At 36.4% G+C, this 144,179-nt stretch overlaps 1 protein-coding gene and 1 long non-coding RNA gene across 3 annotated transcripts; one reads left to right on the plus strand and one right to left on the minus strand.

Annotated features, from left to right (window-relative positions):
- Nucleotides 1–58,513: 58,513 nt before the first annotated feature.
- On the plus strand, nucleotides 58,514–116,803 carry lmcd1 (LIM and cysteine-rich domains 1). Its single transcript, XM_073832526.1, has 6 exons — nucleotides 58,514–58,713; nucleotides 84,619–84,707; nucleotides 88,626–88,881; nucleotides 101,948–102,277; nucleotides 114,799–115,014; nucleotides 115,202–116,803. Exons 1-6 carry the CDS (start codon nucleotides 58,693–58,695, stop codon nucleotides 115,328–115,330), a joined length of 1,041 nt encoding a protein of 346 aa, XP_073688627.1. The 5' UTR covers nucleotides 58,514–58,692; the 3' UTR covers nucleotides 115,331–116,803.
- Nucleotides 116,804–132,197: 15,394 nt separating this feature from the next.
- On the minus strand, nucleotides 132,198–135,132 carry LOC141305434 (uncharacterized). Of its 2 annotated transcripts, XR_012344401.1 has the most exons (7): nucleotides 134,844–135,132; nucleotides 134,354–134,452; nucleotides 133,791–133,856; nucleotides 133,324–133,440; nucleotides 133,111–133,188; nucleotides 132,793–133,026; nucleotides 132,198–132,708 (listed from the first exon to the last, which is right to left on the minus strand). It is a non-coding gene; the product is annotated as an uncharacterized lncRNA (long non-coding RNA). The 2 variants fall into 2 exon arrangements; XR_012344400.1 differs by having other exon boundaries at nucleotides 134,354–135,132.
- Between the last annotated feature and the right edge of the window lie 9,047 nt (nucleotides 135,133–144,179).

Here is a 144,179-nt window from a genome sequence, read left to right on the forward strand (position 1 = left end):
TGCAATTCTGGCTTTAATGCTCACAATTGTAAGTTTATATCATTCATTTTTGAGAAAGAAAGCCTGAATTATTAGTTTATATTGCAATTCTGGCTTTATTTCTCACAATTGTGAGTTTATGTTATCCATTTCTGAGAAAGAAAGCCTGAATTATTAGTTAATATTGAATTCTGGCTTTATTTCTCACAATTGTGAGTTTATGTTATCCATTTCTGAGAAAGAAAGCCTGAATTATGAGTTTATATTGAATTCTGGCTTTATTTCTCACAATTGTGAGAATATATCATGCATTTTTGAGAAAGAAAGCCTGAAAAATGAGTTTAAATTGCAATTCTGGCTTAATTTCTCACAATTGTGAGTATATATCACCCATTTCTGAGAAAGAAAGCCTGAATTATTAGTTTATATTGCAATTCTGGCTTTATTTCTCACAATTGTGAGTTTATGGAGAAAGAAAGCCTGAAATATGAGTTTAAATTGCAATTCTGGCTTAATTTCTCACAATTGTGAGTATATATCACCCATTTCTGAGAAAGAAAGCCTGAATTATGAGTTCATATTGCAATTCTGGCTTTATTTCTCACAAATGTGAGTATATATCATCAATTTTTTGAGAAAGAAAGCCTGAATTATGAGTTTATATTGCAATTCTGGCTTTTTTTTTCTCACAAATGTGAGTATATATCATCAATTTTTTTTTTGAGAAAGAAAGCCTGAATTATGAGTTTATATTGCAATTCTGGCTTTAATGCTCACAATTTTAAGTTTATATCATCCATTTTTGAGAAAGAAAGCCTTAATTATGAGTTTATATTGCAATTCTGGCTTTAATGCTCACAATTGTAAGTTTATATCATTCATTTTTAAGAAAGAAAGCCTGAATTATTAGTTTATATTGCAATTCTGGCTTTATTTCTCACAATTGTGAGTTTATGTTATCCATTTCTGAGAAAGAAAGCCTGAATTATTAGTTAATATTGAATTCTGGCTTTATTTCTCACAATTGTGAGTTTATGTTATCCATTTCTGAGAAAGAAAGCTTGAATTGTGAGTTTATATTGCAATTCTGGCTTTATTTCTCACAACTGTGAGTATATATCACCCATTTCTGATAAAGAAAGCTTGAATTGTGAGTTTATATTGCAATTCTGGCTTTATTTCTCACAATTGTGAGTTTATGTTATCCATTTTTGAGAAAGAAAGCCTGAATTATGAGTTTATATTGCAATTCTCGCTTTAATGCTCACAATTGTAAGTTTATATCATTCATTTTTGAGAAAGAAAGCCTGAATTATGAGTTCATATTGCAATTCTGGCTTCATTTCTCACAATTGTGAGTATATATCACCAATTTCTGAGAAAGAAAGCCTGAATTATGAGTTAATATTGCAATTCTGGCTTTAATGCTCACAATTTTAAGTTTATATCATCCATTTTTGAGAAAGAAAGCCTTAATTATGAGTTTATATTGCAATTCTCGCTTTAATGCTCACAATTGTAAGTTTATATCATTAATTTTTGAGAAAGAAAGCCTGAATTATGAGTTCATATTGCAATTCTGGCTTCATTTCTCACAATTGTGAGTATATATCACCAATTTTTGAGAAAGAAAGCCTGAATTATGAGTTTATATTGCAATTCTGGCTTTATTTCTCACAATTGTGAGTATATATCACCCATTTCTGAGAAAGATAGCCTGAATTGTGAGTTTATATTGCAATTATGGCTTTATTTCTCACAACTGTGAGAATATATTATGCATTTTTGAGAAAGAAAGCCTTAATTATGAGTTTATATTGCAATTCTGGCTTTATTTCTCACAATTGTGAGTATATATCACCAATTTCTGAGAAAGAAAGCCTGAATTATGAGTTAATATTGAATTCTGGCTTTATTTCTCACAATTGTGAGTTCATGTTATCCATTTTTGAGAAAGAAAGCCTGAATTGTGAGTTTATATTGCAATTCTGGCTTTATTTCTCACAATTGTGAGAATATATCATGCATTTTTGAGAAAGAAAGCCTGACATATGAGTTTAAATTGCAATTCTGGTTTAATTTCTCACAATTGTGAGTATATATCACACATTTATGAGAAAGAAAGCCTGAATTATTAGTTTATATTGCAATTCTGGCTTTATTTCTCACAATTGTGAGTTTATGGAGAAAGAAAGCCTGAAATATGATTTTATATTGCCATTCTGGCTTAATTTCTCACAATTGTGAGTATATATCACCCATTTCTGAGAAAGAAAGCCTGAATTATGAGTTCATATTGCAATTCTGGCTTTATTTCTCACAAATGTGAGTATACATCATCAATTTTTTGAGAAAGAAAGCCTGAATTATGAGTTTATATTGCAATTCTGGCTTTTTTTTTTTCTCACAAATGTGAGTATATATCATAAATTTTTTTTTGAGAAAGAAAGCCTGAATTATGAGTTTATATTGCAATTCTGGCTTTAATGCTCACAATTTTAAGTTTATATCAACCATTTTTGAGAAAGAAAGCCTTAATTATGAGTTTATATTGCAATTCTGGCTTTAATGCTGACAATTGTAAGTTTATATCATCCATTTTTGAGAAAGAAAGCCTTAATTATGAGTTTATATTGCAATTCTCGCTTTAATTGTCACAATTGTAAGTTTATATGATTAATTTTTGAGAAAGAAAGCCTGAATTATGAGTTTATATTGCAATTCTGGCTTTATTTCTCACAATTGTGAGTATATATCACCCATTTCTGAGAAAGAAAGCCTGAATTGTGAGTTTATATTGCAATTCTGGCTTTATTTCTCACAATTGTGAGAATATATCATGCATTTTTGAGAAAGAAAGCCTGAAATATGAGTTTAAATTGCAATTCTGGCTTAATTTCTCACAATTGTGAGTATATATCACCCATTTCTGAGAAAGAAAGCCTGAATTATTAGTTTATATTGCAATTCTGGCTTTATTTCTCACAATTGTGAGTTTATGGAGAAAGAAAGCCTGAAATATGAGTTTAAATTGCAATTCTGGCTTAATTTCTCACAATTGTGAGTATATATCACCCATTTCTGAGAAAGAAAGCCTGAATTATGAGTTTATATTGCCATTCTGGCTTAATTTCTCACAATTGTGAGTATATATCACCCATTTCTGAGAAAGAAAGCCTGAATTATGAGTTCATATTGCAATTCTGGCTTTATTTCTCACAAATGTGAGTATATATCATAATTTTTTTTTTGAGAAAGAAAGCCTGAATTATGAGTTTATATTGCAATTCTGGCTTTAATGCTCACAATTTTAAGTTTATATAATCCATTTTTGAGAAAGAAAGCCTGAAATATGAGTTTAAATTGCAATTCTGGCTTAATTTCTCACAATTGTGAGTATATATCACCCATTTCTGAGAAAAAAAAGCCTGAATTATGAGTTTATATTGCAATTCTGGCTTTATTTCTGACAATTGTGAGTATATATCATTCATTTCTGAGAAAGAAAGCCTGAATTATTAGTTTATATTGCAATTCTGGCTTTATTTCTCACAATTGTGAGTTTATGTTATCCATTTTTGAGAAAGAAAGCCTTAATTATGAGTTTATATTGCAATTCTGGCTTTAATGCTCACAATTGTAAGTTTATATCATTCATTTTTGAGAAAGAAAGCCTGAATTATTAGTTTATATTGCAATTCTGGCTTTATTTCTCACAATTGTGAGTTTATGTTATCCATTTCTGAGAAAGAAAGCCTGAATTATTAGTTAATATTGAATTCTGGCTTTATTTCTCACAATTGTGAGTTTATGTTATCCATTTCTGAGAAAGAAAGCCTGAATTATGAGTTTATATTGAATTCTGGCTTTATTTCTCACAATTGTGAGAATATATCATGCATTTTTGAGAAAGAAAGCCTGAAAAATGAGTTTAAATTGCAATTCTGGCTTAATTTCTCACAATTGTGAGTATATATCACCCATTTCTGAGAAAGAAAGCCTGAATTATTAGTTTATATTGCAATTCTGGCTTTATTTCTCACAATTGTGAGTTTATGGAGAAAGAAAGCCTGAAATATGAGTTTAAATTGCAATTCTGGCTTAATTTCTCACAATTGTGAGTATATATCACCCATTTCTGAGAAAGAAAGCCTGAATTATGAGTTCATATTGCAATTCTGGCTTTATTTCTCACAAATGTGAGTATATATCATCAATTTTTTGAGAAAGAAAGCCTGAATTATGAGTTTATATTGCAATTCTGGCTTTTTTTTTCTCACAAATGTGAGTATATATCATCAATTTTTTTTTTGAGAAAGAAAGCCTGAATTATGAGTTTATATTGCAATTCTGGCTTTAATGCTCACAATTTTAAGTTTATATCATCCATTTTTGAGAAAGAAAGCCTTAATTATGAGTTTATATTGCAATTCTGGCTTTAATGCTCACAATTGTAAGTTTATATCATTCATTTTTAAGAAAGAAAGCCTGAATTATTAGTTTATATTGCAATTCTGGCTTTATTTCTCACAATTGTGAGTTTATGTTATCCATTTCTGAGAAAGAAAGCCTGAATTATTAGTTAATATTGAATTCTGGCTTTATTTCTCACAATTGTGAGTTTATGTTATCCATTTCTGAGAAAGAAAGCTTGAATTGTGAGTTTATATTGCAATTCTGGCTTTATTTCTCACAACTGTGAGTATATATCACCCATTTCTGATAAAGAAAGCTTGAATTGTGAGTTTATATTGCAATTCTGGCTTTATTTCTCACAATTGTGAGTTTATGTTATCCATTTTTGAGAAAGAAAGCCTGAATTATGAGTTTATATTGCAATTCTCGCTTTAATGCTCACAATTGTAAGTTTATATCATTCATTTTTGAGAAAGAAAGCCTGAATTATGAGTTCATATTGCAATTCTGGCTTCATTTCTCACAATTGTGAGTATATATCACCAATTTCTGAGAAAGAAAGCCTGAATTATGAGTTAATATTGCAATTCTGGCTTTAATGCTCACAATTTTAAGTTTATATCATCCATTTTTGAGAAAGAAAGCCTTAATTATGAGTTTATATTGCAATTCTCGCTTTAATGCTCACAATTGTAAGTTTATATCATTAATTTTTGAGAAAGAAAGCCTGAATTATGAGTTCATATTGCAATTCTGGCTTCATTTCTCACAATTGTGAGTATATATCACCAATTTTTGAGAAAGAAAGCCTGAATTATGAGTTTATATTGCAATTCTGGCTTTATTTCTCACAATTGTGAGTATATATCACCCATTTCTGAGAAAGATAGCCTGAATTGTGAGTTTATATTGCAATTATGGCTTTATTTCTCACAACTGTGAGAATATATTATGCATTTTTGAGAAAGAAAGCCTTAATTATGAGTTTATATTGCAATTCTGGCTTTATTTCTCACAATTGTGAGTATATATCACCAATTTCTGAGAAAGAAAGCCTGAATTATGAGTTAATATTGAATTCTGGCTTTATTTCTCACAATTGTGAGTTCATGTTATCCATTTTTGAGAAAGAAAGCCTGAATTGTGAGTTTATATTGCAATTCTGGCTTTATTTCTCACAATTGTGAGAATATATCATGCATTTTTGAGAAAGAAAGCCTGACATATGAGTTTAAATTGCAATTCTGGTTTAATTTCTCACAATTGTGAGTATATATCACACATTTATGAGAAAGAAAGCCTGAATTATTAGTTTATATTGCAATTCTGGCTTTATTTCTCACAATTGTGAGTTTATGGAGAAAGAAAGCCTGAAATATGATTTTATATTGCCATTCTGGCTTAATTTCTCACAATTGTGAGTATATATCACCCATTTCTGAGAAAGAAAGCCTGAATTATGAGTTCATATTGCAATTCTGGCTTTATTTCTCACAAATGTGAGTATACATCATCAATTTTTTTGAGAAAGAAAGCCTGAATTATGAGTTTATATTGCAATTCTGGCTTCTTTTTTTTCTCACAAATGTGAGTATATATCATCAATTTTTTTTTGAGAAAGAAAGCCTGAATTATGAGTTTATATTGCAATTCTGGCTTTAATGCTCACAATTTTAAGTTTATATCAACCATTTTTGAGAAAGAAAGCCTTAATTATGAGTTTATATTGCAATTCTGGCTTTAATGCTGACAATTGTAAGTTTATATCATCCATTTTTGAGAAAGAAAGCCTTAATTATGAGTTTATATTGCAATTCTCGCTTTAATTGTCACAATTGTAAGTTTATATGATTAATTTTTGAGAAAGAAAGCCTGAATTATGAGTTTATATTGCAATTCTGGCTTTATTTCTCACAATTGTGAGTATATATCACCCATTTCTGAGAAAGAAAGCCTGAATTGTGAGTTTATATTGCAATTCTGGCTTTATTTCTCACAATTGTGAGAATATATCATGCATTTTTGAGAAAGAAAGCCTGAAATATGAGTTTAAATTGCAATTCTGGCTTAATTTCTCACAATTGTGAGTATATATCACCCATTTCTGAGAAAAAAAAGCCTGAATTATGAGTTTATATTGCAATTCTGGCTTTATTTCTGACAATTGTGAGTATATATCATTCATTTCTGAGAAAGAAAGCCTGAATTATTAGTTTATATTGCAATTCTGGCTTTATTTCTCACAATTGTGAGTTTATGTTATCCATTTTTGAGAAAGAAAGCCTTAATTATGAGTTTATATTGCAATTCTGGCTTTAATGCTCACAATTGTAAGTTTATATCATTCATTTTTGAGAAAGAAAGCCTGAATTATTAGTTTATATTGCAATTCTGGCTTTATTTCTCACAATTGTGAGTTTATGTTATCCATTTCTGAGAAAGAAAGCCTGAATTATTAGTTAATATTGAATTCTGGCTTTATTTCTCACAATTGTGAGTTTATGTTATCCATTTCTGAGAAAGAAAGCCTGAATTATGAGTTTATATTGAATTCTGGCTTTATTTCTCACAATTGTGAGAATATATCATGCATTTTTGAGAAAGAAAGCCTGAAAAATGAGTTTAAATTGCAATTCTGGCTTAATTTCTCACAATTGTGAGTATATATCACCCATTTCTGAGAAAGAAAGCCTGAATTATTAGTTTATATTGCAATTCTGGCTTTATTTCTCACAATTGTGAGTTTATGGAGAAAGAAAGCCTGAAATATGAGATTAAATTGCAATTCTGGCTTAATTTCTCACAATTGTGAGTATATATCACCCATTTCTGAGAAAGAAAGCCTGAATTATTAGTTTATATTGCAATTCTGGCTTTATTTCTCACAATTGTGAGTTTATGGAGAAAGAAAGCCTGAAATATGAGTTTAAATTGCAATTCTGGCTTAATTTCTCACAATTGTGAGTATATATCACCCATTTCTGAGAAAGAAAGCCTGAATTATGAGTTTATATTGCCATTCTGGCTTAATTTCTCACAATTGTGAGTATATATCACCCATTTCTGAGAAAGAAAGCCTGAATTATGAGTTCATATTGCAATTCTGGCTTTATTTCTCACAAATGTGAGTATATATCATAATTTTTTTTGAGAAAGAAAGCCTGAATTATGAGTTTATATTGCAATTCTGGCTTTAATGCTCACAATTTTAAGTTTATATAATCCATTTTTGAGAAAGAAAGCCTGAAATATGAGTTTAAATTGCAATTCTGGCTTAATTTCTCACAATTGTGAGTATATATCACCCATTTCTGAGAAAAAAAAGCCTGAATTATGAGTTTATATTGCAATTCTGGCTTTATTTCTGACAATTGTGAGTATATATCATTCATTTCTGAGAAAGAAAGCCTGAATTATTAGTTTATATTGCAATTCTGGCTTTATTTCTCACAATTGTGAGTTTATGTTATCCATTTTTGAGAAAGAAAGCCTTAATTATGAGTTTATATTGCAATTCTGGCTTTAATGCTCACAATTGTAAGTTTATATCATTCATTTTTGAGAAAGAAAGCCTGAATTATTAGTTTATATTGCAATTCTGGCTTTATTTCTCACAATTGTGAGTTTATGTTATCCATTTCTGAGAAAGAAAGCCTGAATTATTAGTTAATATTGAATTCTGGCTTTATTTCTCACAATTGTGAGTTTATGTTATCCATTTCTGAGAAAGAAAGCCTGAATTATGAGTTTATATTGAATTCTGGCTTTATTTCTCACAATTGTGAGAATATATCATGCATTTTTGAGAAAGAAAGCCTGAAAAATGAGTTTAAATTGCAATTCTGGCTTAATTTCTCACAATTGTGAGTATATATCACCCATTTCTGAGAAAGAAAGCCTGAATTATTAGTTTATATTGCAATTCTGGCTTTATTTCTCACAATTGTGAGTTTATGGAGAAAGAAAGCCTGAAATATGAGTTTAAATTGCAATTCTGGCTTAATTTCTCACAATTGTGAGTATATATCACCCATTTCTGAGAAAGAAAGCCTGAATTATGAGTTCATATTGCAATTCTGGCTTTATTTCTCACAAATGTGAGTATATATCATCAATTTTTTGAGAAAGAAAGCCTGAATTATGAGTTTATATTGCAATTCTGGCTTTTTTTTTCTCACAAATGTGAGTATATATCATCAATTTTTTTTTTGAGAAAGAAAGCCTGAATTATGAGTTTATATTGCAATTCTGGCTTTAATGCTCACAATTTTAAGTTTATATCATCCATTTTTGAGAAAGAAAGCCTTAATTATGAGTTTATATTGCAATTCTGGCTTTAATGCTCACAATTGTAAGTTTATATCATTCATTTTTAAGAAAGAAAGCCTGAATTATTAGTTTATATTGCAATTCTGGCTTTATTTCTCACAATTGTGAGTTTATGTTATCCATTTCTGAGAAAGAAAGCCTGAATTATTAGATAATATTGAATTCTGGCTTTATTTCTCACAATTGTGAGTTTATGTTATCCATTTCTGAGAAAGAAAGCTTGAATTGTGAGTTTATATTGCAATTCTGGCTTTATTTCTCACAACTGTGAGTATATATCACCCATTTCTGATAAAGAAAGCTTGAATTGTGAGTTTATATTGCAATTCTGGCTTTATTTCTCACAATTGTGAGTTTATGTTATCCATTTTTGAGAAAGAAAGCCTGAATTATGAGTTTATATTGCAATTCTCGCTTTAATGCTCACAATTGTAAGTTTATATCATTCATTTTTGAGAAAGAAAGCCTGAATTATGAGTTCATATTGCAATTCTGGCTTCATTTCTCACAATTGTGAGTATATATCACCAATTTCTGAGAAAGAAAGCCTGAATTATGAGTTAATATTGCAATTCTGGCTTTAATGCTCACAATTTTAAGTTTATATCATCCATTTTTGAGAAAGAAAGCCTTAATTATGAGTTTATATTGCAATTCTCGCTTTAATGCTCACAATTGTAAGTTTATATCATTAATTTTTGAGAAAGAAAGCCTGAATTATGAGTTCATATTGCAATTCTGGCTTCATTTCTCACAATTGTGAGTATATATCACCAATTTTTGAGAAAGAAAGCCTGAATTATGAGTTTATATTGCAATTCTGGCTTTATTTCTCACAATTGTGAGTATATATCACCCATTTCTGAGAAAGATAGCCTGAATTGTGAGTTTATATTGCAATTATGGCTTTATTTCTCACAACTGTGAGAATATATTATGCATTTTTGAGAAAGAAAGCCTTAATTATGAGTTTATATTGCAATTCTGGCTTTATTTCTCACAATTGTGAGTATATATCACCAATTTCTGAGAAAGAAAGCCTGAATTATGAGTTAATATTGAATTCTGGCTTTATTTCTCACAATTGTGAGTTCATGTTATCCATTTTTGAGAAAGAAAGCCTGAATTGTGAGTTTATATTGCAATTCTGGCTTTATTTCTCACAATTGTGAGAATATATCATGCATTTTTGAGAAAGAAAGCCTGACATATGAGTTTAAATTGCAATTCTGGTTTAATTTCTCACAATTGTGAGTATATATCACACATTTATGAGAAAGAAAGCCTGAATTATTAGTTTATATTGCAATTCTGGCTTTATTTCTCACAATTGTGAGTTTATGGAGAAAGAAAGCCTGAAATATGATTTTATATTGCCATTCTGGCTTAATTTCTCACAATTGTGAGTATATATCACCCATTTCTGAGAAAGAAAGCCTGAATTATGAGTTCATATTGCAATTCTGGCTTTATTTCTCACAAATGTGAGTATACATCATCAATTTTTTTGAGAAAGAAAGCCTGAATTATGAGTTTATATTGCAATTCTGGCTTTTTTTTTTTCTCACAAATGTGAGTATATATCATCAATTTTTTTTTGAGAAAGAAAGCCTGAATTATGAGTTTATATTGCAATTCTGGCTTTAATGCTCACAATTTTAAGTTTATATCAACCATTTTTGAGAAAGAAAGCCTTAATTATGAGTTTATATTGCAATTCTGGCTTTAATGCTGACAATTGTAAGTTTATATCATCCATTTTTGAGAAAGAAAGCCTTAATTATGAGTTTATATTGCAATTCTCGCTTTAATTGTCACAATTGTAAGTTTATATGATTAATTTTTGAGAAAGAAAGCCTGAATTATGAGTTTATATTGCAATTCTGGCTTTATTTCTCACAATTGTGAGTATATATCACCCATTTCTGAGAAAGAAAGCCTGAATTGTGAGTTTATATTGCAATTCTGGCTTTATTTCTCACAATTGTGAGAATATATCATGCATTTTTGAGAAAGAAAGCCTGAAATATGAGTTTAAATTGCAATTCTGGCTTAATTTCTCACAATTGTGAGTATATATCACCCATTTCTGAGAAAAAAAAGCCTGAATTATGAGTTTATATTGCAATTCTGGCTTTATTTCTGACAATTGTGAGTATATATCATTCATTTCTGAGAAAGAAAGCCTGAATTATTAGTTTATATTGCAATTCTGGCTTTATTTCTCACAATTGTGAGTTTATGTTATCCATTTTTGAGAAAGAAAGCCTTAATTATGAGTTTATATTGCAATTCTGGCTTTAATGCTCACAATTGTAAGTTTATATCATTCATTTTTGAGAAAGAAAGCCTGAATTATTAGTTTATATTGCAATTCTGGCTTTATTTCTCACAATTGTGAGTTTATGTTATCCATTTCTGAGAAAGAAAGCCTGAATTATTAGTTAATATTGAATTCTGGCTTTATTTCTCACAATTGTGAGTTTATGTTATCCATTTCTGAGAAAGAAAGCCTGAATTATGAGTTTATATTGAATTCTGGCTTTATTTCTCACAATTGTGAGAATATATCATGCATTTTTGAGAAAGAAAGCCTGAAAAATGAGTTTAAATTGCAATTCTGGCTTAATTTCTCACAATTGTGAGTATATATCACCCATTTCTGAGAAAGAAAGCCTGAATTATTAGTTTATATTGCAATTCTGGCTTTATTTCTCACAATTGTGAGTTTATGGAGAAAGAAAGCCTGAAATATGAGTTTAAATTGCAATTCTGGCTTAATTTCTCACAATTGTGAGTATATATCACCCATTTCTGAGAAAGAAAGCCTGAATTATGAGTTCATATTGCAATTCTGGCTTTATTTCTCACAAATGTGAGTATATATCATCAATTTTTTGAGAAAGAAAGCCTGAATTATGAGTTTATATTGCAATTCTGGCTTTTTTTTTCTCACAAATGTGAGTATATATCATCAATTTTTTTTTTGAGAAAGAAAGCCTGAATTATGAGTTTATATTGCAATTCTGGCTTTAATGCTCACAATTTTAAGTTTATATCATCCATTTTTGAGAAAGAAAGCCTTAATTATGAGTTTATATTGCAATTCTGGCTTTAATGCTCACAATTGTAAGTTTATATCATTCATTTTTGAGAAAGAAAGCCTGAATTATTAGTTTATATTGCAATTCTGGCTTTATTTCTCACAATTGTGAGTTTATGTTATCCATTTCTGAGAAAGAAAGCCTGAATTATTAGTTAATATTGAATTCTGGCTTTATTTCTCACAATTGTGAGTTTATGTTATCCATTTCTGAGAAAGAAAGCCTGAATTATGAGTTTATATTGAATTCTGGCTTTATTTCTCACAATTGTGAGAATATATCATGCATTTTTGAGAAAGAAAGCCTGAAAAATGAGTTTAAATTGCAATTCTGGCTTAATTTCTCACAATTGTGAGTATATATCACCCATTTCTGAGAAAGAAAGCCTGAATTATTAGTTTATATTGCAATTCTGGCTTTATTTCTCACAATTGTGAGTTTATGGAGAAAGAAAGCCTGAAATATGAGTTCATATTGCAATTCTGGCTTCATTTCTCACAATTGTGAGTATATATCACCAATTTCTGAGAAAGAAAGCCTGAATTATGAGTTAATATTGCAATTCTGGCTTTAATGCTCACAATTTTAAGTTTATATCATCCATTTTTGAGAAAGAAAGCCTTAATTATGAGTTTATATTGCAATTCTCGCTTTAATGCTCACAATTGTAAGTTTATATCATTAATTTTTGAGAAAGAAAGCCTGAATTATGAGTTCATATTGCAATTCTGGCTTCATTTCTCACAATTGTGAGTATATATCACCAATTTTTGAGAAAGAAAGCCTGAATTATGAGTTTATATTGCAATTCTGGCTTTATTTCTCACAATTGTGAGTATATATCACCCATTTCTGAGAAAGATAGCCTGAATTGTGAGTTTATATTGCAATTATGGCTTTATTTCTCACAACTGTGAGAATATATTATGCATTTTTGAGAAAGAAAGCCTTAATTATGAGTTTATATTGCAATTCTGGCTTTATTTCTCACAATTGTGAGTATATATCACCAATTTCTGAGAAAGAAAGCCTGAATTATGAGTTAATATTGAATTCTGGCTTTATTTCTCACAATTGTGAGTTCATGTTATCCATTTTTGAGAAAGAAAGCCTGAATTGTGAGTTTATATTGCAATTCTGGCTTTATTTCTCACAATTGTGAGAATATATCATGCATTTTTGAGAAAGAAAGCCTGACATATGAGTTTAAATTGCAATTCTGGTTTAATTTCTCACAATTGTGAGTATATATCACACATTTATGAGAAAGAAAGCCTGAATTATTAGTTTATATTGCAATTCTGGCTTTATTTCTCACAATTGTGAGTTTATGGAGAAAGAAAGCCTGAAATATGATTTTATATTGCCATTCTGGCTTAATTTCTCACAATTGTGAGTATATATCACCCATTTCTGAGAAAGAAAGCCTGAATTATGAGTTCATATTGCAATTCTGGCTTTATTTCTCACAAATGTGAGTATACATCATCAATTTTTTGAGAAAGAAAGCCTGAATTATGAGTTTATATTGCAATTCTGGCTTTTTTTTTTTCTCACAAATGTGAGTATATATCATCAATTTTTTTTTGAGAAAGAAAGCCTGAATTATGAGTTTATATTGCAATTCTGGCTTTAATGCTCACAATTTTAAGTTTATATCAACCATTTTTGAGAAAGAAAGCCTTAATTATGAGTTTATATTGCAATTCTGGCTTTAATGCTGACAATTGTAAGTTTATATCATCCATTTTTGAGAAAGAAAGCCTTAATTATGAGTTTATATTGCAATTCTCGCTTTAATTGTCACAATTGTAAGTTTATATTATTAATTTTTGAGAAAGAAAGCCTGAATTATGAGTTTATATTGCAATTCTGGCTTTATTTCTCACAATTGTGAGTATATATCACCCATTTCTGAGAAAGAAAGCCTGAATTGTGAGTTTATATTGCAATTCTGGCTTTATTTCTCACAATTGTGAGAATATATCATGCATTTTTGAGAAAGAAAGCCTGAAATATGAGTTTAAATTGCAATTCTGGCTTAATTTCTCACAATTGTGAGTATATATCACCCATTTCTGAGAAAGAAAGCCTGAATTATTAGTTTATATTGCAATTCTGGCTTTATTTCTCACAATTGTGAGTTTATGGAGAAAGAAAGCCTGAAATATGAGTTTAAATTGCAATTCTGGCTTAATTTCTCACAATTGTGAGTATATATCACCCATTTCTGAGAAAGAAAGCCTGAATTATGAGTTTATATTGCCATTCTGGCTTAATTTCTCACAATTGTGAGTATATATCACCCATTTCTGAGAAAGAAAGCCTGAATTATGAGTTCATATTGCAATTCTGGCTTTATTTCTCACAAATGTGAGTATATATCATAATTTTTTTTTTGAGAAAGAAAGCCTGAATTATGAGTTTATATTGCAATTCTGGCTTTAATGCTCACAATTTTAAGTTTATATAATCCATTTTTGAGAAAGAAAGCCTGAAATATGAGTTTAAATTGCAATTCTGGCTTAATTTCTCACAACTGTGAGTATATATCACCCATTTCTGAGAAAAAAAAGCCTGAATTATGAGTTTATATTGCAATTCTGGCTTTATTTCTGACAATTGTGAGTATATATCATTCATTTCTGAGAAAGAAAGCCTGAATTATTAGTTTATATTGCAATTCTGGCTTTATTTCTCACAATTGTGAGTTTATGTTATCCATTTTTGAGAAAGAAAGCCTTAATTATGAGTTTATATTGCAATTCTGGCTTTAATGCTCACAATTGTAAGTTTATATCATTCATTTTTGAGAAAGAAAGCCTGAATTATTAGTTTATATTGCAATTCTGGCTTTATTTCTCACAATTGTGAGTTTATGTTATCCATTTCTGAGAAAGAAAGCCTGAATTATTAGTTAATATTGAATTCTGGCTTTATTTCTCACAATTGTGAGTTTATGTTATCCATTTCTGAGAAAGAAAGCCTGAATTATGAGTTTATATTGAATTCTGGCTTTATTTCTCACAATTGTGAGAATATATCATGCATTTTTGAGAAAGAAAGCCTGAAAAATGAGTTTAAATTGCAATTCTGGCTTAATTTCTCACAATTGTGAGTATATATCACCCATTTCTGAGAAAGAAAGCCTGAATTATTAGTTTATATTGCAATTCTGGCTTTATTTCTCACAATTGTGAGTTTATGGAGAAAGAAAGCCTGAAATATGAGTTTAAATTGCAATTCTGGCTTAATTTCTCACAATTGTGAGTATATATCACCCATTTCTGAGAAAGAAAGCCTGAATTATGAGTTCATATTGCAATTCTGGCTTTATTTCTCACAAATGTGAGTATATATCATCAATTTTTTGAGAAAGAAAGCCTGAATTATGAGTTTATATTGCAATTCTGGCTTTTTTTTTCTCACAAATGTGAGTATATATCATCAATTTTTTTTTTTGAGAAAGAAAGCCTGAATTATGAGTTTATATTGCAATTCTGGCTTTAATGCTCACAATTTTAAGTTTATATCATCCATTTTTGAGAAAGAAAGCCTTAATTATGAGTTTATATTGCAATTCTGGCTTTAATGCTCACAATTGTAAGTTTATATCATTCATTTTTAAGAAAGAAAGCCTGAATTATTAGTTTATATTGCAATTCTGGCTTTATTTCTCACAATTGTGAGTTTATGTTATCCATTTCTGAGAAAGAAAGCCTGAATTATTAGTTAATATTGAATTCTGGCTTTATTTCTCACAATTGTGAGTTTATGTTATCCATTTCTGAGAAAGAAAGCCTGAATTATGAGTTTATATTGAATTCTGGCTTTATTTCTCAAAATTGTGAGAATATATCATGCATTTTTGAGAAAGAAAGCCTGAAATATGAGTTTAAATTGCAATTCTGGCTTAATTTCTCACAATTGTGAGTATATATCACCCATTTCTGAGAAAGAAAGCCTGAATTATGAGTTCATATTGCAATTCTGGCTTTATTTCTCACAAATGTGAGTATATATCATCAATTTTTTTAAAAAGAAAGCCTGAAATATGAGTTTATATTGCAATTCTGGCTTTAATGCTCACAATTTTAAGTTTATATCATCCATTTTTGAGAAAGAAAGCCTTAATTATGAGTTTATATTGCAATTCTGGCTTTAATGCTCACAATTGTAAGTTTATATCATTCATTTTTGAGAAAGAAAGCCTGAATTATTAGTTTATATTGCAATTCTGGCTTTATTTCTCACAATTGTGGGTTTTGTGTTATCCATTTCTGAGAAAGAAAGCCTGAATTATTAGTTAATATTGAATTCTGACTTTATTTCTCACAATTGTGAGTTTATGTTATCCATTTCTGAGAAAGAAAGCCTGAATTATGAGTTTATATTGAATTCTGGCTTTATTTCTCACAATTGTGAGAATATATCATGCATTTTTGAGAAAGAAACCCTGAAATATGAGTTTAAATTGCAATTCTGGCTTAATTTCTCACAATTGTGAGTATATATCACTCATTTCTGAGAAAGAAAGCCTGAATTATTAGTTTATATTGCAATTCTGGCTTTATTTCTCACAATTGTGAGTTTATGGAGAAAGAAAGCCTGAAATATGAGTATAAATTGCAATTCTGGCTTAATTTCTCACAATTGTGAGTATATATCACCCATTTCTGAGAAAGAAAGCCTGAATTATGAGTTCATATTGCAATTCTGGCTTTATTTCTCACAAATGTGAGTATATATCATCAATTTTTTGAGAAAGAAAGCCTGAATTATGAGTTTATATTGCAATTCTGGCTTTTTTTTTTCTCACAAATGTGAGTATATATCATCAATTTTTTTTTGAGAAAGAAAGCCTGAATTATGAGTTTATATTGCAATTCTGGCTTTAATGCTCACAATTTTAAGTTTATATCATCCATTTTTGAGAAAGAAAGCCTTAATTATGAGTTTATATTGCAATTCTCGCTTTAATGCTCACAATTGTAAGTTTATATCATTAATTTTTGAGAAAGAAAGCCTGAATTATGAGTTCATATTGCAATTCTGGCTTCATTTCTCACAATTGTGAGTATATATCACCAATTTTTGAGAAAGAAAGCCTGAATTATGAGTTTATATTGCAATTCTGGCTTTATTTCTCACAATTGTGAGTATATATCACCCATTTCTGAGAAAGATAGCCTGAATTGTGAGTTTATATTGCAATTATGGCTTTATTTCTCACAACTGTGAGAATATATTATGCATTTTTGAGAAAGAAAGCCTTAATTATGAGTTTATATTGCAATTCTGGCTTTATTTCTCACAATTGTGAGTATATATCACCAATTTCTGAGAAAGAAAGCCTGAATTATGAGTTAATATTGAATTCTGGCTTTATTTCTCACAATTGTGAGTTCATGTTATCCATTTTTGAGAAAGAAAGCCTGAATTGTGAGTTTATATTGCAATTCTGGCTTTATTTCTCACAATTGTGAGAATATATCATGCATTTTTGAGAAAGAAAGCCTGACATATGAGTTTAAATTGCAATTCTGGTTTAATTTCTCACAATTGTGAGTATATATCACACATTTATGAGAAAGAAAGCCTGAATTATTAGTTTATATTGCAATTCTGGCTTTATTTCTCACAATTGTGAGTTTATGGAGAAAGAAAGCCTGAAATATGATTTTATATTGCCATTCTGGCTTAATTTCTCACAATTGTGAGTATATATCACCCATTTCTGAGAAAGAAAGCCTGAATTATGAGTTCATATTGCAATTCTGGCTTTTTTTTTTTCTCACAAATGTGAGTATATATCATCAATTTTTTTTTGAGAAAGAAAGCCTGAATTATGAGTTTATATTGCAATTCTGGCTTTAATGCTCACAATTTTAAGTTTATATCAACCATTTTTGAGAAAGAAAGCCTTAATTATGAGTTTATATTGCAATTCTGGCTTTAATGCTGACAATTGTAAGTTTATATCATCCATTTTTGAGAAAGAAAGCCTTAATTATGAGTTTATATTGCAATTCTCGCTTTAATTGTCACAATTGTAAGTTTATATGATTAATTTTTGAGAAAGAAAGCCTGAATTATGAGTTTATATTGCAATTCTGGCTTTATTTCTCACAATTGTGAGTATATATCACCCATTTCTGAGAAAGAAAGCCTGAATTGTGAGTTTATATTGCAATTCTGGCTTTATTTCTCACAATTGTGAGAATATATCATGCATTTTTGAGAAAGAAAGCCTGAAATATGAGTTTAAATTGCAATTCTGGCTTAATTTCTCACAATTGTGAGTATATATCACCCATTTCTGAGAAAGAAAGCCTGAATTATTAGTTTATATTGCAATTCTGGCTTTATTTCTCACAATTGTGAGTTTATGGAGAAAGAAAGCCTGAAATATGAGTTTAAATTGCAATTCTGGCTTAATTTCTCACAATTGTGAGTATATATCACCCATTTCTGAGAAAGAAAGCCTGAATTATGAGTTTATATTGCCATTCTGGCTTAATTTCTCACAATTGTGAGTATATATCACCCATTTCTGAGAAAGAAAGCCTGAATTATGAGTTCATATTGCAATTCTGGCTTTATTTCTCACAAATGTGAGTATATATCATAATTTTTTTTTTGAGAAAGAAAGCCTGAATTATGAGTTTATATTGCAATTCTGGCTTTAATGCTCACAATTTTAAGTTTATATAATCCATTTTTGAGAAAGAAAGCCTGAAATATGAGTTTAAATTGCAATTCTGGCTTAATTTCTCACAATTGTGAGTATATATCACCCATTTCTGAGAAAAAAAAGCCTGAATTATGAGTTTATATTGCAATTCTGGCTTTATTTCTGACAATTGTGAGTATATATCATTCATTTCTGAGAAAGAAAGCCTGAATTATTAGTTTATATTGCAATTCTGGCTTTATTTCTCACAATTGTGAGTTTATGTTATCCATTTTTGAGAAAGAAAGCCTTAATTATGAGTTTATATTGCAATTCTGGCTTTAATGCTCACAATTGTAAGTTTATATCATTCATTTTTGAGAAAGAAAGCCTGAATTATTAGTTTATATTGCAATTCTGGCTTTATTTCTCACAATTGTGAGTTTATGTTATCCATTTCTGAGAAAGAAAGCCTGAATTATTAGTTAATATTGAATTCTGGCTTTATTTCTCACAATTGTGAGTTTATGTTATCCATTTCTGAGAAAGAAAGCCTGAATTATGAGTTTATATTGAATTCTGGCTTTATTTCTCACAATTGTGAGAATATATCATGCATTTTTGAGAAAGAAAGCCTGAAAAATGAGTTTAAATTGCAATTCTGGCTTAATTTCTCACAATTGTGAGTATATATCACCCATTTCTGAGAAAGAAAGCCTGAATTATTAGTTTATATTGCAATTCTGGCTTTATTTCTCACAATTGTGAGTTTATGGAGAAAGAAAGCCTGAAATATGAGTTTAAATTGCAATTCTGGCTTAATTTCTCACAATTGTGAGTATATATCACCCATTTCTGAGAAAGAAAGCCTGAATTATGAGTTCATATTGCAATTCTGGCTTTATTTCTCACAAATGTGAGTATATATCATCAATTTTTTGAGAAAGAAAGCCTGAATTATGAGTTTATATTGCAATTCTGGCTTTTTTTTTCTCACAAATGTGAGTATATATCATCAATTTTTTTTTTTGAGAAAGAAAGCCTGAATTATGAGTTTATATTGCAATTCTGGCTTTAATGCTCACAATTTTAAGTTTATATCATCCATTTTTGAGAAAGAAAGCCTTAATTATGAGTTTATATTGCAATTCTGGCTTTAATGCTCACAATTGTAAGTTTATATCATTCATTTTTGAGAAAGAAAGCCTGAATTATTAGTTTATATTGCAATTCTGGCTTTATTTCTCACAATTGTGAGTTTATGTTATCCATTTCTGAGAAAGAAAGCCTGAATTATTAGTTAATATTGAATTCTGGCTTTATTTCTCACAATTGTGAGTTTATGTTATCCATTTCTGAGAAAGAAAGCCTGAATTATGAGTTTATATTGAATTCTGGCTTTATTTCTCACAATTGTGAGAATATATCATGCATTTTTGAGAAAGAAAGCCTGAAATATGAGTTTAAATTGCAATTCTGGCTTAATTTCTCACAATTGTGAGTATATATCACCCATTTCTGAGAAAGAAAGCCTGAATTATGAGTTCATATTGCAATTCTGGCTTTATTTCTCACAAATGTGAGTATATATCATCAATTTTTTTAAAAAGAAAGCCTGAATTATGAGTTTATATTGCAATTCTGGCTTTTTTTTTTCTCACAAATGTGAGTATATATCATCAATTTTTTTTTTTGAGAAAGAAAGCCTGAAATATGAGTTTATATTGCAATTCTGGCTTTAATGCTCACAATTTTAAGTTTATATCATCCATTTTTGAGAAAGAAAGCCTTAATTATGAGTTTATATTGCAATTCTGGCTTTAATGCTCACAATTGTAAGTTTATATCATTCATTTTTGAGAAAGAAAGCCTGAATTATTAGTTTATATTGCAATTCTGGCTTTATTTCTCACAATTGTGGGTTTTGTGTTATCCATTTCTGAGAAAGAAAGCCTGAATTATTAGTTAATATTGAATTCTGACTTTATTTCTCACAATTGTGAGTTTATGTTATCCATTTCTGAGAAAGAAAGCCTGAATTATGAGTTTATATTGAATTCTGGCTTTATTTCTCACAATTGTGAGAATATATCATGCATTTTTGAGAAAGAAACCCTGAAATATGAGTTTAAATTGCAATTCTGGCTTAATTTCTCACAATTGTGAGTATATATCACTCATTTCTGAGAAAGAAAGCCTGAATTATTAGTTTATATTGCAATTCTGGCTTTATTTCTCACAATTGTGAGTTTATGGAGAAAGAAAGCTTGAAATATGAGTATAAATTGCAATTCTGGCTTAATTTCTCACAATTGTGAGTATATATCACCCATTTCTGAGAAAGAAAGCCTGAATTATGAGTTCATATTGCAATTCTGGCTTTATTTCTCACAAATGTGAGTATATATCATCAATTTTTTGAGAAAGAAAGCCTGAATTATGAGTTTATATTGCAATTCTGGCTTTTTTTTTTTCTCACAAATGTGAGTATATATCATCAATTTTTTTTTGAGAAAGAAAGCCTGAATTATGAGTTTATATTGCAATTCTGGCTTTAATGCTGACAATTGTAAGTTTATATCATCCATTTTTGAGAAAGAAAGCCTTAATTATTAGTTTATATTGCAATTCTCGCTTTAATTGTCACAATTGTAAGTTTATATGATTAATTTTTGAGAAAGAAAGCCTGAATTATGAGTTTATATTGCAATTCTGGCTTTAATGCTCACATTTGTATGTTTATATCATTCATTTTTGAGAAAGAAAGCCTGAAATATGAGTTTAAATTGCAATTCTGGCTTTATTGCTCACAATTGTGGGTTTATATCATCCATTTCTGAGAAAGAAAGCCTGAATTATGAGTTTATATTGCAATTCTGGCTTAATTTCTCACAATTGTGAGTATATATCACCCATTTCTGATAAAGAAAGCTTGAATTGTGAGTTTATATTGCACTTCTGGCTTTATTTCTCACAATTGTGAGTATATATCATCCATTTTTGAGAAAGAAAGCCTGAATTATGAGTTAATATAGAATTCTGGCTTTATTTCTCACAGTTGTGAGTATATATCACCAATTTCTGAGAAAGAAAGCCTGAATTATGAGTTAATATTGAATTCTGGCTTTATTTCTCACAGTTGTGAGTATATATCACCAATTTCTGAGAAATAAAGCCTGAATTGTGAGTTTATATTGCAATTCTGGCTTTATTTCTCACAATTGTGAGTATATATCATCCATTTTTGAGAAAGAAAGCCTGAATTATGAGTTAATATAGAATTCTGGCTTTATTTCTCACAGTTGTGAGTATATATCACCAATTTCTGAGAAATAAAGCCTGAATTATGAGTTAATTTTGAATTCTGGCTTTATTTCTCACAATTGTGAGTATATATCATCCATTTTTGAGAAAGAAAGCCTGAATTATGAGTTTATATTGCAATTCTGGCTTTATTTCTCACAGTTGTGAGTATATATCACCAATTTCTGAGAAAGAAAGCCTGAATTATGAGTTAATATTGAATTCTGGCTTTATTTCTCACAATTGTGAGTTTATGTTATCCATTTTTGAGAAAGAAAGCCTGAATTATGAGTTTATATTGCAATTCTGGCTTTATTTCTCAAAGTTGTGAGTATATATCACCAATTTCTGAGAAAGAAAGCCTGAATTATGAGTTAATATTGAATTCTGGCTTTAATGCTCACAATTTTAAGTTTATATCATACATTTTTGAGAAAGAAAGCCTTAATTATGAGTTTATATTGCAATTCTCGCTTTAATGCTCACAATTGTACGTTTATATCATTAATTTTTGAGAAAGAAAGCCTGAATTATGAGTTCATATTGCAATTCTGGCTTCATTTCTCACAATTGTGAGTATATATCACCAATTTCTGAGAAAGAAAGCCTGAATTATGAGTTAATATTGCAATTCTGGCTTTAATGCTCACAATTTTAAGTTTATATCAGCCATTTTTGAGAAAGAAAGCCTTAATTATGAGTTTATATTGCAATTCTCGCTTTAATGCTCACAATTGTAAGTTTATATCATCCATTTTTGAGAAAGAAAGCCTTAATTATGAGTTTATATTGCAATTCTCGCTTTAATGCTCACAATTGTAAGTTTATATCATTAATTTTTGAGAAAGAAAGCCTGAATTATGAGTTCATATTGCAATTCTGGCTTCATTTCTCACAATTGTGAGTTTATATCACCAATTTTTGAGAAAGAAAGCCTGAATTATGAGTTTATATTGCAATTCTGGCTTTATTTCTCACAATTGTGAGTATATATCACCCATTTCTGAGAAAGATAGCCTGAATTGTGAGTTTATATTGCAATTATGGCTTTATTTCTCACAACTGTGAGAATATATTATGCATTTTTGAGAAAGAAAGCCTGAAATATGAGTTTAAATTGCAATTCTGGCTTAATTTCTCACAATTGTGAGTTTATGGAGAAAGAAAGCCTGAAATATTAGTTTAAATTGCAATTCTGGCTTAATTTCTCACAATTGTGAGTATATATCACCCATTTCTGACAAAGAAAGCCTGAATTATGAGTTGATATTGCAATTCTGGCATTATTTCTCACAATTGTGAGTTTATGTTAGCCATTTCTGAGAAAGAAAGCCTGAATTATGAGTTAATATTGAATTCTGGCTTTATTTCTCACAATTGTGAGTATATATCATGCATTTTTGAGAAAGAAAGCTTGAAATATGAGTTTAAATTGCAATTCTGGCTTAATTTCTCACAATTGTGAGTATATGTCACCCATTTCTGAGAAAGAAAGCCTGAATTATGAGTTTATATTGCCATTCTGGCTTAATTTCTCACAATTGTGAGTATATATCACCCATTTCTGAGAAAGAAAGCCTGAATTATGAGTTTATATTGCAATTCTGGCTTTATTTCTCACAATTGTGAGTAAATATCACCCATTTCTGAGAAAGAAAGTCTGAATTTTGAGTTTATATTGCAATTCTGGCTTTATTTCTCACAATTGTGAGAATATATCATGCATTTTTGAGAAAGAAAGCCTGAAATATGAGTTTAAATTGCAATTCTGGCTTAATTTCTCACAATTGTGAGTATATGTCACCCATTTCTGAGAAAGAAAGCCTGAATTATGAGTTTATATTGCCATTCTGGCTTAATTTCTCACAATTGTGAGTATATATCACCCATTTCTGAGAAAGAAAGCCTGAATTATGAGTTTATATTGCAATTCTGGCTTTATTTCTCACAATTGTGAGTAAATATCACCCATTTCTGAGAAAGAAAGTCTGAATTTTGAGTTTATATTGCAATTCTGGCTTTATTTCTCACAATTGTGAGAATATATCATGCATTTTTGAGAAAGAAAGCCTGAAATATGAGTTTAAATTGCAATTCTGGCTTAATTTCTCACAATTGTGAGTTTATGGAGAAAGAAAGCCTGAAATATGAGTTTAAATTGCAATTCTGGCTTAATTTCTCACAATTGTGAGTATATATCACCCATTTCTGAGAAAGAAAGCCTTAATTATGAGTTTATATTGCAATTCTCGCTTTAATGCTCACAATTGTAAGTTTATATCATTAATTTTTGAGAAAGAAAGCCTGAATTATGAGTTCATATTGCAATTCTGGCTTCATTTCTCACAATTGTGAGTTTATATCACCAATTTTTGAGAAAGAAAGCCTGAATTATGAGTTTATATTGCAATTCTGGCTTTATTTCTCACAATTGTGAGTATATATCACCCATTTCTGAGAAAGATAGCCTGAATTGTGAGTTTATATTGCAATTATGGCTTTATTTCTCACAACTGTGAGAATATATTATGCATTTTTGAGAAAGAAAGCCTGAAATATGAGTTTAAATTGCAATTCTGGCTTAATTTCTCACAATTGTGAGTTTATGGAGAAAGAAAGCCTGAAATATTAGTTTAAATTGCAATTCTGGCTTAATTTCTCACAATTGTGAGTATATATCACCCATTTCTGACAAAGAAAGCCTGAATTATGAGTTGATATTGCAATTCTGGCATTATTTCTCACAATTGTGAGTTTATGTTAGCCATTTCTGAGAAAGAAAGCCTGAATTATGAGTTAATATTGAATTCTGGCTTTATTTCTCACAATTGTGAGTATATATCATGCATTTTTGAGAAAGAAAGCTTGAAATATGAGTTTAAATTGCAATTCTGGCTTAATTTCTCACAATTGTGAGTATATGTCACCCATTTCTGAGAAAGAAAGCCTGAATTATGAGTTTATATTGCCATTCTGGCTTAATTTCTCACAATTGTGAGTATATATCACCCATTTCTGAGAAAGAAAGCCTGAATTATGAGTTTATATTGCAATTCTGGCTTTATTTCTCACAATTGTGAGTAAATATCACCCATTTCTGAGAAAGAAAGTCTGAATTTTGAGTTTATATTGCAATTCTGGCTTTATTTCTCACAATTGTGAGAATATATCATGCATTTTTGAGAAAGAAAGCCTGAAATATGAGTTTAAATTGCAATTCTGGCTTAATTTCTCACAATTGTGAGTATATGTCACCCATTTCTGAGAAAGAAAGCCTGAATTATGAGTTTATATTGCCATTCTGGCTTAATTTCTCACAATTGTGAGGATATATCACCCATTTCTGAGAAAGAAAGCCTGAATTATGAGTTTATATTGCAATTCTGGCTTTATTTCTCACAATTGTGAGTATATATCACCCATTTCTGAGAAAGATAGCCTGAATTGTGAGTTTATATTGCAATTATGGCTTTATTTCTCACAACTGTGAGAATATATTATGCATTTTTGAGAAAGAAAGCCTGAAATATGAGTTTAAATTGCAATTCTGGCTTAATTTCTCACAATTGTGAGTTTATGGAGAAAGAAAGCCTGAAATATTAGTTTAAATTGCAATTCTGGCTTAATTTCTCACAATTGTGAGTATATATCACCCATTTCTGACAAAGAAAGCCTGAATTATGAGTTGATATTGCAATTCTGGCATTATTTCTCACAATTGTGAGTTTATGTTAGCCATTTCTGAGAAAGAAAGCCTGAATTATGAGTTAATATTGAATTCTGGCTTTATTTCTCACAATTGTGAGTATATATCATGCATTTTTGAGAAAGAAAGCTTGAAATATGAGTTTAAATTGCAATTCTGGCTTAATTTCTCACAATTGTGAGTATATGTCACCCATTTCTGAGAAAGAAAGCCTGAATTATGAGTTTATATTGCCATTCTGGCTTAATTTCTCACAATTGTGAGTATATATCACCCATTTCTGAGAAAGAAAGCCTGAATTATGAGTTTATATTGCAATTCTGGCTTTATTTCTCACAATTGTGAGTAAATATCACCCATTTCTGAGAAAGAAAGTCTGAATTTTGAGTTTATATTGCAATTCTGGCTTTATTTCTCACAATTGTGAGAATATATCATGCATTTTTGAGAAAGAAAGCCTGAAATATGAGTTTAAATTGCAATTCTGGCTTAATTTCTCACAATTGTGAGTATATGTCACCCATTTCTGAGAAAGAAAGCCTGAATTATGAGTTTATATTGCCATTCTGGCTTAATTTCTCACAATTGTGAGTATATATCACCCATTTCTGAGAAAGAAAGCCTGAATTATGAGTTTATATTGCAATTCTGGCTTTATTTCTCACAATTGTGAGTAAATATCACCCATTTCTGAGAAAGAAAGTCTGAATTTTGAGTTTATATTGCAATTCTGGCTTTATTTCTCACAATTGTGAGAATATATCATGCATTTTTGAGAAAGAAAGCCTGAAATATGAGTTTAAATTGCAATTCTGGCTTAATTTCTCACAATTGTGAGTTTATGGAGAAAGAAAGCCTGAGATATGAGTTTAAATTGCAATTCTGGCTTAATTTCTCACAATTGTGAGTATATATCACCCATTTCTGAGAAAGAAAGCCTGAATTATGAGTTTATATTGCCATTCTGGCTTTATTTCTCACAAATGTGAGTATATATCATCAATTTTTTGAGAAAGAATGCCTGAATTATGAGTTTATATTGCAATTTTGGCTTTATTTCTCACAATTGTGTGTATATATCATCAATTTTTTGAGAAAGAAAGCCTGAATTATGAGTTGATATTGCAATTCTGGCATTATTTCTCACAATTGTGAGTTTATGTTATCCATTTCTGAGAAAGAAAGCCTGAATTATGAGTTAATATTGAATTCTGGCTTTATTTCTAACAATTGTGAGTTTATGTTATCCATTTTTGAGAAAGAAAGCCTGAATTATGAGTTTATATTGCAATTCTGGCTTTAATGCTCACAATTGTAAGTTTATATCATCCATTTTTGAGAAAGAAAGCCTTAATTATGAGTTTATATTGCAATTCTCGCTTTAATTGTCACAATTGTAAGTTTTTATGATTAATTTTTGAGGAAGAAAGCCTTAATTATGAGTTTATATTGCAATTCTGGCTTTAATGCTCACATTTGTATGTTTATATCATTCATTTTTGAGAAAGAAAGCCTGAATAATGAGTTTATATTGCAATTCTGGCTTAATTTCTCACAACTGTGGGTTTATATCATCCATTTATGAGAAAGAAAGCCTGAATTATGAGTTTATATTGCAATTCTGGCTTTATTTCTCACAATTGTGAGTATATATCATCCATTTCTGAGAAAGAAAGCCTGAATAATGAGTTTATATTGCAATTCTGGCTTAATTTCTCACAACTGTGAGTATATATCACCCATTTCTGATAAAGAAAGCTTGAATTGTGAGTTTATATTGCAATTCTGGCTTTATTTCTCACAACTGTGAGTATATATCACCCATTTCTGATAAAGAAAGCTTGAATTGTGAGTTTATATTGCAATTCTGGCTTTATTTCTCACAATTGTGAGTTTATGTTATCCATTTTTGAGAAAGAAAGCCTGAATTATGAGTTTATATTGCAATTCTCGCTTTAATGCTCACAATTGTAAGTTTATATCATTCATTTTTGAGAAAGAAAGCCTGAATTATGAGTTCATATTGCAATTCTGGCTTCATTTCTCACAATTGTGAGTATATATCACCAATTTCTGAGAAAGAAAGCCTGATTTATGAGTTAATATTGCAATTCTGGCTTTAATGCTCACAATTTTAAGTTTATATCATCCATTTTTGAGAAAGAAAGCCTTAATTATGAGTTTATATTGCAATTCTCGCTTTAATGCTCACAATTGTAAGTTTATATCATCCATTTTTGAGAAAGAAAGCCTTAATTATGAGTTTATATTGCAATTCTCGCTTTAATGCTCACAATTGTAAGTTTATATCATTAATTTTTGAGAAAGAAAGCCTGAATTATGAGTTCATATTGCAATTCTGGCTTCATTTCTCACAATTGTGAGTTTATATCACCAATTTTTGAGAAAGAAAGCCTGAATTATGAGTTTATATTGCAATTCTGGCTTTATTTCTCACAATTGTGAGTATATATCACCCATTTCTGAGAAAGATAGCCTGAATTGTGAGTTTATATTGCAATTATGGCTTTATTTCTCACAACTGTGAGAATATATTATGCATTTTTGAGAAAGAAAGCCTGAAATATGAGTTTAAATTGCAATTCTGGCTTAATTTCTCACAATTGTGAGTTTATGGAGAAAGAAAGCCTGAAATATTAGTTTAAATTGCAATTCTGGCTTAATTTCTCACAATTGTGAGTATATATCACCCATTTCTGACAAAGAAAGCCTGAATTATGAGTTGATATTGCAATTCTGGCATTATTTCTCACAATTGTGAGTTTATGTTAGCCATTTCTGAGAAAGAAAGCCTGAATTATGAGTTAATATTGAATTCTGGCTTTATTTCTCACAATTATGAGTATATATCACCCATTTCTGAGAAAGAAAGCCTGAATTATGAGTTTATATTGCAATTCTGGCTTTAATGCTCACAATTGTAAGTTTATATCATCCATTTTTGAGAAAGAAAGCCTTAATTATGAGTTTATATTGCAATTCTGGCTTTAATGCTCACATTTGTATGTTTATATCATTCATTTTTGAGAAAGAAAGCCTGAAATATGAGTTTAAATTGCAATTCTGGCTTTATTGCTCACAATTGTGGGTTTATATCATCCATTTCTGAGAAAGAAAGCCTGAATTATGAGTTTATATTGCAATTCTGGCTTAATTTCTCACAATTGTGAGTATATATCACCCATTTCTGATAAAGAAAGCTTGAATTGTGAGTTTATATTGCACTTCTGGCTTTATTTCTCACAATTGTGAGTATATATCATCCATTTTTGAGAAAGAAAGCCTGAATTATGAGTTAATATAGAATTCTGGCTTTATTTCTCACAGTTGTGAGTATATATCACCAATTTCTGAGAAAGAAAGCCTGAATTATGAGTTAATATTGAATTCTGGCTTTATTTCTCACAGTTGTGAGTATATATCACCAATTTCTGAGAAATAAAGCCTGAATTGTGAGTTTATATTGCAATTCTGGCTTTATTTCTCACAATTGTGAGTATATATCATCCATTTTTGAGAAAGAAAGCCTGAATTATGAGTTAATATAGAATTCTGGCTTTATTTCTCACAGTTGTGAGTATTGTGGCGAGGCAAAGGATCACACGACAAGGGGGTATGCAGTTTGTCCCCGGAGGGTGAATTTATTAATAATAAAGGTGCTCGTGGAAGTGAAGACTGTGTGCTCGAAGCTCCCTTGTGATACTCCTTCCCCGTGGCAGTGTGATCCGTGCTGTGCTCTGTCTGGCGATGCTGATCGGTCACGTGCTGTTTTCTGTAGGAAGAGTGAGGGAAAAGTCATTAGCCGTGTCTTCGGAGACGTCTCTCACCAAACTAGTGTTGGCGGCGGCTTATATGGCCGCCGCTTGATTACTCGCCAGCCGGGACCGATCAGGTGTGGGAGGGGCGTGGTTGCTGCTCCTCGTCGGTTACCAGGGCGACGCTGATGAGGACTCAGGCCATGTGTCACACTCCCCCCCCTAAGCATCGCGCTGGTACTCGGTGTAGTGGGGATCTTGGGGTGGAGGGAGGAGCGTGCCCTGACAGACCTGCGAAAGCTGACCAGATCCGGGAGAGACCGTCGGCGTTGGCGTTGGCCGTCCCCGCCCGATGTTGCACCGTGAAGTGGAAGTCCTGGAGCGCCAGGAACCAGCGTGTCACCCGGGCATTGGTGTCCTTCGCCCGGGCCATCCACTGTAGGGGTGCATGGTCAGTTATTAATGTAAATTTTCGACCCAACAGATAATACCTGAGCTCCAGGACTGCCCACTTCACTGCCAACGCCTCTCGCTCAACGGTCGCGTATCGCCGCTCGGCGGAGGTCAGCTTCCGGCTGATGAAGATCACCGGGTGTTCCTCCCCGTCCTGTATTTGGGACAGGACGGCTCCCAACCCGGTATCCGACGCGTCCGTCTGCAGCAGGAAGGGGCAGTTGAAGTCTGGGGCCCGTAGTACTGGCTCTGAGGTCAGGGCCGCCTTGATCGCCCTGAAGGCCTCCTCTTCGGTCGGGCCCCAGGGTGTCCTCTCCGGTTGCCCCTTCCTGGTCAGGTCTGTCAGGGGGGCTGCTAAGGAGGAGAAGTTGGGGATAAAACAGCGGTAATAACCCGCCAACCCCAAAAACGCTCGTACCTGGGTCTTGGTCGAGGGCCGTGGCGCAGAGAGGATTGCTGCCACCTTCTTCTCCTGAGGTCGAATGAGGCCACGGCCGACTTGGTATCCCAGGTACTTGGCCTCCGAGAGCGCTAGATGGCACTTCTTGGGGTTGGCGGTCAGTCCAGCCCGCCGGAGCTCCAAGAGCACCCTCCGCAACCTGTCCAGGTGGTCCTCCCACCGCTCGGAGTGGACGACTACATCGTCCAGATACGCCGCAGCGTAGGCCTGATGGGGGCGGAGCAGGACGTCCATCATCCGCTGGAACGTAGCTGGGGCCCCGTGTAGGCCGAAGGGGAGGGTCCGGTACTGCCAGTGACCTGATGGTGTGGAGAAGGCCGTCTTCGGTTTAGCTTCCTCCGTCAGGGCGACTTGCCAATACCCTTTTGTGAGGTCCAGTGTGGAGATATACCGGGCCCTCCCCAGGCGATCTAGTAGCTCATCTACACGGGGCATGGGGTAGCCGTCGAACTCTGAGACCTCATTTAGGCGGCGGAAGTCGTTGCAGAAGCGGAGGGTGCCATCCGGCTTTGGTACCATGACGATTGGGCTGGACCACGGGCTGCGAGATGGTTCAATTACCCCCAACTTCAGCATTTCCTGGATTTCCTCCTCAATAGCCTGGCGCCGAGCCTCAGGGACGCGGTAGGGCCGCTGCCTGACGATGACTCCAGGCGGCGTGCGGATATCGTGCGCGATCACGTTGGTCCGCCCGGGCAAGATGGAGAACACATCCGAAAACTGACCGACCAGATGTTGCAACTCCGTCTTCTGGGCAGCCGACAGATGGGGGTTGACGTCGACAACCACGGGGTCTCTGGTGGTCAGGGCCAAGAGATTGCTCCTGGTCCCGACCCAGCGCTTGAGGAGGTTAATATGGTAGATCTGGTCCTCCTTTCTTCGTCCGGGTTGCCGGACACGGTAGGTGACAGGGCCGATCTTCTCCGTAACCGTGTACAGGCCCTGCCAGGAGGCCAGAAACTTGCACGCGGAGGTGGGAACCAGGACCATCACGTGATCTCCCGGCTGGAACTCCCGTGGTTGGGCCGCCCGATTGAAGTGTTTCTGTTGGGCTTGCTGGGCCTTCACTAGGTGTTCCCGGACCAACGGCATCACTCTGTCGATCCTCTCCCGCATCTCCCGGACGTGCTCAATTGTGGAGCGCATTGGGGCCGGCTGCTGCTCCCAGGCCTCCCTCGCGACATCGAGAAGTCCTCGGGGTTGCCGGCCGAAAAGAAGTTCAAACGGGGTAAACCCTGTTGAGGCCTGGGGGACCTCTCGGATGCCGAAGAGGACATAGGGCAGCATCCGGTCCCAATCTCGTCGATCCTCGGCTGCGACCCTCTTAAGCATTTGCTTGAGGGTCTGATTGAAGCGCTCCACGAGTCCGTCCGTCTGCGGGTGGTAGATGGAGGTGCGGAGTTGCTTTACCTTGAGGAGCCGACAGAGCTCCGCCATCAGCCGGGACATGAAGGGGGTCCCTTGGTCGGTCAGTATCTCCGCTGGGATGCCGACTCGGCTGGCTAGGAGGAACAGCTCCTGGGCGATCGCTTTCGAGGTGGCCTTCCGAAGAGGGATCGCCTCGGGGTACCGGGTGGCATAGTCGACGATCACCAGGATGTGTTCGTGACCACGGGCGGACTTAGGCAGCGGCCCGACCAGATCCATCCCTATCCGCTCGAAGGGTACCTCGATGATAGGCAGCGGAATTAGTGGGCTGGGGGGAGGGGTCCGAGGAGACGTCCGCTGGCAGGTGGGGCAGGCCTGGCAGAAGCGCCGAACATCTCCTTCCATGCCAGGCCAGTGGAACCGATCCCGGATGCGTTGGGTGGTATTTTGCGCTCCTAGGTGCCCCGCCATAGGATGAGCGTGGGCTAGCTCCATCACGGTCTCGGTCTTGCTCCTCGGGACCACCAATAATTTCTTCTCCTCCCCCCGTCGCTGCGCGACACAGTATAACAGGCCATTTTGCACAATGAAGTGTGGGACCGGGTGTGGACCAGGAATAACCGTCTGGTTTTCCACCACCCTCACTTGGGCCCAGGCATTCTTCAGCCGGTCATCCTCGTGCTGGGCCTTCGCAAATGTTCCCCCTCCCGTCACCTGTTGGAAGACATCAAAGTAGAGGTTAGTATTTTGGGAGGGGGACTCACCGCTTGGAGGATGGTCGGAGGCCATCAGCACGGGACGCCGGCCAGTCTTCTTCGGCCTGGGCCGTCTTCGGCGGCCCCCGGCGGCGCTGTCGGGCTGGCTTGCGGCGGCGAGTAGGCGGTCCAGCCCTGGCCAGTCCCTCCCGAGCAGTACTGGAACGGGCAGATCCTTCACCACGCCGACCTCCACAGCCCAGGCACCAGGACTGGCCGAGATGGTGACGTGGCGAGCGGGCACCTGGAAAGTGTCTCCGTGCACGCAGGTAATTGGAAGACACGCTTTAGAATCTGCTCGTGGGGGAAGGACGGCCGGATGGACGAGGCTGACCGCACTACCCGTGTCCAGGAGGGCTTGAAACGGATGGCCGTTTATCTTCACCTCCGTCTTCAGAGCCCCACTGGGTGGCTCGCGGTGGACAGCACAGCCCGCTAGCCAGGCGCGGTTCGGCGGTCGCGGGGCTTCGGTGGGCATTGGCTCATCCTGCACGCCGGGGGCGGCCGGCCTGCTCACTGGTCGCTGAGTACCCTCCGGCGGGCGTCGCTCTGGATTCACCCTCCGGGGGAAGGGCGGTGCTCGCTCCCCAGCCTCCCGGTGTTGGGCCGCTTCCGCCAGCTCAACCGCCTCCACGAGCTCGCCGACGGTGGTGGGGTTCCTCATCCCAGCGGCCTGCCTCAGAGTGCGGGGAAGGGCTCGCAGCAGTTTGTCTACCACCACACGCTCCGCCACCTGGGTGGCGCTGGGACCCCCGGCCAATAGCCAATGCTGGGCGAGACGGGACAGCTCTGCGGCTTGGGCACGTGCTGGCACCCGGGACTTATACTCCCATTCGTGAAATTGTTGTGCGGCGCAGATCGGTGACAATCCCATTCGGGACAGAATTTCCTGTTTCAATTCTTCATATTTCTCGCTGGCATCGGCAGAGAGGGAGAAATAAGCCCGCTGAGCTTCCCCGGTGAGTAAAGGGGCCAGCAAGCGTGCCCAATCCCCTCGTGCCCAGCCTTCGCGAGTGGCGACGTTCTCGAACATCTGTAAGTAATTTTCCACATCATCATTAGCCGTCATTTTGGGCAGAAGCTGTGTTACCGTGATCCGGGGGTCCGGCGGCGGAGCGGGTTGGGCTGCAGCCGCCCGGAGAGCGGCGAGCTCGCGGTCAGCTTCTCCTTGGCGGGTGGCGATGTGCTCCACGATTTGTTGCTGGCGAATGCTGACCTCGGTAAGGCATTTGAGCAGCTCTTCCATCGTTGGGGGAGGAGCGACCGCCTGCACAGGGACAGCAAACAAAAAGGAAAAAAAGGCGGGAAAAAGAACAAAGGGCTGAGGTTAGTCAAAGAAAAAGTGGGGTTTGTCGGTGATCCTCTGCTTAGTTTGCCCGCATTCTCCACCAGTGTGGCGAGGCAAAGGATCACACGACAAGGGGGTATGCAGTTTGTCCCCGGAGGGTGAATTTATTAATAATAAAGGTGCTCGTGGAAGTGAAGACTGTGTGCTCGAAGCTCCCTTGTGATACTCCTTCCCCGTGGCAGTGTGATCCGTGCTGTGCTCTGTCTGGCGATGCTGATCGGTCACGTGCTGTTTTCTGTAGGAAGAGTGAGGGAAAAGTCATTAGCCGTGTCTTCGGAGACGTCTCTCACCAAACTAGTGTTGGCGGCGGCTTATATGGCCGCCGCTTGATTACTCGCCAGCCGGGACCGATCAGGTGTGGGAGGGGCGTGGTTGCTGCTCCTCGTCGGTTACCAGGGCGACGCTGATGAGGACTCAGGCCATGTGTCACACTATATATCACCAATTTCTGAGAAAGAAAGTCTGAATTATGAGTTAATTTTGAATTCTGGCTTTATTTCTCACAATTGTGAGTATATATCATCCATTTTTGAGAAAGAAAGCCTGAATTATGAGTTAATATTGAATTCTGGCTTTATTTCTCACAGTTGTGAGTATATATCACCAATTTCTGAGAAATAAAGCCTGAATTATGAGTTAATTTTGAATTCTGGCTTTATTTCTCACAATTGTGAGTATATATCATCCATTTTTGAGAAAGAAAGCCTGAATTATGAGTTTATATTGCAATTCTGGCTTTATTTCTCACAGTTGTGAGTATATATCACCAATTTCTGAGAAAGAAAGCCTGAATTATGAGTTAATATTGAATTCTGGCTTTATTTCTCACAATTGTGAGTTTATGTTATCCATTTTTGAGAAAGAAAGCCTGAATTATGAGTTTATATTGCAATTCTGGCTTTATTTCTCAAAGTTGTGAGTATATATCACCAATTTCTGAGAAAGAAAGCCTGAATTATGAGTTAATATTGAATTCTGGCTTTAATGCTCACAATTTTAAGTTTATATCATACATTTTTGAGAAAGAAAGCCTTAATTATGAGTTTATATTGCAATTCTCGCTTTAATGCTCACAATTGTACGTTTATATCATTAATTTTTGAGAAAGAAAGCCTGAATTATGAGTTCATATTGCAATTCTGGCTTCATTTCTCACAATTGTGAGTATATATCACCAATTTCTGAGAAAGAAAGCCTGAATTATGAGTTAATATTGCAATTCTGGCTTTAATGCTCACAATTTTAAGTTTATATCAGCCATTTTTGAGAAAGAAAGCCTTAATTATGAGTTTATATTGCAATTCTCGCTTTAATGCTCACAATTGTAAGTTTATATCATCCATTTTTGAGAAAGAAAGCCTTAATTATGAGTTTATATTGCAATTCTCGCTTTAATGCTCACAATTGTAAGTTTATATCATTAATTTTTGAGAAAGAAAGCCTGAATTATGAGTTCATATTGCAATTCTGGCTTCATTTCTCACAATTGTGAGTTTATATCACCAATTTTTGAGAAAGAAAGCCTGAATTATGAGTTTATATTGCAATTCTGGCTTTATTTCTCACAATTGTGAGTTTATGGAGAAAGAAAGCCTGAAATATGAGATTAAATTGCAATTCTGGCTTAATTTCTCACAATTGTGAGTATATATCACCCATTTCTGACAAAGAAAGCCTCAATTATGAGTTTATATTGCAATTCTGGCTTTATTTCTGACAATTGTGAGTATATATCATTCATTTCTGAGAAAGAAAGCCTGAATTATTAGTTTATATTGTAATTCTGGCTTTATTTCTCACAATTGTGAGTTTATGTTATCCATTTTTGAGAAAGAAAGCCTTAATTATGAGTTTATATTGCAATTCTGGCTTTAATGCTCACAATTGTAAGTTTATATCATTCATTTTTGAGAAAGAAAGCCTGAATTATTAGTTTATATTGTAATTCTGGCTTTATTTCTCACAATTGTGAGTTTATGTTATCCATTTCTGAGAAAGAAAGCCTGAATTATGAGTTAATATTGAATTCTGGCTTTATTTCTCACAATTGTGAGTTTGTTATCCATTTTTGAGAAAGAAAGTCTGAATTATGAGTTTATATTGCAATTCTGGCTTTATTTCTCACAATTGTAAGTATATATCACCAATTTTTGAGAAAGAAAGCCTGAATTATGAGTTAATATTGAATTCTGGCTTTATTTCTCACAATTGTGAGTTCATGTTATCCATTTTTGAGAAAGAAAGCCTGAATTGTGAGTTTATATTGCAATTTTGGCTTTATTTCTCACAATTGTGAGAATATATCATGCATTTTTGAGAAAGAAAGCCTGAAATATGAGTTTAAATTGCAATTCTGGCTTAATTTCTCACAATTGTGAGTATATATCACCCATTTCTGAGAAAGAAAGCCTGAATTATTAGTTTATATTGCAATTCTGGCTTTATTTCTCACAATTGTGAGTATATATCACTCATTTCTGAGAAAGAAAGCCTGAATTATGAGTTTATATTGCCATTCTGGCTTAATTTCTCACAATTGTGAGTATATATCACCCATTTCTGAGAAAGAAAGCCTGAATTATGAGTTTATATTGCAATTCTGGCTTTTTTTTTCTCACAAATGTGAGTATATATTATCATTTTTTTTTTTTTTTGAGAAAGAAAGCCTGAATTATGAGTTTATATTGCAATTCTGGCTTTAATGCTCACAATTTTAAGTTTATATCATCCATTTTTTAGAAAGAAAGCCTTAATTATGAGTTTATATTGCAATTCTGGCTTTAATGCTCACAATTGTAAGTTTATATCATCCATTTTTGAGAAAGAAAGCCTTAATTATGAGTTTATATTGCAATTCTCGCTTTAATTGTCACAATTGTAAGTTTTTATGATTAATTTTTGAGGAAGAAAGCCTTAATTATGAGTTTATATTGCAATTCTGGCTTTAATGCTCACATTTGTATGTTTATATCATTCATTTTTGAGAAAGAAAGCCTGAAATATGAGTTTAAATTGCAATTATTGCTTTATTGCTCACAATTGTGGGTTTATATCATCCATTTATGAGAAAGAAAGCCTGAATTATGAGTTTATATTGCAATTCTGGCTTTATTTCTCACAATTGTGAGTATATATCATCCATTTCTGAGAAAGAAAGCCTGAATAATGAGTTTATATTGCAATTCTGGCTTAATTTCTCACAACTGTGGGTTTATATCATCCATTTATGAGAAAGAAAGCCTGAATTATGAGTTTATATTGCAATTCTGGCTTTATTTCTCACAACTGTGAGTATATATCACCCATTTCTGATAAAGAAAGCTTGAATTGTGAGTTTATATTGCAATTCTGGCTTTATTTCTCACAACTGTGAGTATATATCACCCATTTCTGATAAAGAAAGCTTGAATTGTGAGTTTATATTGCAATTCTGGCTTTATTTCTCACAATTGTGAGTTTATGTTATCCATTTTTGAGAAAGAAAGCCTGAATTATGAGTTTATATTGCAATTCTCGCTTTAATGCTCACAATTGTAAGTTTATATCATTCATTTTTGAGAAAGAAAGCCTGAATTATGAGTTCATATTGCAATTCTGGCTTCATTTCTCACAATTGTGAGTATATATCACCAATTTCTGAGAAAGAAAGCCTGAATTATGAGTTAATATTGCAATTCTGGCTTTAATGCTCACAATTTTAAGTTTATATCATCCATTTTTGAGAAAGAAAGCCTTAATTATGAGTTTATATTGCAATTCTCGCTTTAATGCTCACAATTGTAAGTTTATATCATTAATTTTTGAGAAAGAAAGCCTGAATTATGAGTTCATATTGCAATTCTGGCTTCATTTCTCACAATTGTGAGTATATATCACCAATTTTTGAGAAAGAAAGCCTGAATTATGAGTTTATATTGCAATTCTGGCTTTATTTCTCACAATTGTGAGTATATATCACCCATTTCTGAGAAAGATAGCCTGAATTGTGAGTTTATATTGCAATTATGGCTTTATTTCTCACAACTGTGAGAATATATTATGCATTTTTGAGAAAGAAAGCCTTAATTATGAGTTTATATTGCAATTCTGGCTTTATTTCTCACAATTGTGAGTATATATCACCAATTTCTGAGAAAGAAAGCCTGAATTATGAGTTAATATTGAATTCTGGCTTTATTTCTCACAATTGTGAGTTCATGTTATCCATTTTTGAGAAAGAAAGCCTGAATTGTGAGTTTATATTGCAATTCTGGCTTTATTTCTCACAATTGTGAGAATATATCATGCATTTTTGAGAAAGAAAGCCTGACATATGAGTTTAAATTGCAATTCTGGTTTAATTTCTCACAATTGTGAGTATATATCACACATTTATGAGAAAGAAAGCCTGAATTATTAGTTTATATTGCAATTCTGGCTTTATTTCTCACAATTGTGAGTTTATGGAGAAAGAAAGCCTGAAATATGATTTTATATTGCCATTCTGGCTTAATTTCTCACAAATGTGAGTATACATCATCAATTTTTTGAGAAAGAAAGCCTGAATTATGAGTTTATATTGCAATTCTGGCTTTTTTTTTTCTCACAAATGTGAGTATATATCATCAATTTTTTTTTGAGAAAGAAAGCCTGAATTATGAGTTTATATTGCAATTCTGGCTTTAATGCTCACAATTTTAAGTTTATATCAACCATTTTTGAGAAAGAAAGCCTTAATTATGAGTTTATATTGCAATTCTGGCTTTAATGCTGACAATTGTAAGTTTATATCATCCATTTTTGAGAAAGAAAGCCTTAATTATGAGTTTATATTGCAATTCTCGCTTTAATTGTCACAATTGTAAGTTTATATGATTAATTTTTGAGAAAGAAAGCCTGAATTATGAGTTTATATTGCAATTCTGGCTTTATTTCTCACAATTGTGAGTATATATCACCCATTTCTGAGAAAGAAAGCCTGAATTGTGAGTTTATATTGCAATTCTGGCTTTATTTCTCACAATTGTGAGAATATATCATGCATTTTTGAGAAAGAAAGCCTGAAATATGAGTTTAAATTGCAATTCTGGCTTAATTTCTCACAATTGTGAGTATATATCACCCATTTCTGAGAAAGAAAGCCTGAATTATTAGTTTATATTGCAATTCTGGCTTTATTTCTCACAATTGTGAGTTTATGGAGAAAGAAAGCCTGAAATATGAGTTTAAATTGCAATTCTGGCTTAATTTCTCACAATTGTGAGTATATATCACCCATTTCTGAGAAAGAAAGCCTGAATTATGAGTTTATATTGCCATTCTGGCTTAATTTCTTACAATTGTGAGTATATATCACCCATTTCTGAGAAAGAAAGCCTGAATTATGAGTTCATATTGCAATTCTGGCTTTATTTCTCACAAATGTGAGTATATATCATAAATTTTTTTTTGAGAAAGAAAGCCTGAATTATGAGTTTATATTGCAATTCTGGCTTTAATGCTCACAATTTTAAGTTTATATAATCCATTTTTGAGAAAGAAAGCCTGAAATATGAGTTTAAATTGCAATTCTGGCTTAATTTCTCACAATTGTGAGTATATATCACCCATTTCTGAGAAAAAAAAGCCTGAATTATGAGTTTATATTGCAATTCTGGCTTTATTTCTCACAATTGTGAGTTTATGTTATCCATTTTTGAGAAAGAAAGCCTTAATTATGAGTTTATATTGCAATTCTGGCTTTAATGCTCACAATTGTAAGTTTATATCATTCATTTTTGAGAAAGAAAGCCTGAATTATTAGTTTATATTGCAATTCTGGCTTTATTTCTCACAATTGTGAGTTTATGTTATCCATTTCTGAGAAAGAAAGCCTGAATTATTAGTTAATATTGAATTCTGGCTTTATTTCTCACAATTGTGAGTTTATGTTATCCATTTCTGAGAAAGAAAGCCTGAATTATGAGTTTATATTGAATTCTGGCTTTATTTCTCACAATTGTGAGAATATATCATGCATTTTTGAGAAAGAAAGCCTGAAAAATGAGTTTAAATTGCAATTCTGGCTTAATTTCTCACAATTGTGAGTATATATCACCCATTTCTGAGAAAGAAAGCCTGAATTATTAGTTTATATTGCAATTCTGGCTTTATTTCTCACAATTGTGAGTTTATGGAGAAAGAAAGCCTGAAATATGAGTTTAAATTGCAATTCTGGCTTAATTTCTCACAATTGTGAGTATATATCACCCATTTCTGAGAAAGAAAGCCTGAATTATGAGTTCATATTGCAATTCTGGCTTTATTTCTCACAAATGTGAGTATATATCATCAATTTTTTGAGAAAGAAAGCCTGAATTATGAGTTTATATTGCAATTCTGGCTTTAATGCTGACAATTTTAAGTTTATATCATCCATTTTTGAGAAAGAAAGCCTTAATTATGAGTTTATATTGCAATTCTGGCTTTAATGCTCACAATTGTAAGTTTATATCATTCATTTTTGAGAAAGAAAGCCTGAATTATTAGTTTATATTGCAATTCTGGCTTTATTTCTCACAATTGTGAGTTTATGTTATCCATTTCTGAGAAAGAAAGCCTGAATTATTAGTTAATATTGAATTCTGGCTTTATTTCTCACAATTGTGAGTTTATGTTATCCATTTCTGAGAAAGAAAGCCTGAATTATGAGTTTATATTGAATTCTGGCTTTATTTCTCACAATTGTGAGAATATATCATGCCTTTTTGAGAAAGAAAGCCTGAAATATGAGTTTAAATTGCAATTCTGGCTTAATTTCTCACAATTGTGAGTATATATCACCCATTTCTGAGAAAGAAAGCCTGAATTATGAGTTCATATTGCAATTCTGGCTTTATTTCTCACAAATGTGAGTATATATCATCAATTTTTTGAGAAAGAAAGCCTGAATTATGAGTTTATATTGCAATTCTGGCTTTTTTTTTTCTCACAAATGTGAGTATATATCATCAATTTTTTTTTTGAGAAAGAAAGCCTGAAATATGAGTTTATATTGCAATTCTGGCTTTAATGCTCACAATTTTAAGTTTATATCATCCATTTTTGAGAAAGAAAGCCTTAATTATGAGTTTATATTGCAATTCTGGCTTTAATGCTCACAATTGTAAGTTTATATCATTCATTTTTGAGAAAGAAAGCCTGAATTATTAGTTTATATTGCAATTCTGGCTTTATTTCTCACAATTGTGAGTTTATGTTATCCATTTCTGAGAAAGAAAGCCTGAATTATTAGTTAATATTGAATTCTGGCTTTATTTCTCACAATTGTGAGTTTATGTTATCCATTTCTGAGAAAGAAAGCCTGAATTATGAGTTTATATTGAATTCTGGCTTTATTTCTCACAATTGTGAGAATATATCATGCATTTTTGAGAAAGAAAGCCTGAAATATGAGTTTAAATTGCAATTCTGGCTTAATTTCTCACAATTGTGAGTATATATCACTCATTTCTGAGAAAGAAAGCCTGAATTATTAGTTTATATTGCAATTCTGGCTTTATTTCTCACAATTGTGAGTTTATGGAGAAAGAAAGCCTGAAATATGAGTATAAATTGCAATTCTGGCTTAATTTCTCACAATTGTGAGTATATATCACCCATTTCTGAGAAAGAAAGCCTGAATTATGAGTTCATATTGCAATTCTGGCTTTATTTCTCACAAATGTGAGTATATATCATCAATTTTTTGAGAAAGAAAGCCTGAATTATGAGTTTATATTGCAATTCTGGCTTTTTTTTTTCTCACAAATGTGAGTATATATCATCAATTTTTTTTTGAGAAAGAAAGCCTGAATTATGAGTTTATATTGCAATTCTGGCTTTAATGCTCACAATTTTAAGTTTATATCATCCATTTTTGAGAAAGAAAGCCTTAATTATGAGTTTATATTGCAATTCTGGCTTTAATGCTGACAATTGTAAGTTTATATCATCCATTTTTGAGAAAGAAAGCCTTAATTATTAGTTTATATTGCAATTCTCGCTTTAATTGTCACAATTGTAAGTTTATATGATTAATTTTTGAGAAAGAAAGCCTGAATTATGAGTTCATATTGCAATTCTGGCTTCATTTCTCACAATTATGAGTATATATCACCCATTTCTGAGAAAGAAAGCCTGAATTATGAGTTTATATTGCAATTCTGGCTTTAATGCTCACAATTGTAAGTTTATATCATCCATTTTTGAGAAAGAAAGCCTTAATTATGAGTTTATATTGCAATTCTGGCTTTATTTCTCACAATTGTGAGTATATATCATCCATTTCTGAGAAAGAAAGCCTGAATAATGAGTTTATATTGCAATTCTGGCTTAATTTCTCACAACTGTGGGTTTATATCATCCATTTATGAGAAAGAAAGCCTGAATTATGAGTTTATATTGCAATTCTGGCTTTATTTCTCACAACTGTGAGTATATATCACCCATTTCTGATAAAGAAAGCTTGAATTGTGAGTTTATATTGCAATTCTGGCTTTATTTCTCACAACTGTGAGTATATATCACCCATTTCTGATAAAGAAAGCTTGAATTGTGAGTTTATATTGCAATTCTGGCTTTATTTCTCACAATTGTGAGTTTATGTTATCCATTTTTGAGAAAGAAAGCCTGAATTATGAGTTTATATTGCAATTCTCGCTTTAATGCTCACAATTGTAAGTTTATATCATTCATTTTTGAGAAAGAAAGCCTGAATTATGAGTTCATATTGCAATTCTGGCTTCATTTCTCACAATTGTGAGTATATATCACCAATTTCTGAGAAAGAAAGCCTGAATTATGAGTTAATATTGCAATTCTGGCTTTAATGCTCACAATTTTAAGTTTATATCATCCATTTTTGAGAAAGAAAGCCTTAATTATGAGTTTATATTGCAATTCTCGCTTTAATGCTCACAATTGTAAGTTTATATCATTAATTTTTGAGAAAGAAAGCCTGAATTATGAGTTCATATTGCAATTCTGGCTTCATTTCTCACAATTGTGAGTATATATCACCAATTTTTGAGAAAGAAAGCCTGAATTATGAGTTTATATTGCAATTCTGGCTTTATTTCTCACAATTGTGAGTATATATCACCCATTTCTGAGAAAGATAGCCTGAATTGTGAGTTTATATTGCAATTATGGCTTTATTTCTCACAACTGTGAGAATATATTATGCATTTTTGAGAAAGAAAGCCTTAATTATGAGTTTATATTGCAATTCTGGCTTTATTTCTCACAATTGTGAGTATATATCACCAATTTCTGAGAAAGAAAGCCTGAATTATGAGTTAATATTGAATTCTGGCTTTATTTCTCACAATTGTGAGTTCATGTTATCCATTTTTGAGAAAGAAAGCCTGAATTGTGAGTTTATATTGCAATTCTGGCTTTATTTCTCACAATTGTGAGAATATATCATGCATTTTTGAGAAAGAAAGCCTGACATATGAGTTTAAATTGCAATTCTGGTTTAATTTCTCACAATTGTGAGTATATATCACACATTTATGAGAAAGAAAGCCTGAATTATTAGTTTATATTGCAATTCTGGCTTTATTTCTCACAATTGTGAGTTTATGGAGAAAGAAAGCCTGAAATATGATTTTATATTGCCATTCTGGCTTAATTTCTCACAATTGTGAGTATATATCACCCATTTCTGAGAAAGAAAGCCTGAATTATGAGTTCATATTGCAATTCTGGCTTTATTTCTCACAAATGTGAGTATACATCATCAATTTTTTGAGAAAGAAAGCCTGAATTATGAGTTTATATTGCAATTCTGGCTTTTTTTTTTCTCACAAATGTGAGTATATATCATCAATTTTTTTTTGAGAAAGAAAGCCTGAATTATGAGTTTATATTGCAATTCTGGCTTTAATGCTCACAATTTTAAGTTTATATCAACCATTTTTGAGAAAGAAAGCCTTAATTATGAGTTTATATTGCAATTCTGGCTTTAATGCTGACAATTGTAAGTTTATATCATCCATTTTTGAGAAAGAAAGCCTTAATTATGAGTTTATATTGCAATTCTCGCTTTAATTGTCACAATTGTAAGTTTATATGATTAATTTTTGAGAAAGAAAGCCTGAATTATGAGTTTATATTGCAATTCTGGCTTTATTTCTCACAATTGTGAGTATATATCACCCATTTCTGAGAAAGAAAGCCTGAATTGTGAGTTTATATTGCAATTCTGGCTTTATTTCTCACAATTGTGAGAATATATCATGCATTTTTGAGAAAGAAAGCCTGAAATATGAGTTTAAATTGCAATTCTGGCTTAATTTCTCACAATTGTGAGTATATATCACCCATTTCTGAGAAAGAAAGCCTGAATTATTAGTTTATATTGCAATTCTGGCTTTATTTCTCACAATTGTGAGTTTATGGAGAAAGAAAGCCTGAAATATGAGTTTAAATTGCAATTCTGGCTTAATTTCTCACAATTGTGAGTATATATCACCCATTTCTGAGAAAGAAAGCCTGAATTATGAGTTTATATTGCCATTCTGGCTTAATTTCTCACAATTGTGAGTATATATCACCCATTTCTGAGAAAGAAAGCCTGAATTATGAGTTCATATTGCAATTCTGGCTTTATTTCTCACAAATGTGAGTATATATCATAAATTTTTTTTTGAGAAAGAAAGCCTGAATTATGAGTTTATATTGCAATTCTGGCTTTAATGCTCACAATTTTAAGTTTATATAATCCATTTTTGAGAAAGAAAGCCTGAAATATGAGTTTAAATTGCAATTCTGGCTTAATTTCTCACAATTGTGAGTATATATCACCCATTTCTGAGGAAAAAAAAGCCTGAATTATGAGTTTATATTGCAATTCTGGCTTTATTTCTCACAATTGTGAGTTTATGTTATCCATTTTTGAGAAAGAAAGCCTTAATTATGAGTTTATATTGCAATTCTGGCTTTAATGCTCACAATTGTAAGTTTATATAATTCATTTTTGAGAAAGAAAGCCTGAATTATTAGTTTATATTGCAATTCTGGCTTTATTTCTCACAATTGTGAGTTTATGTTATCCATTTCTGAGAAAGAAAGCCTGAATTATTAGTTAATATTGAATTCTGGCTTTATTTCTCACAATTGTGAGTTTATGTTATCCATTTCTGAGAAAGAAAGCCTGAATTATGAGTTTATATTGAATTCTGGCTTTATTTCTCACAATTGTGAGAATATATCATGCATTTTTGAGAAAGAAAGCCTGAAAAATGAGTTTAAATTGCAATTCTGGCTTAATTTCTCACAATTGTGAGTATATATCACCCATTTCTGAGAAAGAAAGCCTGAATTATTAGTTTATATTGCAATTCTGGCTTTATTTCTCACAATTGTGAGTTTATGGAGAAAGAAAGCCTGAAATATGAGTTTAAATTGCAATTCTGGCTTAATTTCTCACAATTGTGAGTATATATCACCCATTTCTGAGAAAGAAAGCCTGAATTATGAGTTCATATTGCAATTCTGGCTTTATTTCTCACAAATGTGAGTATATATCATCAATTTTTTGAGAAAGAAAGCCTGAATTATGAGTTTATATTGCAATTCTGGCTTTTTTTTTCTCACAAATGTGAGTATATATCATCAATTTTTTTTTTGAGAAAGAAAGCCTGAAATATGAGTTTATATTGCAATTCTGGCTTTAATGCTCACAATTTTAAGTTTATATCATCCATTTTTGAGAAAGAAAGCCTTAATTATGAGTTTATATTGCAATTCTGGCTTTAATGCTCACAATTGTAAGTTTATATCATTCATTTTTGAGAAAGAAAGCCTGAATTATTAGTTAATATTGAATTCTGGCTTTATTTCTCACAATTGTGAGTTTATGTTATCCATTTCTGAGAAAGAAAGCCTGAATTATGAGTTTATATTGAATTCTGGCTTTATTTCTCACAATTGTGAGAATATATCATGCATTTTTGAGAAAGAAAGCCTGAAATATGAGTTTAAATTGCAATTCTGGCTTAATTTCTCACAATTGTGAGTATATATCACTCATTTCTGAGAAAGAAAGCCTGAATTATTAGTTTATATTGCAATTCTGGCTTTATTTCTCACAATTGTGAGTTTATGGAGAAAGAAAGCCTGAAATATGAGTATAAATTGCAATTCTGGCTTAATTTCTCACAATTGTGAGTATATATCACCCATTTCTGAGAAAGAAAGCCTGAATTATGAGTTCATATTGCAATTCTGGCTTTATTTCTCACAAATGTGAGTATATATCATCAATTTTTTGAGAAAGAAAGCCTGAATTATGAGTTTATATTGCAATTCTGGCTTTTTTTTTTCTCACAAATGTGAGTATATATCATCAATTTTTTTTTGAGAAAGAAAGCCTGAATTATGAGTTTATATTGCAATTCTGGCTTTAATGCTCACAATTTTAAGTTTATATCATCCATTTTTGAGAAAGAAAGCCTTAATTATGAGTTTATATTGCAATTCTGGCTTTAATGCTGACAATTGTAAGTTTATATCATCCATTTTTGAGAAAGAAAGCCTTAATTATTAGTTTATATTGCAATTCTCGCTTTAATTGTCACAATTGTAAGTTTATATGATTAATTTTTGAGAAAGAAAGCCTGAATTATGAGTTCATATTGCAATTCTGGCTTCATTTCTCACAATTATGAGTATATATCACCCATTTCTGAGAAAGAAAGCCTGAATTATGAGTTTATATTGCAATTCTGGCTTTAATGCTCACAATTGTAAGTTTATATCATCCATTTTTGAGAAAGAAAGCCTTAATTATGAGTTTATATTGCAATTCTGGCTTTAATGCTCACATTTGTATGTTTATATCATTCATTTTTGAGAAAGAAAGCCTGAAATATGAGTTTAAATTGCAATTCTGGCTTTATTGCTCACAATTGTGGGTTTATATCATCCATTTCTGAGAAAGAAAGCCTGAATTATGAGTTTATATTGCAATTCTGGCTTAATTTCTCACAATTGTGAGTATATATCACCCATTTCTGATAAAGAAAGCTTGAATTGTGAGTTTATATTGCACTTCTGGCTTTATTTCTCACAATTGTGAGTATATATCATCCATTTTTGAGAAAGAAAGCCTGAATTATGAGTTAATATAGAATTCTGGCTTTATTTCTCACAGTTGTGAGTATATATCACCAATTTCTGAGAAAGAAAGCCTGAATTATGAGTTAATATTGAATTCTGGCTTTATTTCTCACAGTTGTTAGTATATATCACCAATTTCTGAGAAATAAAGCCTGAATTGTGAGTTTATATTGCAATTCTGGCTTTATTTCTCACAATTGTGAGTATATATCATCCATTTTTGAGAAAGAAAGCCTGAATTATGAGTTAATATAGAATTCTGGCTTTATTTCTCACAGTTGTGAGTATATATCACCAATTTCTGAGAAAGAAAGCCTGAATTATGAGTTAATATTGAATTCTGGCTTTATTTCTCACAGTTGTGAGTATATATCACCAATTTCTGAGAAATAAAGCCTGAATTATGAGTTAATTTTGAATTCTGGCTTTATTTCTCACAATTGTGAGTATATATCATCCATTTTTGAGAAAGAAAGCCTGAATTATGAGTTTATATTGCAATTCTGGCTTTATTTCTCACAGTTGTGAGTATATATCACCAATTTCTGAGAAAGAAAGCCTGAATTATGAGTTAATATTGAATTCTGGCTTTATTTCTCACAATTGTGAGTTTATGTTATCCATTTTTGAGAAAGAAAGCCTGAATTATGAGTTTATATTGCAATTCTGGCTTTATTTCTCAAAGTTGTGAGTATATATCACCAATTTCTGAGAAAGAAAGCCTGAATTATGAGTTAATATTGAATTCTGGCTTTAATGCTCACAATTTTAAGTTTATATCATACATTTTTGAGAAAGAAAGCCTTAATTATGAGTTTATATTGCAATTCTCGCTTTAATGCTCACAATTGTACGTTTATATCATTAATTTTTGAGAAAGAAAGCCTGAATTATGAGTTCATATTGCAATTCTGGCTTCATTTCTCACAATTGTGAGTATATATCACCAATTTCTGAGAAAGAAAGCCTGAAAGCCTGAGTATATATCATCAATTTTTTGAGAAAGAAAGCCTGAATTATGAGTTTATATTGCAATTCTGGCTTTATTTCTGACAATTGTGAGTATATATCTTTCATTTCTGAGAAAGAAAGCCTGAATTATTAGTTTATATTGCAATTCTGGCTTTATTTCTCACAATTGTGAGTATATATCATCCATTTCTGAGAAAGAAAGCCTGAATTATGATTTTATATTGCATTTCTGGCTTAATTTCTCACAATTGTGAGTATATATCACCCATTTCTGATAAAGAAAGCCTGAATTGTGAGTTTATATTGCAATTCTGGCTTTATTTCTCACAATTGTGAGTATATATCATCCATTTCTGAGAAAGAAAGCCTGAATTATGAGTTAATATTGAATTCTGGCTTTATTTCTCACAGTTGTGAGTATATATCACCAATTTCTGAGTAAGAAAGCCTGAATTATGAGTTAATATTGAATTCTGGCTTTATTTCTCACAATTGTGAGTTTATGTTATCCATTTTTGAGAAAGAAAGCCTGAATTATGAGTTTATATTGCAATTCTGGCTTTATTTCTCACAATTGTGAGTATATATCATCCATTTTTGAGAAGGAAAGCCTGAATTATGAGTTAATATTGAATTCTGGCTTTATTTCTCACAGTTGTGAGTATATATCACCAATTTCTGAGAAAGAAAGCCTGAATTATGAGTTAATATTGAATTCTGGCTTTATTTTTCACAATTGTGAGTTTATGTTATCCATTTTTGAGAAAGAAAGCCTGAATTATGAGCTTATATTGCAATTCTGGCTTTATTTCTCACAATTGTGAGAATATATCATCCATTTTTGAGAAAGAAAGCCTGAAATATGAGTTTAAATTGCAATTCTGGCTTAATTTCTCACAATTGTCAGTATATATCACCCATTTCTGAGAAAGAAAGCCTGAATTATGAGTTTATATTGCCATTCTGGCTTAATTTCTCACAATTGTGAGTATATATCACCCATTTCTGAGAAAGAAAGCCTGAATTATGAGTTTATATTGCAATTCTGGCTTTAATGCTCACAATTGTAAGTTTATATCATCCATTTTTGAGAAAGAAAGCCTTAATTATGAGTTTATATTGCAATTCTGGCTTTAATGCTCACATTTGTATGTTTATAACATTTATTTTTGAGAAAGAAAGCCTGAAATATGAGTTTAAATTGCAATTCTTGCTTTATTGCTCACAATTGTGGGTTTATATCATCCATTTCTGAGAAAGAAAGCCTTAATTATGAGTTCATATTGCAATTCTGGCTTCATTTCTCACAATTGTGAGTATATATCATCCATTTCTGAGAAAGAAAGCCTGAATTATGATTTTATATTGCATTTCTGGCTTAATTTCTCACAATTGTGAGTATATATCACCCATTTCTGATAAAGAAAGCCTGAATTGTGAGTTTATATTGCAATTCTGGCTTTATTTCTGACAATTGTGAGTATATATCATCCATTTCTGAGAAAGAAAGCCTGAATTATGAGTTAATATTGAATTCTGGCTTTATTTCTCACAGTTGTGAGTATATATCACCAATTTCTGAGTAAGAAAGCCTGAATTATGAGTTAATATTGAATTCTGGCTTTATTTCTCACAATTGTGAGTTTATGTTATCCATTTTTGAGAAAGAAAGCCTGAATTATGAGTTTATATTGCAATTCTGGCTTTATTTCTCACAATTGTGAGTATATATCATCCATTTTTGAGAAGGAAAGCCTGAATTATGAGTTAATATTGAATTCTGGCTTTATTTCTCACAGTTGTGAGTATATATCACCAATTTCTGAGAAAGAAAGCCTGAATTATGAGTTAATATTGAATTCTGGCTTTATTTTTCACAATTGTGAGTTTATGTTATCCATTTTTGAGAAAGAAAGCCTGAATTATGAGCTTATATTGCAATTCTGGCTTTATTTCTCACAATTGTGAGAATATATCATCCATTTTTGAGAAAGAAAGCCTGAAATATGAGTTTAAATTGCAATTCTGGCTTAATTTCTCACAATTGTCAGTATATATCACCCATTTCTGAGAAAGAAAGCCTGAATTATGAGTTTATATTGCCATTCTGGCTTAATTTCTCACAATTGTGAGTATATATCACCCATTTCTGAGAAAGAAAGCCTGAATTATGAGTTTATATTGCAATTCTGGCTTTAATGCTCACAATTGTAAGTTTATATCATCCATTTTTGAGAAAGAAAGCCTTAATTATGAGTTTATATTGCAATTCTGGCTTTAATGCTCACATTTGTATGTTTATAACATTTATTTTTGAGAAAGAAAGCCTGAAATATGAGTTTAAATTGCAATTCTTGCTTTATTGCTCACAATTGTGGGTTTATATCATCCATTTCTGAGAAAGAAAGCCTTAATTATGAGTTTATATTGCAATTCTGGCTTTAATGCTCACAACTGTAAGTTTATATCATCCATTTTTGAGAAAGAAAGCCTTAATTATGAGTTTATATTGCAATTCTGGCATTAATGCTCACAATTGTAAGTTTATATCATTAATTTTTGAGAAAGAAAGCCTGAATTATGAGTTCATATTGCAATTCTGGCTTCATTTCTCACAATTGTGAGTATATATCATCCATTTCTGAGAAAGAAAGCCTGAATTATGATTTTATATTGCATTTCTGGCTTAATTTCTCACAATTGTGAGTATATATCACCCATTTCTGATAAAGAAAGCCTGAATTGTGAGTTTATATTGCAATTCTGGCTTTATTTCTCACAATTGTGAGTATATATCATCCATTTCTGAGAAAGAAAGCCTGAATTATGAGTTAATATTGAATTCTGGCTTTATTTCTCACAGTTGTGAGTATATATCACCAATTTCTGAGTAAGAAAGCCTGAATTATGAGTTAATATTGAATTCTGGCTTTATTTCTCACAATTGTGAGTTTATGTTATCCATTTTTGAGAAAGAAAGCCTGAATTATGAGTTTATATTGCAATTCTGGCTTTATTTCTCACAATTGTGAGTATATATCATCCATTTTTGAGAAGGAAAGCCTGAATTATGAGTTAATATTGAATTCTGGCTTTATTTCTCACAGTTGTGAGTATATATCACCAATTTCTGAGAAAGAAAGCCTGAATTATGAGTTAATATTGAATTCTGGCTTTATTTTTCACAATTGTGAGTTTATGTTATCCATTTTTGAGAAAGAAAGCCTGAATTATGAGCTTATATTGCAATTCTGGCTTTATTTCTCACAATTGTGAGAATATATCATCCATTTTTGAGAAAGAAAGCCTGAAATATGAGTTTAAATTGCAATTCTGGCTTAATTTCTCACAATTGTCAGTATATATCACCCATTTCTGAGAAAGAAAGCCTGAATTATGAGTTTATATTGCCATTCTGGCTTAATTTCTCACAATTGTGAGTATATATCACCAATTTCTGAGTAAGAAAGCCTGAATTATGAGTTAATATTGAATTCTGGCTTTATTTCTCACAATTGTGAGTTTATGTTATCCATTTTTGAGAAAGAAAGCCTGAATTATGAGTTTATATTGCAATTCTGGCTTTATTTCTCACAATTGTGAGTATATATCATCCATTTTTGAGAAGGAAAGCCTGAATTATGAGTTAATATTGAATTCTGGCTTTATTTCTCACAGTTGTGAGTATATATCACCAATTTCTGAGAAAGAAAGCCTGAATTATGAGTTAATATTGAATTCTGGCTTTATTTTTCACAATTGTGAGTTTATGTTATCCATTTTTGAGAAAGAAAGCCTGAATTATGAGTTTATATTGCAATTCTGGCTTTAATGCTCACAATTGTAAGTTTATATCATCCATTTTTGAGAAAGAAAGCCTTAATTATGAGTTTATATTGCAATTCTGGCTTTAATGCTCACATTTGTATGTTTATAACATTTATTTTTGAGAAAGAAAGCCTGAAATATGAGTTTAAATTGCAATTCTTGCTTTATTGCTCACAATTGTGGGTTTATATCATCCATTTCTGAGAAAGAAAGCCTTAATTATGAGTTTATATTGCAATTCTGGCTTTAATGCTCACAACTGTAAGTTTATATCATCCATTTTTGAGAAAGAAAGCCTTAATTATGAGTTTATATTGCAATTCTGGCATTAATGCTCACAATTGTAAGTTTATATCATTAATTTTTGAGAAAGAAAGCCTGAATTATGAGTTCATATTGCAATTCTGGCTTCATTTCTCACAATTGTGAGTATATATCACCAATTTTTGAGAAAGAAAGCCTGAATTATTAGTTTATATTGCAATTCTGGCTTTATTTCTCAAAATTGCGGGTTTATATCATCCATTCCTGAGAAAGAAAGCCTGAATTATGAGTTTATATTGCAATTCTGGCTTAATTTTTCACAATTGTGAGTATATATCACCCATTTCTGAGAAAGAAAGCCTGAATTGTGAGTTTATATTGCAATTCTGGCTTTATTTCTCACAATTGTGGGTTTATATCATCCATTTCTGAGAAAGAAAGCCTTAATTATGAGTTTATATTGCAATTCTGGCTTTAATGCTCACAACTGTAAGTTTATATCATCCATTTTTGAGAAAGAAAGCCTTAATTATGAGTTTATATTGCAATTCTGGCTTTAATGCTCACAATTGTAAGTTTATATCATTAATTTTTGAGAAAGAAAGCCTGAATTATGAGTTCATATTGCAATTCTGGCTTAATTTTTCACAATTGTGAGTATATATCACCCATTTCTGAGAAAGAAAGCCTGAATTGTGAGTTTATATTGCAATTCTGGCTTTAATGCTCACAATTGTAAGTTTATATCATTAATTTTTGAGAAAGAAAGCCTGAATTATGAGTTCATATTGCAATTCTGGCTTCATTTCTCACAATTGTGAGTATATATCACCAATTTTTGAGAAAGAAAGCCTGAATTATTAGTTTATATTGCAATTCTGGCTTTATTTCTCAAAATTGCGGGTTTATATCATCCATTCCTGAGAAAGAAAGCCTGAATTATGAGTTTATATTGCAATTATGGCTTTAATGCTCACATTTGTATGTTTATATCATTCATTTTTGAGAAAGAAAGCCTGAAATATGAGATTCTTGCTTTATTGCTCACAATTGTGGGTTTATATCATCCATTTCTGAGAAAGAAAGCCTGAATTATGAGTTTATATTGCAATTCTGGCTTTATTTCTCACAATTGTGAGTATATATCATCCATTTCTGAGAAAGAAAGCCTGAATTATGAGTTAATATTGAATTCTGGCTTTATTTCTCACAATTGTGAGTTTATGTTATCCATTTTTGAGAAAGAAAGCCTGAATTATGAGTTTATATTGCAATTCTGGCTTTATTTCTCACAATTGTGAGAATATATCATCCATTTTTGAGACAGAAAGCCTGAAATATGAGTTTAAATTGCAATTCTGGCTCAATTTCTCACAATTGTGAGTATATATCACCCATTTCTGAAAAAGAAAGCCTGAATTATGAGTTTATATTGCCATTCTGGCTTAATTTCTCACAATTGTGAGTATATATCACCCATTTCTGAGAAAGAAAGCCTGAATTATGAGTTTATATTGCAATTCTGGCTTTAATGCTCACAATTGTAAGTTTATATCATCCATTTTTTAGAAAGAAAGCCTTAATTATGAGTTTATATTGCAATTCTGGCTTTAATGCTCACAATTGTAAGTTTATATCATCCATTTTTGAGAAAGAAAGCCTTAATTATGAGTTTATATTGCAATTCTGGCTTTAATGCTCACAATTGTAAGTTTATATCATTCATTTTTGAGAAAGAAAGCCTGAATTATGAGTTCATATTGCAATTCTGGCTTCATTTCTCACAATTGTGAGTATATATCACCAATTTTTGAGAAAGAAAGCCTGAATTATTAGTTTATATTGCAATTCTGGCTTTATTTCTCAAAATTGCGGGTTTATATCATCCATTCCTGAGAAAGAAAGCCTGAATTATGAGTTTATATTGCAATTCTGGCTTAATTTTTCACAATTGTGAGTATATATCACCCATTTCTGAGAAAGAAAGCCTGAATTGTGAGTTTATATTGCAATTCTAGCTTTATTTCTCACAATTGTGAGTATATATCATCAATTTTTTGAGAAAGAAAGCCTGAATTATGAGTTTATATTGCAATTCTGGCTTTATTTCTGACAATTGTGAGTATATATCTTTCATTTCTGAGAAAGAAAGCCTGAATTATGAGTTTATATTGCAATTCTGGCTTTAGTTCTGACAATTGTGAGTATATATCATTCATTTCTGAGAAAGAAAGCCTGAATTATGAGTTTATATTGCTATTCTGGCTTTATTTCTCACAATTGTGAGTACATATCACCCATTTCTGAGAAAGAAAGCCTGAATTATGAGTTTATATTGCAATTCTGGCTTTAATGCTCACAATTGTAAGTTTATATCATCAATTTTTGAGAAAGAAAGCCTTAATTATGAGTTTATATTGCAATTCTGGCTTTAATGCTCACAATTGTAAGTTTATATCATTAATTTTTGAGAAAGAAAGCCTGAATTATGAGTTCATATTGCAATTCTGGCTTCATTTCTCACAATTGTGAGTATATATCACCAATTTTTGAGAAAGAAAGCCTGAATTATTAGTTTATATTGCAATTCTGGCTTTATTTCTCAAAATTGCGGGTTTATATCATCCATTCCTGAGAAAGAAAGCCTGAATTATGAGTTTATATTGCAATTCTGGCTTTAATGCTCACATTTGTAAGTTTATATCATTCATTTTTGAGAAAATCTTTGTATGTTCACTTTGTAATCACTGGGTTGGTTCTTCTGCAGCGATGTAGTTTAAATTGCAATTCTTGCTTTATTGCTCACAATTGCGGGTTTATATCATCCATTTCTGAGAAAGAAAGCCTGAATTATGAGTTTATATTGCAATTCTGGCTTTATTTTTCACAATTGTGAGTATATATCACCCATTTCTGAGAAAGAAAGCCTGAATTGTGAGTTTATATTGCAATTCTGGCTTTATTTCTCACAATAGTGAGTATATATCATCAATTTTTTGAGAAATAAAGCCTGAATTATGAGTTTATATTGCAATTCTGGCTTTAATGCTCACAATTTTGAGTTTATATCATCCATTTTTGAGAAAGAAAGCCTTAATTATGAGTTTATATTGCAATTCTGGCTTTAATGCTCAGATTTGTAAGTTTATATCATTCATTTTTGAGAAAGAAAGCCTGAAATATGAGTTTAAATTGCAATTCTTGCTTTATTGCTCACAATTGTGAGTATATATCACCAATTTTTGAGAAAGAAAGCCTGAATTATGAGTTCATATTGCAATTCTGGCTTCATTTCTCACAATTGTGAGTATATATCACCAATTTTTGAGAAAGAAAGCCTGAATTATTAGTTTATATTGCAATTCTGGCTTTATTTCTCAAAATTGCGGGTTTATATCATCCATTCCTGAGAAAGAAAGCCTGAATTATGAGTTTATATTGCAATTCTGGCTTAATTTTTCACAATTGTGAGTATATATCACCCATTTCTGAGAAAGAAAGCCTGAATTGTGAGTTTATATTGCAATTCTAGCTTTATTTCTCACAATTGTGAGTATATATCATCAATTTTTTGAGAAAGAAAGCCTGAATTATGAGTTTATATTGCAATTCTGGCTTTATTTCTGACAATTGTGAGTATATATCTTTCATTTCTGAGAAAGAAAGCCTGAATTATGAGTTTATATTGCAATTCTGGCTTTAGTTCTGACAATTGTGAGTATATATCATTCATTTCTGAGAAAGAAAGCCTGAATTATGAGTTTATATTGCTATTCTGGCTTTATTTCTCACAATTGTGAGTACATATCACCCATTTCTGAGAAAGAAAGCCTGAATTATGAGTTTATATTGCAATTCTGGCTTTAATGCTCACAATTGTAAGTTTATATCATCAATTTTTGAGAAAGAAAGCCTTAATTATGAGTTTATATTGCAATTCTGGCTTTAATGCTCACAATTGTAAGTTTATATCATTAATTTTTGAGAAAGAAAGCCTGAATTATGAGTTCATATTGCAATTCTGGCTTCATTTCTCACAATTGTGAGTATATATCACCAATTTTTGAGAAAGAAAGCCTGAATTATTAGTTTATATTGCAATTCTGGCTTTATTTCTCAAAATTGCGGGTTTATATCATCCATTCCTGAGAAAGAAAGCCTGAATTATGAGTTTATATTGCAATTCTGGCTTTAATGCTCACATTTGTAAGTTTATATCATTCATTTTTGAGAAAATCTTTGTATGTTCACTTTGTAATCACTGGGTTGGTTCTTCTGCAGCGATGTAGTTTAAATTGCAATTCTTGCTTTATTGCTCACAATTGCGGGTTTATATCATCCATTTCTGAGAAAGAAAGCCTGAATTATGAGTTTATATTGCAATTCTGGCTTTATTTTTCACAATTGTGAGTATATATCACCCATTTCTGAGAAAGAAAGCCTGAATTGTGAGTTTATATTGCAATTCTGGCTTTATTTCTCACAATAGTGAGTATATATCATCAATTTTTTGAGAAATAAAGCCTGAATTATGAGTTTATATTGCAATTCTGGCTTTAATGCTCACAATTTTGAGTTTATATCATCCATTTTTGAGAAAGAAAGCCTTAATTATGAGTTTATATTGCAATTCTGGCTTTAATGCTCAGATTTGTAAGTTTATATCATTCATTTTTGAGAAAGAAAGCCTGAAATATGAGTTTAAATTGCAATTCTTGCTTTATTGCTCACAATTGCGGGTTTATATCATCCATTTCTGAGAAAGAAAGCCTGAATTATGAGTTTATATTGCAATTCTGGCTTTATTTCTCACAATTTTGAGTATATGTCATCCATTTCTGAGAAAGAAAGCCTGAATTATGAGTTTATATTGCAATTCTGGCTTTATTTCTCACAATTGTGAGTATATATCACCAATTTCTGAGAAAGAAAGCCTGAATTATGAGTTAATATTTAATTCTGGCTTTATTTTTCACAATTGTGAGTTTATGTTATCCATTTTTGAGAAAGAAAGCCTCAATTATGAGCTTATATTGCAATTCTGGCTTTATTTCTCACAATTGTGAGAATATATCATCCATTTTTGAGAAAGAAAGCCTGAAATATGAGTTTAAATTGCAATTCTGGCTTAATTTCTCACAATTGTCAGTATATATCACCCATTTCTGAGAAAGAAAGCCTGAATTATGAGTTTATATTGCCATTCTGGCATAATTTCTCACAATTGTGAGTATATATATCACCCATTTCTGAGAAAGAAAGCCTGAATTATGAGTTTATATTGCAATTCTGGCTTTAATGCTCACAATTGTAAGTTTATATCATCCATTTTTGAGAAAGAAAGCCTTAATTATGAGTTTATATTGCAATCCTGGCTTTAATGCTCACATTTGTATGTTTATAACATTTATTTTTGAGAAAGAAAGCCTGAAATATGAGTTTAAATTGCAATTCTTGCTTTATTGCTCACAATTGTGGGTTTATATCATCCATTTCTGAGAAAGAAAGCCTTAATTATGAGTTTATATTGCAATTCTGGCTTTAATGCTCACAATTGTAAGTTTATATCATTAATTTTTGAGAAAGAAAGCCTGAATTATGAGTTCATATTGCAATTCTGGCTTCATTTCTCACAATTGTGAGTATATATCACCAATTTTTGAGAAAGAAAGCCTGAATTATTAGTTTATATTGCAATTCTGGCTTTATTTCTCAAAATTGCGGGTTTATATCATCCATTCCTGAGAAAGAAAGCCTGAATTATGAGTTTATATTGCAATTCTGGCTTAATTTCTCACAATTGTGAGTATATATCACCCATTTCTGAGAAAGAAAGCCTGAATTATGAGTTTATATTGCTATTCTGGCTTTATTTCTCACAATTGTGAGTACATATCACCCATTTCTGAGAAAGAAAGCCTGAATTGTGAGTTTATGTTGCAATTCTGGCTTTATTTCTCACAATTGTGAGAATATATCATCCATTTTTGAGAAAGAAAGCCTGAAATATGAGTTTAAATTGCAATTCTGGCTCAATTTCTCACAATTGTGAGTTATATCATCCATTGCTGAGTGTCCTATAGACTCATCACCATGCTTCAGACATAAGCTTCAGACAAAGGAGCAAATGTTGTGTTCTACCAGCGCCCTTTAATACTATAGTTGCACCGGTAGTGAGGCACTGACAGTGACTGGTATTTAGTGCTCACCTTCTTGTAGTGACTCATTCCCTATCTCAAGGAATGGTTACATACACAACCTTATGTGATGATTTTTCTGAAAGCAAGACAATAATTTTTACTTGTCTAGGAAATAAGACTTGTCTTGATTTAAGATTTGTTAGATATTTTGGCTGGAAAGAAGACATAAAAATAAGAAAAGCATTTTTACAGTGTAAATAATATATTTTTAAGAACATTGCTGATGTTTATACATATTTGTGGGTTTTTTAACAAAAAGTTAAAAAATTGCTTATTCCTATTCCTATGTATGTGCTAGATGACAAAATCAAAGCATGACTAGGTTTTTCTGACTCTTCTGAATGGGTTCTCAGGTCGACGCCCTCTTGGCTGCTTCTACCTATAATTAAATGCAGTATTGGACTAAAGACATGAAACATTGAAATGCGAGACTGTAGTGTGTTAATCTCACATTCGCGAGTGATGTAATGTCTCATTCCTTCACTAGAGACCACTGGCATTTCTAGTAGTTTTAAGCGGTCGGTTAGGCAGAGGAAACACATTTGGAGCTCCACACAACACACCGAACCCTGACTGACTTCATCTCCGGAGAACGTGTGCTAACAGACTTTCTTTTTCTCATTCATATTGGATATGTCCGCGAGTGGTCAGAAGGTAAGCAATTGTGTTGCATTTGATTTGATATAAACTCTCGCTGAATACTAAATACAGCATGCATCTATTAAAAATCATCACACCTCTTGTAATCAAAGTACTAATGGCCAATGTGGTACTTTTATACAACTGCTCGGTTAATATAGAGTAACTTTTTACTCACAGTTTTGTTAATCTCACACTGACGGTGATGTAATGTCTCATTCACTGCGGTAAAGCCAGCCGCGGTTCAGAAAAACACGGTCAAGCCAGCCGCGATTGACTTTAAAAGTGCGCGCATATTACAGTCATTACGGTAGTTTCAGAAACAGCCCAGAGAGAACGCGCTTGCAGAGCGCTTTTCATTTAGACGCCCAGGACTGAGAAATAATACTACAAAATACTCGTGAATTTTTACTTACTTATTTATTTGCATTTCTGCTTTAATATCCGTGTTATTTATTGGTGTCTTTGATGGTTCTTTTCTGATATGGGACAGTATTAGACTTTAAAGGGGTATATTGACCCCATTTCTAATAAGTAGAAAAAAACAATGATCAGTTCTTATTCAGGACGTCCCATACTATATGCACACCTAATATGAAACCATTTTACTGTAGCATTTTTGAGATATGGGTCATTATTACACGTTAGAGGGGTTTATTGACCCCATTTCTAATAAGTAGAAAAAAACAATGATCAGTTCTTATTCAGGACGTCCCATACTATATGCACACCTCATATGAAACCATTTTACTGTAGCATTTTTGAGATATGGGACATTATTACACGTTAGAGGGGTTTATTGACCCCATTTCTAATAAGTAGAAAAGAACAATGATAAGTTCTTATTCAGGACGTCCCATACTATATGCACACCTCATATGAAACCATTTTACTGTAGCATTGTTGAGATATGGGTCATTATTACACTTTAGAGGGGTATAAAAAACCCATTTCTAATAAGTAGAAAAAAACAATGATCAGTTCTCATTCAGGACGTCCCATACTATATGCACACCTCATATGAAACCATTTTACTGTAGCATTTTTGAGATATGGGTCATTATTACACTTTAGAGGGGTATAAAAAACCCATTTCTAATAAGTAGAAAAAAACAATGATCAGTTCTCATTCAGGACGTCCCATACTATATGCACACCTCATATGAAACCATTTTACTGTAGCATTTTTGAGATATGGGTCATTATTACACTTTAGAGGGGTATAAGAAACCCATTTCTAATAAGTAGAAAAAAACAATGATCAGTTCTCATTCAGGACGTCCCATACTATATGCACACCTCATATGAAACCATTTTACTGTAGCATTTTTGAGATATGGGTCATTATTACACGTTAGAGGGGTGTATTGACCCCATTTCTAATAAGTAGAAAAAAACAATGATCAGTTCTCATTCAGGACGTCCCATACTATATGCACACCTCATATGAAACCATTTTACTGTAGCATTTTTGAGATATGGGTCATTATTACACTTTAGAGGGGTATAAAAAACCCATTTCTAATAAGTAGAAAAAAACAATGATCAGTTCTCCTTCAGGACGTCCCATACTATATGCACACCTCATATGAAACCATTTTACTGTAGCATTTTTGAGATATGGGTCATTATTACACTTTAGAGGGGTATAAAAAACCCATTTCTAATAAGTAGAAAAAAACAATGATCAGTTCTCATTCAGGACGTCCCATACTATATGCACACCTCATATGAAACCATTTTACTGTAGCATTTTTGAGATATGGGTCATTATTACACTTTAGAGGGGTTTATTGACCCCATTTCTAATAAGTAGAAAAAAACAATGATCAGTTCTTATTCAGGACGTCCCATATTATATGCACACCTCATATGAAACCATTTTACTGTAGCATTTTTGAGATATGGGTCATTATTACACTTTAGAGGGGTTTATTGACCCCATTTCTAATAAGTAGAAAAAAACAATGATCAGTTCTCATTCAGGACGTCCCATATTATATGCACACCTCATATGAAACCATTTTACTGTAGCATTTTTGAGATATGGGTCATTATTACACTTTAGAGGGGTATAAAAAACCCATTTCTAATAAGTAGAAAAAAACAATGATCAGTTCTTATTCAGGACGTCCCATACTATATGCACACCTCATATGAAACCATTTTACTGAACCTTTTTGGAGATATGGGACATTAATACATTTTAACAGGGTATGTAGACTCCATTTCTAATAAGTAGAAAAAAACGTCTCAGGTCCCTGAAGGGAACGAGACGCTGCGTCGAAATGCTTTGGGAACGCCTCCAGCGTGACCACGCTCTGAATCATGTGTGCAATCAGTCCAATGGAATCGTGGGACGTCACCGGCGTGATGATGTCACCGACCAGGAAGCTTAAAAGCAAGTGCGGATAGAACAGCATCAGCTTCTGGAAGTAGCAAGCGCTGCAGAATATGCCGGAAGTATAGCCTCGAGACGCAGCGTCTCATTCCCTTCAGGGAACTAGGGTTACATACGTAACCTGAGACGTTCCCTTCCAGGTAACTTCGAGCTGCGTCGAAACGCTTTGGGAACGAGAATGCCCACGCCGCCATACTGGAGAAGTGTCCCTGCCAATTAGGGCGAGAGAACGAAGGAGCCAGGAGAGGCTCGGAGATCTAGGCCATAGAACCTAGCGAATATTAGGCCTCAACCTCAGCGCACCGCGGAGGAAATGTGTAACCAGGGGTTTTCTGCCCACTGAGGAGCCACCAAGAGCGGCGTGGTAAGCAGAAATGGCTGCCACGTAGACCTTCAAGGTGGAGTGGGTCAACCAGGTGGAGAGACGGCCCTGTAAGAACTCCAGTACTGTACCAACTGGGCAGTTAACTGGGTCAAACTGGCGGTCTCCGCACCATGAAGTGAAGAGTCTCCAGTTCAGGGCATACAGTTTCCTCATGGAGGGAGCTCTGGACTGGAGGATGGTCTCAACAACCTCAGTTGGGAGACCGGAAGCTACAAGTTGTGCCCCCTCAGGGTCCAAACCCATAGTTTCCATAGCTCCGGGCGGGGGTGAATGATGTCGCCTCCCGCCTGTGAGAGGAGATCCGTCCTGACAGGAATCCCCCAGAGGGAGCCGTCTAGGAGGAAAATCAGGTCTGAGAACCAAACTCGACCCGGCCAGCACGGGGCAACTAAAAGAAGTCGAACCCCGTCCCGGCGCACTCTCGCCAGAACTCCCGGGACAGAGCGATCGGGGAAAAAGCGTACAGATGTAGCCTCGGCCATGTCTGTACCATGGCATCCAGCCCCAAGAGAGCTGGATGACTCAGAGAGAACCAGAGGGGACATTGCGCATTCTTGTGAGTTGCGAAGAGGTCCACCTGAGCCTGGCCAAAGATTCTCCAGATCTGCTTCACCACTAAGGGGTGAAGCATCCATTCACCGGGCCTCGGCTCCTGCCTCGAAAGGACGTCTGCTCCCACATTGAGATGCCCAGGGATGTGAACTGCTCTCAGCGAGAGGAGTTTCCCCGGGGACCACACAAGTATCTGGTGCGACCGCTTGTACAAGGGGCGCAAAAGCAGACCTCCTTGGTGGTTGATGTAAGAGACCACCGCTGTGTTGTCAGTGTGCACCAACACATGGTGATCTCTTAGGTCTGGGAGAAAGTGTAACAGAGCCTGAAACACGGCCAACATCTCCAGGCAATTGATGTGCGAAGTGAGATGATGGCCCCTCCACAGACCACGGGCCGAGCGGCCACTCATGACCGCTCCCCAGCCAGTGAGGGATGCATCCATCGCAAACGTGACACGGCGGCAAGGAGCTCCCAACACCGGGCCCTGATTCAGAAACCAAGGTTTCCTCCACATGTCTAAGGCACGAAAGCATAGCCATGTGACCTTGATCATGCAAAGCCGGTTTCCCCTCGGGGAGAACCCCTTGGTTTTGAGCCACCACTGAAGGGGTCTCATGTACAGCAGGCCAAAAGGAATTATGTTAGACGCAGCTGCCATCAGACCCAGCAGTTTCTGGAACCGCTTTACAGTGAGTGACCGGCCTTCTATGACTTTCGCGACTTCTGTGAGGATTGACTCGACACGAGCAGGAGAAAAACGTGCCTGCATCGTGGAGGAATCCCACACCACGCCTAGATAAGTGGTTCTCTGTAATGGAGAAATCACACTCTTCTTGGCGTTTAGTCTTAACCCCAGCACTTTCATGTGTGACAGAACAACATCTCAATGTTGAACCGCCATCTGATCGGACTGGGCCAAAATCAGCCAGTCGTCGATGTAGTTGAGTATGCAGATGCCCTGGAGTCTCAGAGGACCCAGAGCTGCATCCACACACTTCGTGAAAGTGCGGGGTGAGAGTGCAAGGCCGAAAGGAAGAACCTGATATTGGTATGCTTCACCCCTGAAAGCAAACCTCAAGAACTTCCTGTGTTCGGGAAGGATGGATTTGTGAAAATATTCGTCCTTCAGATCTATTGTCACAAACCAGTCCTCGGACCTGATTTGAGACACAACCTGCTTGACCGTAAGCATACTGAACTTGAGGCGCATGACTGTACGGTTCAGCAAGCGTAGATCTAAGATTGGCCTGAGGCCCCCATCCTTCTTGGGAACAATGAAGTACCGGCTGTAGAACCCGGCATCTCGCTCGAGAGGAGGGACCACCTCGATGGCCTCCTTCCTCAGGAGGGTGTTTACTTCTTGTTCCTTAACCAGAGCCTGCTCGTGACCCACAAGTGTGGGAAAAACTTAGCTGAAGCGCGTAGGAGGGGCACCGAACTGAATAGGGTAGCCCTTTTCTACAGTCTGCAGGACCCAATGAGAGACATTCGGCAGAAGTTTCCACGCTGCCAGAAAGTCTACTAAGGGAATCAGCCTCTCGAGGCTGACCTCTGGTGTTAGAGGAACAGTTAACTCGGGGTCCTGAAGCAGCAGACCGGCAGGAACACACCCAGTTAGCAGATGTCGGGCGGTGACTGAGAGGTATGCTCGCTGGGGACCGCTGCGGCCTGAAGCACCAGAGGTGGCAGGGTTGGCAAAGCGATCCCCTGGGGACACTGAGGAGATATGGGCACCATATTATGAGGTGTTAACCGCTCTTCCCCAGAGGGGACTGTCCCCATCGGCCCTCCATAATGGTCAGGGCTTTTTGGCCGAACTCTTCTTAGCCTGCAAGACCACCCTCAGGTCAGTCTTGGGCTTAGAAGAGCCCGGCCTAGAGCGTCGACGTGGCCCTCAGTCCTTACCACTGGGGGGAGCATGAGAGGCGACGCTCTGCTTTTGGGCCTTCCTGTATGAGGAGCTAGATTGCGGTGAGGGCTGCTGAACATCAGCAGCCCCCTGAGCTGGAGCAAGGCGAGGGAGGAACCGCTAAAACGCCGCTGCTTGTCGTCGCGCCTCCTGGTGTCTGTCGACGATTGTATCGACAGCGCCAATGAACAGACCTGAAGGCACGAGCGGGGCGTCCATGTGGAAGACCCTGTCCTTTTCTTTGATGCTGGACAGGGTCAGCCACAGGTGCCTCTCCGCAGCCACCACAGCTACCATAGACCTGCCGATGGCACGGGCGGTCTCATTGGTGGCGCGGAGAGACAAATCAGCGGTTCTACGGAGCTCGGCGATGTCATCAGGCCATGCCCCCTCGCCTTCAATTAGCTCCTTGAGCAGGTCGGCTTGGTAAGCCTGCAACACACCCATAGTGTGGAGGCACGCACCAGCCTGATCTGCTGCCGCATACCCCTTGCCCAACAGAGCCAACGTGGTCTTAAGCGGTCTGGAGGGCAAGGTCAGAGTCTTCAAAGACGATGCCGCACCGGGGGACAGATAGCTCGCAAGCATCTGTTCCACCCGGGGCATCGCTTTGTATGCGAGCTCTGAAAACCCGCCACGTTGGTGTAATGAGCGGCAGACAGGCTGAAGAGACGCACAGAGAAAGGTTTTCCCCATGACCTCGACACCTCTGTGTGGAGGTCAGGGAAAAACGGAAGACTCGGGCATGGAGGTGGTGGCCGAGACCGCAGAAAGCGCTCATCCAATTTGCTTCTCTGCAGTTCGGCCTGTCTCTCGGCCGGCCACTCCAGATTTAGAGTAGCCACGGCGCGAGTGACCACCTCCAGCAGCTCCTCATACTGGGGAGAATGAGGGGGTGAATCCTCATCGACGCCCTCCACATCCACCTCCTCGGAGGTGGATAGAAGGAGCACCGCGTCCTATCTCCGGGGGTAAGAATCCGCTGAGCGGGCTTCCGATCCCAGAGAGCGGGCAGCGGATCTGGCTGGTGAGGCAGAAGATAGGGACTCGCCCGTCTCCATACCCTCAGCCAGATCCAATTGCGATCCCCACGAGTGCAAAGAGAGCCTTACGGGAGCGGAGCAAACACAAAGGCATGCGCTCACAATGCGGGCAACCAGCCCCCTCGAGGGCTGATGCCGCATGCTCCACTCCCATGCAGACAACACACAAGCTGTGTGTATCCTCACCTGTGATGAAACGAGAGCAAGGAGGGACACACCGCTTGTAATGTTGCTGCTTATTTTCACCCTTCTGAGACATTTTGACAGACAGACAAACAATCACTCTCAAAAAGAAAGTTGTGCAAACTGGCACGAAAAATGGAGAGTGACATGCACACAGAGCGCTTGCTGAAAACAGAAAGCTGACGCTGTTCTATCCGGACGTGCTTTTAAGCTTCCTGGTCGGTGACGTCAAGACCAGAGAGGGCAGTCCAAATAGTAACCAATAAACAAGGCAAAGAAACAAGGCAAACAAAACAAAACCATGGCAAAACTATGACAAGAAACCAAGTTGTGAAAATAACAAAAACAAGGCAAGGAAATCTGAAAAATGTTGAGTAGATTCCACACAGCAGAACAATGCTTTGCACTCTCTGTTTGGTAATGGCTTCGTTTTATGGCCACCAAACAGGAAGTAACCAACGAGGCAGCAGAGGGAGCAGCAACAATCAGTTCATGGGTGAGGGCTCCCTCTGCTGCCTTTTGGCATTACAATATCCCAAAAAATATAACGGTCTATGGCAGCAATGGTGGCAGCGGAGAGGCACCTGTGGTTGACCCTATCTGACATGAAAGAGAACGACAGGGTATCTTCCTACAGGATGCCCCGCTTGTGCCTTCTGGCCTGTTTGGCTATGCAGTCGATTATGTCATCAGCAGGTACCAGGAGGCACGAAAGCAAGCGGTGGCTTTTCATTGGTATCTTCCTCACCGCATCATAGCTGTGGCTGCTGGGCATGAACAGCCCCTCCCGTGTACCAGCTCCTCTTACCACGAAGCACAAACAGTAATCGTCGCTATTTGGGCCCCTCCACAGCGGGATAGAAACCAGCGGCGCTCTTAGCCGGGGGCTTCTAATGTGAGGCCTGACCTGACGGTCATGCTTCAGTCAAGGAAGTCCACAGCTAAGCGGTCCTGACTATTTCTCAGGACAACTGAGGGCAGCCCCTATTGGGGACTAGTGGATAGCACTGCATTCCACGGTGTCCATCTTCCCCCAATGCCCTCAGGTGATCAGTCTGCTACCCCTGCCAGGGCTACAGGGCACGGTGGTCTCCTGTGAGTCAAAAACTTTTTCCACCTGCTTGCATATTGGAGCCAAGGGGCTCGCCATCCCTATGGGGGTCCCTAGAGCAGTTAGTTCAGAAATATCCTGCCGGTCAGTGGTTACAGGATACCAAGCTAGCAGTTCAGGCAACATCAGAGGCCAGCCTCGAGAGGCTGGTTCCCTTAGTAGACTATTTAGCAGCTTGGAAACTACTGCCAACCGTGTCTGTGTGGGTTTTGCATACTGTAGAGAAATAAAATTAGATCCAATTAGGCGATCCACCACCACCTTTCCACGGGGTCTTTCCCACCAAGAAAAGTGTGCTATCTCCATTACAGAGGACCACTTATCTAGGTGAGGTGTGGGATTTGACCATGATGCAGACACATCTGTCACCTGCTCGAATCGAGTCGATCCTCACTGCAGTCACGAGAGTCAGAGAAGGTCAGTCACTTGTTGTAAAAGAGTTTAAAAAACTATTGGGTCTGATGGCAGCTGCGTCCAATGTGATACCTTTTGGCCTGCTGCACATGAGGCCCCTACAGTGGTTGCTCAAGACCAAGGGGTTCTCCTCTAGGGGAAACCTGCTTCCAATGATCAAGGTCACGCAGGGATGCCTACGTGCTTTAGACATGTGGAGGAAACCTTGGTTCTTGTCTCAGGGCCCGGTGCTGGGAGCTCCTTGTCGCCGTGTGACACTAGAGACAGATGCGTCCCTCACCGATTGGTGAACGGTCATGAGTGGCTGGTCAGCCTGTGGTCTGTGAAGTGGTTGCCATCTCGCATGGCCTATCAATTGTCTAGAGATGCTGGCCATGTTTCAATCAGTGAGACACTTCGTCCCGGACCTAAGAGATTGCCATGTGTTGGTGCGCACTGACAACACAGCAGTGGTCTACTACATCAACCACCAGGGAGGTCTAAGTTCGCGCCCCTTGAACAAGCTGGCGCAGCAGATACTTGTGTGGTCCCTGGACAAACTCGTTTTAGCTGAAAGCAATACACATTCCTGGGCATCTCAATTTGGGAGCAGACATCCTGTTGAGGCAGGGGCTGAGGCACGGGGAATGGATGCTTCACCCTAAGGTGGTGAAGCAAATTTGGAGAGTGTTTTTTGACCAAGCTCAGGTGAACCTCTTTGGAACTCGGGAGACATCGCAATGTCCCCTCTGGTACTCTGGTACACAGGAGTTCTGGAGAGAGTTTGCCCAGATGGGGAACATCTACTCCTAGTAGCCCCGTACTGGCCTGGGCCAAGTTTGATTCTCTGACCTGATTTCCCTTCTCGGCGGCTCTCCATGGGAGATTCCTGTCAGGAGGGATCTCCTCTAACAGATGGGGGCACCATTCTTCACCCCCGCCCGGAGCTGTAAAAAATGTGGGAAGACTCATAGTGTGTGGTCTCTCAACTTGGGCTGTTGAGACCATCCTCCAGTCCAGAGCTCCCTGAGAAAAGTGTACACCCTGAGGTGGAGTCTCTTCTCTTCATGGTGTGCAGACCCCAAGTTAGGCCCACTACAGTCAGTACAGTTGTACAGTGGACTTCATGCAGGCTCATTTTGTTCACAGGGATATCCCACTCCACTTTGAAGCTGCTCGTGGCGGCAATCCTGGCCTACCACACCCCTCTTGGTGGCTTCTAAGTGGGCAAAAATCCCCTGGTTACACACTTTCTCAGTGGTGTGCTGTGGCTGAGGTCTCCTTAGCCTTGTCTTACCTAAAGAGAGTGGGGGACCTGCAGGCCCTTTCCGTGGCCCCTTCCTATCTTGACATTGCGCATGTTCTTTACCCTAGAGCAGGATATGTACCCAAAGTCTCTACCTCTACACCACAGCCCGTCATGCTTCAGGCATTCTGTCCTCCTCCCTTTACAGATCCAGACCAGCAGAAGCTTAATGTGCCCAGTCCGAGCACTGGACACCTATGTCCACAGAGCTGCCCTTGGGCGTAGGTCGGACCAGTGGCTAGTATGTTACGGTAAACCCAAGAGAGAGTTTGCCGGCTTCCAAACAAACTCTGAGCAGATGGATTATAGATGCTGTTTATGAGTCCTCTGGTCTCCCCTTACCTTTGGGGGTCAAGGCTCACTCTACTTGCGCTATGGCTGCTTACAAAACTGCTCTTTCGGGTGTCCCAATTCAGGACATCTGCAACGCAGCGAGATGGTCCACGCCCCTCACCTTCATCAGGTTCTATGACCTAGACCTCCATGCCACTCCTGGCGCATTTATTCTCTTGTCCTAGCTAATCCTAGGCAGGGATTTGGAATTCTGGAGACATGTGCATCTCGTTCCCCATATCGTTTTTGGATGGAGACTATGCATCTCGAACAATACTTCCTGCATCCCTGCTAGCGCTCGTGTCAGTCTCCGAAAATATCGCTGTTTTTCTCTCGCACATGCTTTTATTGCTTCCTGACTGCTTTCGTCACCAGCCTATGATGTCAAGCCCTTCTATTGAACAGTTTACAGGTATATCAGAGCGTGGTCGTTCCCCATAGACTTTTTACCCCTCTAAAGTGTAATAATGACCCATATCTCAAAAATGCTACAGTAAAATGGTTTCATATGAGGTGTGCATATAATATGGGACGTCCTGAATAAGAACTGATCATTGTTTTTTTCTACTTATTAGAAATGGGTTTTTTATACCCCTCTGAAGTGTAATAATGACCCATATCTCAAAAATGCTACAGTAAAATGGTTTCATATGAGGTGTGCATATAGTATGGGACGTCCTGAATGAGAACTGATCATTGGTTTTTTCTACTTATTAGAAATGGGGTCAATACACCCCTCTAAAGTGTAATAATGACCCATATCTCAAAAATGCTACAGTAAAATGGTTTCATATGAGGTGTGCATATAGTATGGAACGTCCTGAATGAGAACTGATCATTGTTTTTTTCTACTTATTAGAAATGGGTTTTTTATACCCCTCTAAAGTGTAATAATGACCCATATCTCAAAAATGCTACAGTAAAATGGTTTCATATGAGGTGTGCATATAGTATGGGACGTTCTGAATAAGAACTGATCATTGTTTTTTTCTACTTATTAGAAATGGGGTCAATACACCCCTCTAAAGTGTAATAATGACCCATATCTCAAAAATGCTACAGTAAAATGGTTTCATATGAGGTGTGCATATAGTATGGAACGTCCTGAATGAGAACTGATCATTGTTTTTTTCTACTTATTAGAAATGGGTTTTTTATACCCCTCTAAAGTGTAATAATGACCCATATCTCAAAAATGCTACAGTAAAATGGTTTCATATGAGGTGTGCATATAGTATGGGACGTTCTGAATAAGAACTGATCATTGTTTTTTTCTACTTATTAGAAATGGGGTCAATACACCCCTCTAAAGTGTAATAATGACCCATATCTCAAAAATGCTACAGTAAAATGGTTTCATATGAGGTGTGCATATAGTATGGAACGTCCTGAATGAGAACTGATCATTGTTTTTTTCTACTTATTAGAAATGGGTTTTTTATACCCCTCTAAAGTGTAATAATGACCCATATCTCAAAAATGCTACAGTAAAATGGTTTCATATGAGGTGTGCATATAATATGGGACGTCCTGAATAAGAACTGATCATTGTTTTTTTCTACTTATTAGAAATGGGTTTTTTATACCCCTCTGAAGTGTAATAATGACCCATATCTCAAAAATGCTACAGTAAAATGGTTTCATATGAGGTGTGCATATAGTATGGGACGTCCTGAATGAGAACTGATCATTGGTTTTTTCTACTTATTAGAAATGGGTTTTTTATACCCCTCTAAAGTGTAATAATGACCCATATCTCAAAAATGCTACAGTAAAATGGTTTCATATGAGGTGTGCATATAATATGGGACGTCCTGAATAAGAACTGATCATTGTTTTTTTCTACTTATTAGAAATGGGGTCAATAAACCCCTCTAAAGTGTAATAATGACCCATATCTCAAAAATGCTACAGTAAAATGGTTTCATATGAGGTGTGCAGATAATATGGGACGTCCTGAATGAGAACTGATCATTGTTTTTTTCTACTTATTAGAAATGGGGTCAATACACCCCTCTAAAGTGTAATAATGACCCATATCTCAAAAATGCTACAGTAAAATGGTTTCATATGAGGTGTGCATATAATATGGGACGTCCTGAATGAGAACTGATCATTGTTTTTTTCTACTTATTAGAAATGGGGTCAATAAACCCCTCTAAAGTGTAATAATGACCCATATCTCAAAAATGCTACAGTAAAATGGTTTCATATGAGGTGTGCATATAATATGGGACGTCCTGAATAAGAACTGATCATTGTTTTTTTCTACTTATTAGAAATGGGGTCAATACACCCCTCTAAAGTGTAATAATGACCCATATCTCAAAAATGCTACAGTAAAATGGTTTCATATGAGGTGTGCATATAGTATGGGACGTCCTGAATGAGAACTGATCATTGTTTTTTTCTACTTATTAGAAATGGGGTCAATACACCCCTCTAAAGTGTAATAATGACCCATATCTCAAAAATGCTACAGTAAAATGGTTTCATATGAGGTGTGCATATAATATGGGACGTCCTGAATGAGAACTGATCATTGTTTTTTTCTACTTATTAGAAATGGGGTCAATAAACCCCTCTAAAGTGTAATAATGACCCATATCTCAAAAATGCTACAGTAAAATGGTTTCATATGAGGTGTGCATATAATATGGGACGTCCTGAATAAGAACTGATCATTGTTTTTTTCTACTTATTAGAAATGGGGTCAATACACCCCTCTAAAGTGTAATAATGACCCATATCTCAAAAATGCTACAGTAAAATGGTTTCATATGAGGTGTGCATATAGTATGGGACGTCCTGAATGAGAACTGATCATTGTTTTTTTCTACTTATTAGAAATGGGTTTTTTATACCCCTCTAAATTGTAATAATGACCCATATCTCAAAAATGCTACAGTAAAATGGTTTCATATGAGGTGTGCATATAGTATGGGACGTCCTGAATAAGAACTGATCATTGTTTTTTTCTACTTATTAGAAATGGGGTCAATACACCCCTCTAAAGTGTAATAATGACCCATATCTCAAAAATGCTACAGTAAAATGGTTTCATATGAGGTGTGCATATAGTATGGGACGTCCTGAATAAGAACTGATCATTGTTTTTTTCTACTTATTAGAAATGGGGTCAATACACCCCTCTAAAGTGTTATAATGTCCCATATCTCAAAAATGCTACAGTAAAATGGTTTCATATGAGGTGTGCATATAGTATGGGACGTCCTGAATGAGAACTGATCATTGTTTTTTTCTACTTATTAGAAATGGGTTTTTTATACCCCTCTAAAGTGTAATAATGACCCATATCTCAAAAATGCTACAGTAAAATGGTTTCATATGAGGTGTGCATATAGTATGGGACGTCCTGAATAAGATCTGATCATTGTTTTTTTCTACTTATTAGAAATGGGGTCAATATACCCCTTTAAAGTCTAATACTGTCCCATATCAGAAAAGAACCATCAAAGACACCAATAAATAACACGGATATTAAAGCAGAAATGCAAATAAATAAGTAAGTAAAAATTCACGAGTATTTTGTAGTATTATTTCTCAGTCCTGGGCGTCTAAATGAAAAGCGCTCTGCAAGCGCGTTCTCTCTGGGCTGTTTCTGAAACTACCGTAATGACTGTAATATGCGCGCACTTTTAAAGTCAATCGCGGCTGGCTTGACCGTGTTTTTCTGAACCGCGGCTGGCTTTACCGCAGTTCTCATTCCTGTATGAAAGAACGGTGAGTCAAGCAGAGACGCACAGGCGCTCAGTTACTCAAACGTACACTTCCCAGCGCAATATCATCAGACAGACCGAAACAAAACACTCCAAGCACTGTCTGAATTTAGCTCTACTCGATAGAACCTAAAAGAAACTGGACTTTCTGACAGAAATTGCATAGTCGCGGGTGATCAGAAGGTAAGTCATCTGACCTCATACTCTCACAATTCAACTCAATACAAAAGGTAGGCTATTTATTTTAGGCCTACAAGATGCATTTACAATTGTTATGTTGTTTACGCCACGTTTAAAACTTCCTGTGTAAACGTTTTGCTTTTTTAAGGTTTTTTGTTTGTAAACGCCTTTTGTTCAAAGGAAATTACTCACAGTACTAATTATATGTTTATTTTCGCCTCCAATAGCGCACACTGATAAACGGGCTGACTGTCAGACGTTGACTGTGTTGATTTCTTTGTACAGCCATACGAATACCCCTTAAAAAGAAGTATAGGCTACTTCAAGTTTATTTTATTAAGTGTGCTTAAGTAAAGGTCACGTATATTTTAAAGTATAATTTATGTAGTAAGTATAGAAATATCAGTGTACTAGTATATACTTTGAAGTGTACTATTTCTATACTCTTTGGGACTAAATTGACCTACTTTCTAGTATATAAAAGTATACTTTGAGTATACAAAAGTATAACTGAGTACAAAACTAGTTTACATATTTTCAGTGTGTACTGAAAGTATACAAAAGTGAACTTATAGGTATATTGATAGTGTACTAATTAAATACTTTTTATGCATATTTAGTGCACTTTGTTTTGGAAATTCTGTTCAGAAGATGTGTAATAGCTTATAACAATGAATGGATTCTGAATGAACAAGACTTCATTTACACATAGTTTAGCAATCGTTTTGCCCAAAAATGGGGTGTTCTTGCTAAAATGAGACTATTAGCAGCCCATATAGTTAAGGTCCAAGATAAACTTGGAAGCTGAATCATATAGGCTAACACGTTTCCTAGTGCCATGTCTCGAGATGAAGAAAGTAAAGATTTCATTTACTATCACCCTGTTTTACATATCTCTATAAGCTCATAGCCAGAGCTGCACAATTGTTAGTGTGATTTTTACTTTTATTTGGAGCTGATCGAATGTTTAGTCTTATTAGGAACTGCTCCATTGACCCCTATTGTTCTTAATTGTCCCCAGATAAGTAAATTAGGCACAACATAGGCACTAAAATAACTAAATGGGCAAAATACTTGTAAGTTCTACAAGTAACTAACTTTTTTAATTAAAAATGAAATACAAACGTGCAAAATGGACACAAGCATTTAAACACACAATTTTATACCTTAAAGTTTACTAAAATGTATAAAAACGCTGTTCTCAGCAGTTAGGGGTTGCATAAACCAGATGACAGTAATCTGCTTCTATTTAATGTATTTTAAATACTATTACCTGCATTAACTCAAATATAACATAATTAGAGATAATTAGATCGAATTTGGGTTAGAAATTATCCCCACAAGATAATTTGAAGCCGTTATTGTGTTAAATGAGAAAAAAATCAAATATGACAATATATAGACAATATAGAGACATATTTCTTGATATTTGGTGTTGTATTTGGTAGTGTATTTTGGTGTTGATGTTTGCGATCAGTCACTTCTGAGGTGTGATTTAGACTTACTGTTGGATCTTCTGTCGTTATTGGCAGTTGTTTACCTGTTAATGGGCATAATTCTGTCTTTTAGAATTGCAGTAAAGCAGAGGCCGACAGTAGTAAAGTCTCTCTTTTTTTGTTTGGAAATCTTTACTTCACTACATTCCAAAGCATAATGTCATACTTTCGACTGTACATTTTATAAATAAAAGTTGTTTGTTTTACCTTTAATACTAAAGAACTTTAAAAATGTAGGTTCCCTTCCGAGGGAACTCTCACCGCGTCCCCTAGGGGTCGCTATTGGGGAACGCTACAGCGTGACTTGTGTCTGAAGAATGCATATAGAAAAACTCCATGAAATGGCCGGCGACAGCGTATGACGTCACCGCGGCGCGCACGTCGCTGCTGGTGCGTCACTACCGGGCGACACAGTATAAAGAGTCGCCGAAGTAAACATGCACCCTCTTCGCTGTCTTCAGCTTTCTCTTTGTCTAGGAGTGCATATTCTCTCACCGGAGGCCTGCTCGTGACGTGTGTGGTAATCTGATACCCGCACTTTCACACTGCCCGAGCTGTGAGGGGAGAACGCAAGCAAGATTACCTCTTGAGAGAGTAGAATGCGATCGGTGCATTCATTGCTTGTTTGTAACGAGAGGCACGCTCTCATACCCACTTGCTATGACTCTCTGCTACGTGGGTGTGGTAAATTACAGCTTGTTCAGCTCCCGAGGGACTAATGGGCTTATCGCGAAAACGCAGTACGCAAAGGAGGGAGGTGAGTTTCTCTGTTCCTCATTTTGCATGAGTGTGTTTGCCTCTCGCGGCATTAACAGACGCATTCGCGGCGTCGCCAGCGGCTCCTTGCTCGTTTTATTCCTGAGGGAATTTGGCGTCTGGGCGGAGTTTGTTTAGCTCCCGCGGGAGCCGAATATGTGCTGCGCGTCGCGATTGTGGAGTTAATTTACTGCCATAAAATATGTGTGTGCATGTATATGTATATACATATGCATGTTATGTATGCTTATATGTGTACATATAAAGGGGAGAGATTTTCCTAGACTAGTTCGACCATGATTATGCAGATCATGGCAGAACAGTCTTATTAACTACAGCTGTCTGAGGCTAGCTGTATGTTAACTCTTCCTACTTTAGGGCTGGAGGCTTTCAGTCAGTTTTTACCTCTGGTAGTCCTTCCTACACATACAGATATCTGCGGATATCTGTGTGTGGGCTTACTGATTACTTTTTGTTTGGAAACAGAAAAGTAGTTCTTTTAAGCTCTTGCCTAGATGGTGCTGTCTCCCCTGCTAGGGTTTAAATAGACAGCCCACTCTGCTGGTTTGGGCTGTTTTCAGGAGGGCTAACCGGAGGTCTTTCACTGATCTATTAGTTTTTCCCAGGCTCATTGGCCTTTCTGGATTTATGTGATTTGGGCTAGGTAGATCACTGCCTTTGAGTCCTTCACTCCATGAAGGCCCAGGTCCGAGCCCTACAACATTAGCTCCCTGCACGCAGCGGTTCTTATGTCCCATAAGAACCTCCATTACCGATGGTCTGGATTTTAACTCCTTAAACAGGTTTTGTTTAAGTTTGAGTTAAATGCAGGTCACTCATGGGTGAGTACGATCCATATTTTTCTTTTAATAAAGAAAAAGAACGTAATACTGTCTCAGGCCTGTGTGTTGTGTTTTTGCTTCTCAGAGAAAAACATGACGAGTTCACGGCGGATGCTCCCCCTCTGATCCTACGGGTTATGGTTACGGCAGTGTTCGTCCTATCCACGCCACAGGTCGTGCGGTAAACCACCCTCTCAGCATATGTTAGACATAGGACTTATGTCCTCTTCAAGGTAAGCTCCCTAAGTTTCCTTCTTAGGATTGCCCTTGGCATGTTTAACATTTGTCCTTTGCAGGCCTTTTTTCTGAGAATCCCTCTTCCAGACTCTCTCTGTGGACTTTAGATCCTGTGAAGTGATCTTATCAGCCGAAGGTTCTTTCCAGCACCTCCTGAGTTTTGTCTCCAAGGAGCAATTTCTCAGTTCTCCAGTAACTAAAGTAGTACTCCCCTTTCCGCGGAAAGGGTTTATTCAGAGTACCGCTTCTCGCTGACAAGCCAGGTTTTCTCCCCGGTTCATCTGGGTTAGGAGCCTGTCCCTCTTGTCCAGGCTGATTCTCACTCTTCAGGCTCACACTCGAGCTGGGCTCTCCCCTTCCCAAGGGAAGGGTCCCTAACGAGCGCCCCCTCGGCGAATGGGCGTTCCTCCCTGGCCTTCAGGGTTAGGAGTCTATCCTCATTAGTTCCTGCTCCGGGGGATTTATGTCCCGTTGAGACAGGAACATAAGTCCACCTAGACTGGGGTCTGTCGATCCCCCTGTTAGCCCGAGGGCAGGGTCGATTCAACCGAGGTAGTACTCCCCTTTCTGCGGAAGGGGTTTATTTAGAGTACTGTTTCTCGCTGACAGAGCCAGGTTCTCCTCCCGGTTCATCTGGGTTAGGGGCCTGTCCTTCTTGTCCAGGCTGATTCTCACTCTTCAGGCCTCACGCACGAGCTGGGCTCTCCCCTTTCCGATGAAAGGATCCCCAATGAGCGCCCCTCGTCAGGACGGGCGTTCCTCCCTGGCCTTCAGGGTTAGGAGTCTGTCACCATGACTATCCAGGAGCTCCCTTCTCAGGAACTTGAAGTAACTTTAGTAGCTCCCCTTTCCGCGGAAAGGGTCCTCTCAGAGCTCTTCAACGACAGCAGCTCACCTTAATTCAAGGTTCGTCAGTAGCACCACTGTCGTGTGGACAAATTCCCCTTTGTTTGGGTAGAATCTGTCATCAGGCTTCCTGAGTCAGGTATGATTGCTCCCCTTTTGAGAAAGGGTTCCTCTCGAGCGATGCTCCTGGCAGGAGGAGTAAGCTCCCCTTCTGAGGAAGGGTGAAATCCGAGCGCTGCCTCCTGGCAGGCGGGTTTTCCTCTCTGTTAATCAGGGTTAGGAGCCTGTCTGCGCCTGACTTCCGGGTCGAGTGTCACCTCCCCTTCAGGCTTTATGACTAACTAGGAGTTCCCCCCTTTTTCAGGACCTTGAAATGACCTTGGCTGCTCCCCTTTCTGCGGAAAGGGTCCTACTAGAGCACCACCTTCTGGCGGGTGTTGGCATTTCTCCCTGTTTCTCAGGGTTTTGAAACCTACCCTTAACATGCTAGAAGCGAAGGCTCCTATGATTGAAGCCTTTTCAGGCTGTTGGCAGCTCACCTTTTGGGTTCCCTCAAAGCAGCGCCACTGCCGCATGGTGAATTTTTCTCCCTTGGCTAAGGAAGAAATAACCTCTATCTTTCTCAAGGTCCTGATTTGAGCACGTTTGCTCCCCTTCGCAAGGGTCCCGTTTTAGAGCACGGCTCCTAGTGGGATGAGTATGCTCCCCTTCCGAGGAAGGGTAATTCCTGAGCACCACCTTCTCCTAGTAGGCATCCATGTGGACTGGGTCTAGTATGCTCCCCTTTACACTAAAGGGTCCCTTCAGAGCATTGCCCTTTTTAAGGACGGATGTTCCTCCTTGCAAGTCGGGGTTAGGGGTCTGTCCGCTGTCTGCGTCCACTATCATGATGGTCAGTAGCTCCATGATTTCATCAGTCGACTAACAGTTTGCGGACTGTCTGTCCTGATTGGGGTGTAGCATTGCTCCCCTCTCTAAACAGGGAGGGTTCCTCCCCTATTTTAATTCTTGTCATTCTATGACAAATATGGAGCTTTAATATGAAACCCCCAAAATGGGGGAAAACACAGTCTCCAAATTAGGGCTGGGCGATATGGCAAAAAGCTAATCTCGATAATTTTTTCCCATATTGAACGATGACGATATATATTTCGATATAAGCTGTTGATGTTGCCAGCTTTAAAATAGTATCCCAATAATGACTAAAGCCACAAAAATTAAAGGATTCATTAAATTAAATTTTTAAGTATAGTTTATTAACAAAAATCAGATTACAGATTTGGCCTTAAAAATTAAAATAACTTACTAAAATAAATGAAAAAAGTTGTTAAAATTGTGACAGAGTATGGTAAATGAGAGTAAATGTACAAAATGTGAACATAAAATTATTGTAAAAACATTATTTGTAACACATTTATTTATTTATTATTTATTATTATTAACACAATTGTTTATTTTCTCTATTATAGGTTGAGCTATTTAAATTAGAGGAAACCACTGCATTTTGAAACAATCTACGGTATAAATATCAAAAAATTACGACACAGCTCTTTCTTAATCGTATTAAGTGCAGACAATTTAGCCAGAATCAAAGTAGGCTACTCTCTCATTATTCAAAGTGCAAATAGAGACGGAATATTTCAAGCATGATACAGAGCTATTGACATACACAACCTATTATAGTCTACATGCAGATAACAGCCTAGATATGTCATGTAGCCTAATTTGCGCGCATTGCGGAGTCACTCTCTAAACAAGGGGGATTAAAATTGCTTTTGAATGCGCGTGCGTTTTTTGCTTTCGGTTTCAGTTTTAACAATCGCGCCAAACTCTCAGCTGAGCTGAGGTGAGAGTCACTTTTCAGATAGTCAAACCACTTACGGAATTCGTGCTACCTTTTTTGTCGACAACTTCAACATCTTTGGATAATAACTCGAGGTTAGTTTCTCTTTCGTCGCTGCTTCCACTCTCTTTTTTTGTCGTCCTGGTGTAAGTTTGCTTCGCAAAGTGCTGTAGAAAATGAACTTTGTACTTTGACGTGCACACGCACGCTGCACGCTGATTGGCCGCTGTCGCATATTTCTGCTGTATGATTGGCTCTTAGATTAATCCATATCGAGCAAAAAATGTCTATAGCTTATCATCGTTATTAACATAAATTTTATCGCGATTCGATATTATATCGTTTATCGGCCCAGCCCTACTCCAAATCCCATTTTACTAGGGTAAGTGTCCCACGCTAAACCCTGGGCACTTTTCTGAAATCCACAATAGTGGTAAGTGCGCATGGAATCTTTGTGCACTTCCTAAAATCCACATAAGTGGTAAGTTCCCAACAAGTTTTTGGGTTCTTTTCTAAAATCCTATACGGTATGGGTTACGCGGTCCTCGTTCCCATTTTTTGAGTTGGTTTAAAACCCCGGTCTCCCTGGGCCCAACTTCACTCGATATCACCTTAGATATCTCCTGACCATCTGTTATCCAGGGTGCGTTATCTGAGGATAACCCATGCTAGAACGGTCTCTGTCCTGGGACAGGCCTGTTAGTCGCTATTTCTGAGTCAGTTCACTGAGGGAACTAGACTCAGTAGTACTGGCAGTTCCTGTTCTAGTTAAGTCTAAGTATTAACTTAGCCGTTCCTCCGAAGGAATCTCCAATTCCAACCTGAGCTGTGCTCTGGGTCCTTTGACCCATTCAGGTAAGTGAGTAACAGTTCAGGCTTTGGCCGGGGAGGTTACGTTCTGACAGCTGTCACCTCGTCCTATAGGGATAATTCCTCACAGAATTTACACTTAGTGCTCGCTACTATGCACTCCCCTCAGCATGGAGACGTGGGTATACCGTTCCCCAATAGCGACCCCTAGGGGACGCGGTGAGAGTTCCCTCGGAAGGGAACGTCTCTAGGTTACGTATGTAACCCTAGTTCCCTGAGAAGGGAACGAGACACCGCGTCCCCTAGGCTTCTTCCCATGCTTCGGACGAGAAGCTTCAGACAGTGAAGCGGGTGTATGTTTACTTCGGCGACTCTTTATACTGTGTCGCCCGGTAGTGACGCACCAGCAGCGACATGCACGCCGCGGTGACGTCATACGCTGTCGCCGGCCATTTCATGGAGTTTTTCTATATGCATTCTTCAGACACGAGTCACGCTGCAGCGTTCCCCAATAGCGACCCCTAGGGGACGCGGTGTCTCATTCCCTTCTCAGGAAACTAGGGTTACATACGTAACCTAGAGACGTTTTTTTCTTGTCCTCAAGTAAATCCTTGAATTACTTTTACTCGAGTAATAGTTGATATATGAAACATTGTGCAGTAAAAAATAGAGTGTTATGCTTTGGAGTGTTGTGAAATAAAGTTTTCTAAAAAAATAAAAAATAAAAAATAAAAAAAACCTCTGATAAAGTACAGACACTTTAAAAGTACTTGAAAAACCCTTGAAAACACTTGAGAAATACCTCACTACTGCCCGCCTCTGCAGTAAAGTCATATTAGTGTTTAATTAGGTGACATCTTGGCATATGAAAATAATTTGACAAGTTTTACACATGGATTTTTTATTTTAGTTTTTGTGTGGATTTTGTACTATTACTTATGCTGAGATGAAATACTCATAACCATTATCATAAATAATAATTTAATCACAGTTTAAATAACAGATGACTTTTTCCATAGGAACAATATGAATTTGAGTGTTTAGTCACTGGCTTGATTAGAAGAAATTTGCAATAAATAATGCCTTGCAGAACATGAGTCTTTGTATGTGTATGTATATATATATATATATATATATATATATATAAAAATTACATGTCAAATTAATATATAAATGCACCTCAATAGCAAAAATTCATTTTGGTTGGCACCCAGTGGCTTTTTTTGGTATAACGCCTAAACATAATTGCACATGAACCTCCATTTCTTTTATAGCAACTTCAAATTTAGAACACAACTTATGTAGACATATGGTTTAATTTTATGGCAATTTTGTATTTTTAACTATGTTTTAAAATATTTATTTCATATAAAACAAAAGAAAAATAGTACAATACTTTTACAGTAAATTTAAACTTCTATAACTTTTTAACACTTTCATGGTATTAAAGGATTTTTGTAACTTCTGTAAAAATCTGCAGATTTTCTTCTTTAAAAAGAGACCAACCTTAGGTCTGTATTCAGAGGCGTTCATGAATTATAATACTTTAAGTTTCTAAGTTTGGATAGTCCCTTTACTATGTTTTTATATTATATGCACCGTATTCCCTTTTTCTTTAATATTTGGTATTTCATCATGATACTAAACTATATGCACATAAATGATGTATTTTTCATCATCATCAACATCAAAATTCAATAAAAATGTAACAAAAATCAACAGTAATATTTGATTCCTGTACGTTCTTAGTTTGGGACCTCTGGTTGAGTTGACACAGAGTGACTCAGATATGTTTTTTTTTTCGCCATATTGTGCAGCCCCTGGTATTACATAACAAAGAGGAGGAGGAGGATGTGCAAAATGAGTTGTTTTTACAGCTTGGTTTTAATAAAAGCTGTTTTTAGATTAATTTTGGTATGATAGGATTGTAATCAGATATGCACAATAATTTGATTCGAACAAGGCTTCATTCAAACACATTTCTTTCTGTCTAGACTGACTTTCATGGTTGCTGGTTGTTGGTTGCAGCACCTTTCTGGACATTATTGCACTGTGAATTGTGCTTGTCAACTAAACATCATGTTATTGTTATCCTATTTCATCCCTATCATTCTGTTGTATTTTAATGTCCTTCTTGTTTTAGTATGGTTTATTCATTCAGTTTATTCAAACTCTGTTTTTTTCATTCCCAAAAAAGTGGATTGGTTTTAGCTTAACTAGCCTGCTCCAGAGCAGGATTAAAGTTGCATCCGAAGCTTTAGGCTTCTGACTTGTCTTGCTCCCTTATCAGGCAATGACTTTGCAGGCAGATGGACAGATGGACTTCATGATGGCTTCATGATCTACAACAAAATAAAGCAAGTTTTTAATTATAATTTAGTGAATATTTATTACATTAATAGTAATTTCTTGTTAGAAATTACACCAAAAGTTGGTCAGAAACTACATTTGCACTCAAACTGACCGCTAACTGCATCTTTCTGATGCCATCTTTATTTTTTAGCTGAGCTGGAATGGAATGCACAGGATTCTAGGATATCAGACACTGCCTTCAAAAATTGATCAGATAAAGGCATCTCAAGAGACAGGAAGTGAAGCTGATGTTGGATTCTGATTTGCCTTGATGCCTTCTTATCTTGGAATGCATCCTGAAGGCAGCATTTTTCAGCTTTCGGACACAGCCTTCAAATTGTAAAGGTTTGATAGAACTGGCTCTTGCAATTGCAATAGCATTGCAATAGTCCAGCCTGAACAGAACAAGAGATTGAACAAGGAGTTGTGACACATGTTCAGAAAGACAGGGCCTGATTTTCCTGATGTTGAATAAAGCTAGTCTGTAGGGCAGTTTTATCAATGTGGTCTGAAAAAAGCTACAACTCCAAGGTTTCTGGCTGTTTTTGAAGGAGTTATGGTTGATGTGCCTAACTGGATGGTGAAATTGTGATGAAACGATGGGTTTGATGGAACCACAAGCAGTTCTGTCTTGGCAAGTTTGAGTTGAAGATGATGGTCCTTCATCCAGCAAGAAACGTCTGTTAAACAAGCTGAGATGCGAGCAGCTATCATCAGATCCTCAGGATGTAATGAGAGGTAGAGTTGAGTGTCATCAGCATAGCAGTGATATGAAAAGCCATGTTTCTGAATGACAGAACCTAGTGACGCCATGTAGACAAAGAAGAGAAGTGGTCCAAGAACTGAGCCCTGAGGTACTCTAGTAGCTAGATGTTGCGACTTGAACACTTCACCTCTCCAAGAAACCTTGAAGGACCTTTCTGAACCACTGGGGTGTGGTTCCTGAGATATCCTTTAACCGTACAACTGCAGGAGAAATGGTTTGAAGGAGATGAGACGGAATAGTATCAAGCGGACAAGTAGTTGTATGATTTGAAAGGATGAGTTTGTGAACCTGAATGTGAACGAATGTATGTTTGCTGGTAAGGTGTGCTTGACAGTTTGTGGTGTGGAGAACTGTGCACTGATGGTTTTAATTTTATTAATGAATAACATGGCTAAGTCATCAGCTCTTAGAGTTGATGAAGGAAGGGAAGGAGGACAAAGGAGGGAGGAAAATGTAAAAATACAAGATGCTTTATATGTAATGTTTTACGTACAGTAATACAGCTGTAGATGTTAAAATAGCAGGATTATACTACTCATTGCAAGTAGAGGCAATCATATTGAATGTAAATTATCATTTCAATTCAAATTATTAAATGGATGCCGCCTTTTTGGGACAATAAAGCCCTCCCTACACCTACCCTAACCCTACCCAATACTCTATTTTCAACTTTTTGAATTTTTATGGGAAATAATGCCTTTCTGGTGTGATATAAGATTTGAAAAGAAAAAAAAAAGTTTGTGTCAAAAATGACTACGCCGCACAAATTGAATTGTCTTTTGTAGTGTTGACTAGCCTCTGCCAACAAGGCAATCACTTAAGATTGACTGCTTGACCTGTGTTCTGTGAGCTCTTTTACTGATCGGTATATCTATTCAGAAGCGTTTACCTCTGAGTTTTGTGAGGTTTTAACTGATGGTAACACTCAACTCAACATGTCTTCAAAAGTATCTGCCTCACAGAAGGTTTTAAACAGATTTAACACCATGGATGCACATTGTGTTGTGGTCTGTTTGTCTTTGTCCGCTGTTATTTTTGTCATATTAAGCTCTGTGACGAAAGCTGAGCCATCTGTATCGAGTCAGAGTGAATGTGGTCGACAGCTTGTTATTATGGATTGTGTTTCAAGTTATTGATGAGTGATTTAAAGAGAAAGCATGTGGAATTTGTCATCACTTGTGTCCATCTGATCAGTGTGCTGATTTCTCACTGATACCCTTTGAAGAAAACCAAACCTTTACCAAAAGAAGTATACTTCAAGTTTATTTTATTAAGTATACTTAAGTAAAGTTCAAATATATTTTTAAGTATACGTTATGTTGTAAGTATACAAATATCAGTGTACTAGTAGGTTACTTTTAAGTGTACTATGTCAATACTCCATGGGACTAAATTGGCCCACTTTCTAGTATATAAAAGTATACTTTTAAGTACAACAGTAGTAATCTTTAAGTACACAACTAGTTTTTCAGTTTATACTGCAAATATACTAAAAGTGGACTTACATACACTGATAGTTTACTAATGAAAGGCTTTTTATGCATTTTTAGTGCATTTTTAGTGCACAGTTTAGTAGTTTTATACTGCAAGTATACTCGTAAGTTTTCTTTAACTGGACTTTACATCATACTTTAAGGATACTACTATGTCCCAATTTAGGTATTAATTTGTATATATTTTGTTATGAATATCTGAACATACAAAACATTGAAAGAAAGAACAGGGGATATGTTTGTAAACAAAAACATTTAATTCTAGCTTTATGCATTGTTTTTTAAACACTTGAATGTGGGTAAGTTTCTTAAAAAATCAAAATGTAGTTGGATAGTCATTATTACCTCTTCATGGGTGGACATTTTATTCCATAACGTTACACAGTTTTCATATCTATGGTTTTGATGTTGTTTTATGTCTGACGATTGTGTTAGATTACATGTGGAAGCATCTGTTTTTTCAGTTTCTTCTTCACTTGTGTTTTGGAAATTCTGTTCAATAGCACCCTTAGTGTATAACAATGAAAATGCAGATTCTCAGAGCACAAGTATAGCTTAAATATATTTAGACTTTTTCTAAGTATAAGTCAAGTTTCCTTAATTTCATTTTAAGTATATTTCTGAGAAGTACACTGAAAGTATGCTTTCCTATTTTTTAGTTTAAAAGAAGTATACTAGCACACTTGAATAAACTTGTTTTTCATAATGTAACCCTCACCTGTTATTCATGCAATCTCTATATAAGTATCTATATGCATGTGTATAGGAAAAAAATGCTTCCTAATGAACTCAGAATCATTCACAACTTCGTTTCTGAATTTTAACGAATTTTTGTGTTTCATAAGACGTCTCTGCAATGAATAAAGTGATTTCCTATGATGCTATTCAGTGAGTACTTATCCTTTTCCTCTTACCACTCTCTCTTTCTTCTTTTTTCCAGATGTCGGCGGGGCCACAGCCAGCGGGAAAGGGTGCAGCATGTCTGACATGTAAAGGGATCTGCTCTGGATTCCAGCCACATTCCTGGAGGTAATTTATTTTCTTGGCTAAAGACATAAAAAAGAGAGAGGAAAAGGCTTCCACGCCTTTTTCTTAATGTGTATGTGGAATACTGGATTTACTGTATGTGTGGGAATTTCTGTGACTCTTCATGGGCTCCATGTTTTTAGATTGTCACCACAGGCTGTTTGCCTTTATTAATTACTGTATTTTACCTAATGATGGCCCTGCAGTTGGTAGGACTTTTCCTGGGGCCTGTAAAAGCAGGAATGTTTACCATTAACATCATGACTGTGAAGTGGCTGACATCAGCTATGGGGGAGTTAGACACTCTGTTTATACTCGTAATTATTCAACTGTACAAACACCAGTGTGTCATCGTGAGTCAGTGCGCATATAAATTTGACTAATATTATAAGGCGTTATGAGTAATGAAAACACAGCAGGAGGAAATGGAAAGGATGCTTGTGAGGACTACTTAGAAAATAAAATAGAAAAAGTCAAAAGGCTTTAAAAAGATTTTATAATAAATCAAAGCTTAATATAATTTAGTTGGCTTGAGAAAGCCAACTTACTGAAATGCTATTTAAACTTATTATTATTCTGAGACGAAAAAAATTCTGACTGCTTCTCCTCCTAGAGCTTTAACTCTACAAACTCAGCCCAGATCTTCAGACTGTATATTACAGCTGATACTTATTTTATTTAAAGAGCAATGTCTGAAGAAGAAATTATGTTTAAATTAGAATTATATCTCGTTTCCCTCTATCAAAACAATTGCAGTGAGCATACCTGTGTGGGCGTACCCTTGCTCTTTATAGTCTAGTTGCAGGTATATTTATAAAAAGGGATTTTGTTCATTTTAACAGCTTCTGAAGCTACCAAGAGTATAAATGCAGTATTTTAACATGTTTTAAAGAAATCCCACGCCTAGGGAAGTGTGATTGCTTTTGCACACATTGCATTCACATCAATAAACCAAGATTTGCCTCACCTGGATTAATTGTTAGAATTTAATATTTGGCACAGTCACCTCAAACATTTATGGTATCTCACATTTAAAATAATTAGCACTGGGTAATTGTGAACCTTCGGAAAATGGATTCCTAGGTTCACTGCAAAAAATGCTTTTCTTGCTTAGATTTTTTTATCTTGTTCCAGCCAAAATATCTTAAAAATTTTCAAATCAAGTAGGATTTTCCAGACAAGTAAAAATTAATGTCTTGTTTTCAGAAAAAATAAGTCAAAAGTAAGTGAGTTTTTTTCTTAAAACAAGCAAAATAATCTGCCAATCTGGTAAGAAAAATAATCTTATTTCAAGCAGACAACTAGATTATTTTTCTTACCCAATTGGCAGATTATTTCGCTTGTTTCAAGCAAAAACTCAATTAATTTTAATTTATTTTTCTGAAAACAAGACAATAATTTTTACTTGTCTATAAAATCCTCTAGAAAGTACAGATATTTGTGTAAAAATGTAAGGAGTAAAAGTAAAAAGTAGTCAAATAAATAGTGAAGCAAATTTATTCTACAGGCAGTTATCTTGACCTCAGGACTTGGTTTTTGCTCTAATTAGCATTTTCAGCTGTTAGAGCTTTTCTGAGAGGTGTGTGCCTTTCTAAATCATTTGCCACAGTTTAACTCGAAGTGTAGTAACATCTAGAAGCAATATGAATGTTCCTGAGCTAAATTTATATATATATATATATATATATATATATATATATTAGTGGTGGGCCGTTATCGGCGTTAACGTGCTGCGTTAACGTGAAACTCTTATCGCGCGATAAAAAAAATATCGCCGTTAATCTATTCTCAAATTTGGGTTGGGAGCTGGGTCTAAACTACGCAAGCTATCATGACTTTCACCTTGATAGTTTAATATGGTCGCGCGTTTAAGTCTCCTCCGCCAAAACACAGACGGGATCGCGTCATCCTCCATTCATAAAAACCGAATCTACTATAGCGAAATGCCACGTAAATTCGTCGTTTTTTGGATTCATAAATCAAATGTTGGTCAGTCACTTAATTCAAATCGCGATATGGACTAGTGTATGTGAAACCTGAAATGCAAAAAGACCGTTTTAATATGAATCCGATATGTTCCGTTTGCCTAGCTGTATGTATGCATTGCGGAGACGAGCTTTACTACACGCATACTGAAACACACGTGACGCTCCCGGTAATTTTTGGCATTTTCATCTCACATGAACAGATAAACTCAATCTCCCAAACTGCTGTGAGTGTCACTTTTACCGTTTCATTTGAGAAAACTAGCATCATATCATACTGTATGACACAGAAACTTCATGGCAACCTGTCAAAATAAAAGTACGGTGTAACATGTAATGGGCTGGGTAGGTGTTGACGTTAAAAAAAACACAATCTAATAGGGAGAAAAAAATATTTCATTGTTAGTTAGTTAGTAAACACAAGTACATCTAATTGAACATAATTTATTTTCATCAACAAATTATCATAGAACAGCTTTATGAGCTTTATGATCCATTCTCAAAGACTTTAAGTCATTATTTGGGTAGCACACATATTCTGAATGCCTTCAGCAGAATTCAAATTAGCCATTTTAATCTAGATTAATCTAGATTAATTCCAAAATTTAATCTAGATTAATCTAGATTAAAAAAATTAATCTATGCCCACCCCTAATATATATATATATATATATATATATATATATATATATAGTGCAAATCTAAATAAAATTGTTATCCAACACCTGCTATCACCCATGAGAAAAAAAAAAAACTACATCAATGCCTTTACATCTGGAAGACAATTACATTGCATTTTATCTACACTACAGATTTGCTGCACTTGCAAAACAAATGTTGATTTGTGTTAAACCTTTTTCCAGATATTGGTTGCATTAACTGTTGTGAAAACATTTTAGAGTTTTGTGCACATTGTTTTGAAAAAATTATTTGCATGATTTTTAATTTGTATGAAATTAATGAAAACGTTGAATGTGTTTAGGAAACTGTTTTGAGAACAGTCACCTGAGTTTGGAGAAATGTGTCAAATCAATTGAGAAAGTCTGTAAATATTACATGAAATGTATTAATAATTGTTGCTGCTCCAGATCAGTGAGCTCTCTTTTAGCTCTTCCTCTATGTAAATACTTCATAAACAGACTTTAAATATTAACTGATGATGGTCACTTTAAGTTAATCTTGTAAAATGATTAATAACTTATTTTCATGGCTTTAAGATGACAAAAGCTAGACATAACAAAGGCTCTGACCTTTTGGCAACTTCTCCAGACTGTACATGATTTTTGCCCTGATTTTCCATTGATTTAGTGTATTATAGATAAGCTGACATCCATTTAATAAAAGGCTTCATAATGAGGCTAGGTTCTGTGTTCATCCCCATAAATGAAATGTTTTATTGGTTTTTGTTATTTGATTTTTTAATATGTGTTAATGAATGTGGACTAGTCTAGATAATCCAATTAAATGTCTTTTTGCTTGATTTTAGCATTCTGTTTACCTTCAAATAAAACTTTTTTTTTTTTCAATTATTCCTTTAAAATAAACATTTTTTTAATAAAACATTATGTGGGCTTAATGGAAACAGGGGTGTGCTTAAAGAGTACAAACATGTACCCATTAAGCACAGCCAGACTTTTTGCATTTAATGATGTACATCTTAATTTAAAATGAAATTAAATATTTTTTTGTGTGAGAGATTAATATTTTATTTGAACATCTTTTCAACTTCTTGTACTGAAACCAATATCTTGCGAACTAAAAATGTCTCCGTTTAGATTTTGGTTAAATGACATGTCAAATGTAGGATTGATTCAGTTTATGTACACGTCTTTGATTTCAAGTAGATGATTCTTTAGTGGGACACTGCCCCATCAGCCTCTGTAGTTGAGATCTGACTGGTACAATGCCTAATAAACTATAACCTTGATTTTTGCAGAAAAGCTTGCATACAGTGCCACTGCAGTCAGGAGGAGCATGTATCCAACTCCGACACAGAGGATGACCGCAAGGTGGGAAGATTGCTAGCAGAGTCCCGCTATGCCCATCTCACAACTAAGGTTAAGGGAGGAGACGGCACAAGGGTCTATAAACGCAATCGCATGATCGTCACCAACCCAGTGGTCTCACGCAAAGACCCAACGTTCAACACAGTTACGTACGACTGGGCCCCACCAGGCCTCACCCAGAAACTGGTAAGAGAACCCATGAGAGCTAACACAAATCATGCTAAATATTGGTGAAAACTGTAATATACCATGACGAATTATAATTTAGTAGTTTATTATTGTTCTGGTCAGGCTGCTAGCTGCAGTGTGAAATGAAAGTAATTCAGTTCTGATGACTCAAGACGAGCTACAGATGGTAGTGGTAAAGTGCAAGACAACCACCACTGGTTTATATGTAAAACATTCATGTAGTGAGTAGCTAGTGAAAGTTGTGTTTAACCAGCTACAGAAATTTCTACCAGCCCTTTTACCTAATTTGCATACATAAAATATGTAAGCCATGACCCACATAGTGAAAGGCCTTTCTTGGTATCATTCTCTGTAAAAAATAAATAAGTCAATAAATAAACATACAAAAAAAAAAAGATTCTGGAGGCAACACATGAAAAGAAATGCTTGCTAGCTAACCATGAGCATGTGGTACCAACCTTTACCCTGGAACACAAAACCAGTCTTAAGTAGCACAGGTTTATTTGTAGCAATAACCAAAATAACATTGTATTTTTATTTAATGTCAAAAATCACTAGGATATATCCTTTCAATGAATGTTGCCGTGGAGTTCAGACCTTCTTTATTTAGACATGTCACATTTGAGTAATGAAAGGGTCTGGGTCCAGGTGCAGGGAAGGGATAGTTTAATAAAATAATAACAAACTAAACAAAAAGCCAACACGGCAGAACACAACATAAACTCAAATGAACCAAACAGGGAACATGGTCTAAGGCCAGGATAAACAGGAACACAGAGCAGACAGACAGTAGACATAAGACAATGCAGACCTGAAGCAGGAGTGAGAAGTGAGAGTTCTTATAGTCCAGATAGTGAACAGCTGTGAGTGAAATCAGTGCTAATGACAAGACAGACGTGAACAATCAGGGAAGTGCAGTGCAAGGGGAACAGCGACCTCGAGAGGCTGAGGGAAGACCCACAGCCCCGATCATGACAAGACAATTTTAAAGGCGATTTTCTCAGCATTTTGATTTTTTTGCACCTTCACACTCCGGATTTTCAAATAGTTGTCTCGGCCAAACATTGTCCTATCCTAACAAATCATACATCACATACATACATATTTGAACAGCAAGCTTGATTGGTCTGAACTCTTCAGACTGAAGTCATCAGACTGAAGGTCTGGCCACACTAAACTACATACTTCTCAAATAACATTTGTTGTCAATTGTGGCAACTGGAGTTATTTCTATTTCACCTTCAGCACTGGGATTATCAATACTGTTATTGATTTTGACATTTGAAATTAAACAAACATGCAGCAATCTTTTTTTAGTGCACCAAAAATAACCCATTTGCATTTGTAGTAGGTTCACAACAGAGCACCAGAATGCATTGGCTCTCACAGATGGCACCACAAGGAATATTGTTAGTTTTGGTCACATTGAGGTATGAGAGGCTTAGATGACTCCTTCCTCCTTTTATTCCTAGGCACCAGCTAGAGTTAGTAATATTTCTAGCAGGGGTGTCCAAACTCCTGACTCTAAACAACCTCTCATACAAATTAGAAAACCATACTAACAAATAACAATATACAATATGTAATATTAGTAATGCCAAGGTGCCTGGAAAAAGGTTTGGTAACAAGATGTTTATGGTCCGAAGAGTCAGATGGTGGCAACGTCCAACTGGTTGCAAGGTGTTATATTCCATTTAACACAAGGTTGTGTGAGACCTTTGTAGTCTAGAACATGCATATGGATTCAGAACCTTGGATTTAAAGGTTCTGAAGTTGATGCAGAAGTTCCATGACAATCTGGATCTTGTAGATGGGGAAGCATTGAAGAGAAAAATTTCCCTGAACTTTTCTTCTTGCAGAGCCTCTTTGTTTTTGTTCAATTTTTAGAGCTTCAAATCCCAGAGAGTTTAAAAATTTTTTAAGAGACATCTTAGTCCTTCCTAAGCAGGAAGTCTTTGCAAATTGCTTTTCTGCTTTAGTAATGTGTTTGTAAATCACAGTATTACCCATCTTATTTGCTTAAAGTTTAGAGTTTGAACAGTGTCTTTTAGATTTTACCCAGTGCTTAATCTGAGCCAGATCCTGTTCTGGAAAAAGAAAGATTTTGTATTTTTGCCTTCCGGTATTTGTTTTTAGAGGTCCGGCATTAATAAGTGCATTAGATCGTGACAGTACATGCGTGCATACGAGTAGGGCTGCAACAACTAATCAATAAAATCGATTATTATCGATAATGAAATTTGTCGACAACGATTCTCATTATTGATGAATCGGGTCCGCCCACAGTGTACAACTTCAGAGGATCACGTCAAATAACAGCACTGAATGACGCATTTCTATAGACAAAATGCATCTAAAAATAGTGGAGGAAACAGACTGAGATGCTGCAGGAGAGTTACGTGATCCAAGCTGCTCAAAACATGAGAATTCCTTATTTAAAACTAATAGAGTGATGGCTTGCCCTGTGAGGCGCTTTGAGATCCGTTTGCGTCCTCAGCATAACTTTCAGTTTGCGGTCATATCCTTATCTGTAAATGTCACAAATTCACTCGAGAATTTCCATTTAATAGAGATGCTCCGATCAGCATTTTTGGGGCCGATCACCGATTACCGATCACAAAGATCATGATCTGCCGATTGCCGATCACTGCCGATCACAGAATGGCAGGAGAATGGGAATCTTTGATCTGTAATCTAGCAAAGTTTGCACCATTTGTAGAAATGAAACTGACTCTAAATTAACTATGTTGAAAAAAAAAAATCTAGAAATAGGCTACAGTCAAGATCTTGAAGAACCACCAAGTTAGGGTTGGAGACGATAGTATTGTGTATCGACAATCGCCAGTTGCTGATGCCTTCTCTGCTGAAAAAAAAAAAAAAAAAACAGCATATGCTGCTTAGGTATGTTTTGGTGCTGGGATGCTGGTTTATGGTGGTTTATGCTGGTCCTTTGCTGGTTTATGCTGGTCATGTTGCTGGTGAAGGACCAGCATTAACCAGCCAAAGAACCAGCATGAACCAGCAAAGGACCAGCTAAAACCAGCATCCCAGCACCAAAACACACCTAAGCAGCATATGCTGTTTTTTTCACCAGGGTTTGACGATAGCTAGACGGTTATTATTATTATCCGTTCTAGGATGCTTCAGAAACTTGTCGTGACATTAACAAACGCATTGAGTGGCCACGTTGCCTTAACGCGCCGCATGGGGAAGAGATTTATTTATATTAAAGTGCACCTCGCACTAGGCTATGTTCTTTGATATTGTAAATGTTCTTTGCTTGTTATTTGTAGCTGCTTTTTAAGATGATGTAAGGATTATATGATCCAGCATTGCAGTCATTAGGATAAAGGAGGTAAACTGTGGTTTAGGCTGAATTAAATATGATATATCATAATCTGTCTGTATATAGGAAACATAAACATTCACCTCAGTAACATCTATATAGAATTACGAAGCGATAAAATGGCGCTAAACATACGCACGCGAATTACACGCGCAACGTTTCTCTTCATTCTATATGGACTGAACTACAACATGAACTGATGACAACAATCAGACATACAGCGGTAACATTATTGCAATATGACGGGTATAGAAAGATACATTCATTTACATTCAAGAACGCACATTCACCACTCAGAATGAAACCGAAAGTAGCCTATAGTTTAACTTCTCCGGCAAAACTACAGTCAGCGCTCTGTACACGTACAACTTAGTCACATGCCCAATAACAAGACTACCCTTACAAAACTAATAAAGAATTTAGTACTCATGTTGCATGTTGCCACTGGTAAGCTCCGTTCTGCTGTTGTTTACCTGTGCGCCGTGCATGCACTTGTGAAAAAAGTTGCGCGAGTAATTTACGTCAAGTGAACGGCTTTTTTGATCGGCGCTTTTGGGGTTCGCCGATCAAGCTATTTTTAGCCAAAATCGGCCGATCATGATCGGTTGCCGATCGATCGGAGCATCACTACCATTTAAAAATCCATTCTGGCAGTCTGTAAGTTTAAATCTTTACTGAATGAGCGTGTAAGACAGCCGGAACACAGAACACAGAAAGGGAGACAATTGATACTCAACTCAGCGCAAAAACATTCATTGTGCTGAAACATCTGTCGTTGAATGTTAAATTTAGATTTAAATACAACATGTAGTGCGCGTATTTATGGAGGGTATGAACAGTAGGGCTGTGACGGTGGCAGATTTTAACCACCGCCGGTGGTTCGGTGTTTTATCCTATATAAATAAATGAGGCTCAAACATTATTCACGAACGTGCGTGTTTTGCAATTTCTGTCGGTGAACAAGCAGTCTACAAAACACTAAAATAAATCAACTAAATAATAAATTTAAATAAGAAAGTAGCCTAAATAAGTGTTAAATAGGCTATTAAACAAACATTCGTTGCAAAAATTCCTACAACCTCTACAGCGCATCAGAATTACTGGCCCGAGTTCTCTTTCTCTTCCTCATTGCACAGCTGCTGTTTTTAATAGCAAAGTAATTACATTTATTTTCGTTTCTTTAGTTTATAAAGTTAATTTAGAAATATATTTGGAACATGTTTTATTTGTGAAATTCAAGTTTTTGTTTTTTAAAGTAACGACAAAGCGGCCGGCGGCAGATAGATCAGTTTAGCCTTCTCAAATCATCACGATTTATATTAAAATCCTTAGATATTTAAAAAAAAAAAAAAAAAATTAAGCATATCACAATATTAGTTTAATCGTTTAACCTAGATAAATGTGTAGGCTACTAATAGGCGCATATCCAATAGTTGGTGCAGAGAGTGAAAGCTTTGCAGGACATGGAGGTGCAAGTGCTATGTGAAACTTCATTTTTGCTCATAAATATAAGAGTAATAAATTTACTTTAAATTATTACTTCACTACTATAAAACGAAATAATTCAAATCGAAAACAAAACTCTTTTATTAGCTATAGGCCTAATCCAGAAAGATGCACTCAGAAAATACTAGTTTATTAATAAATAATATGAATATCTCCTTCCTTTTCCCCTCCACATTCATGGTAGGTCTAATTACTTTAGCTGGGGCTTTGGGCCAGCTTCAGCTTTGTCCTTTCTCTTTATTACAACAGGTGAATTGTTGTAAATTGTTAAGCACTGTGTTTTCATAGCATTCAGAATGTGGAATAGTGTGATTTAAAAAATAAATAAATAATTGGAATTTTTAAGCCAATGAATCGATTAATCGAAAAATTAATCGGCCAACTAATCGATTATCAAAATAATCGTTAGTTGCAGCCCTACATACGAGACAGAGCAAGCGCTGGTTTACGTAGGTATATTTTGAGGTTATGTATTGGTCCTCAACATATTTTTGACCAAGCAGCTTTTTTTAAAGTTCAAAATTTCTCTCATTGATTGGTGCTTACTGCTTAACCCCATTTCTCCGTGCACTGCTCACAAAACATATTTAGTTGAGTGTAATAACAGGAGCAGAAATGATACCAAATCAAGTGAAATATTATAATGTATTAACATTATAAACACTAGGCCTATAATGAAACAAATCATTTAAATGTAACGGTATTCAGAACAGAACAAGAATAAAAATATATAAAGCTAAAAAACCTAAAACAAAGCGCAACTGAAAGTACCAGGCGTTGGGCTCACGTAAGTCTATAATTCGGCACAAATTCAAATGTTTTCATATTCGTAATGTATTTGAATAATAAACTATCATTTATAATGCATACTGTATTTATAATGTAAAATCATCCTCCACATGAGCAAAAATGTGCTTGGCATAAGAGCAGAGTGGACCAGTTAAATAGGCTACAGACTATTTAACTTGCACACTCACAGTAAAAACAGAACATTTGTGCTTTTGTAAAATAAAGCAACAGGATGCACATTCTGTCATCTTGGTTTTCCGTTTCCTTTCCATAAACTTGTTTGCGGAGCGCCGCACCTCACATTGTTTTAAATCTTTTAATTATTTAAGTCAGATATATTTTGCATATTATACCTTTCGTATATAGACTATGATTGTATTTTACTTATGACAACAAATCTTTATGTAACTTTTTATGTAGGCTACATTTTCTATCATCCTGCGACCTATTTTTGACCCAGGGTTTGAAAACCTGTGTCCTAGACTGTAGTTAGGTTCATGCCGAAACACGTAAATGATGTTCTTATACAGGTAGTTGTGGCATCAACGTTTAGTGACGTCACTGAATGTTCCGGCAAAACTATTTTTTAAAGTATTTTTTTTTTTTACTATTTTCAGTCTGCTATGTTTTACAGGTCAGACAGGCATTTGGCTGGTGTTTGGTGAAACGCAACACTTGCAAGTTAAAAATAGCCCTCTCTATGAGCTAAAGGTATGGAACGTCCTCGCTTAATCATGTCGTCTGGCACATACCTTACATTTGACTTAATGGAAAAGCTGCAAATAAATTTGTCTCACTGATCTCATAAATTTGCGGGGATCATTTTATCGCAAGGTAGGAGGGTGGAATGAAAGATGCTTTCCTATCCTGGGGATTTGTGCTGTTTATTTTGATAGCAGAATGCGCTGGCTGCTGCCACCACCTCCAGGGAGCACAGCAGCTCACAGGGTTTGCCTTTGTAAAACAAAGTTCATATTTAGTTGTCTATTTTCAGCAGGGAGGTTTTGCACACATATGCTGTAGGACAGGACTCTGGAAATAAGCCCTGTGCTTTATCCACAATCAGCTGCCAGGAATCATGCCGCCTCTGTGCCTGCTAAAGCCCTTTCATCTTTTGTTGTTCTTCTCAGGTTTCTCTTCAGCCTTCTATACACCCCTGTTTTTTTTATTAAAAATCGAGCTTTGAACAAAAAGCCTTGTTCTTAGCTAGTTGCTGGAGGAATTTCTACACTGCAAAAAAAAAAAAAAAAAAAAAAAATGCTTTTCTTACTTAGATTTTGTGTCTTGTTTCCAGCCAAAATAACTTCTTAAATCAAGAAGGATTTTCTAGATGAGAAAATTGTCTTTTTTTCAGAAAAAAAAAAAACAAGTCAAAATTAAGTGCATTTTTGCTTAAAACAAGCAAAATAATCTGCCAATGAGGTAAGAAAAGTAATCTTGTTTTCTGTTTGAAATAAGATTTTTTTTTTTCACCCCATTGGCAGATAATTTAGCTTGTTCTAAGTGAAAACTCTTTTAATTCTGATTACAAGAATTAATATTTACTTGTCTAGAAAATCCCCCTTTTTTAATGTTTAGATATTTTGGCTGGAAACAAGACAAACGAAAGAAAAGCATGTTTTGCAGTGTAACGTTTGACTTGAATAAGCAAAAAAATGATGAGGATTTTGATTAATCTCTGACTTAATTCTTCTGAATCCATTCACCAGTTCTATTGATCAATTACCCAAATCATTCACCAATCTATTCTATTAATTCCAAAACAAATTCTTCCGATTTGTTCAGCCACTGTATATGCCTTTTCTGCAGGGTACATTTAGTATATATTATATATATATTATATATTTGTATAAAGCACTTTTTTCAGTAGGGAAAGTTACTTTTAAAAGTAATGCATTGCAATATTGTGTTACTCCCTAAAAAAGTAACTAATTACCTTACTTAGTTACTGTTTATGGAAAGTAATGCATTACATTACATTTGCGTTACTTTTTTAATCTGGGCAGGGCTTGCTTGTTTGTTTTTAATATAAAAAGTTAGATTTTAGCAAATGTAAAAGCGCTTTTACACCAAAAAGTGAATGGAATAAGCTAAAAGCTGAAGGAAAAGTAATTTCACATCTGTATAGAGAACTGTAAGAATAGGAAGTTCAACACACTTCAGCAATAAAAAAAAAAAGAAAGAAACAGAACTGTTAGTTAATCTGTTAGTTAATCTAAAGTAAATTTTGCTTACTTAGTATGGCTGAATTGGATCAACAAAGGTCAGAAGCAAAGACATTGGTTAATAAAATGGGAATTTTTGAAAAAGTAACTCAGATATTTTCTTGTAAATGAAAAAGTAATGCGTTACTTTACTAGTTGCTTGAAAAAAGTAATCTGATTATGTAAATCGCCTTACTTGTAATGCGTTACCCCCAAAACTTCCCACAGCAGCTTTACACAAAGTTATACTGTTACAGTGTGTCTGTTATGCATACTCCCTTTGCCATAGAGCAAGTTTTAGGGCTCATGTAATATTTATTATATAATGTGACCTGGTTATTTAAAAAAAAAATGGTTTAAATACAAATTTGCATGTAAACCTGTATTGAATAAGCTGATATCTGGTCGTTATCAACATATAAAGTCTAATTGCATGGTGAATCTGTGCAAATTTATGTTGTTATTATTATGACAGTTAATAACCTCATAAATTAGAGCTTGAATATTTGGTCTTAAATAAACTAAGTTAATATTATATATATTTGGTTCCCCAAACCTTTGACACCCTGCACTCCATAGCTGCATGAAAGTGTTGCAGTGTAAGTAGATTTAAATAAAATGCTGTATATAATAAATAGAAACCTGTATATAATAATATAATCAATTGTTTACGTGAGTAATTAATTGTGGAAGCTTTAACAGTAAAAATGCAGCACAACTTCCACATGTACTTATTTAATCCACATACTTTTCATATGAAAATGCGTGGAAACTCAATCGTAGTGGGTGTTTATGCTTAAAAGGAGACTTTAAAAATCTAGTCTAAATCAGAGAGCTAAAATCAGGGTAGAAAATTGCCTTTTATTTCTAAATTATGACTTTTAGGTTGTAAAAAGCCTAGTAACATTATAAGTAAACCTTAGGAACCATTATTTAAAAAAGGATGCAGTTGAGAACCCCTTTAATGTGACTTGCCATATCCTACACGCTTAGAAATAAAGGTGCTTCACGATGCCATAGAGAAACCTTTTTGTCTAAATGGTTCCATAAAGAACAAAAGGTTCTTTTTGATTCTTTGTGGAACCAAAAATGGTTCCTCTATGGCATCGCTGTGAAGAACCTTTTAAAGCACCTTTATAGACTAGACTGATTGTAACACATAGTATCTGTTGACCACATAAATGCAATGATCTCAAAATTGCAACTTGACATCTGCCCTCACGGCATTCACTAAATTCCAGGGGTTTCATTACCACGACTTAAAATGGGCGTTTCTGGGGGCGTTGGGAAAACGCCCCTTTCAAAAAAAAAAAATTATTAAGAGAGGTCACCGGTCATGCGCAGTAAATCAGTTTTTTTGAGCGGGCATTTCAAAACCTATCGTGGCAAGGTATTTCATGATACTGTATGAATATAAATATGAAGGGCACGAAACCCCTGCGATCGTGGACAGGTATTTCATGATACTGTATATGAATATAAATATGAAGGGCACGAAACCCCTGCGATCGTGGACAGGTATTTCATGATACTGTATATGAATATAAATATTAAGGGCTTTGTTCTTTGTTCGCTTTCTGTTTATAATTTAATCCTAATTTGATGATGATTTTCATGCTACATAAGAGAAACATGTAATGTGAATTTGATTTTGTCACGTATCAGAAAAATCACTTATTACAGATTAGATGTTGAATTGAACATGCTTAGATGTTGCCACAGTGTTGTCGGGTCCATATCTTTCTATTAAAAGTCTGTTTTCAAAGCTTAAAGTGAATTGCACTGAACAAACAAATAATCCTGAGACATTCACATACCCTTACGAAAAAGAAGTTTATTCAAGTGTGCTATTAGTATACTAATTTTAAACAAAAAAACAGGAATGTATACTGTCAGTCTACTGTTATGTACTTTTCCGAAATGTGCTTTATATACTTCTCAGAGATATACTTAAAATGACCTTTAAGTATACTTGACTTATACTTAGAAAAAGTCTAAGTATATTTGAGTATATTCTAAGTATATTTAAATCAGTTTTTTTTCATTGTTATCCACTAGGGGCACTATTACACATCTTCTGGACGGAATTTCCAAAACACAAGTGAAGAAGAAACCGAAACAACAGATGCTTCCACATGTAATCTAACACAATCATCAGACATAAAACAGCATCAAAACCATAGATATGGAAAACTGTGTAACATTATGGAATAAAATGTCGACCCATGAAGAGGTAATAATGACTGTCAAGCTTTGGGTGTTGATCAACTCCATCTACGTTTTGATTATCATCAATAGTTTTTTTTTTTAAGCTTTTTGTTCAGAATGTTGTTTATTTATTTATTTATTATTTGAAATTAACTCACATTCAAGTGTTTATAAAAGAATGCATGAAGCTAGAATAAAATGTTTTGTTTACAAGCAGATACCCTGTTCTTTTGATGTTTTGTATGTTCAGACATAGAATACCTAAATAGGGACATAGTAGTATATTTAAAGAACTTACAAGTATACTACTTGCAGTATAAAATTACTAAACAAGTATTTTACTGAGACTATACTTCAATGTGAACTAAAAATGCATAAAAACTATTTAATTAGTGAACTATCAGTATACATATGTTTACTTTTAGTATACTTGCAATACAAACTGAAAACATAGATGTTAATTAGTTGTGTACTCAAAGTTTACTACTGTTATACTTAAAAGTATACTTTTATATACTAGAAAGTGGGCCAATTTAGTCCCAATGCGTATTGAAGTAGTACACTTAAAAGTATACTACTAGTACACTGATATTTGTATACTTACTACATAAAGTATACTTAAAAATATACTTGAACTTTACTTACGTACACTTAAAAAATAAACTTAAAGTATGATTATTTTTGTTAAGGGTAGATATCTTTAGAGATCTTCCTATCTACTAAAACCACTATATTGACATATCATAATGTGTAGTGCACGTCATATTTACTACTTGTTTCATCTTTTTTGTATTGTGGACCAAATCTTAAGAATATATTTACTTTCCTAACTTTTTCTGTGCATGCAAGTCCATAAATGGCAAAACTATCAAATACAATTTGGATTTTGTATGAACCTATTCTACCTCCTTATTGTTTCTATTCCAAGCAGCTGTAGCCCTGAGCAGCCCAATAATGGGCTGGGGAGACTTAAACCACCCTTGTTTTTATTTGGCATAACTGCTTTTTGTAATATTCTTGATCTTTTATCGTGCCAAAAAAAAATTGTATCTACTAAATGCGGAGTCCGGAACTCACACTGAAAAAGACTGAAATAGGAAAAGAGGTCTGGGTAAACGGATTCATTTTGAACGTTTCTACCCTACCAAACATAGAGAGAGGTAGTACTTCCCATCTTGCCAAGTCTGTTTTTACTTTTTTCATTTTAATTTTTTTCATAGAGCCATGTATATTTGGCCAAGTACAGTCGTGATCATTTAGCGGAATAGGCTTCCTGAAAGCATCATTGGCTCAGAATTTCCTGCATTGACTTTATATCCAGGACCTTAGCCACAGTCACACATAGCACACACTGTTTGTTAAAAATGGTTGGAATTTTCATGACTATATTTTATTTTGGGGAAATAAATAATCTTCACATGGTGCCCTATAATATTCTCTGGACAATCTTGGCACTCAAGATATTAATCATGGATCTTTTGATAATTCTCTCTAAAGAACCCTAACTAAAAAGAAGTATACTTTCATATACATAAGTATATGAGTATACATAAGTTTATTTCATAATGTATACTTAAGTAAAGTTAAAGTATATTTTTAAGTATACTTTATGTAGTAAGTCTACAAATATCAGTGTTCTAGTAGTATACTTTTAAGTGTACTATTCAATACTCCTTGGGACTAAATTGGCCCACTTTCTAGTATATAAGTATAACAGTAGTAAACTTTGAGTACACAACTAATTAACATCTATGTTTTCAGTTTGTACTGCAAGTATACTAAAAGTGAACGTATAGGTATACTGATAGTTTACTAATTAAATACTTTTAATGCATATTTAGGACACTTTGAAGTATAGTCTCAGTAAACTACTAGTTTACTACAAGTATACCTTTAAGTTTTCTTTACAACATACTTTAAGTATACTACTATGTCCCTATTTAGGTATTAATTTGTATACAGTATATTTTGTTATATGAATATCTGAACATACACAACATCAAAAGAAAGAACAGTGGATCTGCTTGCAAACAAAAACATTTTATTCTAGCTTCACTTGAAAGTGGGAAGTTTCATAAAAAATAAATAAACAACATTTTGAACACAGAGCAAAAAGAAAGACTACTGATGATAATTAAAAAGTAGATGTAGTCAATCAACACCTCAAAGCTTGACAGTCATTATTTCCTCTTCATGGGTCATTTTTTTCCCATAACGTTACACAGTTTACATATCTATGGTTTTGATGCTGTTTTATGTCTGATGATTGTGTTAGATTACATGTGGAAGCATCTGTTGTTTCGGTTTCTTCTTCACCTGTGTTTTGTAAATTCTGTTCAGAAGATGTGTAATAGCGCCCCTAGTGTATAACAGTAAAAACACAGATTCTCAGAGCTCAAGTATAGCTCAAATATATTTCGAAAGTGTAAGTAAAGTATACTTAAATGTCAAAGTATATAAAGCACATTTCTGAGAAGCACATAAAAAGTAGACTGACAGTATACTTTCCTATTTTATAGTTTAAAAGAACTTTACTAATAGCAAACTTGAATACATTTATTTTTCGTAAGGGATAAGAAGTCTAGCATTGTTATTGTCATTTATTTCTTTAAAGAAAAAGAAAAGCTTATTGTTTGGTTTAACCTGTGAGGTTAGTGAGTCAAAAAAATCTTTTAATGCTATTAATTACTAAGAAGAAAAAATTTCTTCACATATCTGCCTATTACATTTTAAATATTCTTTTTATATTCTTTATAATGGTTATGCTTAGGTTTTGTAGAGGATCTAATCATCTAAATCATTTATTGATAAAAGTGCATCTGTATACAAATATCTTTATGATTTAAAAAACTGTAAATATTTTCCTTGCTTTTAGCTGTAAATATGTGAAACTGTTTATGTGTTTCAGTTTATGTAAATTGTACGTTTCTGCATACTTGTAAATGTTATGCACCAATACATATGTATAAACCAGGTTGCTGATACATAATTTTGTTTGTCTATCTGTCAGGCGATGCAGTACATGGAGCTTCTCCCTGAAGAAAGGCAACCTGTGGCTGGCACAGCAGGATCACTATATCGCCACAAGCAACTGATAAGACAGCTGCCTTCCTACGATCACGATCCTGCAAACTGCCACAGCCTGTCTGAGGTGGAGTTGAAAGCTATGGCTCAGTTTGTTAAATCCTTCAAGGAGGAATCCTTAGGAGTAGGAGAGGTTGCCCTGCCTGGAGAAAAATGTACACCAGTGAAGGATGAAAAGGCCTCCCAAGAACAGCCAGGACCTGAGACCACCACAAATGGAACAGCACAGTCTCCTCTCAGCAATAAGAGTGAATATGTGAGTTAAGCTAAAGATTTGCAAATAGCTGACCATGTAAACCAAAAATGTTAATGCCTAACTTGCCTAATGCACTTAATAGCAAAAAACAAATGTTGACACAAACTGTACATAAAGATCGATTTAAGAAACTCTCTTTGATACAGTAACATGCCCTGTGCGAGTTATTTTTAAAGGTCCCATATTGTCAAAATCAAAATTTCCTGGCTTTTTTCATGATAACCGAGGTCTAGGGGTTATGTAACTACCATATACGTTTCAAAACAGTCAACCCACAGTAAACTGCACACAGCCTGCTTAAAGTAGCTGTTCCTTTTCACAAGCCACTGTGACTTCCGTAAAAATGTGACGTCCGATCTACTCAGTCACCGCCTTCAGTCACCACCCCGAGCACCAACCACTGTCCCACCCTCCTTTTGTGAAACCCAAAGACAACATCGTGTCCATTCCATTGTTGAGCAACAACAACACGAAAACAAGTCGAGAAAACCCTGTTCAGTCGATAGATGTCAGGAAACTACATCATTGCACAGGCTTCCGAACAACATTAATATAAGAGACCACTGGCACGTCGACTTCAGCCTCTTTCACACAGCCATTACGGAAAATACATGGATAATTTGTCCCACGATTTGTTCCGGAATTGTTTAATTTGGTTCATTTGCAGTTGTTTTCTGGAATCTGTGTGTGCTTTACACACAACCCATGTACTGTAACATTTGGATGTGAAATGTAATGCAACGCGTAACGTTAAATTACACAAAACATAAAATAACCTGAACAATCTGTGCTTCAGTGCTGATAGTGAAGAGCTCCCTGATCGCTGCTTCATTACACTTTGCATGTATTTTTCATCGTGAAGAGTGTAGGGTAACGTGCATCATCACTACAACACTGCCTTTATGGCATTTGGTTCTGCTGGCTTTTGATCACACAGCGCTCATTCTTGTAATTTTCCAGAATCAGCGCGCATTGTGAAAAGGGGCTGTACTAAAGCAACAGTTACATAGCTTACTGCATTCGGTGTTTGAAAAAGAAAGAAACATTAATGATCATTCTGAAATATCCTGATCAGTATCACCAAGCCACAGCAGGCTCGGCTCTAGGCTAGGATACAGCATACATGACCGTAGTTACTTGTGGTTGGCTTGGCCGCGCGACACTCAGAAAACAACAGGCCAATCAGAAGAGAGGCTCATGAATATTAATAAGATGGGTCAAAATTGACCTGTTCTTGACAGAGCTCCTAAAAAAGGAGCTGTAAAAATATATTATACCGCAAATATATATTCTTAAGGACATCAACAACTAAAATAAACCTCCAGAAATGTGTACAATATGGGACCTTTAATGTTTAAAATATGAGCAAGAACGCATAATTTCACGGATGTTTTCTCTGAATATCCAAATGATTGCAAATGTTGATTTTATATAACAGTTCAACAAAAAGGTAATATTAAGTAAACATTTTGGATTTTAATGTAGCCTACATTTTAAACACAATATTGTCAATTTAGTTTGTTATATATTTAACAATGAAAATGCACAACAGAACTTGTGTGCATCTACAAGCAAAAGCGGTGTTTTTTTAATAAAGAAATCTGCAGCTTTAAACAATTCGGAGAGTCAGTGAACTACAGCCATTTGCTTCCTTACTGAATGAATGAAAGATGCCATGCCTCATTCATTAAGACAGTGACTTGCTGCCACCTACCAGCGATTTTAGTTTTAAATCTAATCACTTAATTTTTTCATCATTTATTGTTTTTTTTTTTTAGTATATGTGACCCTGGACCACAAAACCAGTAAGATTAATTTTTTGAAATCGAGATTTATACATTATCTGAAAGCTGAATAAATAAAGCTTTCCATTGATGTATGGTTTGTTAGAATAGGACAATATTTGGCTGAAATACAGCTATTTGAAAATCTGGAATCTGAGGGTGTAAACAAATCAAAATATTGAGAAAATCACCTTTAAAGTTGAAAGTGTAGTTCTTAGCAATGCATGTCACTAATCAGAAATTAAGTTTTGATATACAGTTGTAAATTTTAGGGCTGTCGCAGTTAAGGAATTTCCCTTGCGGTAATTCTGAGTGGCTCAGTAGCGCGATATGCGGTATTACCGCCAAAAAAAAAAAAAAAAAAATATATATATATATATATATATATATATATATATATATATATATATATAATTGTGTGTAGGCTGTTACAATGTAAGGTCATATTCAGAAATCAATAAACCGAAACCAAAACGCGTTGATACATGAAGTGAAGTAAACAGTACTTACATAGAAACCTAGCCAGAAAGAAATGCAAATTTTGAAGAAAAATGTCAGACATACTTAGAGGCGTTGCATCTGAAATATTCGTATATATAACAGTTAGCGTGCACCCTCGAGTCTGACGGAACAAGAGACTTTCTGTCAGTATTTCCCCTGCGTGTTCTAGGCGAGCTGTCAGTCATTGCAGTTTCATTGTTACGCCACAAGATGGAGGCAAGAGACTATCTTTGAGTAAGTCTTTAAACCGTTCATTCAACTACACCTTCAAAAACGCTTATTTATTCAAAGAGAGACGTAATGAAACATTGAAATCATTTTAACTTTAATCGCCACTTTTAAAGGCTCAACTGACCAGCAGAGCGTCGATGCTAAGACAGAGATTTCACTTTCCTTGGACATGACAAGCTAGTTTCACATACATACCTGACTCGATCTGAAAGACAGATGCAGGTAATCGCACAAGCTCAGTCGATCTCTCTCTCATTCGCTGTCTGTTTAGGCTGTTAAGTGCATATTTACTGAGCCTCATAATAAACACATTGTTATCATTACTAACTTATTACTAATTTAATATTTAGCACACAGGCATTAAGTGAGAAGGGCACATCCTTCACATCCTTCGGAAAAAATAAAACAGGCAAATATCGCGGTTGCTGCGGTTGTTGCATTCCTCTGCGGTTATGCACGTCAATAGCGCGGTCTTGCGATATTGCGGTTATCGCGACAGCCCTAGTAAATTTATAAAATATCTTCATGGAACAAGATCTTTACTTAATATCCTAATGACTTTTGGCATAAAAGAAAAATTGATAATTTTGACCCATGCAAGACTGGTTCTGTGGTCCGGTCACATATTAATAACACACTTAATAGACTGTTAAGTATATGACATAGGGTCGGGTCGATAGACGATGCCATCATCAATGCTCCGCCCCGCCCCGCAACGCCCCGCACCGCCCCGCCCCGCCCCGCCGCAGCAGCAACCCGCTCGTAAAAAGCACACACTTAATCACACTATATAGCCAAAATAGCTTTCAATTTCTGCATCTTTACTCATTTTATTATTGTTGTTATTATTATTATGAGGAAATAATAACAAGGATGTTGTTAGCGATCATAATACAAATTACAGTGAACTCCAAGCAAATTACACGAACTAGTTCGTTTACATTAATAAATGAGGCATACAAAAGCTGCAGAAAAAAATCAAAATAATTTAAATTAAATTAGATTAAATAAACTACACCAAATATGCCTTTTTCATGGTTTTACCATAACGAACAGAGCTTGGAATAAAAAACAAGAGAATATATTTTTTCCATCGAAATACGAACCTACAGTACAAAGCCTAGTATACATTATAAATAACAGTTTATCATTCAAATACATTGGGAATATGGGAACACTTGGATTTGTCCCGAATTACAGAGGTACGTGAGCCCAACGCCTGCTATTTTTAGTTTCGCTTTGTTTTGGTTTCTTAACTTTATTTAGTTTCATTCCTGTTCTGTTCTGAATACCGTTACATTTAAATGATTCGTTTTGAAGTCAGGGTAATTAACTGATAGCTATGTTTACAGTGTTTATAAAACACAATATTTCGCTTGATTTGGTATTATTTCTGATATTACACTTTCTCTCTAAACATTCCGCTGCTCATTAAATGCGTTTGGAGAGAGTGGGTTAAGCAGTAAGCAATCAATGAGAGCGATTTTGAACTTAAAAAAGCTGACTGGTCGAAAATAAGTTAAGGACCAACACACATCCTCCAAATACATCTACATAAACCCGCGCTTGTCCTGTCTGGTATGCACGGACGCACTGTCACGATCTAATGCACTTGTTAACGCCGGATCTTTAAAAATCTGGCTCAAATAAAGCACTGGTGGAAACGGTAGGCTACATTTAATTAATTCGTTATGAATTAATTATTTAACAACAACCAACCCTGACCTCTGCCCCGCCGCCTGCTGCAGACGATGCCATCGTCCATTGCGATGTTTCACATTAGACATCGTATGATGCCAAATTGGTCAACATCGCCCAACCCTAATATGACATAAAAGATACCTATATAAAAGGTAAAAAAAAAATCACGTGTAAGTCAGTTTGAAGGGGGAACTTTTATATTTTAATGGAAAAAGTGTGACTGCAGTCTAAGTGGGGGTACCCAGAAAAATGTTAAATGCCCCAGGGGGTACGCAGCTGTAAAAAGTTTGAGAACCACTGCTTTAAAATATCATTTCCTATTGATGGTATAGATTTATAACCCTGAAGTGTCTTAATTAAACACAAACATATCTTATCTTCAAAATTATGTACTGTAGTTAGTGTTGGGTTTGAATTAGTGTCCTGCTCAGCAAACTTAAAGTCATGTAACAGAAGTTATGACTGATTTGATTTATGTATTGTGACATATTTCAGAGTGAAACAGCTTTTAGAATGTGAAAGATTATAGAGCAGGATATTATTTGTGCTAAGGAGCACAAAATGCACCTCTTATTTCTGTGTCTGTATGTGTTTTAGGTTTTATTTGATGATTGGTTAGTCCGTAGACAGGGTAGATGGCATTTTAATATTTTTTTTTCGATGGAAATGAGCCCTACATTCTTTCTATAACTCACAGCCAACTCACAACTGTTTCATTTTGTATGCATTTATAGTTGATAAATGTGAAATGTTACAGGTCTAAATAGTATTTCATGCTGCAGGGCAATTATAATATGTCCCCTATGAACTGCATATGTGAATATTATGTAGACCATTGTTTAAATCACATTTATGTTTTAAAAGAAGTGTGATAATAACAGGTTTCGTCCATTAACCTGTTTATTTAAACGTCTGCGTTTAGCTTCAAATGGCGTCTTTGCCGACAGTATTCTATAAAAATTATTTGGAGTCCCATTGGACATCCAGAGGCACAACAATAAATTATTTGTATCTTATTTCATGGCTTTTACCCTACTTCATCCACTTTTTACCAGTGTTTTTTGCCACCACAATGCACTCAAAATACAATAAAAATTGTTTTATAAGTTTTTCAGATAGGTCTGTATATAGTAAAGGCTGCTAAAGAAATAGCCTACTACAAACGTTTAATGAAGTAATAAATGTAAAAATAAAACACTAATACTTTAAATATAGATGATTCTTGTTAAAGTTTCTAAACTTATTCAGTCAAGAGCAGTGAGTGATTTTCTCTTTTTCTTTCGTTGTTTGATTATGATGCAGTCTGCGGCCCCAGGATCAAATATTTTGTCACATCTGTATTTCTTCCAAGTTGACTTAGGCAATATTTTCCAAGTCAGAGGGCCCTGTTTTAATGATCTAAGCACATGATCTAAAGTGCACAGCACAGGTATGTCCGAATCCACTTTTGCTAGTTTAAAGACGGGAAAAATGGTTGGTTCGCCTGGTCCCTATTCTCTTAATCATGGGGTCATGGGTGTGTTTTGGACGTAACATGCATTAAACAGTGTCATCTTCCATTCCCTTTAAGAGCCAGTTGCGCTTGTGCCATGGCGGATTCGCTGTTTACACAGTGAAATTTGCAGGAACAAAGACTGGAGCAGAGTAGGCGCGAAGGGGGGCATTCACAGGCGATGCCACCCCCCATCCCCAAATGAGTTACTATGCACCCCCTTTACATCCTCTCCCCTCCTTGCTGAACGTGGTCGTTTGCAAAAGCGAAAGTGAAACCAAAAAAAAAAACAACGCGCTTAAAGCGACTGACTATGCATTATGACATGTAGGCATTTTTATATTTATGTACACAATAATAACCTTTTACATTGTACTTTATGAAATTTAGTTTCTATTTTAATGAATTATATGCAGTCATAAATATGTAAACTAAAGCTGCATGATTCTGGATTAATTAAAAATCACAATAAATTGGAAATCACGATTCTCTCATGATTTTCCTGATTTTGAAGAAAAAAAAAGACTAGAAATCTAAACAAAACAACGTAATTTGCTAATGGTTCTGACAAAATGGCCATTGCTTAAGTCTTTTAAAAGATATATTAAAACATTTTTTTTTAATTAAGGAGTCAGTGTCTCAATTAATAAAGACTCTTGTTTCACGTTTTTTAAACGTGCAGTTGTCGCCACCTCCTGGCGGAAGAGGATAAGCCTTACAATACATAAGAGTGTTAAGATACTTTCGTTTTGATCGCTACTGTAGACAATAAGTGTTTATACTCAAACTATAAACTTTTATCCTAGTACTTCTGTTATGTAAATGTCTGTAACACAGAAATAACGATCATTATGTAGTTGAAAGCACTGTTTATGTTGCTCTTTCTGGATCAGCAACAGCATAAATGCAGATTTTAATATTTTTGTCAGATTTGATACAGACTGATAGAAATGTATTCAAAAACGCAGATTCATCCAGTAAAGTTTTTGTGAGTCATTTATTCATTCAAACCACTTTTTTCATAAATTTAATATTATAAATTGGTGTATTAAATTTATTCTATTTTAAATACAAATATTATGTATTAAATGATTAATAATTAATTCAAATGAATTAAACACTTTTAAATAGACAACAGCAATTAATATTTTGTCTCACATTATTTTGCTTAGTTTAGAAATGCGAGGAAATCGTGATCTCTGTTTGATCTCCAAAAAACTAAAACTAAAACTGAAACTAAACTATATGACTATATAAATGTGTTCACAAAATAGAAACTAAATTAAAACTTACTAAATTGTTAATGAAACTAATCAAAACTAAACTAAATTTAATTGCAAATTTGAAAACTATATCAATATAAAACCAATTTTAAAAAGCAAAACTAAATTAATCTTGGTTGCAAGTGCCGTAACTGTAATGCCTACTCCAAATTAGTCTAAATAATAATAATTTTTGTTAGTTTTAGTTTCGTTTTTATTTTGTAAACACATTTCTATTTAGTTTTTTATATATTTTAGTTTCAGTTTTATTAAAAAGTGGTTTGTATGAATAAATGATTACTCATAAAACATTACTGAACTAATCAATCTCTGGATTCAATGACAAATACATTTTTTTAAAAGTTACTTGTTTCCACCTAGTGGCGAAACAATGTAATCGACACAAACATTTTATTCTAGCTTCATGTATTTTTTTTATAGACACTGGAATGTGTGTTCAATTTCATAAATAAAAAAAAACATTTGTTTAAATTAAAAAATAAACAAACAACAGTTTAAACAAAAAGACTACTGATGATAATCAAATGTAGATGGAGTTGATCAACAGCCCAAAGCTTGACAGTCATTATTACCTCTTCATGGGTCGACATTTTATTCCATAACGTTACACAGTTTTCCGTATCTATGGTTTTGATGCTGTTTTATGTCTGACGATTGTGTTAGATTACATGTGGAAGCATCTGTTTAGAACAGTGTTTCTCAACTGGGGCGTTCGGACCGCATCGGGGGTGCTGAAAGCAAAAATTTTGAAAGGGGGGCGCTGAGGTGTTCTTGGGGGGGGGCGTTTGGTAAACCGAAGATGTATGGGCTGAAACTTGCAAAGAGAAAATGGTCTGCCACATCCTAATGCAGTTTATACACTGGCTGCATCGAAGCGTACTTTCTATATCTGTTTCAACTTGTCGTAGCACAAGCACACGGAATGCGTCAGAAATAGAGCTGTTTATCGTCAAAACATTCATTACTGTCACGGATTAGGCAGGAACACACGAACAACGATGTAATAAAGACGTACATTTAATAAATCTAATGGGAAACAGGCAGAACACGGAGTGGTAACATTGAAACTTGCAAAGAGAAAATGGTCTGCCACATCCTAATGCAGTTTATACACTGGCTGCATCGAAGCGTACTTTCTATATCTGTTTCAACTTGTCGTAGCACAAGCACGCAGAATGCGTCAGAAATAGAGCTGTTTATCGTCAAAACATTCATTACTGTCACGGATTAGGCAGGAACACACGAACAACGACGTAATAAAGACGTACATTTAATAAATCCAATGGGAAACAGGCAGAACACGGAGTGGTAACATTAAAGACCGACAGCATTGAGGGGAAAATACACACACTAAATAGACAGACTGATTAAGCATCCAGGTGGAGACAATGAGGGAGAAACCAAAAACACTCTGAACTGCGGGGGAGAATGGGAGAAACCAACATGAAAGTCCGGGGGTGTGACATTACCTCCCCCTCCCGGAAGGCGTGTCCTCGCGCCGACAAACGGGAAACAGCAAACAGTCTTAGGAGGGGGTTCGGCGGAGGACGAACTCCCGGGAGGAGGGCAAAAGATGGAGTCCAGAATGGTGACGGAACAGTCCATGGAGGTGATGACGGAGGGAGGAGCCAAGGAGGTGACAGGAGGGGGCTGGAGCAGGAGGAGCCAGGTGGGACCCAGGCCGCAGCCAAGATGTAATTCCACGGTGGAGCCGATGGAGGGAGTCATGGTGGAGGAGAGGCTGACGACTGCATGGGTCCGACCGACGGAGGCGGAGCAGGTAGTGGGAGAGCCCGATGCGGAGACGGAAAGCCGAAGATCTTGGGTGACACCGCGGATCCGGAGGGCCAAGGCGGAACCCAAGGCTCTGGCGACCAAGGCGGAGATGGAGATCCGGAGGTCCGCGGCGGAGCCGGAGCGACAGAGGGCCGAGGCTGTGCCCGCGGGAGGGAGGAGGTCCAACGAGCCGGTGGGACGGAGCGACGAGTCACAGCCGGAGGAGTATAGTCCGGAGGCGAAGGTGGGGCGACGACTGACCAGGGCGGAGCCGGAGGGACGATGGAGCCCGGTGGAGCTGGTGGACCGACGGGCGACAGCGGAGACGAGGGAGCAGAGAGCCGGGGTGGAGCCGCAGGGTCGGAGGGCCGAGGCGGAGTCCAGGACTCTGAGGCTGGAGGCGATGGTGAGGGATCCTCCAGCCATGACACCGATGGAGATTGGCAGACCCGCGGCGAACCCACCGCACAGATGGTGGGCTGAGGGTGAGCAAGGGAACAGACAGCAGACAACGGAGATTCATGAAGGCTGGGCGGAACCAGCGGTGACTCTGGACGGCTGGGCGGAACCAGCGGAGATTCAGGCTTAGGCAGAAGAGGGAGGGTGGGAGGGAAATCCAGGCAAATGGGTATTTCCGTGAAACAGTCAATTAAGTCCCCAGAGTTGTGTTCTTGCTCACCCCCAGTGGCGGTGCAGTGGACGGGGCTCTCTACAGCCCTCTCTTGCTCCACGAAGCACTCCACCGTCGCGGATGTAATGGCCGGCTCACGCACCTGATCAGCAGTTTTGACCCCGTCGGCACTCCATACTGCTGTTGCTCCGGGCTCGGGCTTTCCGTCTATGAAGGACTCATAATCCGCGGGTCGGGGTGGCTGGCTGGGCTCTGGGTCCGGAGTGGCACTGGCGAGATGCTCCTTGGAACAGGCGGGGAACGCGGGTCTGTTTCTCGCCAGTGTCCACTCCACAAATGCGGCGAAATCCGCTCGAGGGCCATCCTCGGACGACGGCGCTCTGCACTCTAGCGGCATAGAACGTAAAGAGCGCGTCATCCGGGTAGCTGGTGGTGTTTGCTACAAGCTGGAACATGAGAGTGTAACCCTCGAGCAGTAAATCTCCCTGCTTCAGCCGGAGGAGGATGAATTATGGACGGAGGAAGGAATCCATGGGGGAAACACAACGGAAACAAAAAGACTGGGAAAAACGAACGGGAAACAAAACGAAGGGAGAACACGCCAAAAAAAAATAAACTGTATCGGTCGGTCTTTCTGTCACGGATTAGGCAGGAACACACGAACAACGACGTAATAAAAAGACGTACATTTAATAAATCCAATGGGAAACAGGCAGACACAGGAACACGGAGTGGTAACATTAAAGACCGACAGCATTGAGGGGAAAATACACACACTAAATAGACAGACTGATTAAGCATCCAGGTGGAGACAATGAGGGAGAAACCAAAAACACTCTGAACTGCGGGGGAGAATGGGAGAAACCAACATGAAAGTCCGGGGGTGTGACAATTACAAAGTTCTGGATAGTGTTACTTCCGATGGCTTCCGAAGTCATTACTAGTGGGTTACCATGATCTCCACTTTAGAATACTGATCCAAATAATTAGTAATCCCTTCTGAAGTATTTGGTCATTCTTGACTCATTACTAGTGGGTTACTATGATTTTTACTTTAGAATTAATTATACATTTTGCATCATTTACATTTATTATGAACCTGTATATAGTAATTCTTAGTAGTTTTCTGGGAGAAAAAAAAATAGTAGTTACTGATTAGCTAATAGTGAACCACTTTCAGCTGAGCGCTATTGCTTACTGATTCGTTCATTAGAATTTCTTGTTAGTTAATAGTAGTTACTATAATGTTAGTAGTGCGTTATTCAGTTGTTCCTGTGTAGTTATTCATTAATGATGGAACCATATTCTAAAGTGTTACCGCTATTAAAAACAGCAGCTGTGTAATGAGGAAAAGTAAGAGAAAAAAGACAGGTTCCAGTCAGACTCAGACCAGTAATTCCAAGGCCCGGGCGAGGTTGTTAGGAATTTTTGCATTTTAATATCCTATTTAACATTATTATTTAGGCTGCTTTCTTATTTAAATTAGTTATTTCTTTGATTTATTTTAGCGTTTTGTAGGCTGCTTGTTTACTGACAGAAGTGCTTAAATTAACAGGCACGTTTATTAATAATGTTTGAGTCTCATTTAATTTGTTTTAAAATTATATACAGATATATTTTATAGGCTTATATACACAATCGTTTTATATAATTTATATATATTTATTTATAAATAATATAATATTTAATTAAAAATTAAATAAAATGCCTTGATCTTTCAGAAATCATGCTGAATGCCATAAAATCAAGAATATGTAATTTGTTCTCTTTAACATTTATTTAATTGACTGAAGTACAAAGAAAAAAATGTCCAATATTTAACTGGCCAACTTAATTTTGTTAATATAAACAAATTTTGAGGCATGATCCAGCTTTGCTTGCAAAGACTGAGAAGTTCCTTTTATACCCAAAGATGATACCCTCACTTATTACCAATTCACCTGCCTCCTGTGAACAGTTTATTTGGTTATTTTATAACCTTTTCACTTTTATTTTGCCTCTGTCCCAATTGTTTTGGAGTGTGTTGCAATATTCTCAAAATTTGAGAAATAAAGTAGAGTTTACTTTTTTCTATTTGCATGTGTAAATGTGGTATTACCCACCAAAATAACCATGCCCACTATGTCAGAAATGAGGGAATTCAAAATATTCTCAAAAATAAGGGATAAATATTATTTTTCACTGAAAGCTAATTGAAAATATTGGACTGTGGTTTATTTGATGGAGGGCGGTGAGGGACTTGGATCATGGGTATGGGGGGCTGGCCCAAAAAAGGTTGAGAACCACTGGTTCAAAAGATGTTTAATAGCGTATTACAATGAAAACACGGATTCTCATAGCACAATTATAACTTAAATATATTTTTTCTAAGTATAAGTCAAATATACTTAATTTTAAGCATATTTCTGAGAAGCACATAAAAAGTAGACTGATAGTATACTTTTTTTTTTTTTTTTTTTTTAAAGAAGTATACTAATAGCACATTTGAATAAACTTCTTTTTCGTAAGGGAAGTCATATCAGACTTATAACAGATGATGATAAGCTCATTAAACTCACTGTCTGTACATGAAGAGGTAGCTATTCTTACTTACTAGGTAAATAAAATATGGTTAGATATGCTGTTACCAAGGGCACAAATACAAAAACACACATTAGTGTCATTGTTAAGATCGGCATTGATTTAGTTAATCAATTATGAAAATAGTGTCATCATCCAGCTCAGTTCAGCTTTCATGCAATAATGTCAGTACAGTCAGATCAATGATATTGTTGAATATTTAGTGTCACCAACTAGACAAGACAGAGGTGACTGTGCAAGGAACTTAAACTCCTTTAGGAAGAAAAAAACCTTGGGAGAATCCAGACTCAGTGAGAGGACCAGTTCTTCTCTGGCCAAATGAACACACATGGTGTGGTTTAATTCCAGGCTGTATCAGATTGTGGATTGATTTTATTTATTATAAGATAATATAATGGATCCAGTTACTTCTGCTTGAAAATTAGGATACGTCTTATGAATCACAAACTTATACATCAAAAGATCAAGGGAATTTTGGTTTCTCAGTTCATGACACCTTTTTTTGTTAATCTAGCTTTGCTATATATTTCTCTGTCTCTCAGCATTGCAGTGGTTGTGGACAGTTGGCAGCTCTGGACAGTCCTGTGGTGTATGCCGACAGGGCAGGGTACAGAAGACTGTGGCATCCCAACTGCTTTGTGTGCTGCGAGTGTGGCGAGGCTCTGGTGGACTTGATTTACTTTTGGAAGGAAGGAGCGCTGCTGTGTGGACGCCATTACTGCCAGAGCATCAGACCTCGCTGCCTGGGCTGTGATGAGGTAAAATTTAATGCTTTTTTAGCTGGAGAAGAATTTTTTTTTTTTTTTTAAAGGTTTAAAGATTTAAAATAATTTTCACAACAAGGCATAAAGATTTCCACTTTAAGTTACATATTCTTTAGCTTGAGAGGTGTATGTGAAATAACCACCAATTAATTCTCTGTGTGTCTCTCACTTTCTTTTGTAGCTGATCTTCTCTGAAATGTACCTTCAGGAGGCCGATGGTCAATTCTGGCACAAAGAACACTTTTGCTGCTGGCTGTGTGGGCAGAATCTCAGAGCTCAATGTGGTTGTGACAAAAGGCAATCAAAATAGTTCACTTTAGAACAGACAAATGCTCCAAAATATGTTAAAATAGCACCTTCTGTGTTTTTAAAGACAATAACTCATTTACTCTATTTTAAATTTTTTTTGTGGAATTTCTGAATTGCGTATAGAAACCCATACAAACTCTGTGACATGCTCTATGTCAACAATCATTAAAATCATAAAATATCAGTGTTTACTGAGGGTCCAACACCTATTCAATTGAGAAATCAAATTTTTGATTTTTACACATGCAACATCTTTGTAAAATGTAAAAATGTATAAAAAAATGTATAAAAACAGACTACTTTTCAGAACTAAAAACGTCCCTGTTACCCAAAGAAAGCAACCTGCCAAAACAAGTAATTTTCCATTTGTTTAAAAGAGTAATACAGATGATTATGTCAGCACAAAACTCCCTGCTCAAATCCCAATATCTGAACCCAATCCAATTCAATCCAAGTCAGTTCCCACCCAACATATATAAATTATTTAAAAAGAAAAGGAATACCCAACCTGAGACAGACATAATAAAAACAGCCCCAGTCTGTTTTTGTTTCAAACCTGACTGGACCTAACCGAGTATGATACCAGAAACACAACAAAAAGAAACACAATAGCAGGTGTAGATTGGTCTGACCTTTGTGGATAAAAACAAAACAAAACAAAAAACACATTCTCTGATCCTTTTTCATAACACCTACTTTAGCTATGCTTAGCTACACAGATGAAAGAGCTTGAATCCAGTAACTCATTGCTTTGGTTAAGAGCATCAGAATGTTTTGACCATAAGGCTACTTAAAATATCTTGATAATGTTGCTGGCTAACATGTCCATCAGGCTGCCTTCCATGGCTAGAATCTGCTGTTTTACAAAGATATTATTTAAACTAGGGTGACCAGATATTTTTTGAAATGTCCTCATTTTACACAAATACACAGAAATTTCACAGCTATTCAGAAGCACAGAAGCGCACTGTACTCCCAACAAAATTGACAATTTAACCTAATTCATAAATATCAACCATTTTTAACATTATTAAAACTACATACTGAGTGACTGACATTGTCATAGAAAACACTTGTTTGTTAGTTTTGAGTTTGCAGTTTTAACGTAGGCTGTATGTTTGCTTAAATTTTGTTTTCAAGATCTGATGTAAATTATCTATTGTTGCTTTCAGTATGGCTATAAATGTCATGCAAACTCACATTAAACACTTTTAACATTGAACATAATCAGTACCTGAGATTATAATTGTCATAGTTTGTATGTTGTTGCTCCAACCCCAATGACACAGAAATATAATTTTTTTGCTTGTCACCGTTGTGGCTAGTTAGGCCAAAAACTCCAATTAACATGGAAAAGATACCTTTAATCCACATTGTGTGGTTAGGACACAGTTGTAGAACGCATATACCTGGTCAAAATGTAAAGTAATAAGCCTGATTGCGAATGAAAAAGATTTGATTTCACCAAAACACAATACAGTATGGAGTGTATTGAACAACAAGTGTATTTTTTTTTTTTTTTTTTTTTTTTTTTGATATCCAAACTATGAATATTTATTCAAATGGTTACTTGCATTGTAGTATTTGCATTTAGTATTATTACAATTAGTATTTTGGTGTTTCAGTGCCATGGTAAAATAATAAAACAATCAAATAAAACAAAGTTATAATGCTAGATGAATAATCATATTATGACCTATTCCGAGAATAAATTGTAATATTATAAGATTGGCAATCTTTCACAATTAAATTGTAACATTCTAGGACTGAAATTGTAATAAAAACCAAATAAAAAGTGAAAAAGTGTTATCTGATACCATGATTATTTTGGCTAAATGTCCATGTGCCATGGTTTAAATATGTAAATAATTAAGCCAATGTTTTATTTGTCAATTATATCATTAGAGTAAGAGTGCGAAATTACTTTTTATCAGCTTGGCTGTGATTCAGTGATAGGTAATACGTAGGTTATAAAAGCCGAGGTAATTTAATTATGGTAGTTTAGAGCCATATCACACAGCTATCACACAACAAGTGTGTAAAGAAGAAACCAATAATACCACCGTCCTTTACTAATTTGAAAATGTCTCTTACGAATGAATGCTGACTTGATTCATTAAAGTTAAAAGCCTTTTTATTATGAGAAAGAGTGAGTGTGATTACCTGTTTCTGAAACAGCATTCATTCTTCAGCTCAATCTCATAGTTCATTATTACTTGTTAGAGGTTAAGGGGGTAACAGCGTTAGCCAAATGTGCTTGTTGGTTGTGTCTTAGAAGGTGTTTAAAAGTACTAAAAAAAATGTCCTTTTATACAACCTGTTTTTAGTTAATTTCAGTATATAAAAATATATTAAAAAATATTTACTACTGACTCACTCATAAAAACTCTTGGCATTACTGTGTGCACTTCAAAATCACTAACACCAGCTAACACTCAACCCGTTTCTCAATACCTAATACTACCATTAAATGCTAAAATATAATTTTTTAAACAATAATGTCTAACAAACAGTAATAATCATTATAAAGGTATAAGAAGTTTTGTACAATAAGAAATAAACACTGGTAAACAGTCAAAAGGACAAAGCCATGGCTCTGATAAAGAAATTAATTATACAACTTAACAAATATATATATATCAGAGGTTGCGTTAGACTTTTTCATTGTCTGTCATTTTGACGGACAGGGTCGTAAAAATTCCGTCATAATCTATTATTCCCTGAAGGAGGGAACGGAGATGTTACATGGGATCTCGTTTGAGAGACCAATCATCTCTGAGCATTATTCAAAAGGCCAATGAAAATTTGCGAGTGGACGTGTGTCGGCCACGCCCCCGTACATACGGGTATATAAGATGGCGGCGCGCACCACTCAGTCAGGCTTTTGCTGAAGAGCCGGGAGAGCCCGGCGTCAGCGCGATGTCAGTTCGTGGCAGGGGATGTAATGTCTCTGTTCCCTCCTTCAGGGAACGAGGGTTACCTTCTTAACCTAGACGTTCCCCTTCAGTCGTTCCACTACGACGTTACATGGGAACATTCTATGGAACAGGCCACGAACCTGACGCCGCGTTACACACAACCCCACGTGCTGGCAGGCGGACGTGTCAGCAGATGGAAATTGTAACGTAATCTTCCCAACGCCCTGAGCCCAATAAGGGGGGCCTTACAGGGATGCCAGTTGTACTGAAGCATGGGTTGGGGGGGCGGAGCACGTGGAGCCCGCAGCTCTACAGATATCTGCTAGTGAGGCGCCATGAGCCAACGCATTGGATGAAGCAACACTCCTAGAGGAGTGGGCATGAACACCTAAGGGGCATGGCTCTCCCTGATATAGATAAGACAGGGAGATGGCATCTACCACCCAATGGGCCAACCTCTGTTTGGAGACAGCATTCCCTTTCTGCTGGGAACCTTCCAGTCCGCACCCAGCTTAGATCATGGATCACCACCTGCAGATGACTTCAATAGCCATGGATGTCAACCAGATGAGCTCCAGAGACGGATCATTACTAAAGACCTCGCCAACCTGGACAGCCATCGGCGCTACACCACAGGATCCTGATGAGTTCTCTACAATCGGACATTGGTACAAACTGCTGGTTTCGTCTGGCCAGAGGAGAACTGGTCCCCCAACTGAGCCTGGTTTCTCCCAAGGTTTTTTTCTCCATTTCTGTCACCTGTGGAGTTTTGGTTCCTTGCCGCTGTCGCCTCTGGCTTGCTTAGTTGGGGACACTTTCCAGCGATATTGTATACTTTTTGAACTGAACTGACGATGATATCACTGAATTCATTGATGAACTGCCTTTAACTGAAAATTGATTATTTACAATAATGTGTTACTTACACACTATTGTTCTGTTTAAATACTGTGCAGTTGCTTTGACACAATCTGTATTGTTAAAAGCGCTATATAAATAAAGGTGACTTGACTTGACCTCCGAAGCAGACAAAGAGCTGCTCGGTTCGTCTGAAGTGCCTAGTACGGTCTACATATAAGCGCAGAGCACGGACAGGGCACAGCAGCGCAGGAGCTGGGTCTGCCTCCTCCGGGGGCAGAGCTTGCAGGTTCACCACATGATCGCGGAAGGGCGTGGTGGGAACCTTGGGCACATAACCAGGCCGGGGTCTCAGGATGATGTGAGAATCTCCGGGCCCGAACTCAAGGCACGTTTCGCTGACAGAGAAGGCTTGTAGGTCCCCTACCCTCCTGATGGAGGCCAGAGCTGTCAGGAGCGCTGTCTTAAGGGACAGGAATTTCAGCTCAACTGACGCAAGTGGCTCAAAGGGGGCCTCCCGTAGGCCGCGGAGGGCGACGGAGAGGTCCCAAGAGGGTACGAGGCGCGGTCTGGGAGGGTTGATCCTCCTAGCGCCCTGTAGGAACCTCACGATGAGTTGGTGCTTACCCAGGGATGTTCCATCTACTGCATCGTGGTACGCTGCGATGGCAGCAACGTATACTTTGAGAGTCGAAGGGGACAGCCTGCGCTCCAACTTCTCTTGAAGGAAGGAAAGCACTACTGCAATCGTGCATCTCTGTGGGTCCTCTCCTCGAGAGGAACACCAGTCAGCGAACAGACCCCACCTCAGGGCGTAAGCCTGCCTCATAGAGGGGGCTCGGGACTGAGTGATGGTATTTACCACGGCCTGGGGAAGGCCGGCGAGGTCTGAAGCGTCCCGTCCAGGAGCCAGACATGCAGGTTCCCTAGGTCGGGACGTGGGTGCCAAATTGTGCCCATCCCCTGAGAAAGAATGTTTTTCCTCAAGGGGATTTTCCAGGGAGGGGTTGCCGCGAGGGAAATGAGTTCTGGGAACCAGGTCCGGGTGGGCCAGTGTGGCGCAACCAACAAGTCCTCATCCTCCCGGATCTAGCACAGGGTCTGAGCAAGGAGGCTCACTGGGGGAAAGGCGTACTTGAGCCCCGGAGGCCAGCTGTGTGCCAGTGCGTCTCTGCCGAGGGAAGCCTGGGTCAGAGAGCAAAAGAGCTGGCAGTGGGAGGTTCCGGAGAGGCGAACAGATCTATCTGAGCCTGACCGAAATGGCTCCAAATCAGCTGGACTGTCTCGGGGTGGAGTCGCCATTCTCCAGGGTGGGTGGACTGCCGTGAGAGCTGATCCGCTGCACGGTTGAGTTCTCCTGGAATGTGAATTGCATGTAGATTTCAGCCACGTTTGACTCCAAAGGAGCAGACGGCGGGCGAGTTGTGACAGGCGAGGAGAGCGGAGACTGCCCTGGCGATTGATATACGCCACCGTCGCCGTGCTGTCGGTGCGAACAAGCACGTGTTTCTGGCGCAACATCGGTCGGAAGCGACGAAGGGCCAGAAGCACAGCCAACAACTCGAGGCAATTGATATGCCATTGCAGTCGAGGTCCTGTCCAAGAGCCCGAAACTGCGTGCCTGTTGCATACAGCACCCCAACCCGTGGTGGAGGCATCTGTGTAAACTACAACGTGCCTGGAGAACCACGGCCGCAGCTGACATATGCCCCAGGAGCCTCTGGAAAGTTTTGAGGGGCGGCCGCTGTCTTGTGTTTGAATCGAACCAGACATCTCAGCACTGACTGCGCACGCTCATTGTGAGGCGGGCTGTCATATTAATCGAGTCCAGCTCCACACAGAGAAAAGAGATCCTCTGCACTGGGGAGAGTTTGCTCTTCTCTCAGTTGACCTGAAGGCCCAGATGGCTGAGGTGCCGAAGCACCAGGTCCCTCTGTTCGCACAACAGGTCTCGCGAGTGAGCTACAAGAAGCCAGTCGTCGAGATAGTTGAGGATGTGAAAGCCCGACTGCCAAAGAGGGGTCAGGGCTGCCTCTGCGACTTTGGTGAAGACGCGGGGAGAGAGGGACAGGCCAAATGGGAGAACCTTGTACTGATACGCTCGACCTTCGAAGGCAAACCGAAGAAAGGGTATGTGACGAGGAAGGATCGAGACGTGAATGTACACGTCCTTCAGGTCGATGGCTGCAAAACCAATCCTGGGGACGAATGCAATCCTGGGGACGAATGGGGACGAACGCTTCGTCGTGAGCATCTTGAACGGCAGCCTGAGAAGGGACCGATTCAGAGCTCTGAGGTCCAGGATGGGTCTTAACCCACCGCTCTTTTTTGACCCACCGCGGGCAAAGGTGCACCGCGACGGTGCGCTCGACCTGGGGGACCGCCACGTACCCCTTGGCTGCCCCGCCATCGAGAGTGGCGAGGGGAGAGGAGCTGGAGCGCGCTCTAAATGAATAAGGAGCGCGCCACGATTTTGTCAGCTCCTCATGCACCTCTGGGAAGAACGGGACCGGGGGATGGCGCTCCGCCGCGGGAAGAGATGTGTCACCGTCTGACTCTCCCTCTGCAAGAGCACCGAAGGAGACGCTCGGCCCACCAGGCGGGGAAGCGTACTGCTGCGGAAACTCAACAGGACCACGCTGAGACAGAAGTCCGCTGGGCTTTTTGAGCCAGCGGAACGTTCTCTACCATAATTTGAATGTCCCCCCCGGGCCTCACCGCGGTGGCCGAAGCGCATTGGCGGCTCAACGGCTGACCGCGGGAGGGGGGCGGGGGGAGCCGGCTCGCAAATGAGCGGCGGGACTTCAGCGTGGCCATGGTCATGCTTTCACAGTGTGGGCATGAACCATTTGTGAACGCCACCTCAGCGTGCTCAAAACCTAAACACGTGAGGCAGCGTTCATGTCCGTCTGCTGAGGAGAGGAAACTATCACACCTAGAAATGCACGGCCGAAAAGACATTCTGAAAAGAACGTCTGAAACGGGCACTAGAAATTGCTCTTTTGTGATCCTGGTTACTCAGGGAGGCGCCGCGGGGGCAACGTGCACTCGCCGGGGCTGCTCGCTGGAAATGCAAAGGCTTTATATGGCCGTGAAAACGGCCGCCCGCAGGATCACGCTGGCGACTGCCAAACAATGCTCTTTCTGTGAAACACTCTTTTAGTTTTGGCAGCGCACCAGCAGGAGGGAGCATGAACTCTGAAGAACTCTTCTTCTTTGTAGTAGCAGTCAAGAGGACTGAGGCTCGAACCATTGGCTCTGAAGCAAAAAGTCTGACTGAGTGGTGCGTGCCGCCATCTTATATACCCATATGTACGGGAGCATGGCCGGCACACACGTCCACTCGCCAATTTTCATTGGCCTTTTGAATAAGGCTCAGAGATGATTGGTCTCTCAAGCGAGATCCCATGTAGCCTCGTAGTGGAATGACTGAAGGGGAACATCAAGTCATTAGCTCATCGTAAGTCATTACCTAAATGAAAATTTTTGATCTAGTTGTCATAAACTGTCAATCATATATTCTACACATTTCTATTAGACTTTTTGTAAATTTGCCATGATTTGCCATTATTCCAGTGAATCTTGACTTTCACTAATGAAGATAATACAGATCAACCAATGATAAAGCAGTCCTCTGAAATAGCTCAAAGGTACATCTCATGAACCTTCAATTGGAAAGCATATATAGACAGAGGACAATCCAGGAGTTACAAATTCTGACAGTGGACTTTTTTTGGAATTTTTATTTTCACCTTTGTGCCCATATTTCTTTTTTTTTCTGTTTCACAATGACATTGTAATGTGTTTTTTTTTTTGTTTTTTTTTTGTTTTTTGTCAGACCACTAGTACAAGTGTAACTGTGAATCCTGTCCGTCTTTTTCAATCAATATCCCACATACAGTAATGTGTAATTTTGAAGAGGAAGAGTAGGAGGTGAAAGAGGAAGAGGAGGAGAAGAAGGAGGATGATGACGACAACAATGTGGAAGAGACAGAGGAAGGGCAAGGGCAAGAAGACAAGCAGTCTCATATACAGTATTTTAGTTGAGTGCCAGGGTTGGATCAGGCATGCAAGAGGATTTGACCCCTGCTGCCTGACCAGGGCTAATTTAGCCTGTGATGCTGAAGAGGTTCTTTGGCCTGTCCCAGATCAAAGACAGGATGCTGGGCAGAATAATTATTGTTGTTGTTTGCTGTTTTGTACTGTACTCTAAAGTACATTAAATTAAGGAATAAAACACTTGCAAAGGCATACATTTGTTGTGTTCATCATGTGAAATGTTTTTTTTATTTGTATTGTTTTCGTAGTATTGTTTTGAATTTATCTCATCAGTGTTGTAGTGTGTGTGTTTTTGAGGATTTGTGTGTCATGTCTGAGAGCAAAGTTTGGTTTTTCAGCAAGATTGAGTTGTTTTGAGTGGAGCGCTTCATTTTGACCTCATTATAGGAAGTTTGGGGAATTGAGTTAAAAGGTGTGGATTTGTGTTTAGAGTTTCACAAATAAGAGGCATAATTTCAAGAAATTTGTTTAAGCATTTGAGAAAAACTGTAATGACTCATTTGAAATTTGACTGAAGGTCAGTGACTAAACTGGAAGAGAGAAAAACAGAGAAAGATTTGGGTATTTGCCATACAAACTGGAATGTCAACCTTTTGTATCTCAGTTCAACAAATATATCTTTAAAAGGGTTCACATTGCTCAATGTATATTCAAAAGTTTGGGTAACCTGTTTCCATCTAATTTGGAAATTGCCATACAAACTGCATGTAAACCTTTTGTATCCCCCTTTAACAAATAGAATTGATCTTTCTAGGTTTCACATCGCTCAATGTATTTTAAAAAGTCTCTCACATGCAGCTTTTAATATTGTCTAAACACCTAATCAGCAACTGCTACTTTTGCTTAGGTATTCAGTCAGTTTTGTTGTCAAATCCATGGGGAATAAAGACTGGCTTAAAAACAAGATTGCGTTTGTTTTCATTTTATTTGAATGTGTGGTAAAACATCTTGAGCAGTTGGGATTGTCTGATGCCCAAGGCTCACACCACACTTTCAACAGCGGAGGAGATAAGGAGAGGAAGAAGTAAAAGACAGCGGTGGATAGGAGAGGGGAGCAACTTCTCTTTATCTTGGATGCCAATTTGGGTGGTAGGAAAGTATCTAGACCAGGCATTCTCAAACAGTGGTCCACTTTGTGTCCATTGTTTGGACCATTAAACAATTGAGTTTTCAATTTTATAAAACACTTTTTGCAAATAACAAAAATCTAACACAAAAATCTAACCGAAAGTATCTTGATTTCCTTTTTCTAACACCACTGTTCAAAATGCCACACTAATTCGTCAGTGCCTCACACTGTCTCTTCACTTGTGCAAACACTTATTGCTTTACTTAACACCAACTAATCATGGCTTTAGAATAGGCCTTGGAATATGCTTCGGAATATTTGCCTTTTTCAAAATTGTTTTTGGTTTTTGTCCAACTACACATGGTTGATATACACTACCAATCAAAATTTATCAACTGTAAGATTTTTAATGCTTTTCTTTATTATTCTCTTCTGCTTACCAAGCCTTCATTTATGTGATCCAAAATACAGCAAAAGCTGTAAAATATTTTTACTATTTAAACAACTGGTTTCTACTTGGATAAATATACTGTAATAAATACAAAAAGTTAAATTTACAGCATCATTACTCCAGTTTTTAGTGTCACATGATTCTTCGGAAATCATTTTAATATGCTGTTCAATAAACATTTATTATTATTATAATATTTACAGTTTTTATGAATTGCTAAAACACATTTTTTGAAACCATCACTCATTTTCTCAAAACCTTAAACACAAATCTATGTTTACTAAATGTAGTAATTATTTTGCAAGAAAAAAACATAAGCACACACTCATTATTTTGCAAGAAAAAAACATAAGCACACACTCAAATGTAAAGAATTTTGAATTATTGAATTTAAAAAATGACAGTTGTGAACCCGGCTATGTTATTTATATATCCAATTGTGCTAAACTTGTCTTTCTTGTGTTTTGCATCACAAGTTCATCACAGAGCAAATTGTCTCAATGAGATCTGCAAACAGTGCCTAAACTGCCTGAACTGATTAAAGGTTTTGCAGAAAGAGTGATTGTTAAGTCCTTAGTAAGAAGCAATGAGGAGGCTTTCTCAAACAAAGAATTCTTTAATTAACTAGATGAAGCAGTATAACAGTACAGCGCATGCAGAACAGAAAAAGGTCGAATCTGACACATATTCTCCTTGTACTTAGTTACCCCCAAAAGTACATACTACTACCGCCACCTATTGGCCAATACGTACAAAGACACAACATATTCCCCCATCACTTAAAACAACTGTCTCACACATATCAACGTACAAAGGAAATCAAAACTAAGTTACAAACCAACACGGTCTCACCCCTATTCGTCACATACTGCCGTTTGGTCATTTTCCCCTCACGTCCATAAGCTGACGTTGAGGGTACCCCCTCTTCGTCGCGTGGCACCGTAGAGGGTCATCCGATAGATTTGAATGCAAATCCCTCATCTTTGGATTTTGACGAAAGGGGGTTAGGCATCCAGATGAGAGCAGTTGCGTACAAATACCACGCAGAATCTTCTACGGCAATTACGTCACCAGCGAGGCTCAGTTCGACCAGTTCACCTGATACGTGGTGTACACCTTCAAGCAGGTAAGTGACCGCAACAATCTTTTCATTATTTTAATTATTTCACTGTTTCTGCATCACTTGCATGGGGTCATGTGTTAAAACGGAAGCTTAGTGGAACAGTTAGCGCGGCTGCTAAATTAGCCTACGATTGAGATTAGCCGAAGCTAACTTCTAACTCGTGCAGTTTGAAATCGATACATAAATAAAACTGTTTTTAATCATATTCACGTGGCTGAAATCAGCTCTACAAATCAACCAGCCTAGTATCGCGTATCATGTAAAAAGTCCGCACATTTACCATATTTTTACCATAGTAACGTTCACTGTTGCTCGACAATGTCATGTAAATGCACACTAACCACTAGCTTACTATGGTTTTACCACTGTAACTGCAGTCTTACTGTGGTATTTGTAGTATAAGCACACTAACCACTAGCTTACTATGGTTTTACCACTGTAACCGTAGTTTTACTGTGGTATTTGTAGTAGGCTATAAGCACACTAACCACAAAGCTTACTATGGTTTTACCACTGTAACCGTAGTTTTACTGTGGTATTTGTAGTAGGCTATAAGCACACTAACCACAAAGCTTACTATGGTTTTACCACTGTAACTGTAGTTTTACTGTGGTATTTGTAGTATAAGCACACTAACCACTAGCTTACTATGGTTTTACCACTGTAACCGTAGTTTTACTGTGGTATTTGTAGTATAAGCACACTAACCTCTAGCTTACTATGGTTTTACCACTGTAACCGTAGTTTTACTGTGGTATTTGTAGTATAAGCACACTAACCACAAAGCTTACTATGGTTTTACCACTGTAACCGTAGTTTTACTGTGGTATTTGTAGTATAAGCACACTAACCACAAAGCTTACTATGGTTTTACCACTGTAACCGTAGTTTTACTGTGGTATTTGTAGTATAAGCACACTAACCACAAAGCTTACTATGGTTTTACCACTGTAACCGTAGTTTTACTGTGGTATTTGTAGTATAAGCACACTAACCACAAAGCTTACTATGGTTTTACCACTGTAACCGTAGTTTTACTGTGGTATTTGTAGTATAAGCACACTAACCTCTAGATTACTATGGTTTTACCACTGTAACTGTAGTTTTACTGTGGTATTTGTAGTATAAGCACACTAACCACAAAGCTTACTATGGTTTTACCACTGTAACCGTAGTTTTACTGTGGTATTTGTAGTATAAGCACACTAACCTCTAGCTTACTATGGTTTTACCACTGTAACCGTAGTTTTACTGTGGTATTTGTAGTATAAGCACACTAACCTCTAGCTTACTATGGTTTTACCACTGTAACCGTAGTTTTACTGTGGTATTTGTAGTATATGCACACTAACCTCTAGCTTACTTTGGTTTTACCACTGTAACCGTAGTTTTACTATGGTATTTGTAGTATAAGCACACTAACCACAAAGCTTACTATGGTTTTACCACTGTAACCGTAGTTTTACTGTGGTATTTGTAGTATAAGCACACTAACCTCTAGCTTACTATGGTTTTACCACTGTAACTATAGTTTTACTGTGGTATTTGTAGGATATGCACACTAACCACTAGCTTACTATGGTTTTACCACTGTAACCGTAGTTTTACTGTGGTATTTGTAGTATAAGCACACTAACCACAAAGCTTACTATGGTTTTACCACTGTAACCGTAGTTTTACTGTGGTATTTGTAGTATAAGCACACTAACCACAAAGCTTACTATGGTTTTACCACTGTAACTATAGTTTTACTGTGGTATTTGTAGGATATGCACACTAACCACTAGCTTACTATGGTTTTACCACTGTAACCGTAGTTTTACTGTGGTATTTGTAGTATAAGCACACTAACCACTAGCTTACTATGGTTTTACCACTGTAACCGTAGTTTTACTGTGGTATTTGTAGTATAAGCACACTAACCACAAAGCTTACTATGGTTTTACCACTGTAACTATAGTTTTACTGTGGTATTTGTAGGATATGCGCACTAACCACTAGCTTACTATGGTTTTACCACTGTAACCGTAGTTTTACTGTGGTATTTGTAGTATAAGCACACTAACCACAAAGCTTACTATGGTTTTACCACTGTAACTGTAGTTTTACTGTGGTATTTGTAGGATATGCACACTAACCACAAAGCTTACTATGGTTTTACCACTGTAACTATAGTTTTACTGTGGTATTTGTAGGATATGCACACTAACCACTAGCTTACTATGGTTTTTTTATTTTACGGTATACTATTTGTAAAGCACAGTAACCACAATGCTTACCACACTTTTAAAAAGTTTTTGTGAAGTAATTATTATTCAGTATTTTTTTTTTCTGTCTTGCAGTTATGTCAGATCACCTACTCCAGGAGCTCTTTTAAGAAGCCATCTCTGGTAAAAGCCATCACTGTATGAACTGTAATCCATAATTAATCTACACATAGTTTTGCTCTCTCTCTTTCTGTGATTTATCATGACATTTTTAAAATCTCATAATTTTGACCAATTCTGTCAGAAAGCTGCTAGAATTAACAGGGAACTTGAACTCAAAGCTCCCAATGCTGATCTTGAAGAAGCTGTCAAAGAGGCTAAACAAGTCCTTCAATGATTCAATCTTTCACAGTAATGTTGAAGACATTTAGCTATAACTGATTTGCTTTAATCAACGCAGCCTTATTTTAGGTGTTAATAATAACTTTCCTTACAGTCCTTCCTCTCAAATATTTTGGTCACAGATTTTGTTTAGCACATTGTCTCAACATGTGTGTATTTCTCTTTGTTTCAGGGTAAAGGGAAGACCAAAGGAAGGCCTGTCATGGGATTTGAATTGGGCCATGTTGTGCATTTATGGAAAAGACCAAAAGCAAAGGCAAACATTCCAATGGTATGTCAATGTTGGTCTGAGCACCTTGACTGAACTGTACTGCAATATCATATATCAATATATATATATGATATTGTACAAGTGTACTCAAACAAAATTCTCAGATTTTTCACTTTTACTTCTGTCATTGGCCATTGCCTCAACTCTCATGTTAATTGTGTCCATTGTAAGTAGTCAGAGTGTTTATACCAATCCAGTTCATATTAAGTCCATTGTATTCTCTCTATATTAACCTTTACAAATTGACACTGCCTCTTCCTGTTCTAACAGTACATGATATCTGCCCACACCTCAGAGGCTCAGAGCCTTTTTCTATGTTGATTTTTATTTAACACATCTGTCTAAGAAGCACAAGTCTGGAAATGCTAGTTTATCTTGTCACAAATCAGATCATTGGTAAATTTGGCCAAATCAGATTGCTTAAAGCGGTTCATACCAAGAGCAAGAACAACAATAAGAACTATTTTAGCATCCACACCAACGGACGATAGCGTTCTGTTTACACGCTACAGTCATCTGCCATCTGTTGTCAATGTTTTTGTTGTTCATCATGTGATAAATTCTCTTTCTTCCTGTCTTGCAGGATTTCTCACAGACTACTTATGTATATACATATACAGTGATAGTGACAGGAGTGACCACAGTAGAGATGGGAGTGTTGACTGTAGAGGAGAAAGTTAAATAATAATAATATTTTATGGGACATTCATATTTGTACTTAACTAGCACACTGTAAATACTGTTACATTTCTATTCCTTAAATTTATTTGTCTTTTACTATACTAAGTGGCTTTTTATTTTATTTATTTTATACATTTATTTATTTCATAATTTTACTATGTTTAATATGTTTATCTGTGCTGCTTTCTTGTTTTATTGCTGCTGGTCTTTTTGAGCTACCAAACAAATTTCGTTGTATAACTACAATGACAATAACGTATCTTTATCTTTATCTTTATCTTTATCTTTTAATTGTTATTAACCAATAATTTGTCTTGCATTTAGTCACAATAGAAGCAAACAACAATTACAGGAGAGATATATTTTTAAAGGTAATAATTGTAAAATATTGAAGTATTGTTCTAATCATTTTTTTGGCCTATTAGTTTGTTAAACATAAGCATTGAATATTATCTGGCATCTTAATGTTTTCTGTAAACAAATTCTCTTTTTATTTTTGAATATTAGACAATCTTTTTAAGGGGTTTTCTATTGCCTATTTTTTAATTACCTCTATGCAAATGCATTTCAAATACAATCAACTACTTGTTTTGTCTTTTTTTTTTCTTTCGTAATGGCACAAACTGGAGAGAGAGAATGCTGTTCTGGGCACTGTTTATCTGTGAAAAGTTTGATGTCAATAAACATTGGGAAATGACTACAAAATGTGTGATTCATTATTTTATTCTTATAGTTCATCTGTCAGGTCTAAGAATTGCAATTTTGTAAGGTCCATTTCCAGGAAACAGAAGTGATTAATTGTTTACCCTTAATACACTGTAAATGTTACAGAAGCTAAATTAAACAGTAGGAAAAAGCTTCATGTTTAAATAATCATTAGAGGTGCATGTTTTTTTTGTTTGTTTTGAAAGCAAATTAAATATTTTGAATTATTGTTCACAGCAATTTATATCTAAGTTTTGAGTTTAAATATTGTACATACATTTATATTAGTGTGAACATAATTTACAATGGGAACCATTATGCCCTAAAAAAAAAAATACAAATTATCCCAGTAATCAAATCTATTGCTGCATCAAGTTAACCAAACAATCCAATCTGTTGTTCCAGTTTTATGTTGAGTGGGGACAAATAAATATTTAACTGATTATCTGTATTTGCCACAAGAACCCGGAAGAACCTGTTATAAATGACCATATGTGGACAAGTAAGTGAGACGACTCTGTTCAATTGGGTTGCCATTTGGAACTCGCTGTGATTGGACTATCTTTTAATCCAAATGAAAAACAACGCTTAATGTTGCAAAGTCCGTGTTGCTCTTATTATTACATCAGTAATACCTTCAGTTAACAACGAAGTGTTGCTATGTTGTGAGAACTTCCTAATTTACAGAGATCCTAACCCTAAGCAGATCTTAAACTACAAATAACAGCGCCATTTTTTTCGTGTTCTATAGATAGAATGGAAGAGGTTTGTGGGTAATGTAGTTTAAAATGTTTAATATTAAAATAGTGGAAAATGCAATCTTTTTTGAACAAAGGTTTATCTAAACATGTTCATTGTGTAAATATCTATGACATATTTAAGAGGCAGGCTGAAATTTGTTTTTTTACTAAGATCACTTTTTAAAACACCTTTATACCACATTTCCATGTATGTTTGAAAACTGTGTCCAACATTATGTAATTAACATAGCATAAGTAGTTGTCCTGCCAATTTTCTCTTTGACATTATAATCAGACACTGATTTACAGCCATTTGAAATGTTAATTTTTTTGCTCTTCCATGGGACTCTACTGGGCCCCTGGAGATGGAAGGGCAGTAAAAACACAAATCTATTCTCATCATGGACAACACACTGTGCTGAGTCACATTTTTTAGATTGTCTTTTCAACAATTTGCCAATATGTAAGTTGCAAGTCATAGTTATCTTAGAATAAGAATAGACATTTCCTATTTGAATTGCGCTCCATTTATTTCATTAGATCAGGAGCAAGAACACAGTGATGACAGGAAATTAAGACACCAGTTTAAACAACCAATACATATTGTGACACTTCTTTGTACTATCACACAATGTCAGTGTGTCATTCAGTAAGAAAAGGTACAGACAGTGTGGTTTATGCAAAAGCCATACAATTCATTCAATGCAAAGGATCATAATATAAAAGACATCATTTGTATCTTTGTCAAATATTCCTCATCTTTGTCCTTTGTCCATCTTTGCAAAACATCAGTAATGTGCATGCTCATCTTATTTATTATACAGTACAGGATTCATGTTGATCTTTCCCTGGTCCATCACCCTCAGCTGTGCATAAAGTGCCTGTAGCAATATAGTCCATGCAGTCTCTTCTAATGAATCTTTCAGCCTTCCCTTCATGTAATGAAGGTCATTAATATGACCAAATGTCACATCTTAATTAAAACACTCATGGTAATTATGTGTATTGTTAACTAAACGGTGTATTTACCAAACACCATTCCTAATAAAGAATATTTATCATACGTTATTATCCAATACATCACTAAGACAGATACAGTAACATATTAAGACAAATGATATTCAAGAGAAATAAAAATGTGTTATGTTAAAACCATGTTATTTTAACCAGATGAAGCCTCCCAAATGCATGCATGGTTAAATGTCTTCAGCATCATAGAATCACATTCAGTTTCCTGCTCATCATCAGAGCTCTCTTGGTTTTCTTCCTCTTGCTTATCCATATCCCTATCTTAATAATCCCCTTCCATGTCATGAACAATTTCGGTTGTTATTCATCACACTACAGTACAACTGACGGACAAAAGACATGTGACCAATTCAAATCATATCACTTTATTTTCACAATACCATGATCACAAGTGTACAGGCGGTGACATTTTTTTGTGCAAACTGCAGCATGACAGTAAAGACAACAAATGTTCAATATATAGGCAACACACATATAAGGGACTCAATACAGGTAGAGAACAATATGGTAAATAGTATGCTATACAGAGATCATGAAATTAAAACAATAATCACAGTACGCATACCTTTGCAGCGCAGTGTGGAATGAATTAGTGCAAACAGAATGTCATGGTGCAGAATAATAGTGAGTTAGAGTCCAGACAGTGCATCTATTAAGAGTGCTGTGCATATGAGCTTGATGTGCTGTGTATTGTTTCTGGTACAAGTTCAGTGCAGTCTAATTGCCTGTGGAAAAATGTGTCTGCTGGTGCAGGTTCTGCAATAACTTCTGCCTGATGGTAACGATGAGAGTAATCCATGGCTCTGGTGGCTGGAGTCTCTGATGGTCCTCTGTGCTTTCCTCACACACCAACTGATGTAAATATCCTGGAGGGACATAACATGTATTTAGGGTGTTGTAAATCAATAAACAATATATATTTTTATTTTTAATTGTTGCATTGGACTTACCATTGATTCTTGTTGGAGATATGGGCCAAAAGGATCCCTTCACAACTATTTTGCAGTTGTTCAGTTGAAACAACTGAGTAAACAGTGAAGTTTACTTTTATGGACCGTAACATCTGAGCTGTCACAGTAGAGTTGTTCAGGAATGCAGTCTTCATCGCAGTTAACTGGTGGTTTCAGGCTGCAATGCTGCATCTGGTGGCCATTGAATTGATATCGTCAACTGCCTTCATCCTCCTTCAAACAAACAGACAAAACAATAAGTCAACAATATTTCCAGAGAAACAGTGTTGATGAATAGGTGCAGGTGTCAGTACTCACCATATTTGGCCAATCCTGCCCAAATTCCAGATAATGGAATTGGAGATGATAGCACAGTTGATATGCCAATTCTAGGAGCTATAAAAAAAGAAGTGCATGTGAAAATGGTAACTGCTGTCTTTTGAGAGATTAACATCAATTGCTATACCCCATATAACCCTAGCCCATGTAACTACATTGCTTGATGTATTGCATACATACATACATACATACCAGTGGAAATGTGCAACTTTTCAGCTCTGTGTTTGGGCACAAGAAGACCATGTTCATTCCTCATTCATCAGGACTGGCTTGCTGGGACTGATTTTCTTTGCATTTTTTGGTCTTCAGCTTTAAAACAATACAATATTTATTGACCCAATTTTTAATTATTATTGTTGTTTAAACATAAATTAAGCAGTTATAATTATATACTTCAAGCTCAAGTTCCCTGGCAACTCTAGCAGGCTCCTGAGTTCATCTGTATACATTTCTATTCAGAGTCTGAGAAAAGGCCATCTTGCAAACTCTAAGCTTCTATTTTTCAACAGAGCACAAAATAATGTGTTAAGTGAGGGAGTAAAGAAATAAGATGAAGAGAAATAGGCAGAATTGTGTAAGTTTAACAAAATGAGAAGAAAGCAGCATTAGAAAAAAAAAAAACAATTATTTAACAGCAAACTAAAATGAAATATAATTACCTGCTGATGGTTTTGTTGTAAGCAGTTTAAAGGCCTCTTCACACCAAGGATGAGTCCACACCACAGCTATTTGACATAAAATGACACAGAAACAATATGGTTGGAATCTCTTTCAGAACAGATTTTTCCAGATTCCAAAACATTGACAGCCAATCAAAATCCACCACACTATAAATAGCCTGAGCATTTAAATGCAGACAACATAACTGCAGCACACGCTTATAATAATAAAAAAAAAAAGTTATTTTCTGTTAGTGTGTTAGTCATTATAATTCTTGCTCTTGGTGTGAACAGCTTTAAGTGATCTGATTTGGCCAAATTAACTGAAGGTCTGATTTCTCACATGACAAGTTAGAGATAGGAGTGAGTGTTGACTAGAAGAGAAAAAAATAAAATAAAAATCAGTAGACATGCAAGGCTTGGTAAATTGTATTAGTTATTAATATTTCGACATGACACTTTGTTGGTTGTTCTTTCTGATGGGGCTGTAGGGTATGTAAAGATGCTGCACAATTTAACTACAGTACAGTTCAGTCAAGGTGCTCAGACCAACATTGACATACCATTGGAATGTTTGCCTTTGCTTTTGGTCTTTTCCATAAATGCACAACATGGCCCAATTCAAATCCCATGACAGGCCTTCCTTTGGTCTTCCCTTTACCCTGAAACAAAGAGAAATACACACATGTTGAGACAATGTGCTAAACAAAATCTGTGACCAAAATATTTGAGAGGAAGGACTGTAAGGAAAGTTATTATTAACACCTAAAATAAGGCTGCGTTGATTAAAGCAAATCAGTTATAGCTAAATGTCTTCAACATTACTGTGAAAGATTGAATCATTGAAGGACTTGTTTAGCCTCTTTGACAGCTTCTTCAAGATCAGCATTGGGAGCTTTGAGTTCAAGTTCCCTGTTAATTCTAGCAGCTTTCTGACAGAATTGGTCAAAATTATGAGATTTTAAAAATGTCATGATAAATCACAGAAAGAGAGAGAGCAAAACTATGTGTAGATTAATTATGGATTACAGTTCATACAGTGATGGCTTTTACCAGAGATGGCTTCTTAAAAGTAGGGATGCACCGATACGAATCGGCCGATCATGCTTGCGCGTTTTGTCAGTAAAGCCGGTTCTGTAATCAGCGGTAAATGCCATCAGGTGCGTGATTTCACGTTGAGCCGTATATACTACACACAGCCGTTGTTTACCGACGAGCTGCGCAAATCAATGTTCATTATCAGTGTGAATGTGCGCAGCTCGTCAGTGAACAACGGCTGTGTGTAGTGTATACGGCTCAACATGAAATCACGCACCTGATGGCACGCTCCTGGAGTAGGTGATCTGACATAACTGCAAGACAGAAAAAAAAAAATACTGAATTACAATTATTTCACAAAAACTTTTTAAAAGTGTGGTAAGCATTGTGGTTACTGTGCTTTACAAATAGTATACCGTAGAATCAAAAAACCATAGTAAGCTTTGTGGTTAGTGTGCATATCCTACAAATACCACAGTAAAACTACAGTTACAGTGGTAAAACCATAGTAAGCTTTGTGGTTAGTGTGCATATCCTACAAATACCACAGTAAAACTACAGTTACAGTGGTAAAACCATAGTAAGCTTTGTGGTTAGTGTGCATATCCTACAAATACCACAGTAAAACTACAGTTACAGTGGTAAAACCATAGTAAGCTTTGTGGTTAGTGTGCTTATACTACAAATACCACAGTAAAACTACGGTTACAGTGGTAAAACCATAGTAAGCTAGTGGTTAGTGTGCTTATACTACAAATACCACAGTAAAACTACGGTTACAGTGGTAAAACCACAGTAAGCTAGTGGTTAGTGTGCTTATACTACAAATACCACAGTAAAACTACGGTTACAGTGGTAAAACCACAGTAAGCTAGTGGTTAGTGTGCTTATACTACAAATACCACAGTAAAACTACGGTTACAGTGGTAAAACCATAGTAAGCTAGTGGTTAGTGTGCTTATACTACAAATACCACAGTAAAACTACGGTTACAGTGGTAAAACCATAGTAAGCTAGTGGTTAGTGTGCTTATACTACAAATACCACAGTAAAACTACGGTTACAGTGGTAAAACCATAGTAAGTTTTGTGGTTAGTGTGCTTATACTACAAATACCACAGTAAAACTACGGTTACAGTGGTAAAACCATAGTAAGCTAGTGGTTAGTGTGCTTATACTACAAATACCACAGTAAAACTACGGTTACAGTGGTAAAACCATAGTAAGCTAGTGGTTAGTGTGCTTATACTACAAATACCACAGTAAGACTACAGTTACAGTGGTAAAACCATAGTAAGCTAGTGGTTAGTGTGCATTTACATGACATTGTCGAGCAACAGTGAACGTTACTATGGTAAAAATATGGTAAATGTGCGGACTTTTTACATGATACGCGATACTAGGCTGGTTGATTTGTAGAGCTGATTTCAGCCACGTGAATATGATTAAAAACAGTTTTATTTATGTATCGATTTCAAACTGCACGAGTTAGAAGTTAGCTTCGGCTAATCTCAATCGTAGGCTAACTTAGCAGCCGCGCTAACTGTTCCACTAAGCTTCCGTTTTAACACATGACCCCATGCAAGTGATGCAGAAACAGTGAAATAATTAAAATAATGAAAAGATTGTTGCGGTCACTTACCTGCTTGAAGGTTACCATAGTAACGTTGACTGCTTGTCGTTCGCATCTGACAATGCTCATGCTAGCCTAGCCGTATTGTAAACTTAAATACAAACCACTGATGTTATATAAACTTTTAATTAGACCGAGGCTGCCGAAATCCCATTCAGTGTATGTGGGATTAATAATGTCCTGCTTTCCTGTCGATTAACAGGCCTGTAAATGGTGTAATTTGCTCGTTACATGTTATTGGTTTTTACATACAACATTTTTACATACATAACTTGCATAATTTTTATGCTAGTGACTTTTCATTGACAAACAGATCTGATAGTTTAGTTTTAACAAATATGTATCCAACAAATAGTTTACTATTTTATGTCCCTATTGCCAGTGAACCAGTTGAGTCATTCAGTGAGTTGCTTATTAGAAATGATGTTCATTGATACTACCTAGTAGTTTAAGGATTTTGGCTAAAGTCCCAGAAACGTCGTGGGCACGTCCTCAAAGCTGGTCTCTGGATAAGTTTTCATATTATTGCACTAAATGTATTGAGCCTATTTTTTTTAAGTAGTAGTTTGAATGCTTTATTTTTTGTTCATTGTTTCATCAATGTTTTATTCAAAACTAACATACTTTTTTAATAACAGGTGGAGAGAGAGTCTGGGCAGCAGCAACACAACAACCATGATTATGATCAGGGATGGGTATCAAGTACAGGTAACTTACTGATTTGGTTCCTGACTTGTTCAGTACCAAAAAATATATATAAAGCAACAGGACTAATGGTGCTGCTATTTGTATTTTAGACACAACCACATGACATTCAAACCATCTCTAAGTGTATTGCAGAAAGGATCCAGGATCAAGAGATCATCCATCATGAAGACTGTGTTCAGAAGAACCCAGAAAATCCTCGGTAAAAAACTAAACCTCATTGTTTCAGTGTCACTCAGGCACAAATTGATTTCAGTGGCTTAAATATTTATATTTCAGGCCTCCCTGACCCTTCTGTTGTCCTGGATGTGAAGACATGCTGGAACTGCATTTTCTCATGGTTGGAGTTGTGCAGCAGTATCCTTCCTGGACCCACACAACAAAATGCTCAGGAGGAGAGACAGGTAATCCACAGGGTTGGATTTATCATTTCAATTACTCATAGCTAGATAGATATCAATTGATAGTCTAATTCCAGAGCCTGTGAATGATTTTGTTTTTTCCTCAGTCAGGAGACATTTTTTTTTTAAATTGTTGATGCTCGTATGATTGTCATATGTCATGGTAACTTACAACAGTGGTTTTCAAACCTGGACCTGGGGACACACAGCACTATACATTTTTGCACATCTCTTTTTACTGACAGATTTGTTCATGAAGCTCTTTCCTAAGGAGCTGATGATCTGAAGAAGGTGGGTTTAACAAGAGAGACATACAAAATGTGCAGTGCTGTGGGTCACCTGGACCACAATTGTAAACCACTGCCGTGCTCCTGATCATTTTTAAACATGTTTAAAAAATATTTGAGTTGGCCTGAATTTGACCAATGTAAGACTCCCCTATTTCTAAATCATACACAACCACATCACTTTGCTGTGTTTCCCACAGGATTTGTTTGAGACTTTGGGGGCTGGACCTTCGTCTGTCTGGGGGCATGGCCTAGTGTACAAAAGTATGTACTGTACATTTTAAACTACATTTTTTCTATCTGGTGCACTTTGTATTAAGAGCTCCAACCCATGCTTAGTGTGGAAATTTAACAAAGAAAAAAAGTCAATGCAAATGACGTATCCCTCTTTTTGGTTATTGTGGACTCTTAAGAATTTCGTGAATAGGTTTTAAGCTTAATAGCCAGGACACCTAATAGTATGGCTACAGATTGTGCCTTTCCTTTAGAAGCTGGAGAATAACTGATTTTAAAAGGAAGATTTGCAGTTTTATACAAACGTATTCAAACTGTCTATAAAATTAATTGGTTAATTAGTTTTATTTATATTTTATGTGGATTCAAGGGAAAGGTGAAAAATGAGAAGGCCTAGGAATGACTGAGGAAGGCAGCCATGAGGAAAATGAAGTAATCATCAGAATGTAAGTTCTTTGCAATCTGTGCATTGTTTATTACAAGATGTGTTTTCATTTAAATTCAAAGCTGAATTTTCAGCATCAATACTCCAGTTGTAGGTGTTCAAAATCATTCTAATATGCTGTGTTGCCCAATTTAGTTGTGTACACTAGGTTGGAGTCACTTAAGTTTTTTTTTTTTCTTTATGAAGACCTTAATAGCAAGGATGCATTAAACTGATCTGAAGTGGTAGTAAAAACATTTATAATGTTACAAAAGTAAAAAAAAAAAAAAAAAAAAAAAAAAAAAAAAAAGGTTTTAAACCTTAACTATGTATTTATAAAATTATCCTAAAAAAAATCACAGTTTACACAGAAATATTAAGTAGCACAACTGTTTTCAACATTGATAATAATCAAAAATGTTTTTTGAGCATCAAATCATATGAGAATGATCATGTGAAACTGAAGACTGGAGTAAAGGCTACTGAAGAATTCACCTTTGCCTCACAGGAAAGAAATGCATTTTAAAGTCTATTTGAAAAACAACAGAAAACGTATTTTAAATTAAAATATTTCACAGTATTATTGTATTGTAAGTTAAATATAAATATAGCTTTGGTGTGTCGAAAAACATTAAAAAAAACTGAAAGACTGCAGATTTTGACTGGTTGTGTGTACATACAGTAGCAACATTAACAAGGTTATTCTCCCTTTCAGCTGCCAGAGAAGGATATTGACAGTACAGCCTCAGGATAGCGAAGAGGAAGAAAAACACCTTTGACATAATTTTCTCATACATATGCCATGTGTTATTATAAAAACAATAAACCTGACTACAATAATATGGTCAATTTTATTAAAAGTTTCAAGTTTGCAAAGAATCTGGAGTATGGGGCACTGCATTAGAGGTACTCTTTGCTGAATAAGACCAAGTGCTGAGCAGGAACCTTATTCTTTAGCAAAACTCCTCATCAACTCTCCAAGAGTAGATCAAGAGTGAAGTGTCACCCTCCTATCCTTTCTTCAGAAGAGAGTACATTCTGCTGCTGTGGTAAGAAAGACATTCTTCTTTTTCTCTCACAACTGTCCAGAACCTAAATTCTCAGCAAAGAGTCTTCTCCACAGCTGGGGACAGATCTCAGATTTTTCTGAAAAAGTCAACAGGCTCATTTACTGTATGTTTTTTGGGTGGGCCTAATACAGGGGAGATGTAATCTCTACATTGTTATATTAACATGTTCTTACTGTTTATTAATATTGCTATTTTCTTTATTTCTGTTATCTTCTGAGAAGAATTACGGTCCTTTAGTAACTGTTTAGGTTTTGCTTCTGAGAGTGAAGCAGTATTACAGCACTTCACCACCAGATATTTGTAGCAGGTGTTTCATACACAGGACACTCAGAAAACAAATGAACTTAAAGTAATACAGAAATCACTACTGAATTGTTGCTATCTTTGTATCAGTATTTTTGTACCAAACTAGGGGAGTTGTGTTAATAAGAGTAGGCTACTGATAACTATTACTATACTATACCCATCATTAATTAAATATTTCATATTTTTCAGTAAAAGTAAAACATTTTGATCACTGGTTGTATTATTCTTTGATTACTATGTACTTTAGGTGAGGTGTTCAATTATCTGTGCTAATGACTTGGCTACACTTTACATGGTTAAATAATAGGTGTCATGTTTAAAATGCAATGGCTTAGGTATATGTAGAAAATAACTGAATAAATTGTGATTTAATAAATGAATGCACTGTGTTTTCGCTGATTTTCTGTTGGAATTTAATGATTTTGCATTGGTTTGCATGTATGCAGTGAATATATTTACAAAAACTACAACAATTTGAAAACATAAGGATTTAGTGTTTGTTTTTTACAGCAGAAAATGTTTGAGTTTGTCATTATATACTGATTTCAAGGTGGTAGGAACACATCCTCGGACAGGACTAAAGGTGAGAAGCAAATATTAAAAATACTGGGAAGGTGCTAGTTTGGTCGTTAGGACGTACTTGCCACGTCCTAGCAACGTAACGCAATAACGTCGCTACGACGAATATGGGAATCACAAAGTTACGTCGCTGGTACGTTATTTGGAACGTCGCCGCGACCAATGTGGTCCTTTATTGTAACGTGCTCAGGACGTGCCAGTTTGGTCGTGGAGACGTACTCATCACGTTCCAGCAACGTACCAAATAACGTCGCTACGACGAATATGGGAATCACAAAGTTACGTCGCTGGCACGTTATTTGGTACGTCGCTGCGACGAATATGGTCCGGTCCAGTAACGTCGTCACGACGTAATTGTGTTAGCTGGGTTACCTGCTTGAAGGTGTACACCACGTATCAGGTGAACTGGTCGAACTGAGCCTCGCTGGTGACGTAATTGCCGTAGAAGATTCTGCGTGGTATTTGTACGCAACTGCTCTTATCTGGATGCCTAACCCCCTTTCGTCAAAATCCAAAGATGAGGGATTTGCATTCAAATCTATCGGATGACCCTCTACGGTGCCACGCGACGAAGAGGGGGTACCCTCAACGTCAGCTTATGGACGTGAGGGGAAAATGACCAAACGGCAGTATGTGACGAATAGGGGTGAGACCGTGTTGTACAAACTAGTAAAACTAGTAAAGTATTATTATTTATTTATTTTTTTGTAATGGCATAATTACTTTCATTAATCAGACCAAAGAAAGTATAATGCTTCATGAAAATTCGTTTTTTTTTTTCAAACGGTGACTTAATGAACTGCTCTTTCTTTATATTAACGCAAAGCAAAATTGACTAAGTAACGTAGTCATCCAGCCAACAAAGAGGTTGCCTAACCCGTGCAGAAGCCCTTTGAAGAACTTCGGGCGCTGGGGAAGCTGGAGGAGAGGGAGAAGGAAGAACCTGACTCGAAAAGTCCACAGGATCCATGCCAGTATCCTCCGAAACAGGTGCAGCAAACCGAGCCAAATGAGAAGCATGCCAGTTCTTCCCGTCGGATAACAAGTAAGTACACGCACCCAGCTTACGCACAATTTGATGAGGGTTAGTAAATTTTGGATGCGCTTTCAGAACATGAGTTGGAATGCGCACACGCACCCAATCACCCACTTTGAAATCAGGAGTGCGAGCTACGCGTCTGGAGTCAGCGTATGCTTTCATTTTCTTTTGTTTCAAAGAAATTCGCTGAAGAAGCGCAGGTGCATCCTGGCGTGTGGTAGGAGGGGACAGAATATTAAGACGCGTTCGCATCTTTCTGCCATGAAGCAACTCAAAAGGAGACAGTCCTGTGGCAGAATGAGGTGTAGCACGATACACCTGGAGGAATTCCGTGACTGTAGGTTTCCAAGGCTTCGCTTCCAGAACAGCAGACTGGATGTAACTTTTCAGCACGCGATGGAAGCGCTCCACAGACCCGTTCGCGGCCAGATGGTACAAAGAAGTACGTATGTGTCGAATGTTTCTCTCTCTCAAAAATGTAGCAAATTCTGCTGACGTAAACTGGGTCCCGTTATCAGACACAATAGTACGTGGATTGCCGTATCTGCTAAACACAGACGCCAAAAAGGTCACAACATTGTGAGTCGTAATGGAAGCGGTGAACGCGGGCCACTTACTGTGATAATCAACCAATGTCAGCGCATAACGACAGTCAGACACAGCTGTGTCAAATGGGCACACGAGATCAATCGCTACTTTGTCCCATGGTACAGATGGGAAAGGCACCGGCTGCAGTGGCGCAGCAAAGGTGTAAGCAGTTTTATCAGAGGACAGACACAACTGACAGGCTTGGATGTGCTCCTTAACCAGACAATCAATGCCTGGCCACCAGTATAGTTCACGAAGGCGCTGTTTTGTACGCACGATTCCTTGGTGACCTTCGTGAGCTAACTTCACCAATGTGTGCCGTAGCGCGACAGGTACAACAAGATGTGACCCTCTGAACACGTAATCCTGCTGTACACTCAGTTCTTCACGTAGTTGAAAGTATGGACGTAGTATACTGTCCAGAGCACCTGAAGAGGAGGGCCAACCGCGGGCAATTTGCGCACGTAATGCACTCAGTTCAACACATGACGCGGAGGCTGACGCAACCTCAGCCGGTGTCAGAGGTGACATCACAGGAGACAGAAAGGCTACAAACTCAGGTTCAGCATCCAAGTAGTCTTCATCCGAAGCAGGCAACGGCAGGCGAGAAAGACAATCAGCTGTCTTATTTAGAGCTCCAGGCTGGTAAATCACCTCATAATTGAAGCACAGTAACCGGGATGCCCATCGCGCAATGCTCATGCCGGCGCGATCAGTCCCTTTGGATGAGAAAAGCACAGTTAACGCCTGGTGGTCTGTGCGCAGGAGGAATTTACAACCCCACAAGTAAGTTCGCCACTTCTCAACGGCCCAGACACATGCAAGTGCTTCCCATTCAATCGTCGAGTACTTGCGTTCAGCAGGTGACAAGGTCCGTGATGCGAAAGCGACGATGCGCTCTTTCCCATTCTCAAGAACTTTAGCCAGCACTGCACCCAAGCCGTAGTTAGAGGCATCAGTGGATACCACCGTAGGCAGATTTGGATCGAACAATGACAGTACAGGGCTTTGAACGAGCAACTTTTTCACAACATCAAAGCATTGCTGAGCCTTTTCTGACCAGACGAAATCCGAGCCCTGTCTGATGCAAGCACGCAAAGGTTCAATTACTGTGGCAAAATTCGGAATGAATTTGTTGTACCACGATAGTAGGCCAATGAAAGAGCGAAGTTGGGGCGCATCTGTTCGAGCCGGTGCATGAAGAATAGCAGAGAGGTGATCCTCATCAGGTTGAATTCCTTGCGCATTCACTGTATGTCCCAGGAAGCGCAGACTGGTTCTGTTAATTGGCATTTCGTTTGATTCAACTTCAGCCCAGCAGTCTGTAAGCGCTGAACGACGGCTTTGAGAATGTTGTCATGTTCCGCTTGTGTACGTCCCCAAAGAATGATATCGTCAAGGTAATTAGCAACATTCGGAAGTCCCTGTAAAACTGTTGCCAACATCTTCTGAAATGCAGAGGGCGCCGAAGCAAGGCCATACGGAACGCGGCAAAATCTGAAAAGCCCTTCATGCGTAATAAAGGAGGTCAGATCATGGCTCTCCTCATGAAAGTAGGCACACTCCAAATCGATAGTGGAAAATACAGTCGCGCCCCTTAACAAGGACAACATTTCTTCGATGTGTGGTAGTGGGTAGCTATCCGTAACTACAGCCTTGTTGGGCTCTCTAAGATCCACACACATACGAATAGCACCCGACTTTTTCTGTACTACTACTATTGGGGAGACCCACGGCGACGCGTCCACTCTCTCGATAACGCCCAACTCAAGAAGGCGCCGAATTTCCTCACTGACTGCATCTTTAACAGACAAAGGCAACCGGCGGAGTTTCTGGTGGACAGGAGCCACACCTGAAGTAAACTTTACCCTGTGCACAAAACCTTTTGCGCATCCCAAAGCAAGTGGAGGTGTCGAAGCAGACAGGCGCAACACAGTTGATGTACGCGCTGGCAAAATTGAATTGCCTTCAAATCGAAGATGTAACCCATTAATAAGATCCATCCCAATCAGAGCTGTGCCAGATTCAACCACAAAGAAAGACGTGGAGCAGGTGAAGTCATCTTTAGAGACACTGACAGGTAAG

This window comes from Garra rufa, unplaced genomic scaffold, assembly GCF_049309525.1.
Source record: "Garra rufa unplaced genomic scaffold, GarRuf1.0 hap1_unplaced_002, whole genome shotgun sequence".
NCBI classification, from domain to species: Eukaryota; Metazoa; Chordata; class Actinopteri; order Cypriniformes; family Cyprinidae; genus Garra; species Garra rufa.

What these genes read in the sequence shown, in the direction of transcription:
- lmcd1 (XM_073832526.1), top strand. Translation starts at nt 58,693, where the DNA reads ATGTCCGCGAGTGGTCAGAAG. An exon ending in TGTCCGCGAGTGGTCAGAAG is followed by an intron (nt 58,714 to 84,618) that starts GTAAGCAATTGT and finishes TCTTTTTTCCAG; the next exon opens with ATGTCGGCGGGGCCACAGCC. An exon ending in CAGGCCTCACCCAGAAACTG is followed by an intron (nt 88,882 to 101,947) that starts GTAAGAGAACCC and finishes TCTATCTGTCAG; the next exon opens with GCGATGCAGTACATGGAGCT.